Below are 144,179 nucleotides of genomic sequence, written 5' to 3' on the forward strand. Positions count from 1 at the left end.
AACTCTTTATCTAGTAGATCGCTTGTCCCCATTTTGTTTAGTTCTTTTTCTGGAGTTTCGTTCTGTTCTCTCACTTGGGACATGCTTCTTTGTCTCCTCATTTTGGCAGCCTCCCTGTGTTTGTTTCTATGTATTATGTAGAGCTGTTATGTCTCCTGGGCTTGATATAGTGCGCTTATGTAATAGGTATCCTGTAGGGTCCAGTGGAACAGCCTACCCTATCTCCCAAGCTGGTCTCTCAAGGTGCCCCCCTTCCTCACCGATCCCCCACCCAGTGTGGACAGTGTACACTCTCCTTTTGTAGTTGAGCCTTGATTGTTGTTGGCACATCAAAGAGAGGGATTCACCTCCAGGCCGATTGACTGGAAGGACTGGCTGTGACCACTTACCACCACAGAGGATCAGGTGTGCAGGGGCCTATTCCACAGAGCAGGAGTTTCTTCAGCAGGGCTCTGGTGTCTGCTGAGTTGCCCCTTGGGTGTGCCGCTGTGGAGGTGGTTGGTGGTGCTTTGACCTGTGACCTGGTGTGAAGCTGTCCACCTGGTGCTCTGGATCTGGGGCCTCCCAGGAGGTGCAAGCCAAGGTCAGCTGCTGCCTGTGTTCTTCCCAGGGCCACCCAGCATGAGCTACAAAGCAATCTGCAGATGGCTGCTACTTGTATTAGGCTTGGAGGGGCTCAGGAGAGGCCAAGCTGTGAGCCACTACCAGCTGCTGCTGGTGCTGGGCCTGCGGCTACTTAGTGAGAGGTAAGTACTGAGGCACACTGAGGCTGGAGGCTGCTTGTTTGAGAGATTCTAGGAAAGTTTGAAGCATGAGCCAAGACAGGCCTTTCTTATGCAAAAGCCAGTGGGAACAGCTTGGGTGAGCCCTTAAGTTTGGTGGGGCATGGTCTCAGGAAATCACCAGGGTGGGACAAACAGTAATAGCCAGGTTGATGGAGTCTCAGATATGGTACCCACCTGCTGGCTCTGTTGGGAGAGGGCTCATCAAAGGAACATTGGCTTCTGCCAACACTTATGTCTGGGAGAAAGCTGCCCCTCAACTCTCATCCTGATGCCAGACAGTTCAGTTCCTCACTGTAGGTCCCTAGTGCCTTTCGAGCTGCTGCCCCAGCACTGGAGCTCAGAGGAAGTGAGTTATCCATGTGTGGACCCCTTAAGAGGAACCGTCTGGGACTCATCATACTCAGCTACAATCTCCCCTGGTTTTCATAGCCAGAAGTTATGGGAACTTCTCAGCACTGGGCTGGGGTGCCTGGTGTGAGGGTGGGACCTCCTTGCTCCTCAGGGGGTTTCTCTGAAGCCAGAATATCCTTGATTTTTATCTGCCACATGTGGGTGTGGGACCAGTCTGTTTAGCATTTCTGCCCCTCCTACCAGTCTTGATGTGGCTTCTCCTTTAAATCCCTTATTGTAGAACTTCTATTGTTCAGCTAGATTTCAGGTGGTTCTGAATGATGATTGTTATGTAGTTTAGTTGTAACTTTTGATATGGTTGTATGAGGTATTAACCTATACCGTCATCTTGACTGGAAGTCTTCTTTCCTTGTTATGGCTAAAAAATATTCCATTTTATGTATAGACTACATTTTGCTTATCCATCAATGGACACCTAGGTTACTTCCACCTTTTAGTTATTGTGAATAATGCTATGAACATGGCTATAGAAATATTTGAGTCACTGCTTTCACTCCTTTTGGGTATTTACCCAGAAGTGGAATTGCTGGATCAGATGGTAACTCTATGTTTAATTTTTGGAGGAATCTTCACACTGTTTTTCATAGTGGTTGTACCATTTTACATCCTCACCAACAGTGTACAGGGTCCAGTTTCTCCACATTATCACCAACACTTGCTATTTTCTGTTTTTCTTTATGATAGCCATTCTAATGGATGCGAGTTAGTGTCTCATTGTGCTTTTGATTTTCACTTCCCTAATATTTGTTTTTATAGTATAACTTGTATGGCACTGGGTTTCATTTACTAGTAATTTAGCTTGCTTTCTATGTTGAAATCACTGAATTGGAGTCAGTGTTCACTGATACTAAAGTACTTTTGTTAAGCCATGAAATATTACACTTTTGGAGAATTGGAAGAATATTCTTACATAACTAGAACTTAAGAATTCCCTCTGGATGTTAGAGTCAGTCTGCTGTATTCATGTGGATTAGATAGTATATTTTGCATTAAAAGTCCAGTTTCAAAGTACTTTCAGTGCATGTAAAATGAAAAGTCAACATCCCTCCCCCCAAATAAATGAACATGTAAAATTGGAATTTCTTGATAGCTTGTTTGGAGGTTCTAGCAGGGGAGCGCAGCTACTTGTATGCCTTTGACCGAAGACTGGTCCTCTCTTCTAGCATGGGATGTTGTCCTTTTTGACCCGAGCGTGCAGCTTCAGGAGGGACGCACATGGATTGGTGAGGGAGGAAGGGCACACTCGCCTAGCCAGCTAGATCAGCCAAATAAACCCTGGCAATCATTGTGATGACAGTTGTCTCAGCCAGATCAATGGAACAGAACAGAGAGCCTAAGAGTAAACCCATGCCTCTATGAACATTTCATATTTAACATAGGTGGCAAGAGCATACATACGATGGAGCAAAGACAATCTCTTTGATAAATGGTGTTGGGAAAACTGGACTGGTGCATGCAAAAAAGTGAAACTAGACCACTAACTTACACCATACACAAAAATAAACTCAAAATGGGTAAAGACTTAAATGTAAATTACAAAACCATAAAAACCCTAGAAGTAGGATAATCTATGTAAGGAGATCTCGGATGTCCAACATAGAAATACTTTTGATGATATATGTCCTAAGCCACTGGAAACAAAGCAGAAAATGAGCAGATGGAACTACATAAAATTAAAAAGATTTTATACAGCTAAAGAAACCATCAGCAAGATGAATAAGGAACCCACTGTTGGGAGAACATTTTCGTCAATGATACATCTGACAAGGCCTTAATCTCCAAAATATACAAAGAGCTAATACAACTCAGTGCCAGAAAGACAACCCAATTAAGAAGTGGGCAAAAGTCCTGAGTACACACTTCTCCAAAAGGGAAATGCAGAGGGCCTGTAGACATGTGAAAAAATGCCCAACATCATTAATCATCAGAGAAATGCAAATTAAAATCTCAATGAGATATCACAACTGTCAGAAATGCTTCCATCTATAAATCAAAAGACAACATGTTGGTGAGGATGTAGGAATGCAGATTGGTGCAACCACAGTGGAAAATGTATTGGAGTATCCTTAAAAAATTAAAGATGGAACTCACTTTTGACCCAGCAACTCCACTTTTGGGAATATACCTTAAAGATCCCAAAACACCAATACAAAAAAATACATTCACTCCTATGTTTATAGTAGTGCTGTTTACAATAGCCAAGATTTGGAAACTAAGCGCGCATTAGTGGATGAATGGATAAAAAAGCTGTGGTACATTTACACAATGGAATACTATGCAGCAGTGAAAAGAAGAATCTTTTACATTTTGCAACAGCATGGATGGACCTGGAGAAAATTATGCTAATTGAATTAAGCAATTCAGTGAAAGAAAAATACCATATGATCTCACTTATATGTAGAATCTGATGACCATAATAAACTAATGAACAAGATAATACAGAAGCTTAGATACATAAAACAGATTGACAGATTAAACACATTGACAGATTGCTGAAAAGGAGGGGGAGGGGACGGGATGAAAGATGGTGAAGGGATTAACCAAAGAACATTTATGCAAAACCCAAGGACAACAATGTGGGGATTGGCTTGGGGTGGCAAGAAGGTGTGCTGGGTGAGGGAGGGGAAGAGTAGAAAAGTGGGAACAACTATAACAGCTTAAACAATAATAAAAAATAAATGGAAAAAAAACAATGTCTTATACACCTTCATTTCTTAAGTTCTGGAAAATAAAAAGAGATAGAATGCCAAAATGCATTTTCTTATATTGTTTTTAGGAGTCAATGCAGAATATTAGTTTTAAATGCATTTGAACCCTCAGCACTTTTCAAATGGCAGAGCTGAGGTGGTGGAGCATACATCACAATCCTTTTTATACTCAGCAGAACAAAACAGGTTTCCTGCCCTGGATTTTGCCACTTGTTTTTATTACTATTTCTAAGATGGATGTGACTGATCATAAAGCCCCACTGGGTTTTGCCTTTTAAGTACATGTTTGTTATAGAAGAAGTAGAAAATACAAATAAACTTTACCTATGCCATTACCCTGACAGTACCACTATTAACATTTTGTTATATGTCTGTCTACTCTTTTTCTATGCATGAATGTGCAAAGTTCTAACATTAGAAAATTTTTAAATGCAAAGATACACTGTATTTTTTATCTTTGCAAAATGAATCATGTGAAATTCATAGACACCTATTTTCTAAATAAAATTGACAAAGGATGAAAAACATTTTCCATCATTTAAGCTCAGGGGTGTCTAACCTTTTGGCGTCTCTGGGCCACACTGGAAGAAGAAGAGCTGTCTTGGGCCACTCATTAAGTGCATTGTGACATGTAACCACAAAAAACTCATAATGTTTTAAGTAAATTTATGATTTTGTGTTGGCCTGAATTCATAGCCATCCTGAGCCACGTGTGACCCACTGGCCACAGGTTGGACACCGCTGATGGCTTGAAAGTAAGTTTCTTGCTAACAGAATTAAACCAAGAGCCTGGGGATAAAGGGTGTTTTTGAGGTTGTTGATTATCGAGTATTATAACTTTATAAATAATATAAATAACCACCTGTGAAGCACTGACCTGTCCACCAAAAAGGTTTCAGGATTGATCCCTGGTCAGGGCACATACCTTGGTTGCCAGTTCAATCCCAGTAGGGTCACATTCGGGAGGCAACTGATTGATGTTTCTTTTTCACATCGATGCTTCTCTCTCTCCTCCCACCTTTCCCTTCTCTTGAAAATCAATAAAAAAAAAAAAACATATCCTCGGGTGAGGATTAAAAAAAACAGATGAGCAATAGAGGTACAATTGGCCATTTCTGAAGAGAATGTCTAGTTTTGCACACGAAATATCAGTTTCAGTAAACTCAGTCGTTACTGAAAACATTTTCAGGTATTGAGATATTTCACTTAACTGTGAAGGGTCGCAAGGAAACCACAAGTTCACAATTATGTTTTCATTTAGAAAAGATGGAAAACAGTTATGACTAATCCCACCATGCAAAGCCAATATTTCAATGTTTTTTTCCTTTTGGTTTTTATAAATTGCATTCACATGTGTTACTTAATATTTGGCTTTTTGGATATAAAATCATTTCCTTGTAGCACTATTGCTGTGTCTTTGTTAATGCCCATGGTAATAGGTGTATAACCCATAGAATTGCTATATTATAGTCTATATAACCATTTCCTTATGGTGGACTCTTAATTTGGGTCTCTTTCTACCACCATTTTTGGGGGGATTTCTATACTATGTAATGCTGTGTAGTAAATATTTTGGTGCACAAACCATTTCTATTCTGAGGAGTATCTTTTGCCTTTGAGATAAATTTGGTCACATTTACTGACCAAGGGGTCTGAGCATTTATCTAGTTCTTACTATTAAAAAATCTTTCTAGTATAAAAATTCCCAAGCACATTAAAAAAAAGAAGAAGAAGAAAGGTCATAAGACCCCTCCCTACATCTGCAGCAATTATCAACTCGCGGCCAATCTTGTTTCATCCACACTCCTGACATTTCCTGGTGCCCATCATTTCCAAGCAAATCCCATCCATCCTATTCCAAGTTTGTAAACGTTTGTCTTTAAAGGAAGGACTTTAAACAGAGAGCCACATTACAACTGTCACACCTAAAAAGCCTAACCATTAAATATCTCGCGACCACCTTGTTCCAACTGTCTTATAAACTTTTAATAAACCTTGTTTTGAATGTAGATCCAAGCAGAGCCCCTACACTGCTGTGGGTGGCTGTATCTTTACAGTTGACCCTCCTTTCCCGCAGACGACTCCGAGAGAGGCGACCCGAGCGTGTAATTATCTGCGTCCGGTCCGCTTCGGATCTAGGCAGGGGGCCCTAGGCAGGGGGCCCCAGGCAGGGCCTGTAATCTGCGCCACCCCTACCTCCCTCCAACGTTGGGTGCCTGGGTTTCCACCTGCGCCCCTTTAAGAGGAGGTGGAGTTGCGCGTCCTTGCGCCACCCCGCTCCACCCCATCGCTTCCTGCCAAGCTCCCCCTCGACCCACCCCACCCAGCTCCACTCGGTTCCACCCAATGCCCCTACAGCAGGACGCAGAGCAGCGGAGAGGGTACTGCAGGTGAGGCATGCGCAGCTGGCGCAGAGGCACAGGGGATGAGAGCCAGGCGCAGGGTACGCGGGCAGGTGCAGCTCAGGGGCCTGCCCAGGGAAGGGGCACTAAGCATGCATGGGGTGGTGGGTGACGAGGGATGGGCAAATGGCGGGTACAGGGCTTTAAGGGGTCCTGGGAAAGGGTGACCATGGGAGATTTGTGTATGTTTGTGTTTGTGTGATGCAAGTTACAGTAAAGGGATGCAAACCCACTAATAGTAATAAGAACAGCAATGATGACTTTGTAATAGCAATATCTGCAGCAAAAATGATAATGATAATAATGGCTACTAGTCATTGAGTTGTGTGTACCAGTGCTGGTCTTAGTTCTGAAATATATTACATAGTTTACCTCAGAGCTCTGTGAGCAAGAAATGGGAAAATGCAGGTAAAGCAAATGTGTTGGATGCTGTTGTGAACTTTAAAAGTTTTACACAGTCTTTGTGAGGGAGCAGTATTGCCATCCTTGCTGTACAGAGAAGGAAACGAGGGCCCAGAGAGGTTGAGGAATTTGCCCAATACCACACAGCTGGTAAGGGATGGCTCATGTTAAAGCCTGAGCTCCTATCCCTGAGGTGGTATCAGCCATTGGGGCTTTAGTTTAGGACTGATGAGCACAGAGGCAGAAGAGCAAAGCTGATAAATGCTTGGAATCATTTAGCTCTAGGCTTGCTATCTGGCCCTGCCACTTTGTAGCTGTGTGACCTTGGGCAGTTCACCTGGTCTCTTAGAACGCATGTTCTTATCTGTGAAATAGATAATGGTAATATTTGCCTCAAAGATTCTGCAAGGATGAAGTTCCAAGGTGTGAAGAGGGGCATGTTCAGAGTTATCTCTCCTTCAGTGGTTGCTGGGGTTATAGACACCAGGGAGTCAGGCAGCAATGCTCAGGGACCCCCTCTCTGCCATTTGCTGGCTGTGTGACCTCTGCACATCCACAGATCTCCTCTATGAGACTACCCCCCAGGGCTGGTAGAAAGAGTAGATGCAAGGACAAGTTAGCACATTTTGCATTATGGTAATGAAAATGTACCTTTTGGTGGGGGCCAAGGGGGTGGGAAATCTCCAAGTTGGTATCTGCAGGCCCAATCCTATGTGTCCATGGTACAGACATTAAAGGGAGCTGCTTTGCAGGCAGTAAAATTCCATGTCGCTGTGAACTGTTGGTTTGCATCTGGGATGGACGCCCCAGCACTGGAGGAACCTCCCAGTGTTTTCGCAAGTTTCAAAGATGAAATATTTCTCATCTATAGGGTGAACTACTTGCCCTGGTTCCCCTGTGACTATCCCATGAAACTGGACAGTTGGTCTCCCTGCTCATCCAGATGGTCATAGTTTCTCAGGAAACTATTCATTTTAGGTTTGTGGTTGTTGCGGCTGCTTTCATTTTAGGTTCCACCAAGACTGTCCTTGCTTGCCTGGTTTCTGTCCCTGTGTCTGCCGTAGGGAGTCTTTGTTGGCAAATGGGTGGGACCCATGGAGAAAGCCACATCAATTCCTTAATTGACATTGCTCTGCTCAGACCTTTCAGTCCTTTTGGCCAATCTCCTAAAAGAGAGTGACCCAAAGGACTTTTAATTAAAACTAATGGATGGGCTGGGGTTTCACTGGAACGAAGACAAAAAGTGGTGGGCAGGCATCTGTTTCAGTAATTGTAAACTTTTCCATAGAGTTAATAGGGAGACTAGCCATAAACACAAGAAGCTTCATTGTTTGGGAAACTGGAGAATTGTGAATGAAGCCAATGCCCCAGGGCAGCTGACTAAAAGGAAGAAGAAAATAGGGCCAAAGGCTCCCCAGAGCCAAAAAGACCCAAACCCAGTAACAGTTATTGAGAGATTGAAAATACCATCCTGGGGGAGGGATTGGTGAGGCAGAATGCATCTATCCCAATCCAGTTTGGAACACACACTGTTTGGTGTCTGGAGGTTTCAAAAGTTTCCATAACTTTTGGAAAAAGTATTGTCCTGGGCAGTAAAATGAGCATAACTCTTTCTAAAGCTGGTTGTGGAAGCCCCCTTGGGGGATAAAGAATGTATTTGCATAACAAGCTAGACAAGAATGCTGGGACACCTCTGAAATAATCTGGAAAGAAATGGTTGTGCATTATGGGGTTCCCTTCCAGTTCCTGTTATCAGGGGTTTCTGTATTTGGGGTATGGGCTGCCTGAGAGTCATGTAAAGATAGTATAATTCCCAGACTTCATCTGACCTGACCCAGGAGCTCTGGAGTGGTCCTCCCTCTTCACATTTGACCCCAAGGACACCATATACTCACTTGTTTTCCAGCTAGCCCTCTGGCCACTCCTCTCAGCCCCATTCCCAGCTCCTCTTCACTTATCTACCCTCTTTATTCAAAGCACAACAGTCTTCTTTGTTTTGCCTTTCCTTTAAAAAATTCATTAGTGTAGAAAATTTCAAATACATATAAGGGTAGACACAAGAATATAATGTACCTCATGTACCCATCGCGCAGCTTCCATTGTCAACCCATAGCCAACGTTTCTCATAATCTAACGGAGCGCAAAATGGGGGCCCTCAGAGTATAGGAAAAATTCCACACAGCTCACAGTCGGGTGATAGGGAAAGGGGATGATATGGCATTTAAGATAATTTACATAACTATAACAAGTTGATAGCTGTGCTGCCGCCCTGGGCAAAATGTGGATGTGACTCAGTGACTCCTCACATAGGGGTGGGGTTGGGTGGGGGGGTGGGGAGCTTATACAGCCCTTTTAAGGGGGAACTCTTACCCTGACTAAAGATGGCAGCTGTAAGAAGGTAAAAGATATGGGGGAACTGGCAAGAGTAGCACATTTTAGGAGGGGCAGAATATGAGGTCATGGAGGAAGCTCTAGAACAGCATTTAAAATACGGGTGGGCTGAGAGAGAAGGGAATCCAGCTATGCTGCCTGTAGTGAGGGAGGAGCTATGTCTGCTCCTCTAAGAATTCTGTCATGAGGTCTGAGAGAGGAAGCAGTAAGCAGCTATGCAATTTGTAGTGAAGTGGTCCCCCATGAGGGCTCGTGTGTAAGGTAGAAGCCATGACAGCTAGAAGTCAGTATTCCACCAAGCGGCCTGGAGTGGTGAGGAAGGCAACCATGCAGGCTGAGGAAAGAAAGTAAGGAGAGAGGTGGTGGAGCTGTGTGGGAAACTGCTGAACTGGGCACAGATTTGTGAGAGATGCCTGGAATGCTGAACTGTGACCGGAGAATGCTGACTTCTGCTTCTCTGAGGGACATATGGAGAGGCCACTCTCTTGGGACGTGTGCCTCCCTGGACTCCACCGTGATCCAGTGTAACCCGGCACACGTTTCCCTGAACCATTAACATAGAGACTGAGAACAGCACACCCCAGATCCTGAAGGAGAGAGATGCTGCAAGAGGATGGCAACTCTGAAACCCATGAGTGTACCTTCCAGAGGGGATAGAGAACTGTTTGTGCCACAGGCTTAGGAACAGATAAGGTTATGGGGACCTTTTGGGCATGCTGTTAGCTTATACCCTGGTGGGGAGCAAGGGAAGTGCTGGGTTTTGCGGGACAGCAAGGCTGAGCAGGAGTGCACTGAGCCCCCCGCCCCAAGGTTGGAATCCTGTAAATAAAAACCTGTTTCTTTCAACACTAATTGTTGGGTCATGCTGTGGACAGGTTCTGTTTTGCTCAGTTACAGTAATACCTGTGTCCCCCCTATTTTCTCCCTCCCATATTATACAATATTTTGAAGCTATCTCAAACGTCACGTTTCTTTTGTAAATATGTGAGTATGTAGCTCTAAAAGGGAGTTGACAAAGTTTTCAGTAAACTAAGCGTGAGTATTTTCCTCTTTGTGGACAACAGTCTCTGTCCCAGGTTCTCATAGATGCTGGTACAGTGTGAAAGCAGCCATAGACACAATGAGTGAGTATGGCTGTATTCCAATAAAACTTTGTTTATTAACATTAAAATTTAACTTTCATATATGAAATGTTCATGTCTCAGGAAATGTTGTTCTTTTGATTTTTTTAACTATTTAAAAATGTAAAAAACATTTTTAGCTTATGATGTTACAGGAGAAACTCGGTTCTTCTTGCCAACACAGTAAAGAATTACAGATCATCAAGTGTGCAAGCAGGATTTATTGGTGATACATTCTCATGGAAGAGAATGGGCCTTGCCAAGGTGGGGGAGAAAGGCAAGATCCAGGGTGGCAAGAGTATCAGGTCCTTTGTTCTGAGGACTTACATAGTTGGCAGGATGGGGGTGAAGAAGTTGCATATTGATTGACAGGTAAAAGTGGTACCAGCTTTCACTCGGGGTAGGGGGCGAATGTGACTACACAAACCTAAGTATGTGTGGGGTCTGTTAGCCTGAATCCTTATCTTGCTCCAGACTATGTTTGGCCATCTTGTTGTAAAACAGGTAAGTGAAGGAAGCAGTTAATTAAAGTTAAGGCAGTTACCCAAAGTTATTAATGGGCTCTTTCTGTAAGCATTAGGGACTCCCTTGTAAAGGAAATAGTGACCAGAGGTAGACAGGTAACCAAAGTTGTTTTATGGGCTTCTTTTTTGGGCACTGTGGATCCTCTGTTCTTCCTCCTTTTAGGCCTTGGGATGAATACACAGTTTCAAGGCTTTCTTCTCCAGATAGTGGAAATGATACACAGAATTTCAAGGGCTTCCCACCTCCCAGGCTAACATAGTGTTTCTTATGAGGTTGGAACACCTGGTAAAATTATCAGACCAGGCTCAGAACTGCTGAGTTAGTGGGTGAGACTTGTCTTCCTCCTCCTCCCTGCCTTGGTTTACTATCTATCCTACCTAACAATGAGCCACACAAAACCAGAGAGCTGATTAAATTTGGCCCCTGGGTTGTAGTTTGCTGACCCCTTTTTGGTGGAGACCATGAGAGGACATGACCCTGGATTGACCCTTGAGGGTAATCAGAGTCTCCCTAGCCCCTTCCCTGTCCTTGTCAGTTGTGTTCTGCCCACTGGTCCCACAGAGGGAGCCATTTTCAAGGACACAGCCTTGAGAGAGCAATGTGTTGTTGAGACCATCTGGACTGAATATGGACTGAACCCCATTAATGCCTTTGTATATAAATTTTCAAGATTCTGGGGGTTTGGGTAGAGAGCTACTTATCTTTGCAGCCACCCAAGACAAGCCTGTTTATAAAACTGCCACCTACCAATGTGGAGCAGCCTGCCTTTTTCTTCTTTACCCTCTGCATATGGGGCCAGTTTGACCAACACTCCTTCTTTAGAAGACAAAGACTGCTTTAAAAATGTAACCACAATTCTGTTACCACACTTAAAAAATATTAACAATAATCCTTTAAACTCATTAAATATCCAGTCAGGGCTCAAATTTCTCCAGTTGTCTTATAATTTTTGTTTTTATGGTTTGCTTGAATCAGTATCCAAATAAAGTCTTTAAGTGATTGATATATCGAAGGGTTTTCTTTGTTTTTGTTTTTTGAAGTTCATAGTTCCTTCCCCTCTCTGTTTCTGTCTCTGTCTTTGCAATATATTTGCTGAAGAAAGTAGATTGTTTGTTCTGGGGAATCACCCAGGTTTGATTTTGCTGGTTGTACCTAGTTTACCTAACATATCTTAATAAAGAAATGCCCTGGTCTCTTTAAACTCAACCTTGTTTCACCTTAAGCATAATTTCTTGGTACTCTCATCCAGTGTTATGGGTTTAGATATATGCTGAATGCTCTGTGTGAATATCTATCTCCACCCTGGGGCTTTTCCCTAATTATAGACTCAGAGACCAGAATGCTCAGTTGCTGTATCTTCTCGGATATTCATTAGGCACCTCAAGCTTAGCATGTCCACTCCCAGTGTGTTGGCTCTGCCTTCAAAATACCACCACAGAATCCAACCATTTCTCACCACCCTCACTACCATCTATGACTAAGTCATTATTATCATCTCTTACTGGTTTTCTGTGCTTCAACCATTGTCCTCTCCAGGGTATTCTCAAGACAGCATCAGTGTTATTGATCCAGTTTTAAAAAGAGCATGGCTCTCACTCTTGTGCTAATATCCTTGCAGTGGCTCCCATCTCCCTCCAAGTAAAAGTCAAGGTGCTTAAAAATTACCTAATCTTACCTTTTTCTAGAACATTCTTTCTGCAGACATTCCATGATTTGAATTTTGAAAATATCAGTCTGACTTTAAAAATACATAATAAATCCATATATAGAGCTTTAGTGTGCCAAGCATTATTTTAGGTGATTTACTATTAACTCTTTCTCAGATGACAGGATGATGTGGGTACCATTATTTATTCCACCTTACAGATGAGGGAGCAGAAGCCCAGAGAGATGAAGTAAGTTATGCAACATCACACAGCTAGTAAGTGGTAGAGATGAGATTCAAACCAGGCAATCTGGCACATGGTCCACGCTTTTCCTTTCTCTTTTGAAGTCAACATTTGTGCAGTATAATTGACATCAAAATAAAATACATCTCCTTACACTGTAGGATTCAAGATTTGATAAATGTATGTATGTAACTGTACAATAACCATCATAATCAAGATAAAGAAATTTCACTCTGTACAGTTTCCTTGTACTCTTTTGCAATAAACTCCTCCCACTGTACTCTACTGTGCACCAGTTAACTCCTGATTTGTTTTCTGTCACTGTAGATCATTTTGTCTGTCCTAAAGTTTTATGTAAATGGAATCATGCAATATATACTTTTTTGGATTGGCTTTTGTTTAGCATAACATTTTTGAGGTTCATCTATATTTTTGCATAAATCAGTTTATTCTTTTTCCTATGTACATAATGTAATATTTTTCTTTGAATGTTTTATTATATTCATAGAAAGTTGCAAAAGGAAAAAAAAAACAAGTTCCTTGTGTCCTCTTTACCCAATTTACCCAATGGTTACATCCTACATAACTATGGTACAGTGTCAAAACCAGGAAATTGACATTCATAAAATCTAATCCAGAGTTTATTCAGATTTCACCCACTTTACATGTATTGTTCTTGTGCGTATTTGTGTTTAGTTTTTACAGCTTTACCATGACCACCAGGCTCCTTTGTGCACCCTTAATAGCCACACTTTCCTCTCCCTATGGCAAACACTAATCTGTTTTCAATCCTATAATTTCACAGTATGTAACCTTCATGATTGGCTTCTTTTTTTTCCCCACTCAGCATAACTCCTTTAAGGTCCATTCAAATGGGCCTTATCCATAGGTCCATTGCATATGGACCTTATCCTAATGCATATCCATAGCTTGTTCTTTTTTATTTCTGAGTAGTATTGAATGACGTGGACATACTACAATCTGTTTAATCATTCACCAGTTGAAGGGCATTTGAATTGATTCTAGTTTTTGACTGTGATAAATAAAGCTGCTATATACGTTCGTGTATAGGTTTTTATGTGAACATAAATTTTTACTGCTCTGGGATAAGTTTCCAAGAATGCAGTTGCTAGGCTACATGTTGAAGGCATGTTTAGTTTTATAAGAAACTTATAAACTATTTTCCAGAACATCTGCACTATTTTATTTTCTCACCAGCAATGTATGAATGATTTAGTTTCTTTGCATCCTTTCCAGCATTTAGCATTAGCACTTTAAAACTTTTTTTTTGCCATCTGACAGATCTATAATGATATTGTGGTTTTAATGTTCATTTCCCTAATGGCTAATGATGTTGGATATCTTTTCATGTTCTTATTTGTCACCTATGTATCCACTTCGGTGAAATGTCTGCTTACATCTTTTCTCCATTTTCTAATTGGATTGTTTATTTATGTTTTATACTGTTCAGTTTTGAGAGTTCTTTATGTATTCTAGATTCAACTCTTGGATTTTTTTATTTTTGGCACTTTGATTATGACATACATTAGTGTGGTTTTCTTCATGTTTCTTCTGCTAGGGGTTTGTTGGGCTTCTTGGATTTGTGGGTTTATAGTTTTATGAAACTTGAAAAGATTTTGGCCATTTTTTTATTAAATATTTGTCTTGCCACCCTCTTCTTTCTTGGGATTCTAAGTACATACATTTTAGGTATTCCATATTGTCCAGAGCTCTTAAATTTTGGGAAGGTCTTTTTTATTTTCATGTGTGTTTAATTTGGATGTTTCCTAGTGCTATGATTTCAAGTTCACCTATCTTTTCATCTGCAGTGTCTAATATACTATTAACCCCTTCTGGTGTATATATCATTTCAGATATTGCATTTTTCATCTCTAGAAATTCCATTTGAGCTCTTTGTGTGTCTTCTATTTTTCTCCATAATATGTTTACACTTTTTCTACCTTCTTGAACCTACGGAGTATATTTATGATAGCCATCCTTGTCTGCTAATTTGATCTTCTGTGTCATTTCTGGATCTGTTTCTGTCGATTGAACTTTTTTTCTGGGGTAATCACCCATATTTTCCTGCTTCTTTGCCTGATAAATTTTTTAAAAATATATTTATTGATTATGCTATTACAGTTGTCCCATTTCCCCCCCCTTCAATCAACTCCATCCTGCCCACCCCCTCCCTCCCACATTCCCCCCATATAGTTCATGTCCATGGGTCATACATATAAGTCCTTTGGCTTCTACATTTCCTATACTATTGTTACTCTCCCCCTGTCTATTTTCTACCTACCATTTATGCTACTTATTCTCTGTACCTTTCCCCTCTCTCTCCCCATCCCGCTCCCCTGTTGATAACCCTTCATGTGATCTCCATTTCTGTGGTTCTGTTCCTGTTCTAGTTGTTTGCTCAGTTTTCTTTTGTTTTTGTTTTAGGTGTGGTTGTTAATAACTGTGACCTTGCTGTCATTTTTACTGTTCATATTTTTAATCTTCTTTTTCTTGGATAAATCCCTGTAACATTTCATATAATAATGGCTTGGTGATGATGAACTCCTTTAACTTGACCTTATCTGAGAAGCACTTTATCTGTCCTTCCATTCTAAATGATAGCTTTGCTGCATACAGTAATCTTGGATGTAGGTCCTTGCCTTTCATGACTTGGAATAGTTCTTTCCAGCCCTTTCTTGCCTGTAAGGTCTCTTTTGAGAAATCAGCTGACAGTCTTATGGGAACTCCTTTGTAGGTACCTGTGTCCTTTTCTCTTGCTGCTTCTAAGACTCTCTCTTTCTCTTTAATCTTGAGTGATGTAATTATGATGTGCCTTGGTGTGTTCCTCCTTGGGTCCAGCTTCTTTGGGACTCTCCGAACTTCCTGGACTTCCTGGAAGTCTATTTCCTTTGCCAGATTAGGGAAGTTCTCCTTCATTATTTGTTCAAATAAGTTTTCAATTTTTTGTTCTTCCTCTTCTCCTTCTGGCACCCCTATAATTCGGACGTTGGAATGTTTCAAGATGTCCTGGAGGTTCCTAAGCCTCTCCTCATTTTTCTGAATTCTTGTTTCTTCATTCTTTTCTGGTTGGATATTTCTTTCTTCCTTCTGGTCCACACCATTGATTTGAGTCCCAGTTTCCTTTGCATCACTATTGGTTCCCTGTACATTTTCCTTTGTTTCTCTTAGCATAGCCTTCATTTTTTCATCTAATTTGCAACCAAATTCAACCAATTCTGTGAGCATCCTGATTACCAGTGTTTTGAACTGTGCATCTGATAGGTTGGCTATCTGTTTGCTGCTTAGTTGTATTATTTCTGGAGCTTTGATCTGTTCTTTCATTTGGGCCTTTTTTTTTTTTTTTTTGCCTTGGCAGGTCTGTTATGTAAAGGGGTGGAGCCTTAGGTGTTCACCGGTGTGGAGCAATGCTGGTCACTGCGCTGTGATGCTGTACGTGGGGGAGGGGCCGAGAGGGAGCAATGGCGCTTTTTCCACTCTCTGCCAGATTTCAGTCACTCCCTTCACTACCCACAATCAAATTGGGACCCTCCAGTGCTGATTCTCAAGTGGGTGGGCTTGTACACACTCTAGGTCCCTGTGGGTCTCTCCAACAACCTCTCCTGTGAGGCTGGGAATTTCTTCTGCTGCCGCCTCAACCCCCATGGGTGTTTTCACTCAGAGGTTTGGGGCTTTATTTCCCCGGGCTGGAGCCCTTGGTTGCAGTGGTCTGCTTCGCTCCCCCACCGTTCCTCCCGGTTTATCTATGTGCAAATGTGGGCCTCTGGGTCTGCTAGCTGACGCACTGCCTGCCCCATTCATTCCACAATTGGCCACTTCTCTGGGTCTGCCAGCCACGTTGCCGCAAGTCTTCTCCTCCCTGGCTGCCCATCTCTGTCCCTCCTACCAGTCTGGATGAATGTTTCTTCTTTATCTCCTTGGTCGTCGGACTTCCATTAGGTTTGATTTTCTGTCAGTTCTGGTTGTTTTTTGTTTTTAAATTGTTGTCCTTCTTTTGGTTGTGCAAGGAGGCACAGTGTGTCTACCTACACCTCCATCTTGGCCAGAAGCCTTGCCTGGTAAGTTTTGATTGAATGCTGGCTGTTTTGGATATTTACATTGCTGGTTGCTGGATTTTCTGATCTTCTTTAAATATTGTTGGGATTTTCTTCTGGGATGTAATCCTGTTAATTGGAATTGGTTTGATCCTTTCAAGGCTTGCTTTCCTTAATACCCCACATAGTTGGAGATTTTCCAACTCTAGCTAGTACAATTTATTCTCTGCCCTGTGTGAGCTTGAAGGATTGTTCTGCTTACTCTTGGCTGTGTTTTTCTGCAGTCTTAGGTGGTTTCTTACATGTCTAGGCATAGAAAGACAGATATTAGCCAAAGATTCAAGGGACCCTTCTGCAAATCTCCAGAACTCTCTCTCTGCAACTCTTTTCCCTCCAACTGTCTCCTGAATTCAATGAGACTTATAGGCTCTCCCTCCTTGTGCTGAGGTCTGGAGACTCCAGGTAGTGAGTAGGAGAACTTGCAGAGATCAGTTTGTTTCCCTCCTAAGTAGGGAAAAACCCAGCTCCCCACCACCTTCTTTGTTCTCTTTCCTGTGAGTCTTTTACCACTCAACACAAAACACTCCACACTGAGTACTTCACTTCTGGCCACCAAATATGTGAAGGTGTTTCCCCATACCAAGCAATTCAGTGATGCCAGCTGGGTGTCCTACAATTTAACTAAATTATGACACTCTCTATCTGGAGATAATGTCAGACCCCACAGGTTAAGGGCTTAGTCCCAGAACACTTCTTTTACCCCATTACATATACAAATTGCAAGTGGTAAGTCCCCAGGTTACTCACAACTTCTGTCTGATTGGGTTGCAGATTGCATGTTCCTACAACCCTCTCCTCAGTTTTGATTAATTTTCTAGAGCAACTCACAGAGCTTGGGGAAATACTTATGCTTGCCACTTTATTAAATGAAATGTTAAAGCACACGGACGAACAGCCAGATGAAGAGAGACACAGGGCGAGGTATGGGAGAGTCCTGAGTACAGGAACTTTGTCACGTGGAGTTGCAGTGCATCATCCTCCCGTGGGGGTGCGTCTGCCACTTGGGAGCTCTCTGAACCACCGGCTATTGGGGTCTTCTTTATGTGGGCATGATCAATTATTAACTCCCATTTCCAGCCCTCCTCCCCTCTCTGGAGGATCAGGAGTAGGGGGGAAAATTCCAAGCTTTTAATTGTGGCTTGGGGTTTGTGGTGACCAGCTCCCATCCAGAAGCCCACCCAGAGTCACCTTAATAGAACAAAAGATGCTCCCAGTGCTCTTATCACTCAGGAAATTACAAGGATTTTAGGAGCCCTGTGGAGGAACCAGGGACAGAGACCAATCTGTATTTTTTATTATCTCACAGTTTCCCTTCTCTCAGGAATCTCAGTCTTGTGCTACCTATTGTCCAATTTCTAAAAATCATTGTTCATATGTTTTGGTTGTTTTTCTAATTATTCAAAGCAGGAGGTTTTATTTACTGCCAATGACCCCATCATAGCTGAAAGCATAAGTTCAACTTGTTTCTTTTTTTACTGATGAGTGGTATTTCACGAGTGGATATGCCACATTTGTTTAATCTTTCCCCTGTTGTTGGACATTTGAGTTGTTTCCAGTTTTTGGTTCTAATGAATGAAACTGGACAAGTCTTAGTATGGACATATGTTTTAACTTCTCTTTAGTAAATACCTACAGGTTGAATTCCTGGGTCATAAAGTATTGTATATATAACTTTTAAGACATTGCCAAACAGTTCTCCAACATAGCGTATCAGCAATGTGTGTATAAGAGTTCTCATTGCTCTACATTACCACCAATACTTGGCATTATCAGTCTTTTAAACCTTTAGCCATTCTAGTGGGTAGGTAGTGGTATCTCATTGTGGATCAAATTTTCATGTTCCAGTAACTAATGATGTTGATAATCTTTTATGTGTTTATTGGCCATTTGTATTTTTTAAAATGAAGTTTAAGTTTGTACCTTTTCTCCATTTTCCCCATTGGCTTATCTTCTCACTGAATTGCAAGAGTTCTTTTTAGATTCTGGATATAAATCCTTTGTCTGATGTAACAGAACCCATGCTTTTAAGTACTCCTCTTTGCTTGATTGGGGGAATGGTGGAGAGGGAAAGAATTAAATAGGAGAGATGATTATGTCTTAGACTAGGATAGGAGTTTAGATGGAGCAAAGTAGATGAAATTTTAAAGTTATTTTTAAAAAAATTGCTAGGGACTCTGGGTCTATTTGTCTTTCCCTCGTGTCTTCTGAATGTTCTTAAATATATCTAAGAAATCAAACCTGAGTTATTTCTATGCTTGAATTAACCACAGGAGGATGTCTCAGGAACCTAGGACATACGCTCTTCTCCTGTTCCTTTTTCTGAGCTATGGAGTGGCAAGTCTCAGAGTTCCAAATTCCAGGCAGGGTAAGTTTCGAGGGAGGAAAAGTCTGTCATGGTTTCCACACATCTTAGGGGATGGAGTGGGGAAGAACCAGTTTAGGTTTGTAATGTGCTATGGTAAAGTATTTTGGAGAGAGTGTGTGTACATGTGTGCATGTGTGAGCACATTCATGTAGGATTTTCACAATTATTCTAAAAGTGTTTTCAAACCAAGATTTTCTCACGTTAGGCACATACAGGTGCAGGTATAATTAAAACCCACTAAAATTTTCCTTCATCACTGACTTTTTAGGGGGACTCTTTTTCCTAACCCACATTTGTATCTTCGAAGGTCACACAATTTTAGTTATACATTCATTGGCTTTCTTACAGATTTGCATCCGTTGTTGCAAAAAATGGCAGTGAGTATTCAATTTTTTTAAAAAACCCAAACCTTTTCTACTTGTACAGCTAATTTTTGGATGTTATACTTGATATTTTCTCTCTGTCTTTTAGGAAGAAATAATAGATGGAAACTATCTGATGGGTAATGTCCCCACTCTGTCCCTACTTGCTGCTTCTAAGAATTTCACACAGAATGTGACTGTGATCTCTTTGGAGTGATTCCTTTCTTAAATTGTCTTTTCATTTTATTCCCATTGTAGCATTACTGGATCTCATAGAGTTTCAAAGGTAACTGACCCTAGAGGGGAGGGGATGGGATGGAATAGATTTTCAATAAAAACTGTTAATGAAAGTCTCTTAATTGTAAAAGGTAATACATGCTTATACAAAAATGTCAACCACAGCACAAGTGCCTTTTGTCAAGTAGACACATTTGTTCCACTAACTTTCATTCCTCTCTGCTGTAGCATAGGAGCTAACATTTACTGAGTGTTTACTGTGTAGAAGGTACTGTTCTAAGTGCTTTATGCATAGAAACACATCTAATCCTTGCAGATACCCTGGGGTTGGTCCTATTGTTATCCCATTAGACAGAATGGTGACACTGAAGCCCAAGAGGGTGAATCAAGGTCATATAGCAGGGAAGTGGTGGCACTGCAGCATGTACCCAGCAACTGGGCTCCGCAGTCTGTTGCCTTCACCTGGTGGTGTTACATATTACATGTGGGCCGGTGTTAGATACTGGGGCATGAGGCAGGGCACTGGAGGGTCTGGTGGAAAGACAGGTTTTAGCAGATGATTCTAATATGATGAGTATTCTGAAAGAGAAGAAATGGAGGCCTTGGGTCTCTTGGCAAGGCCACCCAATTATTCTAGAGTGATGGATCCCCATAAAACTCCTCTCCCTAAAATAACTCCAGTTGATAGTTTTATATATATTCTTTCAGACTAAATATTTATTTATTCATTATTCTACTTATAACAAAAATGGGATTATAAAAGGCCTTCTAGTGGCTTACACCAGGAGGGTTTATCTATCGTCATTCTACTACATCTAGAAGCAAACGCCTGATTCACCCCTTTTTGACTGACAAGTGGTAGTCCACTGAATGGGTGTGCCATATTTGTTGAACCTTGCACCTGTTAGATGTTTGATTTGATTCCAATTTTTTGGCTATTATGAATCAAACTGTGCATTTTCTATGCATTGGGCTCTGTTTTAAGCACTTTACATGGGTGAACATATTGAATCCTCACAATTGTTAACTGTATAACATAGAAAGTGAAATTGAGGCACGGGACAATTCAATAAATTATATAAAGCCACAAAATTAAGTAATTGAGCCAACATTTAAATTCAGGTTTTGAGCCCCTGCTCTTCACAATGCTATTCCAGCATCTGCTTTTTATTTATTTTTATTATTTAAAAAAAGATTTTATTTATTTATTTGAGGGGAGGGAGAAAGAGAGGAGAGAAACACTGGTGTGAGAGATGTTGACTGGATTCCTCTCGCATGCCCCCAACCTGGGACCTGGCTTGTAACCCAGGCACGTGCCCTGACTGGGAATTGAACAGGTGACCTTTCTGGTTCACAGGCCAGCACTCAGTCCACTGAGCCACACGAGCAAGGGCAGCATCTACTTTTTAAATTTAACTTAGTAACAACACCTTTCTAAGTTCATCTGTTTGATTGTAGTTGATTTAAGTGGATTGTTATGGGAATTAGAATGTTGCACATAGCCCAGAAATTGATCATTGTTCTTGGGAGAATGGGATCCAGGTAGATTTCTAGAATTGGAAAATCCCCTCACTGCCTACCCATTGTGCCAGATTAACAAGTCTCCTACCTTCACACATAAAGTTTCTAGCATCCCCAGCAACATCCCACCATCTTCTGTGAACTCTGGTCCCCTGGTCACTGAGCTAGTAGGAAAACTACTCATCACAGGGAAACTGTCATCATGATCTTCTCCCACCTGTCTTTGATGGAAGCTCCCACATGTGGACCTCAGACCTGTCCCACAGAATCCTGGCCTACTTGAATTCACGGAATGTTGCCTTCACCGTCCCCAGCCTGCAGGTATGTACCTGAGACCCATCTGTATATGTTCCCTTCTCAGTGCTCAGTGATTGCAAACTCAGGCCAGGTAAGCTGGAGAAGTGGGCTAAGTGTAGAGCTAGTTTTCACTTCCTCAAAGAAATGTGTTCTGTCCAGTTTTTCTTGAAACATGATACAAGCTCTTGTCTATCTTTCATTTTTCCCTCTTTGATGGAAACATAGTGTATTAGGATATTAGCTGAGCTGCTATAACAAAGAGACCCCGGATTACAGTGCTCAAACAATTTAGTTTATTTCTGTCTTATGTAATAGTCCACAACTAAGTGAGAGATCCAGAGAGGGTCTATTTCAAAAGCCGTTCCAGAGGCCCAGGTTCCTTCTATCTTGTTGTTTTTATCATCTCCAGGGAGTTGTTGCCCACATGTCTGACACAGCACATCTATTCTCTAACCTAAGGGAGGGTGTGGTGGGAAAGAGGAAGTGAAGGGCAAGCACTTTCTCTTTTAAGGATGTGACCTGCCAGTCCCACACTTCCTTCTGCTTATCCTCCTTTGGCTCCCAGTCCATAGTCACATCTTCCTGTAGTCCTTCCTCAGAGACCATCAACTCAGCTTAGACTTGTGGGATTCTGTTGCTACAAGGAAAACAGGAGAGCGGATCTTTGAGTATAATTATCAGTATCTCAGTTATGCATGCAAGAAGTATTTTTCTTCAATTTTAATTCTACTGTAAGAAAAGCAATAGCACGTCAATGTTTTTTTTTAAGTGTATAGTTAAGCATGTTATTTTCAGTATTTTTTCTTCAAATTTTTTATTGTTATTGTATTACAGTTGTCCCAATTTTTCCCCTTTTACTTTCCTCTGCCCAGCTCAACCCCACTCCCACAGTCAATCCCCACAACGTTGCCCACATCCATGGGTCATTCATACCTGTTCTTTGGCTAGTCCCTTGTCCTTCTTCCCACCATCATCCCCCACCCACCTCCCCTTTGGTCACTTTCAGTCTGTTCCATGTTTCCATGCCTCTGAGTCTATTTTGCCCATTAGTTTATTTTGTTTATTAGATTCCTCTTATAAGAGAGGTCATATGGTATTTTTCTTTCACCAACTGGCTTCTTTCACTTATCATAATACTCTCCAGTTCCATCCATGCTGTCACAAAAGGTAGGAGTTCCTTCTTTCTTTCTGCTCTGTAGTATTCTATAGTGTAAATGTACCACAGCAATTTACTGATCCATTTACTGATCATTTACTGATGGGCACTTATGCTGTTTCCAGCACTTGGCTATTGTAAATAGTGCATCTATGAACATAGGGGTACATAAGTTTTTTTGAATTGGTGTTTCAGTATTCTTAGGGTATATTCTCAGCAGTGGAATCACTGGGTCAAAAGGCAGTTCCATTTTCAATTTTTTGAGGAAATTCCATACTGTTTTCCACACAGGCTGCACTGGTCTTCATTCCTACCAGTAGTACACAAGGTTCCTGTTTTTCCACATCCTTGCCAGCAATTATTCTCTGTTTATTTATTAACGATAGCCATTCTGACAGGTGTGTGGTGATATATCATCGCAGTTTTAATTTGCATCTCTCTGATGGCTAGTGATGTTGAGCATCTATTCATATGTCTATGGACCATCTGTATATCCTCCTTGGAGAAGTGTCTATTCAGATCTTTTGCCCATATTTTAATTGGATTGTTTTTCTCCCTGGTGTTGAGTCGTATGAATTCTTTATATATTTTGGAGATAAAACCCTTGTCCGAGATATCATTGGCAAATATATTTTCCCATACAGTTGGTTCCCTTTTCATTTTGCTGATGTTTTCTTTAGCCATGCAGAAGCTTTTTAATTTGATGTAGTCCCATTTGTTTATTTTTCCCTTTCTTTCCCTTGCCCTAGGAGATATATTGGCAAAAATATTGCTATGTGGAATAGCTGAAATTTTACTGCCTATGTTTTCCTCTAGGAGTTTTATAGTATCACAACTTATATTTAAGTCTTTTATCCACTTTGAGTTTATTCTGGTTTGTGGTGTAATTTGGTTGTCTAGTTTAATTATTTTTTTGCATGTAGCTGTCCAGATCTCACAACACCATTTGTTGAAGAGGCTATTTTTACTCCATTGTATGCTCATGCCTCCTTTGTCAAATATTAATTGATGATAGAGACTTGGGTTTATTTCTGGGTTCTCTATTCTGTTCCCTTAGTCTATGTGTCTGTTCTTATGCCAGTACCAGGCTGCTTTGATTACAGTGGTCTTATAGTATATTTTGATATCAGGTATTATGATACCTCCAACTTTGTTCTTCTTTCTCAAGATTGCTAAGGTTATTTGGGGTCTTTTTGGGTTCCATATAAATGTTTGGAATATTTTTTTCTAGAACTGTGAAATATGCCATTGGAATTGTAATAAGAATTGCACTGAATATGTAGACTGCTTTGGGTAGTATGGACATTTTAATTATGTTAATTTTTCCAATCCATGAACATGGTATATGCTTCCACTTATTTGTGTCTTCCTCAATGTCTTTTCTCAGTGTGCTATAGTTTTCTCAGTACAGATTTTTTACCTACTTGGTTAAATTTATTCCTAGGCACTGTATTTTTCTTGTTGCTTATAGCAGTGGGATTGTCCCCTTAGTTTCTCTTTCTGATAGTTCATTGTTGGTGTACAAAAATGCCATCAGTTTCTGAATATTGAGTTTATATCCTGCCATTTTGCCTAATTCACTTATTAGGTCAAATAGGTTTTTGGTAGAGGCTATAGGTTTTCTATGTACACTATCATGTCATTTGCCAATAATGACAGTTTTTACTTCCTCCTTTCCAATGTGTATGCCTTTTATTTATTTTTTGTCTGATTCCTATGGCTAAAACTTCCAGTACTATGTTGAATAAGAGTGGTGAAAGTGGGCACCCTTGTCTTGTTCCTGATCTTAAGGGGAAAGTTTTTAGATTTTGCCCTTTTTGAGTATGATGTTGGCAGTAGATTTCTCATATATGGCCTTTATTATGTTGAGGTATGACCCCCCTATTCCCACCTTGCTGAGTATTTTTATCATAAATGGGTGCTATACCTTATCAAATGCTTTTTTAGCATCTATTGATATAATCATGTGATTTTTGTCTTTCATTTCATTTATGTGATGTATTACATTTATTGTTTTGTGAGTATTGTACCATCCTTGCATCCCTGGGATGAATCCCATTTGATCATGGTGTATGATCTTTTTAATGTATTGCTGGATCTGGATTGCCATATTTTGTTGAGGATTTTAGCATTCTTGTTCATCAGAGATATTGGCCTGTAATTTACCTGGTTTTGGAATTAGATAATACTGGTTGTGTAAAAAGAGTTTGTGAGTCTTCCCTCTTCTTGAATTTTTTGGAATAGTTTGAGAATAAGAGTTAGTTCTTCTTTGAATGTTTGGTAAAATTTGCCTGTGAAGCTTTTGTGTCCCAGGAGTTTTATTACTGCTTCAATTTCACAGTTGTTATTGGTCTATTCAGGTTTTCTGCTTCCTTCTGATTCAGTTTTAGAAGATTGGATGTTTCTAGAAATTTATCCATTTCACCCAAGTTGTCCAATTTCTTGGCATGTAGTTGTTCATAGTAATTTCTTACAATCCTTTTTATATCTGTGGTATTGGTAGCTTCTCTTTCATTTCTGATTTTGTTTATTAGGATCCTCTTTCTTTTTTTCTTCATGAGTCTGGGTAAAGTTTTATCAATATTGTTTATCTTTTCAAAGAACTAGCTCCTAGATTCATTGATACTTTGAATTGTTTTTTTAGTCTGTGTCATTTAATTCTGCTGTGGTCTTGATTATTTCCTTCCTTAACACCCCACTTATACTCACTCCAGGCTTTGTTTGTTGTTCCTCTAGTTCTTGTAGATGTAGCGTTGGGTAGTTTATTTGAGATTTTTCTCTCTTTTTTAGGTAGGCCTATATTGCTATGAACTACCCTTTCAGGACTGCCTTCGCTGTGTCCCATAGATTTTGGGTTGTTGTAAGTTCATTTCCACTTGTTTCCAGATACTTTTGTTTTCTTTCTTGATCTCATTGTTAACCCATTCATTATTTAATAACATGTTAGTCAGTCTCCATGTATTTGATTGTTTTTGAGTTTATTCCTTGAGATTACTTTCTGGTTTCAAGCCATTGTGATCCGAGAAAATGCTTGATATAATTTCAATTTTCTTGAATTTTTTGAGTCTTGTTTTTTGTCCTACCTTGTAGTCTGTCTTTGAAAATGATCCATGTGTATTTGAAAAGAGTGTATATTTTGCTTCTTTGGAGTGAAATTCCAAATTCAATGCCACACTATCCTTGTTGATTCTTTCTTTGGAAGATCTACCCATTGTTGACAGTGAGGCGTTAAAATCCTCTACTATGACTGTATTGCTGTCAGTCTCTTTCTTGAAGTCCTCCAAGATTTTCTTTATGTATTTAGGTGCTGCTATGTTGTGTGCATATATGTTTAGAAGGGCAAAATCCTTTTGTTGGACTATTTCCTTAAGTATTATTTAGTGACCTTCTTTGTCTTTTGTTATGGCCTTTGTTTTGAAGTCTATTTTATCTGATATAAATATTGCTACCCCAGTTTTTTTTTCAAGTGTATGTTTGGTTAGAATATATATATTTTAATCCCTTCACTTTCAGCCTCTGTAGATCTTTTGTTGTGATGTGGGTCTGTTGTAGACAGTTTATATGTTTTCTCATTCATTCAGCTACCCTATGCCTTTTTATTGGGGCATTTAGCCCATTTACAGTTTTTAAAAAGATTTACTTATCTATTTTTAGTGAGAGGGGAAGGAAAGGAGAAAGAGAGGGAGAGAAACATCAATGTGTGGTTGCCTCTCATGTACCTGCTGCTGAGGACCTGGCCCACAACCCAAGCATGTGCCCAGACTCGGAATTGAACCAGCAGCTCTTTGGTTCACAGGCCCTCACTCAATCCACTAAACTATACCAGCCAAGGCTTACATTTAAGGTTATTATTGATAGGTGTTTATTCATTGCCATGTTTCCCTTTGTACCTGTGTTCATCTCTCTCTCTCTCTCTCTCTCTGTCTCTCCCTCTCTTTCCTCATTTTCTTAAAACAGTCCCTTTTCATTTCTTGCATTTCTGGTTTGGTGGAGGTGCACTTTTTAAGCCTATTTGTGTGTGTGTGTATGGGGGGTGGGGAAGCTCCTTATTTCACTTTCCATTTTAAATCAGAGCTTTGCTGGGTAGGTTAGTATTGGTTGCAGGCCTTTGCTTTTCATTACTTGAAATATTTTCTGCCATTCACTTTTGGCTTATAGTGTTTCTGTTGAGAAGTCAGCTGACAGCCTTATGGGAGCTCCTTTATATGTTACTAGCTCTTTCTTCCTTGCTGCCTTTAAGATTCTCTCTTTGTCTTTAAATTTTGCCATTTTAATTATGATGTGTCTTAGAATGGGCCTCTTTGGGTTCCTCTTGATGGGACCCTCTGTGCTTCCTGGACTTGAATGACTTTTTCCCTCACCGAGTTAGGGAAGTTTTTTGTCATTACTTTTTCAGACAGGTTTTCTGTCCCTTGCTCCTTTTCTTCTCCTTCTGGTACCCTATGATTTGAATATTATTACAATTCATGTTGTCCTGCAGCCCCCTTAAACTATCTTTATTCTTTTTGAGTCTTTTTTGTTTTGTTGCTCTGACTGCGTGTTTTATCTACCTTGCCTTCCAACTCACGGATTCGATCCTCTGCTTCATCAAGCCTGCTTTTTATTCTTTCTAGTGTATTGTTCATTTGAGATATTGTATTCTTTTTCTCTTGGCTCTTATTCATAGTTTCTGTGTGCTTTTTCATGCTGATGTAGTTTCCACTAAGTTCCTTGTAGCTCCCATTGAGTTCCTTGTAGTTCTAACTGAGTTCCTTGAGCATCCTTATAACCATTATTTTGAATTCTATGTCTTATAATTTGATTGCCTCAATTTCATTTAGCACTGTTTCTGGGGATTCCTCTTTTCCTTTCAATTGGGTGTCATTTCTTTGTCTCCCCATTTTAGGTGACTCTTTTTGTTTGTTTCTACTTATTGGATTGATCTGCTTTGACTCCCTGAGTCATGGGGGATAAGTCTGTGCTGGGAGACCTGTGTGACTCAGTGGGGCAATCTCCTTGATCTCCTGAGCTGGATGCTCTTGGGATGCCCTTTATGCTGTTTATGTGGGTTCTCTTGTTATAGTTGGGTTTTGGTTGTTGTTGGGTCATTCTTTTGTGGCTTCTTCTTTTCGGGTGGCTCACTGAGAGTCACACCACCCATCACATCTTGTATGCTATTATACAGGTGCTGCCGGAACAAAACGTAACAACCAGGAAGCAAAACTCACACCTCCAAAAATACCCCCCAACTACAACCACACTATCAATAATGAATGAGTCAGTATTAATAAAGGTGGAAAGAGATGAAGACTCTTATAAGAAAGGATAAACAAATATGAGATGACTAATAGAAAGAAAAATGATTTTGAGGTGGTAGAGGGAGAAGAAATTATAAGAATAGGGAATAGAAATATGGTGAAGAAAGAAAGAAAAGAAAATTTACAGTGTAAATAAAAAATGGAAGGAAGAAGGCAAATGGAGAAGGGAAGAGTATAATGTGAGGTTTAAAAAACAAAAGTTAATGAAAAAATAAGAAGAAAATTGAAGAAAAACAACCACTACAGCAATATCAATATCAAATGACCAAAGATAATAAAGGTGGAAAAGAAATGAAGGGAAAAAGAAAGAAAGAAAGATTATGACATGTATAAATGAAAGAGAAGTGATTTTGAGAAGATAGTGGGAGAAGAAATATAACAGTAAGGAATAAAAACCAGGCTAAGAGAGGGAAAAAATAAAATTTAAGACAAAAAAATAAATAAAGGGCAGGAGGAAGGCAAAATGGAGTAGGAGAAGGGAACAGTAAAATTTGAGATTTGAAGTACAAAAATAGTGAACATCTAGGAATAAAATTTAAGAAATCATCAACAACCACCATGTCAATAACAAAGGAACAATGATTAATAAAGGTGGAAAGAGAATAAAGATATAAGAAAGGGAAAAAGAGTGTGAGATGACCAGTGGCAAGAAAAATGGTTTTGAGTCCTGGCTGGTGTGGCTCAGTGGATTGAGTGCTGGCCTGTAAAACAAAAGGTCGCCAGTTCGATTCTTGTTCAGGGCACATGCCTGGGTTATGGGCCAGATCCTCAGCTGTGGGTGTGTGAGAGGCAGCCGGTCAATGTTTCTCTCACACATCTATGTTTCTTCCCCTCTCTGTCTTCCTCCCTTCCATTCTCTCTAAAAATCAATAAATAAAATCTCAAAAAAGAAAAATGGTTTTGAGAGGCTGGAAGGAGAAGACACAGTAATAGTGTGGAATAGAAACAAGGCATACAAAGGGAAAAAATAGAATTTAAAACAAAGATGAGAAGGCAAATTAGAATAAGAGAAGGGAGGAGTAAAATATGAAATTTGAAATAAAACTAAAGTACAAAAATAGTGAAATAATAGGAACAAACTTGAAGAGAAAGAAAAGTGTCAACAAACCATGTCAGAGAAAAAAAATAACGCAAATAATGAAGACCCCGGTGGAGTTTGTCTCAGCAGAGTCTAATATTTGCCACTGTCTTCCATTTCTGGATCCACCTCTGGTGATGTCAGATGGTGTCCTAGTGTGGCCCTAGGCAGCCTGTTCAAGACTACAAATGATCCACAGTCTGTGGCTGTCTCCTTAAGGCCTGGCTGGTCTTCCTTGTTCTGTCCTGATGGCTTTCCATCAGCACAGGGCCCATCAGTGGTTCATCTAAAGTCTGAGAGCACTGCAAGTACTACTTCCACCTCTATCCAAGGGGACTTCTGGTGCAATTGGGAGAGTGGAATCCCTGGGTCACCCACAGGAGGCACTGTTCAGTGTTCTGGGAATATGGTGGGAGTGTTTCCTCAACACCACCCCCACACCAACCTGTCTTGTTCTGTCCCAGATAATTTCCAATGATGTATAGTTTCTGATGAATTAGCTGTCTGTTTCCTGTGAGGGGCCAATCTGTGTAAAAGGAGCAGCTCTTTCCTGCTTGATGCTGATGGTAGCTCTGTATAAGAGCTGAGGCTTGGCAGGGCCCTGAACACCTCTTGCTGTGCCAGGGCCCAGTGAACCAGCATAGCTTATAGTGATAGAAGTTCAGAAAGGGCCCTTTCAGAGCTTCTCCTTCTTTCCCTTGTGGATATGCGCTGAGCAGGGGGTTCCTGAACCTGGCCTTACTGATCTGCAGAGACTGTAATCTCACAGGTGGGTGTTGAGCATGTCTGCCTGTGAGCGGACCTGCCTGGTGTCAATGAAACTCAGGTGCTCAGCTCCTGGCCATCCAGTCCCCAGTGTGCCTCTCTCATACGAGACTCAGACCCAAACACTCCACTCTGCAGCCCCCTCCTTGCCAGCTATACTGGTTCAGGTCCCACAGTCCCTTTGGCATGCCACTTTCTGTTCTTCCTGCACAGCTGGACTCAGTGGGAACACACTGCATTTTCACTATGGTTTCTTTGTTGGCAGGACCCCTGTACGTGTGAGCATGGGGTCCCTGCCTTACCATGCCTCAGCTCCCCCTTTAAAAAAGTCTCTATGTGGCACCCACACTGCAGCCCCAAGCCATGGGTTGGCTCTCTGTGCACTGCCCAAAAGCAGAAAGTCTCTCTTGGTCAAGGCTGTTCATAGTTTTAGGAGATAGAGTTTCTCTCTGGAACTCTCCTGGTTTGTGCTGCAGCTATGGATGTGCTGTTTGCTGTATGTGTGCAGCCTAAGTCTCCCAGCCTTTGTGTATCCTTCAAGTCTCTCCCAATTAAGGCTGGGCTTTTTTTCCTGTGTGGGATCAAGGCCTTCACTCTGGGATGGGAGGGAGTTACCATGATGTGTTTTCTGTGTGATCTCTCCTCTGCTGCAGTTGCCTCATACAGAGCATTTCCCCCTCAACTTATAAAATCTCTTACTGGAAGATGCAAATCATCTTCTGTACTCCTTGGCTTCAAAAATTCATACTAGTTGAGATTCTGTTGATTGTTCAGGTTACTTTTCAGAAGATCAGCCAAAAACCCATGCTGGAGGCACAAGCAGGTGGGCTCAGCTTCTACCTACTGGGCCTCCATATTCTATACGGTCATGTTAATAGATGGCAATGGCTGTGTGCCTCAAGAAGCAGTAGGGCGTGGCAGGGCTGGTGTGTTCCGTCTTTACTATTATACCATGAAAAGCTCAGAAAACTGAGGAAATATTCTTCTAGTGTTCGAGAACTAGTTGATTGAGCAAAGAATTCATGCCAAGGATGAATGAAGTTCTAATGTACATTTCTGTGGTTTACATGTTTACTTCCTTTTTATTGAAAATGAAAATATCAACCAACATTTACATTTGAACTACCCTCAGAGAGCTGGTTGTTAACCAGTTACCAGGGTATTCCCTAGCAGTTGGCCTCACAGTATCTGCTTTCTTTCTACTATCAACATCTGTGGTAATAAGGGAAGTAATACCTGACACTTTTTTCTCTGTAGCAGTTTGGTTTCTCATGAAACACATACTTTAACCGATTAGTAGACATACAGTCTGTCCATGTATGTATCTGTGTATCTATCTATGTATCTATTTATGTATCTAACTATCTATCTAAGGCAGGCACAGTGGTAGACACTGGTGACTCAGAGAATAAACAGTCATGTTACTACCCATGTGGACCTTTCATTCCAGGGGGAGAGACATTGAGTAAATTGTGAGCTCATTTAGGATAGAGAATAATGGCTGACACTTACTGACTACTTGCTGTGTGCTATGGACTAGTGAAAAAGCTTTATACACTCATTTGATCCTCAAAACAACACTGACTACTATTGGCTCTATTTTCAGCTTAGGAAACTGAGGCCCAGAGGTGGCATTGCCCATTTAGCAAATAAAAATAAAGAATTCCTAGAGAAATTTGACTTGCAGATGAGTATCAAATGATTTTTTTAAAGTATAAGTATGTCCCATGCAATTGGGATATACTTATGCTAGAACATCATTTATTGTTCATCTGCAATAAAGATTTAACTGGGCATCCTGTATTTTATCTAGCAAGCCTAGTTAAATAACTTGCCCAAGATCATCCAGCTACTAAGAGACAAAGTGAGCATTTGTACACAGATTGTCTGGTTCTAGAGCTCACCTTCTGCCTACAACATCACACTATGCTACCCCTTTAGAGCAGCTCCATTTAAGGGAGATTTAGAAAATAACTCCACATATAGCAAAGGAAATCTCTTTCAGGAGAGACTGCACTGGTAGCTTGGGGCATGGGAGAGTGCCCACCTGGGGGTAAACTTTCTGGACTTGAAAAGTCAATCACCTACAGGGGCCAGGCAGGCCATGGAGAAGGCTGGCTGGGTGGGTAGTGAGCTGGTTATCAGGTCAGGGGACGTGTGCTTAGCGTTCCCAATTCTTTGTGTTTTCCAAGAGAAGTTGGAAATCTGAGTTTTTATGAGGAATACGCTCTTTTAAATGTTGGCAGCTAATGAAAAATGTCACAGCCAGCCTATCCAAATGTGTGCAGGCTGCCAGCTTGTGGTCTCTGCAAGGTAGGAGCCCAGGCTGGGCTGCTGGCCATGGTGCTGACTGGGCTTCCTGGCCTGCCCTCACTAACTCTCCCAACATTCCATGTCCAGGCAACCATGGAAACTCACCTGGAACAGTGTCTGTACCAGCCCCAAAAGCTACTGCAGGACCTGAGGGAAGCAGATGCCCAGCAGTTCCTCACTGCCATGAAGTACCTCTGGGAAGACAAGAAGGACCACATGGTGAGGAGCTCTTGCATTTGCTGAGTAGGGGAGGTCTAGGACCAGTTGGCATTTGTTGAGCTGAAATGAACTGAGGCTGATTTAGGCCCTGAACTTTCTGTATATCTCCCTGACTTCTCCCTCCCCAATCCTCCTGGAGCTTTGGACCTAGAATTTTCTCTAAAGTTCAAAGGAAGAACCTTATGATTCACATTTTTATGGCTACTAAGAAATGAGGGGCACTGAGGGCCTCCAATAGTTTGGCTCAATAAACATCCATGAATGATTACTATGCACCTGGGGACAATGGGTTCAGAGATAAAAGACTGTTCCTGACCTCAAAGAGTTTACAGTCTGGAGGGGAGACAAAAAAACAGAAACAGATCATTTCCACAAAGCAAAGTTGGTAATGTAAGAGAAATCAAGACCTCAGACCTAGGAAATCCCCTGGCCTTAGAAATGGGAGGTTTTGAGTTTCCTTTTTTTCAGAGACATGTTTCTGTGAAACAGTGTTTCCCCATCGGAGGTGGATCATTTTAACATTCTAATAATCATAGATATACTTTAATGTTTGTGATTAAAATAGAATGGACACACCAAACCTGTGAGTTTGGTAGTAGAAATGTAATGTTTATTTTGAAATGAATTTAACTAAAAAAAGAGTTAGTTTAAAAAATACGAAGTAAATAATAGTAAACAAAGTGCCAGATTATGGCAAAAATGGGGGTGGTGGTCTGTGAAATGATATTGACTAATGTTTATTAAAGGTTTACTGTGTGTCAGTTATTATTCTAAGGAAATGACCAGGAAACTATTTCTATGAAGGGCCACATAGTAAATATTTTAGTCTTTGCAGGCCATACAATTTCTGTCACAAGTACTCAGCTCTGCCATTGTAGCAGGAAAGCAGCCTTAGATGGTAGTTAAGTGAAGGGGTGTAGACATCTTCTAATAACACTTTATTCACAAAAATAGGCGGTGGGCCAGATTGGGCTTGTGAGCCATAGTTTTGCCAATAGTGCTATAAGGATGTAACGAGCATGGATCCACTGAATTCTCTTAGGGCTTTCTGAAATAAGGATGATAATAATCTTACTACTTCAACATTCAGATGAGGAAATGGGCTTGGAGAGGTTGGGCAGGTAAACTCAGATTACACACCTTGAAGGGGCAAATCTGAGGTTGGACCCTGGCGTCCTGATTCCAGCTTGAGCCCTGCTGGCATCTGGTAAAACCCAAGGGCCTCTTCTCAGAATAATGTGTTAAAATCTATAACATAAAATACAAATGATTACAAAGGAAGCCAATTCAACTGAAAGACATTAATCAAATACGTTTAAAAAATTGGAATATGATAATTTATGTGCTTCTTTAACACATCCACTAACGAGAATTAGCAGCAGGTCTAATAGCTCCTTGCAATTCTAAGGGAGTGTTGAGTGTAAATGAGATTTCACTACATCAGCAACAACTGTGACATGCTGTATAAGTTCCTACTGATGACAAATCATAGGACCTGCTACCATGTTGGTGACTTGTTGCCTAGGTCTATCCCTGAATGAAATGCTGGGTGTCAGTTCTATGTCAGTGAAAATGAGGGTGCAGTTTTCCCCAAAGTGTTAACAAATGTCCTAAATTCTGTCCACAGACCCCTGCTTAAGATCCCCTAAGTTGCACTCACTAACCACACAGTTTTGCTCCTGTGGTAAGAGACTAAAGGTAGCAGAGAAGTGTGGGCTTGAACTCAGATTCCATCTCTGTGTAAGTTAGGGCAGATTGCTTACTCCCTTCTGTTTTTTTTTTTAATTTTAATTTTTTATTGTTATTCAATTACAGTTGTGTGCCTTTTCTCCCCATCCCTCCACCCCACCCCAGCTGAACCCCCCTCCCTCCCCCATTTTTAAGATTTTTAAAATTTAATTTTAGAGAAAGGGGAAGGGAGGGAGAGAGCAAGGGAGAAAAACATTGATGTGCAAGGGAAACATTGATCAGTAGCTTCTTGCACACCCCCAACTGGGGACCTGGACTGCAACCCAGACATGTGCCCTGACCAGGAATTGAACTGGTGACCTTTTGTTTTGTAGGATGATGCCCAACTCATAGAGCCACACCAGTCAGGGCTCATTCAAGTCTTATGTAAATCTAAGAGGTAGGCACTAATTTTATCTCCATTAAAGAGGAAGAAACTGAGACATAAAAGAGATAAGTAATTTGAGAGTAATTTGCGTCAGCCTACACAGATAATAAATGGAGGGTGTGGGATTTGAATCTAAGAATGTCTGATCCTTAGACCTGTAGGCTTAAGCTATGGGACTGTTGTGGGAATTTATGAGAAGACACACGTTTACTCCATGCTTGGCACAGTGCCTGTTGTGAGACAAATGCTCAGTAAATGGCGACTTTCATTTTTGGAGGGTGTATTGGGTGAAGGACAGAGGACCCAATCAGATTGTGACTAAACCCTGTGAGCATACTGGTTTCTGTGGTTCACAGGACTCATTCATTCATTCACTTCACTTCATTCATACATTCATTCATTCAGCAGGTTATTTCTCAATGTCTTTGAGGTACCAGGCATTCTGCTAGGCTTATAGCCTGGGCCTGAAGGACTTTCCTGGTTCAACCCTACGCTAGAATCAGATGCCAGAACTCCACCCCAGTGGAGTTAAATCAGCTTCTTTGGGGGTGCTGGGATCACTGCCCCAGTGGTGCCAATGTGCAGGCAGAGTTGAGAACCACCAGCTTGGAAGAAAGACAGCACCATGAGCATCTCTAATGCATCACAGGGTTTGCTTTGGGATGCTCTGATCTGACTGAAGTAGAATATCATAGAGGACATCACCAATTGTGTGACGACTGAACTTGAACTTAAAGGATGAGCTGGGTTTTGCTGGGAGAAGGAAGTGGGGAGTGAATTCCAGCTAGAAAAAGGGCCTGAGGTGTGACATCATGGTGTATCTCAGAGCAAGGAATGGCACAGTGCAAATAAAGCTGGTGAAAGCCTTGACTTTGTTCTGTAGGAGACGCAAAGTTGTAGAAGGTTTGACGTAGCAGTGTTACAGAGTGGTCCTTAGTATCCTCACTGCTACCAAGTGTGGTCCCTGCAGGGCTTCCAAATCGGGAGACTGCTCTCAAGACAAGCTTAGCTTCTTTCATTCCTTTAGAAGCTGGAAGATACCATCATCGACTTGAGAGAGATTCGGAAACAAGCCTTGCAGAGCCCAGGAGTGAACCGCAGCCTATTTCTCATCACACTGGAGAGGTGCTTCCAGGTGCTGAACTCTCTGGAATGTGTAGAGATCCTGGCCAAGGTGCTGAGGGGGTCCTCAGGGAGCTTCCTTCAGCCTGATATCACAGATAGGCTTCCCCAGGACCTGCATGAGGACGCCTTCAAGAACTTGTGAGTGCTCCTCCCAGCCCTCTTTACTCCACCCACTACCCTTCATAAACTGTTGTGAGAATTCAAGGAGGTAGTACATGGCAGATGGGAGAAAGCAGGTGGGTGATGTGGATCCCGGCCTGCGGGATCCGCGTGTTGTGTCAGCAGTGGACAAATTCACATAGACTACAGAAATCCTGTGGAGAAAAAGGGACGGCATGGCCACTCTCTAACTGAGAGAGAGGGCAAGAGAGCCAGAGAGAGCCCCAGAGAGCTCGATCCCTGCCCTGACAGGCTTGCTTTTCTGGGCACATTACATTGAGGATGATCCTCATTTACTATGCACAGGTTCACTGTAGGTGATTACATTTTACAGACAATAAAGGACAGAATGCTGCTAATTACTTCAAACAGAAGGATGTTACAGATCAAGGGGGAAAGTGGTTGAACTGGTTATACTCTATACTTGGGAGGTTTAGCACAGACTTTAGGAAGTTAAAGGTACTCAGTAAATTTTTGCTGCCTCAACCAGGGTGAGGGAGTTTTAGCAAAAGCAAGTCTCATAGCACCCTAGGTACAATGCAGGCCTGACTCCCCACGGGAGAACCTGTCCGTGGGCGTGGGCCTGTGTGCTGGACCTCGCACCCACTGGCTTTTCCGAGTGGGAGCTGGGCTACATTTCCCACAGGTGGAACAGTTCCCTATATGGGGACATGTTAGTATGTGAGGTCTGGAACAGAAGCCTAAAATCTGTTTAGAGATGTTTTATTAAAACAGTATCTCCCAAATTTCAGTCATTCTGGTCCCATCCTCACAATTTTTGCCATATCTATACACACCTGCATTATTATTTGCTTCCTAATTTTCTTTTTTTTAAATTTTTATTGTTATTCAATTACAGTTCTATGCCTTTTCTCCCCATCCCTCCACCCCACCCCAGCTGAACCCACCTCCCTCCCTCACCTCCACCCTCCCCCTTGGTTTTGTCCATGTGTCCTTTATAGTAGTTCCTGTAATCCCCTCTTCCCACTCCCCACCCCCCCGCTATTGTTAGACCGTTCTTAACTTCAAAGTCTCTGGTTATATTTTGTTTGCTTTTTTCTTCTATTGATTATGTTTCAGTTAAAGGTGAGATCATATGGTATTTGTCCCTCACCGCCTGGCTTATTTCACTTAGCATAATGCTCTCCAGTTCCATCCATGCTGTTGCAAAGGGTATAAGCACCTTCTTTCTCTCTGCTGCATAGAATTCCATTGTGTAAATATACCATAGTTTTTGGATCCACTCGTTTGATGATGGGCACTTAGGTTGTTTCCAGTACTTGGCTATTGTAAATTGTGCTGCTATGAACATTGGGGTGCACAGGTTCTTTTGGATTGGTGTTTCAGGGTTCTTAGGGTATAATCCCAGCAGTGGAATTGCTGGGACAAAGGGCAGTTCCATTTTTAGTTTTCTGAGGAAATTCCATACTGTTTTCCACAGTGGCCTCACCAGTTTGCATTCCCACCAACAGTGCACTAGGGTTCCCTTTTCTCCGCATCCTCTCCAACATTTGTTTGTGGATTTGTTTATGTTGGCCACTCTGACTGGTGTGAGATGGTACCTCATTGTGGTTTTAATTTGCATCTCTCTGATGGCTAGTGATGCTGAGCCTCTTTTCATATGTCTCTGGGCCCTCTGTATGTCTTCCTTGGAGAAGTGTCTGTTCAAGTCCTTTGCCCATTTTTTAACTGGGTTGTTTGTCTTCCTGGAGTGGAGTCGTGTGAGTTCCTTATATATTTTGGAGATCAGGCCCTTGTCTGAGGTATCATTAGCAAATATGTTTTCCCATACTGTTGGTTCTCTTTGTAATTTGGTGCTGTTTTCTTTAGCCTTGCAGAAGCTTTTTATTTTGATGAGGTCCCATTTGTTTATTCTTTCCTTTATGTCCCTTGCTTTAGGGGGATGTGTCTGTGAGGATGTTGCTGCGTGGAATGTCTGAGATTTTCCTGCCAATGTTTTCCTCGAGGACTTTTATGGTGTTACAACTTATATTTAAGTCTTTTATCCACCTTGAGTTTATTTTCGTGTATGGTGTAAGTTGGTGATCGAGTTTCATTTTTTTGCACGTAGCTGTCCAGATCTCCCAACAACATTTGTTGAAGAGGCTATTTTTGCTCCATTTTATGCTCCTGCCTCCTTTGTCAAATATTAATTGACCATAGAGACTTGGGTTTATTTCTGGGCTCTCTGTTCTGTTCCATTGGTCTATGTGCCTGTTTTTATGCCAGTACCAGGGTGTTTGGATTACAGTGGCCTTGTAATACAGTTTGATATCAGGTATTGTGATCCCTCCTGCTTTGTTCTTCTTTCTCAAAATTGCTGCAGCTATTCGGGGTCGTTTATGGTTCCATATGAACTTCTGAAATGTTTGTTCTATATCTGTGAAATGTGTCATGGGTACTCTAATCGAGATTGCATTGAATCTATAAATTGCTTTGGGTAGTATGGCCATTTTGATGATGTTAATTCTTCCAATCCATGAGCATGGTACATGCTTCCATTTGTTTGTGTCTTCCTTAATTTATTCCTTCAGTGTTGTGTAGTTTTCTGAGTACAGGTCTTTTACCTCCTTAGTTAGGTTTACTCCTAGGTACTTTATTTTTCTTGTTGCTATATCAAATGGGATTTTTTTCCTGATTTCTGTTTCTGATGTTTCATTGTTGTTGTACAGGAATGCCTTTGATTTCTGAGTATTGACTTTGTATCCAGCTGTTTTGCCAAATTCATTTATTAGGTCGAGTAGTTTTTTGGTGGGGTCTATAGGATTTTCCATGTACACTATCATGTCATCTGCAAACAGTGACAGTTTCATTTCCTCCTTTCGAATTTGGATGCCTTTTATTGCTTTTTCTTGTCTGATTGCTGTGGCTAGGACTTCCAATACTATGTTGAATAGGAGTGGTGAGAGAGGGCATCCTTGTCTTGTTCCTGATCTTAGTGGGAAAGCTCTAAGTTTTTGTCCATTGAGTGTGATGTTGGCTGTAGGTCTCTGATATATGGCCTTTATGATGTTGAGGAATGCTCCCCCTATTCCCACTTTGCTGAGTGTTTTTATCAGAGAAATGGGTGCTGTATCTTATCAAATGCTTTTCCCGCATCTATTGATATGATCATGTGATTTTTGTCTTTGCAGTTATTGATGTGATGTATTATGTTTATTGATTTGCGAATATTGTACCATCCTTGCATCCCTGGGATGAATCCCACTTGGTCATGGTGGATAATCTTTTTAATGTATTGCTGGATGCGGTTTGCTAATATTTTGTTGAGAATTTTAGCGTCTATGTTCATCAGCGATATTGGCCTGAAGTTTTCTTTCTTCGTTGTGTCTTTATCTGGTTTTGGGATTAGGATGATGCTGGCTTCATAAAAAGAGTTTGGGAGTCTTCCATCAGTTTGGATTTTTTCGAATAGTCTTGGAAGGATAGGGGTTAGCTCTTCCTTAAATGCTTTGTAGAATTCTCCTGTGAAACCATCTTGTCCAGGGCTTTTGTGTGTTGGGAGTTTTTTGATGACTGCTTCAATTTCGTCTGCTGTTATTGGTCTGTTCAGGTTTTCTGCTTCTTCTTCATTCAGTTTTGGAAGATTATATTTTTCTAGAAATGTGTCCATTTCCCCTAGGTTTTCAAATTTCCTGGGGTAGAGTTCTTCGTAGTAATTTCTTACAATTCTTTGTATTTCTGTGGTATCAGTTGTAATCTCTCCTCTTTCATTTCTAATTGTGTTTATTTGGATCCTCTCTCTTTTTTTCTTGATGAGCCTGCTTAAAGGCTTGTCAATTTTGTTTATCTTTTCAAAGAACCAGCTCCTGGATTCCTTGATCCTTAGAATTGTGCTTTTAGTCTCTGTGTCATTTAACTCTGCTCTGATCTTGGTTATTTCCTTCCTTCTATTTGCTCTGGGCTGTCTTTGTTGTTGTTCCTCCAGTTTTTGTAGGCATAGGGTTAGGTTGTTTGTTTGAACTGTTTCTATCTTCTTAAGGTAGGCCTGTATTGCTATGAATTTCCCTCTCAGGACTGCCTTTGCTGTGTCCCATAGGTTTTGGGTTGTTGTGAGTTCATTTTCATTTGTTTCCAGAAAGTTTTTGATTTCTTCCCTAATCTCGTTCTTGACCCATTCATTGTTTAATAGCATGCTATTCAGTCTCCATGATTTTGAGTGTTTTGGGTTTTTTCTTTTGGGGTTGGTGTCTAGTTTCAGTCCTTTGTGGTCAGAGAAAATGCTTGATATGATTTCAATTTTCTTGAATTTGTTGAGGCTTGCTTTGTGTCCTATCATGTGGTCTATATTTGAGAAAGTTCCATGGACACTTGAAAAGAATGTGTATTTTGCTTCTTTGAGATGCAAAGCTCTATATATATCAGTTAAGTCCATTTCCTCTAGGGTATTGTTCAGTGACACAATATCCTTGTTGGTATTTTGTTTGGAAGACCTGTCCATTTTTGATAGTGGGGTGTTAAAGTCCCCTACTATAATTGTGTTGCTGTCAATATCTTTGTTGAAGTCCTCCCAGATTTTCTTTATGTATTTGGGTGCTCCTATGCCTAATTTTCTTTATAGTGACGTAGTCTTTTTACTTAATATTTATTTAAAAAGCAAATTTGATATTATTACTATAAATGGGAAATCAGTGTTATTTATCTTGAGTAAAAGCAATCATAAGATAAATACATTAATAAAAGAAAAAGAAAAACGGTGCCACTAAAGCCTAGCTAGATGTGTTGGTTTTCCAAGGCTCTGAGCCTGGGGTCTTTTCTCCTGGTTGAAAAGGAGCTGAGTGTTGTTGAAGACTCACTAGCACTGATTGAGACCATGTCCTTGAGGGGTGGGAGGACTGACAGAGCACTGAAGAGGAAGTGCTTTCTCCTCTGAGATGCTGTGTCAGTGAATGTGTTAGCCTTTCGCCGTACATGGTATTACATGGTGGAGTGGGGGATACCAAATTAGAGGCTTGTGTCCAGGACTTGAAAGCCCCTAGGTATTGTGATAACTGCCAACTTCTTCCTTTTACGAATTATATCACTTTATGGCCCTCAAAGAGGCTTTCTAAATCTAAAAATGACTTACAAGAAGGAAAAGACTAATGATGACAACAACTTGGGAGAGACTGTGTATATGTGCGTGTGCATACATACACACACATATGGTCTGTCCAGAAGGAATCCAGCCATGTAATATGAAAAATAGAGACATTTACTGAGGAAGGTACAAGATACAAGAAACATTGTACATAAGACAATGATGCCTCAGTCCCCTTCAAACCTTGGGACCTCACACAGTTCTCCCAATCACCATCAGCTGCCCCATCTTATTTTCCTGAATCTCATCGATGGTCTGAAATCTTTTCCTTTTCAGAGGTAATTTTGGTTTTGGGAAAAGCCAGAAGTCACAGGGTGCCAAATCTGGGCTGTACAGGGGTTGAGTCACCTGGGTGATTTAATGGTTTGCCAAAAAAACTCTGCACAAGATGTGATGCATAAGGAGGCGTGTTGTCATGATGAAGCTGCCAATCACCAGTGGCCCATAGTTGCAATCTTTTGAATCACCTGAATAGTTTCTGCAGAGGAATGTTCAAGCTTAATGCAAAATTTAATCTTAAAATTTAATCAGTAGGTAAGACTACTGGGGAATACCAGAGCCAGCATTTTTGCAAATGGGCAGGCTTTCCCATAAAGGATGTTTGCCATTTCCCCATAACTATGTCTATTTCCTGTCATTTTCACCTACTCAGCTATGGAAAAACAAAACAGCAACTACAAGCAAAAATAAGTAAATGAAAAGAAAAATGCAGAAATCAGATGTTAAGATGGACTTAAGGGAAAGTTGGCCTGTTCATGTAGACAATGACTGGGAGAGTGGAAAGGATGAAGTTTAAGCTTAGAAAAGGCTTTTATGAATTGGTCATTTGGTGAATTGATTTTCAGTGGTGGTGGGTGGGGGTGAAGGAATATTTCCAAGACAAGGAGACTCGTCTATTTTTCAGTATGTGCCAGAATGGTGATCGGTGACAAATGCTATGAAAGGTTGACTCATATTTGGACCAGATGGGACCACTGGATATAGCAACAAGGGGGTCACTAGTGACTTGAGTTACAGAGTGGTATGGTAGTGAGGAAGCCTGATTTCAGTGGCTTAAAAGTGATCTAGACACTTCATACCCAGCAGGATGTCTACAAGCAAAACATCAGACAATAACAAGTGTTGGTGAAAATGTGGATAAATCAGAACTCTCACACACTGTTGGTGAGAATGTAAATTGGTGTAGCTACTTTGGAAAACAGTCTGGCAGCTTCTCAAAAGGCTAAATGTAGAGTAGTCACTTAACCCAGGCATCTCACTCCCTGGTATGTGTCCAAGAGATGAAAACATATGTCCACACAGAAACTTGCACATGAATGTTTACAGCAGTGATATTTGTAATAGACAAAAGGTGGAAACGACTTACATGTCGTTTGACTGATGAGTGGATAAACAAAATGTGATCTATCCACACAGTGGAATATTATTTGGCTATGAAAAAGAATGAGTACCAACTCATGCTATAACATGCATGAGCTTTGAAAACATCATGTTATATGAAAGAAATCAGTCACAAAGATGACATATTGTCTGATTCCATTGCTCAGAAATGTCCAGAAGAGGCAAATCTGTAGAGACAGGAAGTAGATGAGTGGTTTGTAGGAGTGGGGGTGACTAGAAGTTGAGGGGTGATAGCTAAAGGGTACAGGCTTTCTTTTTGAGGTGCTTAAATGTTCTAAAACTGATTATGGTGATGGTTGTACAACTTTATGGGTGGACTGAAAACCACTGAAGTGTATACTTCAAATGGGAAAATTACATGGTATGTGAATTATAATCTCAATCAAGCTGTTACAAAAAAAAAAAGTTACCCTGAGGTGAGGAAGTGGAGACTAGTCTTGGGAAGGTATTTAACTGAGGGGCCAAGGAGAAATAGGAAAAGAGCCCCATAAAGCAAGGGAACGAGGAGGGCTTTTATTAACACAAGATAGACTCCACCTGTCTGTTCCTTACTTGCTCCCGTGTTTGTGTCCTTTAGATCTGCGGTGTTCAAAGACCTCTATGACCAAACTTCGGCCCATTCCCAGAGGGCTCTCTACTCCTGGATGGCTGGTGTTTTGCAGACATCCTCCAATGCCACTGGTGAGCCTGTGTTTTGATGTGGCATCACTTTTTAGGGGGTGTCCATCCTTAAAAGAAGACGTGCTTCATCTCTGAAGACAGATTTGATTTCAGTGTTACTTATAATTTTTACCTGCCCCTCCCCCAACCTCCAGAAACAATGTGGTGTGGCTTGTGGAATGAAACACATGCCCTTTTCATGTGTGGAAGCCTGAACTAAGGATGTATCGTATGTCACAGTTGGCGGTGTGTCCTGGTTTCTTAGAGGGATGTAAACAGTGATGGCATCCCAGATTTGATGAGAACCTTTAGAACAAGGGTACAGGTTCAAAATCTGTATTAAAACATCTGTAATAAAGTGGCATAAGATAATTTTTAAAATAAAATCTAGGAAATAAAATGCAGAAATTTAGCACTAAGCTTCCTGGCAACCAAAAGAGAAATAGATCAGGATTCATTTATTTGAGAGATGTTTATTAAAAATCTGCTATGTCCCTCTAGATGGGGACATAGAGTCAAATTCATAGAGACAGAAAGTAGAATGTTGGTTGTGAAGACTGGGAGAAGGTGGGTGGGTGGGGAGTTAGTGTTTAAGGAGTAATGTTTCACTTTTGCAAGATGAAAAAATTCTGGAAATGGATGGTGGTGATTGTTGCACAACACTGTGAATGTACTTACTACCACTGAACTGTACACTGAAAATGGTTAAGATGGTAAATTTGTTAGGTGTACTTTATCATAATAAAAAAAAGAGAGAGAAAGAGAACTATAGAAAAAAGAATGGCTATGTAGGTTAGTAATGCAAACAATTTTTAAGGTAAGCTTTAACTTGTTGAATGTTTAATGTCAGTAATGCAAACAGAATAAACTTTTAAAACACTTTTTTAAAAGCCTACTATCTGTCAGCCACTGGGGATACAGAGGAGCATAACACAGTGTTCTCGTGGAGCTATTGTTTTATTGTAGGAGGGTGGGTGGAGAAAATATCCACCAAGTAAATTAGAGTGGGAGAGAGGGAGAATGAGAGAGAGAGAGAGAGAGAGAGAGAGAGAGAGAGAGAGAGAGAGAGAACAGGGCTGGGCACATATGTTTTATGAGGTGACAGAGTACATATTTAGACTTTGTAGAACTATGGTCTGTATCTCAACTATTAAACTCTGATGTTATAGCAAAAGCAGATATAAACAATAGATGAACAAGTGTGGCTGTGTCCCAATAAAACCTTATTTATGGACACTGAAATATGAATTTCAGGTAATTTTCATGTGCCACAAAATATTTTTTCTTTTGATTTTTATCTCAAGTATTGAAAAGTGCAAAAACCAAGCTTGCAGGCAGTACAGAAACAGATGGTAAGCTGGGTTGGGCCCATGGGCTATAGTTTTCCAACCCCCAGACTAAGGAATCGGAGAAGACCTGACATTTCAATTGAGATTAAAATGGGAAATGGAAGCAGTCACGCCAGGCTCTGGAGGAAGGGCATGCCCAGCAGTGGGACCAGCAAGCACAAGGCCCCAAGGCAAGCATGAACTTGCTGAGCTGGGGGAGCGTAAGGGAAGCTCTGAGATTTGTATGTAAGGAGCCTTAGATGACATACAAACCAATGATTTCCATGCATACAAAATTCCTTCTGCCTGATGCATAGTTATGAACCTCACATGATAAAACTCTGAGAAAACCACCTAGCCTCTACACTTCCCTAAATCCTTATTGCCGTATTTAACTAGAGACAGACTTTCCTTCTAAAATTCCTATTGGATGTTTCAGTATTAAACTAAAGTGAGTGAAAATGAATTCGACTCATACTTTAAACTTTGTATTTTTCATGAATTTTCTTGAGGTAACTGGAAATACTTTAGTAGTTAAAAATATCCCCAGCTTGGGGAGCACAGGTCTGCAGAGAGACAGGTTATATGTAATAATTAAAAAGAACAACCCACTGTGGTCCTTGCTGGTTTTCACTTCCCCAATTCCCTAGCCTTCTGGGACTACCATTCTAATCACCAAGTCAAGTGTCCAGAGTCCCCATCTAGGGGGTCCTATAGGGTTTACCTGTGCTCACCTGAGAGCTCTGATTCCTGGGTAGGGGATTCACCTGTTGTTCTGTGACTCAGCTACTGCATCAGCGACTTCATCATTGCCCATGGCTTCTAGTACTTGTAGAACTATGGTCTGTATCTCAGCTATTAAACTCTGCTCCTGGTGACTGATTTACTGAACTCTGTAAATGCTCCCCTGCTTCTTTCTCTTACCCCAAATGCCAACAATGCAATGTTTTTATGTATACAAGTCTTTTATTGAAGGATTGGGGCAGTGGTGGCCAATTCTAGCTCAGGGAAACAAAGTTACATCTTGGACACGACTGTTCTTTTAAATTAAAAAAATCAATTACGATTGATATTAAATATTATATTAGCCCTGACTAGTGTGGCTCAGTTGGTTGGCTGTCATCATGCAAAGCAAAAGGTTGCTGGTTCAATTCCTGGTCAGGGTTCATGCCTGGGTTGCGGGTTCAGTCCCCAGTAGGGACCTGTATGAGAGGAAACCAATTGATGTTTCTCTTTCACATCGATGTTTCTCTCCCTTTCTTTCTCCTTCCCTTCCCCTCTCTCTAAAAATAAATACATAAAAAATTTTTAAATATTATTAGTTTCAGGTGTACAACAATAGTGATCAGACATTTATATAATTTATGAAGTGATCCCCCCTGATAAGTCTAGTACCCACCTGGCAGCAGACACAGTTATTACAATATTAGTGACTACATTCCCTATGCTGTACTTTACATCGCTGTGACTATTTTGTAACAACCAATTTGTACTTCTTACTCCTTTCACCTTTTTCACTCCCCACCCCCAACCCCATCCCATCTGGCAACCATCAGTTTGTTCTGTGACTACGGGTTTGTTTCTCTTTTGTTTGTTTATTTTGTTCTTCAGACTCCACATGTAAGAGAAATCATATGGTATTTGTATTTCTCTATCTGACTTACTTCACTTAGCATAATGGCCTCTAGGTCCATGCATGTTGTCACAAAAAGCAAGATTTTATTCTTTATTATGGTGGGGAATACCCCATTGTAAATATGTACCACTTCTTTGTCCATTAATCTATTGGTGGACACTTAGCCTGCTTTCATATGTTGGCTATTGTAAATAATGCTGGGGTTCAGATGTCTTTTTGAATGGTTTCACATCCTTCAAATAAATACCCAGAAGAGAGATTGCTGGATCATATGGTAGTTCTATTTTCAGTGTTTTGAGGACCCTCCATACTGTTTGCCACAGTGGCTGTGCCAATTTGCAGTCCCAGCTGTAGTGCATGAGGATTCTCTTTTCTACATGTGATGGTTCTTCAAGTCCCATTGACATCCCAGTAATGGGGAATTTAAAATGCTTGAACAGAGTGAAAGGGAGAGAGTCCTCTGGGAATCCAGAGGAGAGAGAAATTACTGGTGGCTGGGGAGATAGAGAGGCTTTAAGGAAGAGGAAATATTTGAGCTCAGTCTTGAAGGTAGGGTTGGGAGAAGGATTAGTTAGGTGAAAGTAGTCTAGGTCACGAGAATGGCCCAAGTGAGCAAAGCCTTGGCAAACATTTGAGGTGCGTACAGGGAAGGACCAGTGGTTCCGTCTGGCCCAAGTACAGCAACATGGTGACAATCAACAAGGATGGTCATGATTGCTGCTGTAGTGATAAAAGAGAGTCAAGTATATATTTGAAACTGCCAGATTATTTAGTAACTAAGTGAGCTAAAAATAAAACCATGTTTTGTGGTCTTAAGTCGTAACAAGTAAGCTGCATTTCTAACAAGTGTTCAGGTGGCAGGCACCTGTGCTTCCTGATGTGTGGTGTAGCGTCTCGTGGGTAGGAGGCTGTCTGTGAATGGCCATCGAATGGATGATGAATTAAGGAATACAACAAGGAGGTCCTAATAACAAAGATGCTTTTGACTGTCACATTCCAGCGTAGAGGCTTTTATTTATTTATTTACTAATTCACCCATTTATTTATTTTCTTGCAGATGACTCTGTTTCATGGGTTAGCGCTGAAAACTTATGGATCTTGGGCAGATATATGGTTCACCTATCACTTGAAGAAATTATGAAGATTAGTCCTGTAGAAGTAAGTTTGGAAAGTACACTCAATACCCCCCTCACTAATACAGTACATCTGGGATAAGGTATATTTTAAGCCTCTTGTGTTCAGCCAGCCAGGTGAGGTGCTCTGGAAATTGGACACCTACTTCAACCCAATATATCTGGGTCTCCGAAGAAAACTCTGGAATAAGGCCTCAAGTGGTCAGTCATTGGATTGTGTCCTAGCATTAGAAGAACTAAGAAAAGAAAAAGAATTGTGAACAATTGAGGTAGCTCGGATGTGAACAAACATGATAGAAAGAGAATGTTGGTCATGAACCAAAAATCATTTAAGAGTATTTTTATCCTCAAGAAAGGCCAAAGACAATAGCTATTGCATTTCCAGCCCTGGGAAGCATGACTCCAAATCAAAAGTAACATGGATTAATAGCTAGGTTTATTTATAGCTACTTTTACTGCTACTTTATTATTACTTTAGCAGGAGTAATGATTGCATTTTAACTCTGTTCTAAGATTACTTAATTCATGGTCAGCCTGCTTCTCTGCTCCCAATGTTGATCCAGTGACACTAAAATCCTTTGGGTGCCCCGACTCTGGAATGCAGCCTGCAAAGAAAGCTACCAGCATGGAGGCATTCATGAAGAGCTTGGGGATTGCCTCCAGTTTTTATCCTGTGTGCCCTGGCTGTCTCCTGTCCAGTGAGAGAAGTCTTTGCCTCAAATGACAGACTTGTTCACGGGCCAGCTGACCCAACAACTCCTGGTTACTTTGAAATCAGAGGCAACACTAGGTTATTCTTTTTTACCTAGGAGGCTGGGAATATGTCCAATGTCTCTCCACTTACCTCCACTAAAATGAATTAAACCTCCATTTTACCCTGCCAGTGCTGGGTGAATTTCAGGAAGTAGGTAGAGGTTAAATTCTGAGGAAGCTAGGCATTGGGACACGATTTGCTAAGATCAAGAGTCCATTTGCAACTTCTCTCCTTTGTCTAAAAGTGTAGAAAAGGGAGATGAAATCAGAAAGCCAACATTAAGGGGCATTTTTATATGGAAAAAGAGCCATCTATCAGGAAGAGGCAACTTTCTGTCTGAGTCTTTTAAGCACAGAATAACAGTGTGTCGAAATATAGGGGATATCAGTGTGACACCCTTGGACACAGGCAAAAAGTGAACAAGAATAGAAAGATATTAATATACTACTCAAATTCTTTTTATTCTTATTTACTTTTTAATTTTATAAAGAGAACATGCATTTTTTTTATTGCCTGGGGGCCATTTTAAAACTCATCTATTAAAAAAATCTCTTGACTCCCCAAAGCAGAAAATTTGTGGACCACATTTTCTAACCTCACTATAACAAATCTAGAAGTAAATGTGCAAATATTAGCTTTAAAAAAGTTCAGCTTCTTGGATGTTAAAAAATAATACTTTCTTAATTAATGGTTGGGTTGAAGAAGAAACCACAACAGCAGTGACAGACACTTAAGAAATTCATGACGAGAAGTGGGTGTATCCGAGTGTCTGGGGTGGGCACAGCACACACACCAGGGTGGCGTGGCACGGGGCCACATCAGTCCTCCTCACTGATCTTCCTGTCCTTGTCCACTAGATTGGGCTGTTTATCAGCTATGACAACGCCACCAAGCAGTTGGACACAGTCTATGATATCACGCCTGAGCTAGCCCAGGCATTTCTGGAGAGGATCGGCTCCTCCAACTTTGACATGAGGAATACCTCTACCATCCACAGGCAAGGGGCCAGGGCTCTGGATCTTCAGGGCTGTTTCCCAGGAAGGGATCTAAGCATCAGGCTCCCCTGAGCAGCAAAGGATCCCGGGAGGGAAGAGAGGTGACTAGTCCATGAAGAGTCTCTATGCATGTGAGGGCAGGTGTTTCCCCAAAGAGAACCCCTGAAGAGCTCCTGAAGGGGAGAAGGGGACAGATGCTCTCTGAGCACCTTCTGCATGCCAGGCATTTTATGAACTTTCTCAAGTGCTAAGGTTTGAATACTCAGTATTCTGTCCATCCCAAGGTAAATGTGTGATTCCCATAAGGTTGGGTCGGATATTGGAAATAGCTTGTGGGTTATCTATTTGTGAACCGCTTGTTACCTAGATTCTCAGATGGATTATCTAGACCCCTAACCCTGCCCAGATGAAATGAGCTCTAGAATTTACTGCCTGTAACGTGATCCCCTAGGAGCCATTTCTAATAGGGAAGGGCCAGGAGCTGCAACCCCAGAAAGGGTTTGAATGTCAGGGGGATGGGGTGTGCAGTGGGGGCGGGTGGGGAGCACTATTCAGTCACCTTCTCTTCATCTCTCAGGGCCTTACTGTCACAGTGCTTCCTCTGACATTACTGTAGTACCTTAAATTTTTCAAACTCACCAGTAGAGAATGTTCTTATATAAAACTGTTACCCCTTTTCTCCTATCCTTAGTAATTTTTACCTATTAGCATGGGTCCCATATTTCTATGGTTACACACAAAAAATCGCTTAGTGGTTAAGAACATGGGACCTGGAACCAGGCTTTCTGTGTTGGATCCTGGCTCTGCCACTTGTGAGTTGTGTGATTTTGGCCATGTTAGTACCCCTGTCTGTGAAATGGGGAATAATCTGCCTACCTCATTAAGGCCCTTGCAAGGATCACACACACCTGACACAGTTCAGTGCTCAAGAGATATTATTCTTAACATGGTTATTAATATTCAGTCTTCACCTCCCCCAAGTCATCTTTCTCGTTAGACACAATTTCAGATCCTTTCCCTGACCTGGTTGCTCTCCCATGGGCATGTCTGAGCATGTCAGAGTCTTTCCGAGAGGGTGGAGCCAGGTTGAGCTTGGTCAGCTAGGTGGTCTGGCTATGTGAAGTCAAGTAGATATCATACTAATGCTAAGAGCATCCTTCAATGAATGTGTGCTTGGTATCTGCCAGGAAGCGTGTTAACCACTTGGTATGTTGATTCTCATTTAACTCTCACAGTACTCCTCATTTCTACATTCATCAAATTTATTATGATGTGCTCTGATGAACAAAGTAAATCCCCCCTTTACCGAAGGCTCAGAGAGGCTGGCCCACCCTCTGCAGTAGTCAGGAGTGTGCACTGCACAACTGTGCACAGCAATGTAGCCGAGAACTTAAGTGACTTGCTGGAGATTCCATAGAGCTGGGCTTCAAACTCCCTTTGGGCTAAAGCTATGCTCTTAACCAGTGGTTATAGTGCTCCCAGCTGGACCAAGGTTCAAATCCCACTTATGCCCCTGTACTGTCTTGTCTCCTGTCTTTATCTTTCCTTTTGAAGTCATTATCATCTGGGTGTATAGGTTGTACAGCATCCTGGAAATGAATCTCTGCCCAGAGACTGCCTTGGTGGACAAATGCCTTGTATCCGGGTGGGAAATGGGGAGTTTTCTGTGGCTAACCCTGCACCATGCTTTTCTCATGTCCCTTACCACCCCAGGAGGAGAGGTGACATACTTGAATGGATCTAGATTTAAGTCCCAGCTCGACTACTTGTCTTCAGCAAGTCACTTTCCCAAGTCACTGCACCCTCTGCAAGAATCCCTTGTCTTCTCACACAGGCTTGGGCTGCTGGTCTGTTTCTATAGTGATCTGGAGCTGCTGGATGCCACCCTGGCCCAAGTCCTTCTTCACCAGATGATCAAGTGCAGCCGTCTGCGGGGCTTTCAGGCTGGTGTTCAGAAGGTGCAGATGGGATATGGCCTGGGCCTTGACCTCAGTTTTACTATCCAGAGAAATGGGGAGAACAGTCTTGCCCAGCCTTTGAGAGAAACATGCAGGGTTAGTCAGGATCTAGGTCCACTGAGAGCAGAAGCAACACAAAACAGTGTAGGGAAGTTTGGATAGATCAAAATTCTGTCAGAACAGCAACATCAAACTTAAAGGGACATATAGGTCACCTAGGGCTTTTAAATGCAGATTCAGAGTCAGTAGGTCTGGGTAGGCCCCGAGACTGCATTTCTAACAAGTTCCCTAGTGATGCTGATGCTGCTGGTCAAAGACCACACTTTGAGAAACACTGCTCTAGTCCACTGCTTCATTTATGGATGTTGAAGCTGAGCTCCAGAGAAGCTGAACAGCTGAATTGGGAGAGCAGGAGCTGGGAGAGCTTTCCTTTACTTCAATCTGCTGCCCCCCAGTGGCCATTTCAATACTGCCTGGAACACAGTACATAACATCTAAAACGAATACATGTACTGTTCATACAAATTCAGGTGTTAAAACATGAACTGTGCTGGTGTTTTTTAATTTTGTGCAGAGGTCATGTTACAAGAGGTAACATGGAAGCAATTGTGAAACACGCTTGACTACAGCTAGACGGGCATATCATAATGAAATAAGTGTTAGGGTGATCACAGAAGTGTGAAAACTTTTAAGACACCATTTTAAGCGAAAAATATAGAAAAGTGCACTTCTGTTCATATTAAAATCATGTAAAAACTATGTACTGTAGTTTATTTATAAAGTACATATTTATAAAGGCATAAGAGGTCTTAGAAGGCTATCTACATCCAATTACTAATCATAGTTATTTGTATGATATAAGGTTTTCAAGGAGACTTACTTTACTTTTATATAGATTATATATTATCCTCAACCCCCGCCCCTGGATATTTTATAAAAGGAGAACAGCCATATGTACAGTTGTAGAGTTCAAGATCACAAAAGGAAAAGAGATATTTCGAGAGTGTGGTGACGTTATGGGTGAAGTGGATGAAATTTCCATCTGCCGTACTTTAGGTTTGACTAGTAACAAGTTAATATATAAATAAAGCACAAAGTCAATTTGCAGGACATTAAGGTCAAAGTTAGCACAGGTAGTGTTTTCAGTGTGGTGACTCGTTCTGTGGGCACAGCAGGAATCCCTCTCCCTTTGGCTGCAGTTCCTTGCCCATTGGTAAGGCGGGGTGGGGGAGGGTGTTGTGGGGCCCTTACACCCAGGATGTCAGAGGGAACTACTGTCCCATATGCTATCGACCTCATTGCAGCTTGCTCCTCTGCTAGCTTAAAGCCAAGCTCCTGGACATTGCCACGGAGAACCAGACCCTCAATGACACCCTGGGCTCTTTGTCGGATGCGATTGTGGGCTTGACCCACTTTCAGCTGGAATCCCTCTCCCCCAAGGCTGTGCACGGCGCCATTTCTACCCTCAACCAGGTGTCAGGCTGGGCCAAGAGCCAGGTCGTCATCTTGTCTGCCAAATACTTGGCCCATGAGAAGGTTAGTTGAAGCTCTGAACTCTTTTTCAATACCTCAACACCCAAGGGCCAGTCATATGCACACACAGCAGGGGCATCCAATCAGTAAGAAGATAGTGCCAAGGACTACTGGATTCAAATCCTTGTTCTATCATTTACTACCTGGACATTTTCTACCTTGGGCAATTGGCTTAACTTCTCTTCACCTCAGTTTCCCTATTTGTAAGATCATATGGGTAACAATAGCATCTATTCCATAAAGTGGCTGCAAAGATTATGTAGTCAGTATACCAGAAGAGGCTGGAATACCACGTGATGTAGAGTGTGAGCTCAGTGAGTATAAGCTGTCCTTGAGTTGTTGAGCAAAGTGTGGGATTCATCCCAGGACTTTGTTGTTAGTTGTTGAGGCTGCTAACACATCCCTCATCCTGGGATCAGAGATAATGCTATTTTATTCCAGTCTTGGGCTGCACAGAAGGAATTGTCCCCACATAAGGAGGGACAAAGGAGGGAGTTAAGCAAACAGAGTCTGAAGCCAGATGCCCTTGGTTTAATCCCCAGCTCTGTCTCTTGTATGTGGTATATGGAAACATGTGTCTACTTTATGCCCTAGCTGCTCCTGGGGTGGGAAATGCACCTTTTTCTTGGGGTATTAGTCTGTTTGTGCTGGGCCCAGAGAAAAGGCTCCAGGGTCTGAGCTCTAAACATTTTGGGTCCCATATTCTTGGTTCTCTTCAGATCGTAAAAATCTTTTGTCTTTTAAACATTTTGGGTCCTGCTCTTTTAGTTCACATTCATAGCTACTTCCCGGGAAGCAAACTGGCTCATGAAGATTGGACTGGGACCAATTCCAATATGACAACAACAAACATTTATTAAGTGCTTACTCTGTGCCAGGTTCTGTTCTAAGTGAGTTAATCATTTTTTAAAATCTTTAAATACAATGAAGTTTATTTGTTGTTGTTCAAGTACAGTTGTCTCCATTTTCCCTCCCTACTCCCCCCCAACCCACCCATTCCCACCTCCCACCCTTGATCCTATCCCCCTTTGGCTTCATCCATGTGTCCTTCATACATATGCCTTGACGACCCTTCCCCTTCTTCCCCCCAAATATGGAATGCTTCACAAATTTGCATGTTATCCTTGCACAGGGCCTATGCTAATCTTTTCTGCACCATTCCAATGTTATGTGTTTTGCCAAAGCGGGCACAGTGAGTTCATCATTTAATCTTGCCAACAGCCCTATGAGGTCAATAGAGTTATTTTCCAGGTCATTCATGTGAGGCACTGAGTATGTAAGGGAATTGCCAAGAACACATAAAAGGGATACAGGTGGGACTGAACCCTGGGCATCGGACTTCGGACCCTACTTGCTTAACTCCCATGCTAACTACCTCCATCGTGGTACTGTGACCATTGTCCAACCCAATCTCACTTTCTGACTCCAGGCCAAGGCTAGCCCATTCATCTTGTCCCTTCTAGCCTTGTGGTGACTTCAGTTTGAAGGCTTGGCAGCCCTTCTCTGTTTTGACTGGGGCCATCTGAGTGAATTTGATATTAGGGAGCTGAGGGAGACTGTCTTGTTCTCTCCCAGACCTGAATGAAGTGGCTTGTCTCTTTCCTGGTATCCAGCTCTGCCTACAGTGGGGCAAGGTGACTTTACTAAGAAGCCAAGGGCTTGAAAGTCTTGCCTTCTTTGGGGACAGTAAGAGACTATCCATTTTATACAGAAAAATTAGGGAAACCACTCAACTGTCTTTTTGTAGAACCAAGGCATGTCCCTGTTTATATTGAAAACCATCTAGCATCTTTACTCCGAAGGAGGAGAAAAAAAGTATAATTTCTGATAGGATGCCAGCTGTAGTCATATTTGTCATAAAATATCAGACTCATATCCTGAACCATATCTTTATCTCAATTCAAAATTTCTGCCTGGAGATAAATGAGCATGGGGCTTTTGCTGTCAGATGCTTGTCACATGAGGTGATGAGAGTCATGGCTGCCTCCAGGTGCTGTAAGAGGGGTCAGGACTGAGTGAACTGGGGACCCCAGGGCCTACCTGAGAGGCAGTTCTTGCCCATTCTATTGTTACCACTGTGGGCTCATATCACCTGATGTTCAGATTTTTTTAAAAAAGAGATTCAAATATGGGTTTTTATGGAATTCCCCATATTTTTAAATGTTGAAGGCTAGTTCAAATTAAACACAAAACCAGCTGTTTGGCCAGCTGTGGTGCATGGGCCACTGCTTTTGGATATTTGTGCTGTTGTCTCAGACAGCAAAGTACTTCCCCCAGTGGAGCAGTTAACACTTATGTCCTGTTTTGATATTTAACTCTTTCTCGATAGAAGAAAGGAAGGCCTGGGAGAGCAGCAAGTGTCTTGCTCATAGGGTTGCCCCTGGTGTCCATCCTGATACCCAGCATGCAATGGGACTGGTAAGTGCCCATAAGGTGAAAGGCCACAGCAGAGCCTCACCCCCTGCTGGTCGGTCCTCACCCAGGTGCTGTCTTTCTACAATGTCAGCCAGATGGGTGTGCTGCTGCCTGGGGTCAGCACCCAGGCCTTCTATGGCATGGAGCGCAGGGACCTTGTGCAAGTCCTGAGAAGCACCGTCTCCTCGCACATATCTGATCTGTCGCCTGCCCAGCAGCAAGGTGTCCTGAGCAAGGTGAGGGGGAGATGTCTGATCTTCAGCCGTGTGGCTCACAGAATATTTGGTTTTGCGGCTTTGTGATTGGGCTGTAACTTTGAGATGTCGACCTAGGGCTGGGGTGAGCCCAGCCTTCGGTGGGGGGTGTTCTGAGCCTGGAGAATGCCTTCTTCAGGCATTCTGATGCCTGCCTTGCCTCCTTTCCAGAAAGAGCCTTTGGGGTCATGTCATATTTCTTCCAAGACCCCGGTGCTCTCCCTGGCAAATCAAATTGGGCAGACTTCTTAAATTAGGCTTCTTGATATAATAACATTTTAAGAGTTTTTTTCCAATCTTAAAATGAATTCTGAACTTCCTGGAGTGCTTCTGAAAGTCCCTTCTATTGTTCAAAGTCATGCCACATTCCTCTTTTCCATTTGGCAAAGGGTCTTTGGGGAATCCTATTCTCTCAGACTTGTCTTTTCCGATTACAAAGTCTGTTAAGAAACCAAACACAAGGGATTTGGCCCCAAATGTCAATGCCTTGCAGACAGTAATAGCACATATGGTTAAAATAAAGAGTCTAGGTTTGGAAATAAGACAGACTCTGCTTGAATATCACTTATCAACCAATTACTCATTAAGCCTCAGTTTTCTTGGCTATAAAATGGGGATAGTGATAGTTCCTACTTCCTCGGTTAGCTGAGCAGATCCGGTAAGTTTTATTGCCCAGGAAGCACTTGACATAGTGCCTGGCCTTTACCCAAAGCTCGGTGTACCATCTTACGAGGCTGTTAGTATGTTTTTTGTCACTTTTGGCAGATTATTGAATCAGGAGATGCCACCTCCAGTGTTGTGGAAATACAAGGAGCTTTCTTTAAGGAAGTGTCTCTCTTCGATTTAAGGAGGGAACCTGGATTCAACACCACTGTCCTAAAGGAAAAGGAGCTTCGGAGGAGTCAAGTATGACACTAAGGGTTCTGACACCAACTCTGAAGTGTGTATGAGGGGTTTCCCCGTGCCAACAGGGACTTCTCTGACACTAGTTGGGGAGGTCCTACAATTCAACTCAATTCTGACACTACCTACCAGGAGTAGCATCAGACCTCCAGGGTTAAGGGCTCAATCCTGAAAGACTCTCCCCACTTCAGATACCACTTGCAAGTCCAGGTTGTCACCTGTGCTTCTGACTGATTATAGATTGGAGGTTCCAGTGATGCCTTCCTTGGGTCTGATTAATTTGCTAGAGCAGCTCACAGAACTCAGAGAAACATTTTACTTATTAGAATACTGGTTTATTATGAAAGAATATAACTCAGGAATGGCTAGAAGGAAGAGATGCATAGACAAGATATGGGGAAAGGGTGTGGAGCTTCCATGTCCTTTCCGAGTGCCACTCTCCCCAAATTTTCCCATGTTCATCAACCTGCATGTTCTCAGAGCCCTGTTATTGGCTGTGGGTGATTAATTGAACTCCCAGGCTGCCCCCTCTCCCTGGAGATCAGAGGTTGGCCCTGAAAGTTCCCCCCTTCTAATACATAGTTGGCTTCACTGGCCCATCCTGGTCTATTCAGCCATTTCATCTGCTTTTGCTTCCTGGGATGTCATGTATTCAGGAACTACCAGGTAGGAATGGAAATAGGGGCTACAGAGGGTCCTCAACTGGGCAGCGGCTACATACAGCACAGGAAGTACCCAGAAGCTAGCTCCTCATTCACCTCCTAGAGCACAGGGAATGGCTGGGTGTGAGAGCATGGGTTCTATGAATGCTCTACCACCAGTTCAAATTCCAGCCCTGCCACTTAACAATTGTGTGGTCCTGGGCAAGTGACAGAACCTGGTAAGCCTCTATATTCCCATCTGTAAAATGGGATTGTGGTGTGCCTTCCCCATAGGGCTCCACAGTGCTGGGCACACCATGTGCTCTGCACAGTGACTGAGTGCTCCATCAACATTGGCCATCATTCTCATCCCTCAGGCCTTGTTCCTGTATGAGCTTCTGTCAAAGACCACCAGAAGGCCCGAGGAGCTCCTGAGGTAGAAGACTGTAACTCCACCTGGGAGCTGACAAGCTCTTTGGAGCCTGATTTCCCAGCAGGGAGAGTTGGTAGCCTATGTCAGATCAGCTCTGCCTTCTCTTTCTCTTCCTTTCTTGTCTTACCCAGCCCTTTCTTCTCCCAGCCTCTGGTCTTGTTTTCTAGTGCAGGGCAGCTGGTCAAAGGTGTGACATGCTCCCACATTGATGCCCTGAGTGCTGACTCCTTCCTGGCCCATTTCCAGTATTTCGAGAACAACCTTTCTCTGCTTTCACCATACCAGGTACCTTCCTGCTTCTCTCTCTCTTCCCACCCTAGTTGCTGACCATGCCTTGACTGGCATCTTAAGATATTCATGCCAGGATTATTCTGATCAAGTGATGCTGTGGGGCCAAATATTGAGCCAGGCTTTCTCCAGTTTGTTTTTTAAATGCTCCAAATACCCATGTATTCACAGCCAGAGTTTCCACAGCTCTGGTTATTCTGTACTCTCATTTGAACCTTCAAGTAAAATTGGAAGGTACAGCATTTTGCATGTTCAAAATTGTGTTCTCCTGAGAGTGAAGGCCAGTCCCTCATCCAACATTCTTATCCTTTCAAGGGGTGGCCAGGAATAGAAAACTGTGTTAAGAGTACTTTCTTTTTCACTTAAAACTTCTGTTTCTGGCCCTGGCTGGTGTGGCTCAGTAGATTGGGTACCCGCTTGCGAACTAAAGGGACACTGGTTCCATTCCCAGTCAGGGCACGTGCCAGGGTTGCTGGCCAGGTTCCCAGTGGGGGCCGTGTGAGAGGCAACCATGCATTGATGTTTCTCTCCCTCTCTTTCTCCCTCCCTTCCTCTCTCTCTAAAAATAAATAAGTAAAATCTTAAAAAAAACCCCAAAAAACCTAAACCTTCCTTTTCCAAATGGTTATGGAACTCTTTCACACTTTGGGAAGACCAGAGGCAGAGAGTCTTGAGTTGTTTATTTGCTATAAAGTTTCACTTTTGCTGGATGAGTAGGTTCTAAAGCTCTGCTGTTCAATGTGGTGCCTATAGCTCACGAAAACAAAAACAAAAGGACACAAGGAAACCTTGACTGAGGTCATGCTATTACAGGTATTTGAATATGTCCAAACTCATCCAATTGTACACATGAAGTGCATTGTAGTTCTGTGCATATCAATTATACCTCAATAAAACTGTTAAAAAGATACAGATTGCAGAGTCCCACTTGCAGACTTTCTCTTAGAGGAGGTCTGGGGTGATGCCCTATCGTTTACATTTCAACCAATTCCCTGGTGAGAACAATGGAACCATATGAAATGCCTTGACCAGGCAGGGAGGGAAGTCAGCAACTGATGCAGTGGATGGAGGAAGACCTACACATTTGAGGAGAAACAGTTGGCCCAACTGGGGAGCTCCTTACCTGGACTCTCCCCAGTTCTTAGAACCTTCAAATACAAGTTCATTAAAAACCTTGCCTTTTTTTGGTTTATATTTTTCCTGAAAGCACATAATTATTATATAAAAATAGAAAGAGAGTAAAATTTCCCCTAGAACAGAGCTTCTCAACAGGAGACCATTGGGCCCTATCTGGATACACACTTGGTTGTTACAGCTGGGGTAGATGCTACTGGCTTCCAGTGGGTAGAGGCCAGGGCTGCCACTTCATGTCCCAGAATGAAGATGACAGCCCCACAATAAAGGGTTACCCTGCCCCAAATGCCAATAGTGCTGAAGCCGAGACCACCTGCCCCAGGGGTAACTGCAGGGGATAGTTGGCTCTTGACTTTGAGAGTTTTTTGGTATATAAAACATATTTACATGTAACTTAAAAAGCACAAATGAACTCATACACTAATATACACTGTTCTCTTTAACTTTATATACAACACACATGTGTGTGTACACAAAATAGGGTATGGGCATCATTCCATATTAATATATATAAATCTACCATGTGGAAACAAAATAGCTATGTGGTATTCTGGATATATCATAATTTACTTAACCAATCCCTTACTGAGGGATGTTAAGGTAATAACTCACTTTATTGCAGTTATAAACAAAACTATGGTGAGCATTCTCGCACTTAAATTTTTGTGCTCATCTTTCTATTGCCTCAGATTCCTTATCCATAAACTGAGCACGACAGTGGTACCTACAGCACTGGTTGTTCTATTAAAGAAATAAACACGTGTAAAGTACCTCGAGCTGAGCCTGGCACCAGAAAGTACAATCTTGTTTGCTCTCATTATTATTTGAGTGAATGCCTAGAAATTTTATAATCTTTCAGGTTAATTGTTTGGCGTGGAAATACTGGGAAGTTTCCAGGTCCTTTATGCAGCCCTTCCTCTTGGCTGCCCTCCCGTAAGTGAACACCACCCTCCCCCAACCTCCTTTTCTGGCTCAGCAATAAGATTAGTAGGACTTACCAAGCCAAAGTGATTCTCTCCCCCTGAGTTTTTGTCCGGACCAGAGGCAGAGTAGAGGATGCCTTCCACAGTGAAGCCTTTGAGAACTGGAATTTAAGTTCTGAGCCCCACATAGATATTTCAGACCCTTGCGTTTTCTTGTTTAAAAACTAAAGCCAAAGCAACCCATCCCATTGAAGGAGTCCTGTTGGCCTGGCCTCACAGCTGTGCCCAAGCTCCAGGGGAATCAGGGCTGATATGAAATGTGGGGATTTTTCTTGGTATGTGTGGGCACTCAGGCCTGGAGGACAGCCCTGCTTTTAAAATATGGTCTGGACACTGTTTCCCTCTTCCTTCTCTTGCTGTTATTGTCTTCATTCATTCAAAAAAAATATTTATTGAGTGCTTAGTATGGACTGGTTCTTATACATAACTAAATTTTCCCCTTATAAGAACTTACAATCTCATGGGGGAAAATAGACAAGCATGAAGCCAATTATAATATCAACTTGATATTTGGTTGAAAGTGACAGAATCTTGGCTCAAACTGGCTTAGGCAATAAAAGACAATTTTGGGTTCAGGTAACTGGAAAGTCCAGGGGTGGATTTCAGGCATGGCTAGATACAGGGGCTAGAATAATGTCATCTGTCTCTTAGCCAAGCTCTCCTCTGTGGGCATCTCTGTCAGGCAGAATCTTTCCTTTTTTTTACATATATTTATTGATTATGCTATTACAGTTGTCCCATTCCCCCCACTTCACTCAACTCCATCCTGCCCACCCCCTCCCTCCCACATTCCCCCCCTATAGTTCATGTCCATGGGTCATACATATAAGTTCTTTGGCTTCTACATTTCCTACACTATTCTTACCCTCCCCCTGTCTATTTTCCACCTATCATCTATGCTACTTATTCTCTGTACCTTTCCCCCCTCTCTCCCCCTCCCATCCCCTACTGATAACCCTCCATGTGATCTCCATTTCTGTGGTTCTGTCCCTGTTCTAGTTGTTTGCTTAGTTTGCTTTTGTTTTTCTTTTAGGTGTGGTTGTTAATAACTGTGACCTTGCTGTCATTTTTACTGTTCATATTTCTAATCTTCTTTTTCTTTGGTAAGTCCCTTTAACATTTCATATAATAAGGGCTTGGTGATGATGAACTCCTTTAACTTGACCTTATCTGAGAAGCACTTTATCTGCCCTTCCATTCTAAATGATACCTTTGCTGGATACAGTAATCTTGGATGTAGGTCCTTGCCTTTCATGACTTGGAATACTTCTTGCCAGCCCCTTCTTGCCTGTAAGGTCTCTTTGGAGAAATCAGCTGACAGTCTTATGGGAACCCCTTTGAGGGTAACTGTGTCCTTTTCTCTTGCTGCTTCTAAGATTCTCTCCTTATCTTTAGTCTTGACTAATGTAATTATGTGCCTTGGTGTGTTTCTCCTTGGGTCCAGCTTCTTTGGGACTCTCTGAGCTTCCTGGACTTCCTGGAAGTCTATTTTCTTTGCCAGATTAGGGAAGTTATCTTTCATTATTTGTTCAAATAAGTTTTCAATTTTTTGTTCTTCCTCTTCTCCTTCTGGCACCCCTACACTTCGTATGTTGGAATGTTTCAAGATGTCCTTCAGGTTCCTAAGCCTCTCCTCATTTTTCTGAATTCTTGTTTCTTCATTCTTTTCTGGTTGGATGTTTGTTTCTTCCTTCTGGTCCACACTGTTGATTTGAGTCCCAGTTTCCTTTGCATCACTATTGGTTCCCTGTACATTTTCCTTTGTTTCTCTTAGCATAGGCTTCATTTTTTCATCTAGTTTTTGACCAAATTCAACCAATTCTGTGAGCATCCTAATTACCACTGTTTTGAACTGTGCATCTGATAGGTTGGCTATCTGTTCACTGCTTAGTTGAATTATTTCTGGAGCTTTGAAGTGTTCTGTCATTTGGGCCATTTTTTTTTTGTCTTGGTGCGTCTGTTACTTAAAGGGGTGGAGCCTTAGGTGTTCCCTGGGGCGGGGTATCGTCTGTGGCTGCGCTGTGATGCTGTGCGTGGGGGAGGGGCCGAGAGGGATCAATGGCTCTTGCTCCACTCTCCATTGGATATTAGTCACTCCCTCTGCTACCCACAATCAAATTGGGCCCCTCTGGTGCTGGTTCCTGAGTGGGTGGGCTTGTGCACGGTCTAGGCCCCTGTGGGTGTCTCCAACGACCTCTCCTGTGAGGCTGGGAGTTTCTCTTGCTGCCGCCCCAACCCCCATGGGTGTTTTCAGTCAGAGGTTTGAGGCTTTATTTCCCACGTGCTGGAGCCCTGGGTTGAGAGGTCTGCTTCGCTCCCCCGCAGTTCGTCCTGGTTTATCTGTGTTTGAATGTGGGGCTGCTGGGTGCTACCTGCCACTCTGCCTGCCCCGTTCTCCACCACTCTGAGTCCGGCCCTCTCGGTTTATCTGTGCGCGAATGTAGGGCTGCAGGGTCTGCTAGTGGTCAGACTGCCTCCCCGTTGGTCCCATACTCTGGCAGTCTCGGTCCCGCCACAGCAACGCCAGTCTTCTCCGCCCCGGCTGCCCATCTCTGCCCCTCCTACCGGTCTGGATGAATGTTTCTTTTTTATCTACTTGGTGTCAGACTTCCTTGCCATTAGATTTTCTGTCAGTTCTGGTTGTGCGAGGAGGTGCAGAGTGTCTACCTACGCCTCCATCTTGGTTCCACCTGAGATTCTTTCTCTATGGTGTGCCCTGGCAGATCCAAGGTCACATCTTCCTGGTTTCATATTCAGGCAAAAGAAAGACTTTCTTTTCCAATTCTTCTGTATAAGACTTGGATTGACTCTCATTGGCCTATGTTGGGCCAATTTGCTCTCCTCGACCCAATCACTGGGATTGGGAGGATGGGTAACATTGGAGCTAAGTGTGAAATGGGCTCTACCCCAAAGCACAATGACTTGATTCTCCAAGAAAACCAGGTGCTATATCATGAGAAGGGATAATGGATCCTGAGAACAGAGGAGGGAATATCTTCTTCAGTCTGTAGAGTCAGTTGAGACTAAACTAAAGCTTGAAGAATGAAGTGGGGTTAGAGAGATCAAGATGGACACTCCAGGCAGGGGCATATAGGATGTTCAGGCCAGCAGGGGATAAGGAAAGTGAAGTGCTCAGAAGAATTTAAGGCATGCATCTGCATAGCAGTTGTTAGAGAGGCCAGAGATGTAAGGGATGGTCAGATCAGGGAGGGGCTATATGATGTCCACAGTTGTTTCATCTGTGTCCTGGGCACAGCCCTCAGATTTAAGTTTTGGAAAGATCATCACCACTGCCTGTGTGACAGAACGCAGGGCCTCAGCTGGGAGGAGGGGGACAGTGGAAGCTTATTTCCATAATCTGGACCTGGCGTGGCTGTCTCCTTCCACTTACCCGAGTCTCAGCTCAATTAGCACTGCCTTAGTAGGGCCTGTCCTGGCTGTCCCCCCATCATTCTCTATGACATAGCCATTTTATTGACTTCCTTACATTTATCATGAGCTGAAATACCTGGTTATCCACTAGTTTCAGTGTTTCCTCTTCCCTCCCCCACTATTACAATGAAGCATCCTGAGAGCTGGGACCTCCTCCTCTGCTTTTGTTCATGGTTGTAGCTGGTCTCCAGCACAGTGCTGGCATGTAGTAGATGCTCTGTAGATATCTGCAGAGTGAATGAATGAACAAATGAAGATGTAAATAAGACAGTGTTACTGCGAATGGAGAGGCAAGGACAGATTTGAGTAGTAGTAAGGAGAGAGCAGTGACATTTGGGGGTCAAGGGAAAAAGGGTAGAAGAACATTTTGAATTTGGTTTTGAAACAGTCAAGTGGTGATGACACATGGATCTAGAGAAGTCTTTCTTAACCTTCATCTCATTATTGCCTCCCGAAGGAGAAAAATTTCATTTCTCCCTAATGAGAGAAATGATAAGGAATAATTTTGATGAGTAGGGTTGAGCTTCATGGGTCACAAATCACTGTAGTATTGATTATTTTCAATCCCTCTCTTCTTCCCCCCTGAACTAGTTTCTCCCCTGTTGAGGGGCGATATTGCATCTGTTAGGAATATACAGTAAAGAATTTAGGGGGCGGTCCTGGACTAGAGATGAAGGAATTGGGAATCATTTCTCTTGCTTTTCATGCTCTCCTTTTCACTTTTCTTTTTCACTTTCTATTTTATTCTCTTCCCTGTTTGTCCCTTCCTTCTACTTTTCCTTTTCTCCTCATCTCTCCTTACAAGGTCCATTAGTCAACGTGTGTTCATAGAGATACTGTTCTGTGATCAATGCTGCTGAGGCATAGAAGAAGAGCATGATGGGAAGTTTGGTTCCTGCCTGTAGGAGAGGAGCACGGTGGGTGAGAGGCTTGCTACCTGCTCACAAGAGCTACAACATCACTGAGAGAACAAACATTTAGAGAACAGCCCTGTGATAAGTTCTTGGGCATCAGACCCTGACTTCAGGGGCAATCCAGGGCAGCCATTGTCTTCCTTCCCTTGGCCTCCCCATCTCTCTCTAGGGCTCGCTACCTGGCTTCTGTCCCAGCCTCCCGATGTGTGCCCTTTCTGATCAGCCTGGGGAAGATTCAACTGGATTCCTTGGTTTTGGATTCCCACAAAAAGAGTGTGGTCCTCAGGAAAGTGCAGCAATGCCTGGTAAGGAAACTTTCTGGGTGACACGTCAGTGACTTTGTATCTGTGGTCCTCCTGGGAGCCCTCAGGGGTTCTGGGGGGTATCTCAAGCCTGCTGTTGGTCTCAGAGCTGGCTCTGAGCCACTAGGTGGGGCAGTCTTGATTCTGGAGACTGCCGTTCTGGGGCCTGAATGAGGGGAGACTGCTCTGGGGGACTGGAAAGAATGCAGCACACAGAGTGTGGGGTCTAGACATGCCTGTGTGCTGGTGATCAGTTATGTGGCTGTGGGGAAGTACTTCCCCTTCCAGAGCCTCAGTCTGTAAGATGGGTATAAGAGAACTTCCCTTATGGAATTATCAAGGGCATGAAATAAGCAAGGAATTACTTAATACCAAGGCCTATAGGGAAGACCATCCTAGCCACTAGCTGGCAGTTTCTTTATCTCAAAGAGGGGTAGTATTAATCCATAGCTCTTACAGTTACTTTGAAGATGAATGATGGATCAAGGCCCATAAACACTTGGAACTGTGCCAAGATCATTAGTAAGCACTCAGTAAATTCTAGCTCCTTTTCTTAAAAAAATCTTCGAAGACTTTCAAGGGCCATACAGACTTTGAGGTGCTGTTTTTGTTATTTATGCACTGTTATTATAATGGTCGTTGAATTCTGGGATCTACTCAAAGCAGCGACTACTATGACAGCCCTCACTTACCTAGCGTTCACCGTCTGCTGAGTTTTGTCCACACTCACTCCCTGTTGGGTCTTCCCAGATGTAAAATCAGGTCTTTCTGGGGTAAAATCAGGCCCTGTGCTATCTTTACCAGTCCACGGCAGGGCAGATGATACACATCCCAGAATTTTTATGAGGTTTGGGGTTGGGACATGTTTATAAGGGATCACAATCTTGAGTCCTGCTGGGTATTCTTATCAGCTCCACTTATCACTTCCAGAACAACTCCATTGCCGATGAGTACACCGTAGACATCATGGGGAACCTGCTCTGCCACTTGCCGGCGGCTGTCATCCACCACGGAGTATCCCCCAGGGCCTGGGCCACTGCCCTGCACGGCCTCAGACACTGTGCAGACCTCAGCCCCGAGCAGAAGGCTGCGGTGAGGCTCAGGCTGCTGGAGCAACACGGGTAAGGAGGGCTAGGGCTCAGCCCCAGGGGTGGGGGATACTGGCAAAGAGGAGCCCAGCCCTGGCTCTCGTGCTCTCAAAACTGAGAGTCTGTAGCTCAGGATGATTTGATCCTTACATCTACTCTGGAAATGTGACCTTTTTTCTTTTGGTCTCAGATTCCCTGCAAAGTGAGAACAGGGGTAGCTGCTCTTCAGGCCTCACATGGTTGTCCCCAAACATCTTGGCATGTAGAAAGGGAAGTAGTTTTGGAAAGATAGCACTTTGCAAATGCAAGGAGGTGGTAGTATTATTGTTGTTATGGAACAATAATAATGACAATGATTGAAGCACTGGCAGCTCTGGGCAAGTGAGGTGCTCCCTGGGGGAAATAAAACCGTTCTTTCCCATGTAGAATTTTATGCAGTTTGGTCAGAGAGTTGAGAAGGCCCCAACCATGAGTCACCGGTTAGACAACAAATGTTTTTGGAGATATTGCTGTATCCCAGGCACTGTACTATTTATTATATGGTTTTAAGAGCATGGAGCTGGGAGCCCAGACTCCTTGAGTTAAAATTTTGTTTCTGTCATCTACTCTCCGTAACCTGGGAAAAGTTACTTAATATTATTGTACTTTATTTTTGCAACTGTAGAATGGGAACAGTAACAGTCCCCATAGGATTGTTGTGACAATTAACTGAGTTAATGCACACAATGGACTTACAACAGTACCCAGAACATAGTCCTGAGTATGTGACAACAGTTCTGCTGCTAGAGCACCAAGATGCAGTGGTTAGTGAGACAGGCGTGGCTCTTGTCCTCACAGAGCTTATGGTCTAATGGCATAACATTTTTAATCAAAGAGATAAGGGGGGAGCTTTTTGGCCAGGGGTGGTTTGGCCACAGTCCTAAGAGAGGGGTTATCATTGCTTACTGGGCAGACAGACCTCTTTTAGAGATGTCACCAAATTTGGTGTGAGACACTTTACTGTAGACCTTTGTGGTCTCTATAAGAGCAACAGTAGATTCTGTATTAGTACTGTGAGTATCATGCCAAGTTGAAGAGGAAATTTTGTGTTGTTATAAGAGAGAAGACTCTTAGGGTATTTTAAAGAAGCAGATCATTACTGTTCTAATGAGGAAGGGGAGGAAAGATATGGTGTGATGTAAATGACAGAAATTTAACAATTCAATTCAAGCTATAAAATGGGATTTATTGAGTTTAGAAATTGAATGTAATGGAAAACTCCAGGGTGGACTGGAGGCATTGTTGGATCCAGGAGCTCAAATGATGTCATCAGGAATTTTCCTCCCATCCCTCAGCTCTGTGTTCTTAGGTGTGGCTTTATTATCTTCACTGATGATAGGAATGGCTTCCAGTATTCTTTTTGCTTCTTAGAATACCACAAGAAAGAGAGAGAGCTTCTCTAGTAGTTCCATCAAAATTCCTAGGAATGGTTCTCATTGGTCAGTCTGTGTCACATGCACATTGCATTGGCCAGGAAAGTTGGTCCATGTGATTGACAGTGTCTCCACATATGAAGAAAGTCCATTTATGAAAGAAAGGGATGCCAGGAGACAAGGACAACTGCATGGTTTTAATTAGTTGCTTATTATCTCTTCTTAGTCTCCCCCATAACTGGACAGCTGAGATGACAAAGGACTTGGGACCCTTTCTGGTACTTTTCTCAGGAGATGAATTAAGCTCTGTTGCTACAAAGGTATCTCTATGTTCTATCGTTAAAGTGTAGTCCATTATGCTCCACAGGGTTTGCTGACAGCTTGCTTTTCTGGAACCTTCCTCCCTGCCCCAAAGGGCTCTGATGTTTCCAGCTCCACTCCAGGGTGTCCATGGTTTAGGAAAGGAGAGTGAGCAGCAGCAAACTGAACTCTGACCTTTTCACGTGGCAGCTTGCAGAGGTGTACTGCCTGCAAGCTATGATTCAGCCACCACTCTGCTCTTTCTACACATGTGTTTGTTCCAAGTTTTACATATGCCAGTGCCATGTGCATACACATGACCAGCCTGTGTAAGTGACCTATACTTACATTACTGAGCATTTGTTGAATTAGTATTGAGGTTGAGTATCATTTTATATGATTCTTTGTAGAGATCAGGTTAGTTGGGTTAGGGATTAAATATATATGAGAAGCTGCTATGAAGGAAAAAAAAAAAAACCCCGAGGCATTTGACTTCCATCTGTGTTTAATGTGCTTTAACTATTATTTGCTCCTCCTCATTTATCTTCTCTCCACCCAACAGTTTCCTGATATCCTTCAACAAACAGCTTCTGAGATGGCTGGGATCTTGCCCCCCAGAGATTTCCTTTGGGCTGTCTTTGTGTCTGTTCGGGACAGAAGTGAGAGAAGCTCCGGCACAGCCCCCAGCCCTGGTGAGCGCTTCTGGGCACCTGAGCCCATACCATGGTGGCAGTGTTGGGCTGCATTGCTGGCACCCAGAGGCCTCCTTGTCTAGGGGACTGGATGAAGTGTTTGCAAAGGAATAGGCAAAACCCCACAGGCCAATGAACTACACCTTTGTAAAGTGATTTGGAAGCATCTCCTGCATGCCTTACCCAGACTGGTGGTTTAATGGTGGACATGTGCAACAAGCATTTCAAAATGATTGACGTAATGGGACCAAAATGGCTGAGTGGCTATGTTTGTGGTGCTGGGGCCAGGCTGGCTGGCTTTGAACCCTGGGTCGCTGCTTCCTGGCTGTGTGATTGGGTAAGCTTTTTAACCTGTCTGTACCTCAGCATTTGTCCTCTGTAAAACAAGGACAATAAAGTCTGTGCAAGATTAGGTTACTGTGAAGATTAATGGGTTTAAAACTCTAACATGTTCCCAATAGTGCCTGGTGTGTAGGAAATGCTTGGTAAGTGGTAGGCATTTTTATTATTATTGTATACTTAATCAGTGCAGACTTGTGCCAAGCAGGAAGAGATAAAGTTAATCAGACCTGATAATAATTGTAATAATCACACAATTATTATTTTGTATAATAAAGTTGAATAGTTGACAGACAGTGCTTCCTTTCTTTCCTGCAACTAATAATCATTGAGTAGGGATGTGTGAACAAAAGTAAAAATCTCTGCCCTCACAGAGCTTCCTTTCAAATGGCTGGGGTGTGGAAGTAGCCAGACAATAAATTACACAGTACTATTGTAACAGAACACGGGTCAGCTGGGACTCCAGCCTGGGCACTCAGAACCTTACCAGAGTCCACGTTGTCCTGGCTGAGTCACCAAAAACTGTAACCAAATGCAGGTCCAGCTGCCTGCTTCTTTTGAAAGCCAATACTTGAGAGACAGGTGCTGATATAAAGGAAAGTGGTTTATTTGCAGATGCCGGTCATCTGGAGGATGAGGGACTCATGTTGCAAAGGCCATCTCCACCTCTCAGTGCAGGCAGAGGTTTTTATAAGGAGGGAGAGGAGAGCAGAACAAAGAGATCAACGGAGGGGGTTGCAAATTTCTCTGTGTGCAGACAAGCACAGTCCATTCCCATACAGCAAGTGACGGTCCGGTGTGTGTCATCCTGGTTAAGTCATCCTGGGCTCACGTCATCCTGGCTCCACAGTTGAAGGTCAGCAAATCTCCTGGAGCTGGGATGCCTGAAGGTCCAGGTCTGTATCTTTTGACGTTAGTTCCTAAGATTCTTATACAAACATGCTGTTTATCTACTTATTAGTCAGGGTCAGCATTTACATAAACAATGTCAAAAGAATGGTAGGGGTGGGTTACAATTTCCCGCAATTACAATTCCCCACTGTTACAGTATGTTGTGTGATGATAAGTGCTAAGAAGGAAAATAAACAAGGGAAGAGGTCAAAGAGTATGGGTGGGGGACTGTAACTTAAAAAGGGACATTTCAGTGAGAACTTGACATTTGAGTAAAGGCCAGAGGGAATGTGGGAGAGGGCCTGTGGGTATTTGGAGTTTTAGAGTTTTCCAGGCAGAAGGAAGCATGACAAGAGTGGGAGATGGATGGGAAATGAGAGGCCAGTATGCTGAAGTGGAGTGAGACACAAGGCCAGCCATGTAGGGCCTTGTAAAGAAACCCTAAGGACTTTGGCTTTTACCCTGGGTAGTGGTTTCAGGGGGGTATCGAACAAAGAAATGTTATGATCTGATTTATGTTTGTCTTGGGTGATCATTACTCCATGCATCATATCACCTTCACCTCTGTCCTGTGAGGTGGGCACTATGACCTCTCCCATTTTATTGACCAAGGAAATTGAAGTTTAGAGAGATGAAGAGACTTGGCCAAAGTCACAGAGTTAATAAGTGGCAGCTCTTGGATTTGTCCCCAAATATGGTGGAATCGACCACTGTCTACAGCCCCACAGTCCAGTTGTCACATTGCAACACTTCTTGTCTTTCCACACTCAGGAGAGGACACTGTTGTCAATGAGTGGCCAGAGTTGCCATTAGTGGTTCTGGGTATTAATTACCGCCATGCTTATAGTAATTGATGGATTAGCAGAATTACTATTTGGTTTCATTTTAGTTAATTTGTGTGTGTGTTTGATTCATTCAACAAATATTTGCTGAACATCTGCTCTGTGCCAGGCCTGGGAACACAGCAGTGATAGGACCAAGTTCCTGTTGCACTGTTTAACCATTCTGTTCCTCTAGTTCTGTCCTGTCACCGGATCCTGCTTTCACTGGCAAGTGGGGAGGGGGGTGTCTAGGAGGGATGGGTCTTCTGTCCCCTCCAAGTGGGTTATGATAATGATGTTTGAGGAATTTACACAGTGCTCTTGACCTGATCCAGTTTTATTTCTTGATTGGAGTCCAGTTAATTTTCATTGAAGATGCAATGAGAAGGGGGTGGCCACAGAGCTTGGGAAGTACTCTGGGAAAGGGTGGTGCTGGTGACTCTCAGCACCAGGCAGGTAGGGAGGGTCCAGGGTTGCTCTTAAAACAAGGAGCCTTGGGTTTTCTACCTGGTTGGGCACATCTGGGCCAGCAAAGACAATATGTCATTTCTGTGTTGAGGATGGGTGGCTGGTTCGACCAGGTGAGTTTCAAATTATTCAAAGACCAAAATGGATGGTTACTCCTATTACAAAAGAAGCAACAGGTGAATTTCTCCTCTCTCCTGTGATGGGAGGCTATAATCATTCCATGATTTTTATGGAGGGCAAATCATCCTCCCTTTCCACTCTTAGGAATGATCCTTCCTCATAATTCTGGAACCCTTAATTCTGGGTTTCAAACTCAAATATATGGGGTGGTGGCAACAGGGGGCATAAATAATAAAAAAGTATGTATTAAGTATTTACTGTTTGGTAACACATTTAGTCTTCACAAACATTTTCTCCTCATTTTATAGTTGAAGAAAAGGAGGTAAAGAAGGGTTAAATAGCTTTGGATTTGAATTTACAGCCAGAACTCTTCACCACCAGCTCCTGTTGCCCTCAAGGCAACTTGAAGTCTAGCTGTAATGTTGCAAAGCTCCTGCTCTGGGCATGTGGCTGTGCAAAACATTGGCATTTACACAATTTTGCTACCAGGTGATTAGCAAGAAATGGCAGAAGTGGTATTCAAACTGATCTCTGAGTTCCTGCTGTCAGTTTCTACACTGTATTTCCTCTTATGGATAAACCTGACTGGAAAAGAATATTATGTATTTCAGTAGAGAAACATACTAACATTTCCTGAAATTCTCTTTCTCTGTTTCTTCCCTGCATCTCCCTATTTTCAGGTTGCCGTGGAGTCGAGGTTCCCTCTTCTGATGATGTCTTCAGGTTGGGTGAAGCCAATGCCTGCTGGGCCCCCCAGGACCTACTCTGCATGGAAGAAGACACATTCATCAGGAATGTGGACCTTCTGGGGGCTGTCAGGGGTTTCAGCCATCATCAGCTCATGGCTCTAAAGGAGAAGGCAGTGCAGGTAAAGCCCAGCTGCAGGAAGAAGCATTTAAAAGAGGGAAAACCCAACACAACACCCCCAGCACTTCTGTGACAGAGCGCTGCTCCTCAAGGAGTTCTCACTGTGTTTTCTTGTGGAAATTTCACTGCATAAAGTTTCCAATTCCTGCCTCTTAGGGCTGCTGTGAAGTGGAGTGAGGTGTGTATTGGCATTTAATGGGTGCTCAGTCAGTCAGATTCTGTGGATGTTCCAGGGTCTCTGGCAGAGATGTTTTTAGGAATTGTGCCTTTTCTTTCTCCACCTGGATAACCCAACTGTTGCATGAAGCCTCTTTTGCACAGAATCATTGCAAATCCATCTGGAAATGTAGAAGAAAGGAGTAAAACAGAGGACCAGAAGAAGTTTGCCAATTTTTTAAAGATCCCTTTGAGTGTCTTGTTTCCGCTATTATGATAGTTGTGGAATGTATAGTTACCCTGCTGGGTTAAGACATTAAATCCCATAAAATTATATTTATAACTATTTTAATAAGTAATTTAAAAAGTTAGGAAATAATAAAGATCAATCATAATCTTTCACCCAGGGATAAGCACTATTAATATTTTGGTATATTCACCTGAAGCTTACTAGATTTCTGTGTATATGTGTAAAATATACAATATTTATATATTTCATACATGTATTTAATGTATACTAACATATATATTTACCAAAAAATAGTAACACACTCACCTGCTATTCAATAACTTCTTCCCATACCCAACATTATACAATACATATTTATCATATCAGAAATATAAATCTACATCAGTATTTAAAATAGCTATATAATATTTTATTTTATGACTGGTTCTTATTTATTTAGCTAATTGGTAGGCTTTTAGATTGTTTATATTTTTTAATGCCTCAAGGCTCATATTTGTACATATTTCTTTGGGCACTTGTCTTGTTATTTACTTAGGTTAAATTCCCAGAAGTGGAATTTCTAGGTCAAAGAGTCTAAATATTTTAAAAGGTTTCATTTCATACAGCCAAATTTCCCTCTAAAGAGCCTGTACCAATTTATATTCTCAATATCAGCAAATGGGTGTATCCTTTATTCCATATCTTTCCAGCACCATAAATAGTCATTTCCTTTACTCCCTATCTGTATCATCAGCCAACATGGTATTCTTTGATTGTTGTTAATGTACATTTTAATATTATGACTGTGACTGAATTTCCCCACGTATGTTTATTTCTTCTTTCGTGAATTTTCTGTTTATGTCTTATTGTCTATTTTTAAAAACAAATATAGTCATCTTTTTCTAATTGACTTACAAGGAACTTTATATATTAAAGAGATTTACTCTATGTCTTTTTAAAATACTTTCAGTGACGGTCAGTCTACTCTGGCTTTTTTTCCATCTGAAGGTCTGGGACATGCCCTCTTACTGGAGAGAACACCATATCATCTCGCTCGGCCGTATTGCTCTGGCTCTTAGTGAGAGTGAGCTGGAGCAGCTGGACCTCAGTTCCATCGACACTGTGGCTTTTCTAAGCCAGCAGTCAGAATGGACCTCAGGACAGGTAGGTGGATGCCGCTGGATCTTTTCAATGTTCCATCATCACTGTCATTTTTAAGTTTGTTTCTGTTTAGTAATTTTTCTCCTAATTGTGGGTCATATTTTCTTATTTGCAAGCCTAATAATGTTGACTGGCTGATGGGCATTGTGAACTTTATATATGGGCATTTTTGAGAGCTTGATTTAATTATACTCCTTTGAAGAGTATTGGGCTTTGTTCTGGCATACATTTAAATTACCTTCAGATCGGTTTGATTTGGGGGGCTTCCTTTTGAGATTGATTAGGGAGAGTGTAGAGTGACTTATTCTGTGGTTAGTTTATCCCAATGACTGAGACATGGTCCTTCTGAGAATACTACCTGATAATGCTCTGTGTGTTTCAAGACCTCTCCTCTGGCTGGTGAGAATGTGAACTCTTTCTAGCTCCATATGAGCTCTGGGGATTGTCTACCCTACTGCGTTCTGATGCCTTGTTCTGATATTTACATGTAGTTTTACTTCTGGCCTGTGTAGATCAGTTCTCGGTCAGACTCAAGGAAACCTCCCTGCATATTTCTGGAGTGAGCTCTGTCTGTGTGCTTTTTTCCTCTCCAGTACTTCCCTGCAAATTATAGGTTCCATGACCTCTCTGAAGTTGGACCTCTGAATCCTCAACTTCACTGGACCACTAGGATTGTTTGGGCTCCCTTTCCCACTCCATGGCCTAGAAACTGCCTCTGGGCATTGAGCAAGGGCAATTTTAGGGTTCACCTTAATTTGCTTTCCTTTTTTCAGGTACATAGTTCTTTTTGTTGTGCAATGTCTGAATACTGCTATTTTATGTAATTTGTTCAGTTTTCTTTTCTTTTTTTTTTTTTTTTTGTGGGAGGGCAATTCATCCTTCATGTGCTAAAGAAATTCTCTTCAGAATTTGTTCCAATTGGGAGGGAAGTTCATCCATTACATTGCTAGAAAGGGGGATCTTAGCTGCCCTGTGTTATCTGCATTCTCAGGCAGCCCTCCCTCAGTGGTTTTTAGCACTAGGCTTACATATGTGTTAGTTAGAAATCCCACAGAAAAGTGCCTCTTTCTCATTAATATTTGGGAAAGTCCCAGCGTTGACTGCAATCACGTAATTGCCTCTCCTGAACAGTTACTCTGGGGTAGAATATGTTGGTTGGTCAGGGAGTGGAGTCCATCTTACCATATGTATATGAACTACGAGTGTGGGAAGTGGTGTGCGGTATGCTGCATAAAGATCCCAAAGGTGTCCACGTCCTACTCCCTAGAACCTGTTATTTTATGTGGCAAGAGGGATTTTGCAGATATGATTAATTTAAGGACTTTGAGATGGGGAGTTATACTAGATTATCCAGTGAGCCCAATGTAAGCATACGGGCTCCTTTAAAAGGAGGCAGGGGGCCACAGAAACAGAGATGATCTGACAATGGAAACAGAGGGACACACAGAGAGATTTGAAGGTTCTGTGCTGCTGGTTTGAGGATGGCTATGAGCCAAAGAGTGCAGACAGCCTTTAGAAGCTAGTGAAAACAAGGAAACGAATTATCTCTAGAGCTTCCAGGAAGAACACACCCTGCTGACCCATTTTAGGACTTAATGACCTCCAGAACTATAAGAGAATATAATTTGTTGTGTTAACCCACTGAATGTGTGCTACTGAGTTGGCCAAAAAGTCTGTATGGTTTTTTCCATAAAATAAAAGACTTTTTTCATTTTTACCAATAACTTTATCAATTTGAATATTTTGATTATGTCAGCTATTACCTGCATGGTATAATGTTGATTGTTTTCAATATCTCAATTTCATTGCTATCAACTTCAACTGGTCTACCCGACTGTGGAGCATCATCCAGCGAGAAATCTCCATCACAAAACCTCACAAAATGCCTTTGACACGTTCAATCAGCCACAGCACCTTCTCTATACACTGCACAAACCTTTTTTCTGTGTTTCAGTTTCATTTTTACCTTTCTTGAAATAATGAAGCATAATAATGCCAAAAATGTTGCTTATTTTCTTTCATCTTTAATATTAAAATGGCTGCAGAAAAATTCACCAATTTTGATGTTTTTTTAAATGTATGCTGATATGACACCAGTCACAATACAATCTAACAAAATTGTTTCAAATGAAGTTAAAGACCACTAAGCACTACTAGAGCTATCTTACAGGAAAAAAAAACAACAACGAACTTTTTGGCCAACCCAGTAATTTGTTAGACTGGTCAAAGGCATGGTATCATCAAAGAAAGGAAGCATGCATGCTGGGCAGGCAAGCCAACGCATGTCCCCCACTCTCATGAACTTGTGTACTCAGGATCACCATGCCACGTACCTCCGAGCAGCACCATTCGAACTGGACACAGTGTGAGTTGTGTCCCCTAGAGCTGGGCAATGTGGAGGGACTGGCCACAAGGATTAAATAACTTTATACAGCCTTGGCTGGTGTGGCTCAGTGGATTTAGTGACAGCCTGTGAACCAAGGGGTCACTGGTTCAATTCCCAGTCAGGGCACATGCCTGGGTTGTGGGCCAGGTTCCCAGTAGGGGTTCATGAGAGGTAACCACACATTGATGTCTCTCTCCTTCTCTTTCTCCCTCCCTTCCCCACTCTCTAAATAAATAAAATCTTTAAAAAAAAGTTAATACATGTGAAACACTTTGAACAATACCTGATATGTAGCATTCAATAAAAATTAGTGGTTTTCATTGTCATCATCACCATCATCATCACACTTCCTCTTCCTGGCAATTGAAGGGTCTCCTCATTTGTAAGGTTAGACCCAGAACTCTGAGGTGCTCTACACTCTGACATTCTATAGTCCTGGGGCTTTAATACCGAGTTTGACTGGTTTGAGAAGTGCTACATCACATTTCCTATATTAAAAACCATTCTATTCACAGTCTGGGAGAAAACAAAAAAACATACCCAACTTGGAAGCTCTTTCCTTTTGCACCATTTTTAATTTCCGTGGGTGTCAGTGAGATTTGTCAATATATTTGAAGAGGATACGAAAACCTAACATTTGCATACATCATTTGCACTCAGTTCCTCAAATTTAATTCCCAGTCCAACCTTTAAATGTATGTTTCTAGATTAATAGACCTGGTGGAACTACATTAACAGAGAGTTCAGTTTAAAAACCAGTATAAAAACAAAGAACCTATTCTAGAAGCCAGCAGGATGAACAGAGAGATTGAAAGTTACAGTTATTCATTTTCAGTGGTTATTATTGCCTAAAAGTGTTAGTATTAATTGTCTTGGAGTCATTACGGATACACTGGTCCAATCATTCAATTAAATATATGTTGTCACCTGGCAGGCTGAGCTTGCATTTTCCAGGTTCCAGTGGCAAGGACAATTTAACACTAGGAAGACAAACAGTCCAGTTAAAAAATGGGCAAAGGACCTGAACAGACACCTCTCTAAAGAGAACATGCAGATGGCCCAAAGATATATGAAAGAATGCTTAACATCATTAGCAATCAGAGAGATGCAAATTAAAACCACAATGAGATGTCACCTGATACCTGTCAGTGGCTGCTATCAATAAATCAACAACCAGTGCTGATGAGGATGTGAAGAAAAGGGAATGCAGTGGTGGGAATACAGATTAGTGTAGCCATGTGGAAAACAGTATGGCGTTTCCTCAAAAAATAAAAAATAGAACTACCTTTTGACCCAGCAATTCCACTTCTGGGAATATATCATGAGAATATAGTTGAAAGAATATATGCACCACTATGTTCATAGCAGCATTGTTTGTAATAGTCAAGATCTGGAAACAGCCCAAGTGCCCATCAGTAGATGAGTGGATAAAAAAAGCTGTGGTACATTTACACAATGGAATACTATGCGGCCGTAAAAAAGAAGGAAATCGTAGCTTTTGTGACAGCATGGATGGATCTGGAGAGTATTATGCTAAGTGAAATAAACCAGTCAGAGAAAGATAAATACCATATAATATCACTTGTATGTGGAATCTGCTGAACAAAATAAACTGCTGAACAAAATAGAAACTGAAGCATGGACACATGAAACAGACTGACAACTGTCAGAGGGGAATGGGGAGGACTAGATGAAAGAAGGTGAAGGAATTAGCCAAAGAACATGCTTGTATAACCCATGGACACAGACAACTGTGGTGATGGCCAGAGGGAGGGTGGCAGGGATTGTATGGAGGTGGACCAAGGCGGGGGCGGGGCAGAAAATTGGGACATCTGTAATAGTGTCAACAATAAAAGTAAAGAAAAAAATACCTCATCTTCAAAGTAATTTTATTTGAATTGTATTTTTGCACTTTCATTTTAAAATGGGCATGCCTGATATTTGGGGGAGCACATATTGCTATGAATCAACTAGTGAAACCTGACTGTGAAGACTTAACAAAAAGAGTTCATTTCCATCTTTTTTCCAACTTGAGTGTCTTCACTGGCTAAGAACACAGGCTCTGGAGTCAGACTGCCTGGGTTTTAGTCCTAGGACCATTACTTACTAGCTACGTAGCCTTGGCTTTGTTACTTAAACTCTTTGTGTCTCAGCTGCCTCATCTGTGAAATGGGGATAATATTAATATTCCATATGGTAGTTGTGATGATTAGATAGGGTGGTATATTTGAAGTGCTGGCATACAGTAGGCATTCAGTATTATTAGCTATTATTTTCAGTGCATATTAAATGCCAAAAACATTGAAGTCTGAATGTGGTGTTACTGAAATTCCTCTGTGGAACCTGTGAGCTTGGTAATCATTGAGGACAGCTTCCTGAAGACACTGATAAATCTGGTTTGCAGAAACATGGGAAATTTCCCCAAAGCAAATCTAGCATATGAAAGCAGCAATTTGATGCCATTTTAAAGTAGTACATGTTGCCTATCATGTACTCCTGCACTCCTCCATGTACTCCTACAACTTTTATAGATGACTCGTGCAGCTGTTCATTCATTCTTCATTCATAAAGTACTCACTGACTCTACTGTGTGCCAGGCATTGTGCTAGGTGCTGAGGATACAATAGTGAACTAGCTGGATATGTTGTGTGTCTTTGGGAATTCTACTTGGTGATACAGACAAGAAAGTGAATGACTAAGGTGAAAAAAAATTTAAATTGTGATGTGTGATAAGCATAAAGTAGGCAAGGTACTCATGGAACTAGTAGGGAAGAGGGCTACTTGAGATGTGGGAATCCAGGCAATCTTTGAAGAGGTAGCATTTAAACAGACTAGAGAAATGGGAAAGCACCAGCCACATGAAAAGTAGAATCCCATTGCCACATAATCTCAATTTTTTTTAACACATCACAATCTTTGCCAAAACTTTCTCTCAACACTGTAATAATGTTATTTGGTGATGGGATGGGCTGATGTCAAAGGAAGATGGGAAGTTCACTATGTCCCTGTGATCCTCACTCTCATTCAAGAAATGACCATCCTTGGCTGTCTCCTTCCCACCTTTGCCTTGTGAGCTCTTATCCTCTAGTAATCTTTTGCACCTGCCCTCATAATCACTGAGGGAGCCAGACTTTATCATACAGCTCATCTCCAATGGATTGACTTGGATCCTTCCTCAGGTGCAACATAAGCAGATCAAATACAACAGGGCTCATTTAGTTACAAGTAGCAGAACACCCAACTCAAAGTGGCTTTTCTTGAGCAAGAAAAGGAATTTATTGATTCCCATAGCTAAAAAGTTCAAGTGTAGAGTTCAGGTGTGGCTAGATCCAGGGTCTTCAACAAATGGTGGGACTCTGTCTCCCATCATTTTTGACCCAGCTTTCATTTTGTTGGCTTTATTCTGATGCAAGCTCTTTCCATGTGGTGAGTTCTAGCAGATTCAGGTGTTTATCCTTCCCAGGTCCAGTCCAGAGTAAAGAAGGCTTGGCTCTCCCAAGTATTCCAGCTAAAGCCCTAGTAGGTTTTGACTGGGATTACATGCGCAGTCTAGGACCAATTACTGCAGTCAGGCTAAGAGATGACTTGATTGGTCAGGACCGGGCCATAGAATCACCCTTGGAACTGAGAATGCTCTCCAGGAAAGTTATGAATAATGAATGGCCACCATGCTACAATTTCAGGAGTCCTACACATCAGCCCCCTTATATGAAAATTCATTGAAGAGATCCTTTGTGGTTTTCAGCACCAAAGCATTTGATGTACTGTTCTCTGGAATGGAAGAGTAAGGGGCAAACATATTTCTATAGGATCTTTTTAAAATATATTTTATTGATTATGCTATTATCCCATTTCCCCTCCACCCTGCACACCCTCTACCACCCGCATCCCTCATCCCTTAGTTCATGTCCATGGGTCATACATATAAGTTCTTTGGTTTCTCCATTTCCCATACTATTCTTAACCTCCCCCTGTCTACTTTCTACCTACATTTATGCTTCTTATTCCCTGTGCCTTTCCCCTATTCCTCTACTCCCATTCCCTGCTGAGATCCCTCCATGTGATCTCCATTTCTGTGATTCTATTCCTGTTCTACTTGTTTGCTTAGTTTTTGGGGTTTTTTTTTAGTTCAGCTGTTGATAGTTGTGAGTTTGTTGTCATTTTACTGTTCATATTTTTGACCTTCTTTTTCTTATATAAATCCCTTTAACATTTCATATAACAAGGGCTTGGTGATGATGAACTCCTTTAACTTGACCTTATCTGAGAAGCACTTTATCTGCCCTTCCATTCTAAATGATAGCTTTGCTGGATACGGTAATCTTGGATGTAGGTCCTTGCCTTTCATGACTTCAAATACTTCTTTCCAGTCCCTTCTTTCCTGCAAGGTTTCTTTCGAGAAATCAGCTGATAGTCTTCTGGGAACTTCTTTGTAGGCAACCATCTCCTTTTCCCTTGCTGCCTTTCAGATTCTTTCCTTATCTTAAATCTTGGCTAATGTAATTATAATGTGCCTTGGTGTGTTCCTCCTTGGGTCTAACTTCTTTATGACCCTCTGAGCTTCCTAGACTTCCTGGAAGTCTATTTCTTTCACCAGCTTGGGGAAGTTCTCCTTCATTATTTGTTCAAATAAGTTTTCCATTTCTTGCTCTTCCTCTTCTCTTTCTGACACCCCTATGATTCAGATGTTAGAACATTTAAAGTAGTCCTGGAGGTTCCTAAGCCTCTCCTTGTTTTTCTGAATTCTTGTTTCTTCATTCTGTTCTGGCTGAATGTTTATTTCTTCCTTCTGGTCCAAACCATTCATTGGAGTTCTGGTTTTCTTCCCTGTGCACTGTTCTTTATTTGACTTTTCATAGCCTTCACTTTTTCCTCTATTTTGTGACCATACTCAACCAATTCTGTGAGCATCCTGATTACCAGTGTTTTGAACTGTGCATCTGATAGGTTGGCTTTCTCTTCATTGCTTAGTTGTATTTTTTCTGGAGCTTTGATCTATTCTTTCATTTGGGCCATTTTTTTTGTCTTGGTGCTCCTGTTACATAGTAAGGGCCAGAGCCTTAGGTATTCGCCAGGGTGGGGCAACACACCGTGCTGCATTATGGCACTGTGTGCAAGGGAGTGGTCCGAGAGATAACAGTGCAGCTCACTTAGCGGCTGGCTTTCAGTCACTTCTGCCACTACTCACAAGCAAATTGGGCCCCTCTGGTGCTGATTCCAGGGTGGGTGGTTTTGTGTACATTCTAGAACCCTGTGGGTCTCTCCAATGAACTTTCCTGTGAGGCTGGGAGTTTTTCCTGCTGCCTGAACTCCCACAGGTTTTTTTCAGTAGAGGTTTTGAGGCTTTTTTTCCTCACACTGGAACCCTGGGTTGCATGGTCTGTCTCACTCCCCAGTTGTTCCTCCTGGGTATTCACATGCAAATGTGTGACCCCCTGGTCCTCCAGCCACTGCCTTGCTAGGAGTCCTCTCTGCCCAGCTGCCCATCTCCACCCCTCCCACCAGTCTGGGTGAATGTTTCTTCTTTAACTCGTTGGTTGTTGGACTTCCATATGGTTTGATTTTCTGTCAGGTCTAGTTGTTTATTGTTTTTAAATTTGTTGTTGTCCTTCTTTTGGTTGTGTGAGGAGGCACAGTGTATATACGTACACCTCCATCTTGGCTGGAAGTCCAAAACTTTTCTGTAGGATTTTAAAGAAAGAAAAATTTATTCTGGCTGAGATAGTCAGGAAAGACTTAATGAAGAAGGTGACATTGGACTTGAACCTACAAAATAAAAGGATGGTTGAATTTTAACAGTAAGAATGAAGAAATGGCATTTCAAATGGAATGACAGATTTAAGCAAAGGCACAAAGGCAGAAGATTACATGGTTCTGTCAGAAAGTTGTGGAAACAGATGTTGGAAAAGCCTGAATCTTGATACAGAAGAACTTAACTGTCCGAGCTGTCTGAAGATCATGAGTACTGAAGGAAATGAACCAGCTGACATAGACATAAGACACTCTTCCTTTAATGTTGGTGAAGGCTACAAGAACTTCACTGTCTAAAGACACCTCTGTGATCAGAGCACAGATTCAGGGAGATTAGCCTGAATGCAGTGGCTACTGTGGTTTGGAATGGGGAGTGTGTGTGGAGGAGTGGGATAGGGGATCAGTTAGGAGGCTGCTGAATTATCCCCTCAGGCTTTGTGGTCTCAATCATCCTTAGATAGTTCATCTCCTAACCTTCCTTATTTTCGCAGGCTAAATCCATCCTGCAAGGATTCCTGGAGGATTCAGGCTATCGCATCCAGGATCTGAAGAGCTTCCACTTGGTAGGACTTGGTGCAACCCTATGTGACATGAATATCACTGAAATCTCACATATAAAGATCTCAGAATTCAGGTAACCAAAACACTAGTGTGCAAAATGGCAAACTGATTTGTGGGTTGTTTCTTCATCAAGATGTCCTCTGCTTCTGATGCTTGGCTACCTTCTGATCTAAAATAGGGAGTGGGCTTGGCTGGATCTTTCTTTGATGCTGAGCTGACCTAACTTCTGCACACCATTTTTGGCTAGAGAGTCTTCCAGGCTCACACTATATCCCTACTTCTTAACCAGGGTGGTTGTGGCCAGAATCGGGAACCTCCTCTGCAGCACCCATGTCTTGGCAGAGTTCAAGAAGAAGGCAGAAGTTGTGTTTGGGGATCCCACAGAATGGTCTGGCTCTGTCTTGCAGGAACTTGGAACCATTGCAGGTAAGAGGCACCTTGAACATGCCTTTCTCTCTTTTTCTGATGCTAAATCTGGGAACAGGAAAAAAAATCCTTGGTTGTGTGAAGCAAACATCTGTATAGTTACAGTAAAACCTAGATTTCAGCACATGAAGTTGCAGATGGTGGGATTGCAAATCTGCCATTTGAATAAACTCTCTTGGTGGTTTTGTGCATGTGAAAGTGATTTAGAATGTGATTGAATTGGCTCCTAAATTGGTTTGTACCTGATATGAAAATGTATCTTTTGGGTATACATTTTATTATAGGAGACCAATCAGGGCTAATATGACCCACATTTTTTCTGAGTTGATTAGGGAACTCAGTTCCCAGTGTGATTTTCAGGGCCTTCTGTAAGGAATGATGCACACCTCAAACATGCAGATCTGTGCATTCTGCAGCATCATTAATAAAATAAGTAGAGTTCTACTGGCTTGAACTAAACCCTCATGTTTCCTTTGTCTTCCCAGCTGGATTAACTAAGGAAGAGCTCCAAGTGCTTGACAAGGATTTGATGCCATATTTCCAACCATCAGCAATCAGATGCCTTCCTGATGAGATATTCAAAGTAGGTCCTCAGTTCCTGAAGGAGAATTGGAGCTTGACCCCATTTCATATCATAGCAAGAAGCAGATGGCAGGCCTTGTATTCTAGGCACACAACTGGGCTTTTGCTCACAGTGCCAGAGGAGAGCTATATGCTGACAATGGACAAGTCACAAGATAATTTCAGGATTTTTAAAGTTTTTCTTAAAATTTTAACTTATGTTTTAATTGTATTTATTTTTATGGTTGCATTCTTTTTATAGTGAGTGGCACTAATTTCTTTTATGATGGTATGACAAGTTTATATTCCCTTATCCCAAACCCTTGGGGACAGTTATATTTCAGAATTCAGGATTTTCTAGATTTTAGAAAGATCACTATGTGACTGCACAGTATGGCTGTGTCTTGGGAAGTTCCTATAAGCAAACACATTAATGTTTCTTTTAAGAAACTGGTGACAAGTCTCACTAACTGAAATACAGACTATATAAATAGCCTCACATCAGTTCAGGTCATGTTTTGCTACCAAATAAGTTTGTCTTAAACTTTAGAAAAAACTTTGCATTTGCAGACTCTTTTTGGACTTCAGAATTGCAGATGGGGGGTTGTAGACCTGGATATTTCCTTTTAAAATATATTTCAGCAAAAACACTTGCATTGATTTAAAGAAAAGTATTTTAAAAACCACAGTAGGACAGGTAACAAACTACTATGGAAAAAATTGAGAGGGTGGAATTGGATCAACTGAAGTTAAGGAAGCAGGGTATCTAGTCAGAGGTCCTTGCTTCCCATCCATGTGCACAATTAGGGAAGTATTTGTCCGGGACAGCCTGCTCTGATGGGGACTGACCCTGGTGTACTTTCTTGCTGGATAAGTTGGGAACACATTATGTCCCCCATAACTGGATAAGACACACTAATGAGCTTAGACAGACTCCCACGATGCCACATCATTGATTTATTTCAAGACATACAGCAGATCCTGAACCATTTAAATACCCAGGACAGCTCCCAGCACAGTAGTTACTTTGAAGAATAAATGGTCCTGAAGGCCATTGAGCTTCCCCTGTGGGGAGCTCTGTGGGACAGGCAGCTTGGTTCTGAATGCTGGCACATTGCTGAACACTTTCTTATGGTCTTGCTTGCAGTGCAGTTTGTGGCTGCTTCCTTGCTCCAGCATTTATTCCAGAAATTCCTATTGACCACCTACATTGCGGTAGGCTGAAGGTTAGGTGCACCTGGGCATGCACTGGGGAAGGGATCTAACAGTGTCTTCAGGGGCCTGGAAGATAAATTAAAGGAGTGCAGTGAGCTGAGTAGGGGTAGAAGTAAACTGGAGAGTCCTGTCTAGGTGGGGAGGCTACTTCTCTATTTATTTTTCTTTTTTAATCCTCACCCGAGGATATGTTTATTGATTTTAGAGAAAGTCGAAGTGGAGTGGGGGGAGTAGAGAGAGAGATCAATTTGTGAAAAATCAATTGGTTGCCGCCCCTATGTGCCCCAACTGGGGATCCAACCTACAACCCTTAGGTATACAGGATGACGTTTCAATTAACTGAACCCCCGCCAGGGCTACTTCTCATCTCTGGCACATTAGTATAATGTGACAATGAGGGCCCAGGGTTGTTGGATCTTCCTTTTTTTCCTTTTTTTTTTTTTTATTAAAGAAGAAGAAGCCTTAGCTTGTGTGGCTCAGTGGATTGACCACAGGCCTGCGAACTATAGGGTCGCTTATTCGATTCCCAGTCAGGACACATGCCAGGTCCCCAATTGGGGGTGCGTGAGAGTCAACCACACATTGATATTTTGCTCCCTCTCTTTCTCCTCCTCTTCCTCTCTCTAAAAATAAATCAATAAAATATTTAAAAAAGTCAGAAGTCTCCATTTTCACTGTGAAATCTGCTAATTAAATGTTGGCAACAACTTTGAATTTGCTTTTTTAAACAAATTTTTTATTGTTATTCACATACAGTTGTATGCCTTTTCTCCCCATCCCTCCACCTCACCCCAGGTGAACCCACCTCCCTCCCCCACCTCCACCCTCCCCCTTGGTTTTGTCCATGTGTCCTTTATAGTAGTTCCTGTAATCCCCTCTTCCCACTGTCCTCCCCCCCGCCCCAGCTATTGTTAGATTGTTCTTAACTTCAATGCCTCTGGTTATATTTTGTTTGCTTTTTTCTTCTGTTGATTATGTTCCACTTAAAGGTGAGATCATATGGTATTTGTCCCTCACTGCCTGGCTTATTTCACTTAGCATAATGTTCTCCAGTTAGCTTTCTCTTAGCGCTCCAGTTCCATCCATGCTGTTGCAAAGGGTATAAGCTCCTTCTTTCTCTCTGCTGCATAGAATTCCATTGTGTAAATATACCATTGTTTTTGGATCCACTCATTTGCTGATGGGCACTTAGGTTGTTTCCAGTACTTGGCTATTGTAAATTGTGCTGCTATGAACATTGGGATGCATAGGTTCTTTTGGATTGGTGTTTCAGGGTTCTTGGGGCATAATCCCAGCAGTGGAATTGCTGGGACAAAGGGCAGTTCATTTTTAGTTTTCTGAGGAAATTCCATGCTGTTTTCCACAGTGGCCTCACCAGTCTGCATTCCCACCAACAATGTACTAGGGTTCCCTTTTCTCCACATCCTCTCCAACATTTGTTTGTTGATTTGTTTATGTCGGCCACTCTGACTGGTGTGAGATGGTACCTCATTGTGGTTTTAATTTGCATCTCTCTGATGGCTAGTGATGCTGAGCATCTTTTCATATGTCTCTGGGCCGTCTGTATGTCTTCCTTGGAGAAGTGTCTGTTCAAGTCCTTTGCCCATTTTTTAACTGGGTCGTTTGTCTTCCTGGAGTTCAGTCTTGTGAGTTCTTTATATATTTTGGAGATCAGGACCTTGTCTAAGATATCATTGGCAAATATGTTTTCCATTACAATTGGTTCTCTTTTTATTTTAATACTGTTTTCTTTAGCCATGGAGAAGCTTTTTATTTTGATGAGGTCCCATTTGTTTATTCTTTCCTTTATGTCCCTTGCTTTAGGGGACGTGTCTGTGAAGATGTTGCTGCGTGGAATGTCTGCGATTTTCCTGCCAATGTTTTCCCCTAGGACTTTTATGGTGTTACGACTTATATTTAAGTCTTTTATCCATCTTGAATTTATTTTTGTGTATGGCATAAGTTGGTGATCGAGTTTCATTTTTTTGCATGTAGCTGTCCAGATCTCCCAACACCATTTGTTGAAGAGGCTATTTTTGCTCCATTTTATGCCCCTGCCTCCTTTGTCAAATATTAATTGACCATAAAGACTTGAGTTTATTTCTGGGCTCTCTGTCCTGTTCCATTGGTCTATGTGCCTGTTTTTATGCCAGTACCAGGCTGTTTTGATGACAGTGGCCTTGTAATACAGTTTGATATCAGGTATTGTGATCCCACCTGCTTTGTTTTTCTTTCTCAAAATTGCTGCAGCTATTCGGGGTCATTTATGGTTCCATATGAATTTCTGAAATGTTTGTTCTATATCTGTGAAATATGTCATGAGTACTCTAATAGGGATTGCATTGTATCTATAAATTGCTTTGGGTAGTATGGCCATTTTGATGATGTTCATTCTTCCAATCCATGAGCATGGTACATGCTTCCATTTGTTTGTGTCTTCCTTAATTTCTTTCTTCAGTGTTGTGTAGTTTTCTGAGTACAGGTCTTTTACCTCCTTGGTTAGGTTTATTCCTAGGTACTTTATTTTTCTTGTTGCTATATCGAATGGGATTTTTTTCCTGATTTCTGTTTCTGCAGTTTCGTTGTTGGTGTACAGGAATGCCTTTGATTTCTGAGTATTGACTTTGTATCCAGCTGTTTTGCCAAATTCATTTATTAGGTTGAGTAGTTTTTTGGTGGAGTCTATAGGATTTTCCATGTACACTATCATGTCATCTGCAAACAGTGATAGTTTCACTTCCTCCGTTCCAATTTGGATGCCTTTTATTTCTTTTTCTTGTCTGATTGCTGTGGCTAGGACTTCCAATACTATGTTGAATAGGAGTGGTGAGAGAGGGCATCCTTGTCTTGTTCCTGATCTTAATGGAAAAGCTCTAAGTTTTTGTCCATTGAGTATGATGTTGGCTGTAGGTCTCTCATATATGGCCTTTATGATGTTGAGGAATGCTCCCTCTATTCCCACTTTGCTGAGTGTTTTTATCAGAAATGGGTGCTGTATCTTATCAAATGCTTTTTCCACATCTATTGATATGATCCTGTGATTTTTGTCTTTGCTGTTGTTGATGTGATGTATTATGTTTATTGATTTGTGAATATTGTACCATCCTTGCATCCCTGGGATGAATCCCACTTGGTCATGGTGGATGATCTTTTTAATGTATAGCTGGATGCTGTTTTCCAATATTTTGTTGAGAATTTTAGCGTCTATGTTCATCAGCGATATTGGCCTGAAGTTTTCTTTCTTCATTGTGTTTTTATCTGGCTTTGGGATTAGGATGATGCTAGCTTCATAAAAAGATTTTGGGAGTCTTCCATCAGTTTGGATTGTTTGAATAGTCTGTGAAGGATAGGGGTTAGCTCTTCCTTAAATGCTTTGTAGAATTCTCCTGTGAAACTGTCTGGTCCAGGGCTTTTGTGTGTCAGAAGCTTTTTAATTACTGCTGCAATTTCGTCTGCTGTTATTGGTCTGTTCAGGTTTTCTGCTTCTTCATTCAGTTTTGGAAGATTATATTTTCCTAGAAATGTGTCCATTTAACCTAGGTTTTCAAATTTCTTGGCATACAATTCCTTGTAGTAATTTCTTACAATCCTTTGTATTTCTGTGGTATCAGTTGTAATCTCTCCTCTTTCATTTCTAATTGTGTTTATTTGGATCCTCTCTCCTTTTTCCTGGATGAGCCTACTTAAAGGCTTGTCGATTTTGTTTATCTTTTCAAAAAACCAGCTCCTGGATTCATTGATCTTAGAATTGTGCTTTTAGTCCCTATGTCATTTAACTCTGCTCTGATCTTGGTTATTTCCTTTCTTCTACTTGCTCTTGGCTGTCTTTGTTGTTTTTCCTCCAGTTCTTGTAGGCGTAGGGTTAGGTTGTTTGTTTGAACTGTTCCTGTCTTTTTAAGGTAGGCCTGTATTGCTATGAACTTCCCTCTCAGGACTGCCTTTGATGTGTCCCATAGGTTTTGGGTTGTTGTTAGTTCGTTTTCATTTGTTTCCAGAGAGTTTTTGATTTCTTCACTAATCTCGTTCTTGACCCATTCATTGTTTAATAGCATGCTATTCAGTCTCCATGATTTTGAGTGTTTTGGGTTTTTTCCTTTGGGGTTGGTTTCTAGTTTCAATCCCTTGTGGTCATAGAAAATGCTTGATATGATTTCAATTTTCTTGAATTTGTTGAGGCTTGCTTTGTGTCCTATCATGTGGTCTATCTTTGAAAATGTTCCATGTATACTTGAAAAGAATGTGTATTTTGCTTCTTTGGGATGAAAAGCTCTCTATATACCAGTTAAGTCCATTTCATCTAGGGTATTGTTAAGTGACAGAATATCCTTCTTGATATTTTGTTTGGAAGACCTGTCCATTTTTGACAGTGGGGTGTTAAAGTCCCCTACTATAATTGTGTTGCTGTCAATATCTTTCTTGAAGTCCTCCAAGATTTTCTGTATGTATTTGGGTGCTCCTATGTTGGGTGCATGTATATTTACAATGTTTATGTCTTCTTGGTGGCTTCTTCCTTTGAGTATTATGAAGTGACCTTCTGGGTCTCTCTTTATGGCCCTTCTTTGGAAGTCTATTTTGTCTGATATGAGTATTGCTACCCCTGCTTTTTTTCCCTGTCTGTTTGCTTGGAAAATTTGTTTCCATCCCTTCACATTCAGTCTGTGTAGGTCTTTTGTCCTGAGGTGGGTCTCTTGTTGGCAGCATATGTGTGTGTCATGCTTTCTTATCCATTCAGCCATTCGATGTCTTTTGATTGGAGCATTTAAGCCATTTACATTTAAGGTTATTATCGATAGGTAGGTATTCATTGCCATTTTTTCATACTTGTGTTCCTCTCTTTTTCTCTTTTCCTTCCTTTCCTTAAAGCCTCCCCTTTAGCATCTTTTGCAGAGCTAGTTTGGTGGAGGTGTATTCTTTTAGACTTCTTTTGTCTGGGAAACTCTTTATTTGGCCTTCTATCTTGATTGAGACCCTTGCTGGGTAAAGTAGTCTTGGTTGCTGGCCTCTGGTTCTCATTACTTGGAATATCTTTTGCCATTGTCTTCTGGCTTGGAGCATTTCCATTGCGAAGTCAGTTGCTAACCTTATTGGGGCTCCCTTGTATGTTACTTCCTGTTTCTCCCTAGCTGCCTTTAAGATCCTCTCTTTGTCTTGGAATTTTGCCATTTTAATTATGATGTGTCTTGCAGTGGGTCTCTTTGTGTTCCTCTTGCTTGGGACTCTCTGTGTTTCCTGGATTTGTGTGATGTTTTCTCTCATCATATTAGGGAAATTTTCCATCACTACTTTTTCAAACAGGTTTTCTATCCCTTGCTCTCATTCTTCTCATTCTGGTATCCCTATTGTATGGCTATTTTCATGTTTCATATTGTTCTACATTTCTCTTAATCCCTCTTCATTCTTTCAGAGCCTCTTTTTCTTTTCTTGCTCTTTCTGGGTGTTTTTTTCTACTTTGTCCTCCAGCTCGCTGATCAGATCCTCTGCTTCATCAAGTCTGCTTTTCATTCCTTTTACTGTGTTCTTCAGTTCAGAAATTGTATTCTTCATTTCCTCTTGGCCCTTGTTGATAGTTTCTATTTCCTTTTTCATGTTGATATAGTTTGCAGTGAATTCATTGTAGTTTCCCTGTAGTTTCTGGTAGTTCTGTGTGAGCTGAGTGAGCTTCCTGATAACCATTGCTTTGAACTCAGTATCTGATAGTTGACTTGCCTCTATTTCATTTAGCATCCTTTCTGAGGCTTCCTCCTTTCCTTTCATTTGGGGATTGTTTCTTTGTCTTCCCATTGTTTGTGAGACTCTTCTTGTTATCCTCTGCTTCTTAAATTGATCTGTTCTGACTCCCTAGTTTATGGTATGAACTCTATGGTAGAGTGCTAGTGGGATGCAGTGGTGCCATCTCATTAATCTCCTGAGCTCACTCGTCTTGAGCTGACGTTTATGGGTCTAACAGGGTCTAAATCTGGTCTTTTCAGAGCTCCAGGTTTTATTGTCTCACCTGTGGGTATAGGAGAAAGAAGGAAAAAAAAGGAGAAGGGAAGAAAGGAAAAAGAGAATAGAAAAGGAATGGAAGGAAGGAGGAATAAAAAAGATCGGAGGAAAGATAAGAAGAAGGAATTTTAACAAAAATTAAAAAAATAAGTAAAAGAAGGCAGAAGAAGGAGTAAAAAGTAAGGGATGGGAGGAAGAAGGAATAAAAAAAGAAAGAAGGACAGAAAGGAAGAAGGAATTTAGGGGGAAAGGAGAAAAAAAAGAGAGAGAGAGAAAAGGAAAAAAAAAGTCTTCTGCTGGCTTTAAATCGTTCAGGTTAATTCTGCTGGTCTTTCTGTCTGTGAAACGGGAGCAGGTGGTTGGAGGGATTGGTGTCACTTTTCTCCCTTCCTGAGCCACACTCTTCACTGTTTTCAGCCTCCAGTCCAGTTCCTCAGGGTCCTTTTGCTCCCCCCTAGGCCTTTAATTCACCAGTTGTGCTGTCCCTGAGGTGCACCAATCAGGGGCAACCCACACTTCACCTTTGTGCTCTTTGCTGTCTTAGATGCTAGGGGATCTCGGTGTTCCTTCAGGGTAGTTCAGCCCCCTAATGGGTTAAGTCTTTCCAGGGACTGTAGTCTCCCCTAGCCCTGCAGCTCCCCTCTGCTAGGCATTCTGTCTTCCTCCTAGAGAGCGAGTAGGCCCTGCAGGGCTCTGTGTGCAAGGGCTAGGTGGGAGTTGTTCAGAACTGGTGCTTCAGTTGTGGTTGCCTGCAAGCATCCAGGCTGTTGATGGGGTTGCGAACCGATCCCCGGCTTTGGGTATGTGTGCAGGGGCAGCCAGCCACTGATCAGGGTACGTGCCCACCCGGGGTTTCAGGTGTGGGCCCCAGGCCACTGATTTGGGTACTAGCCCACTTGGGCACTTTGGGCCTGTGAGCCCAGGCAGCTGGGCTGCCCATGAGGGTATGTGCCCACCCCAGTTTCAGTTGTGGGCTCCCAGTCCGCTCATCTGGGTGCATGCCAACCTGACTTCAGGTATGTGCTGGGGCTGTTTATCCTGTGTTCACAGTCCAGGGGCTGAAGGGGTAGGGGCCCTAGAGGCGACGGCTGCTGTGGAGAGTTCCCTAACTAGCCGCTGAGTGCCTCTATTTTCTCTTTTTCTGTTCGAGAAATTCCTCCTATTCAAGCCCCCCTGGTCCAAACAAGCACCTGGCCTTTCACACAGCCTAGCCTGGCTCTCTCCCAAGCATCCTGCCCTCCCTGGTCCCTGTGCTGGTCCCAGGGACCTTATTGTCCTTAAGCACTCTTCTTGCTGTCTGATCTTTCAATGTCCTCTATCTTTGGTCTTTGATTTTCATATACTCTGGAATACCGTTGGATGTTCGCTCTGTTCCTCAGATCAGCTAGGCGTTTCACTGGTGCCGAGGGGAAGTGGACTCGGCTCCCACTTATCTTGCCGCCATCTTCCTGCCCCTATCCTGAATTTGCTTTTTAAAACATAGTGCAGTAGGCCTAGAGATTCAATCTGGCTTGTGGGTCAGATTGAATCTCTAGTCAGCAACATTAGAAAAATAGATAATTTTTATTATAGACTCAGTTAATAGTAGATGTAAGGTGGAAGCCAGCAGAACACTATGCATGTGGGGTGGGGTACAGTGAAAGAAAGGAGGTGATGCTGAATCTTGCAGGTGAGGTGGAGAGGGAGGAACACTGCCCAGGCAGAAGGAAGAGTATGGCAGGAGTGCTGGCTCAGGTGTGTGGCACACATAGCTAGCTGGTCATTCTCCTGAGTGAAGAGTGCTGGGGGAAGTGGCTGGAGAGATGGGCAGGGTCCAGGGCACAGAGGCCTCATTGCCACATTCAGGAGGAGCTTGAGCTGTGTCCTGGAGGGGGCAGGAAAGAGTCTGTATGCATCCAGGAACACATCTCCTTAGGCAGGAAAGAGGGTGAAGGAGAAGAGGAAGCGGTGATAGATTCTGACCCCCTTTCTCAGAATCTTTTGGGCCCTTAGAAAACAAGCCAGATGACTTTAGAGGCCTTCCCACAAATGCAGAATTCTGCCATCCCATCTCATTCCAGACCCACTGGAATTAGTCACCAAATCCTCTGACTGAAGCGATTCCAGAAGCCTCTTGTTTAGGGTCCTCAAAGACACCGTGTGCACCAATTTCCCACTTCCAGTGTCCAGGGCAGACATCACTAATAGATCCCACACTCTCCCTCCTCCGAGGATTCATGGTGCTCTGGCACTCATACCAAAACATCAGAATATGCATAGGAGATGAGTCCTCTGTGCCATCCCACATCTCATCCAAAAGCCCAGACAGGTTATGTAGCTTGCCCAATATCGTGTCACTTGGATGTAGCAGAGCTGGAACACAGATTCAGATCCGTGGCCTCTAAGCTTGCATTTTCTCCTCCACATCAGAAGCATTGAGGAGGCACTGTGCACTGCACTGAGCAACATTAACTCACAGTGAGAAGTCACAGGCTCTCTTTTCCACTCTCCTTTAATACTGATTGCTTAAGGAGGAAGTCTCAATGTCTCAATTTGGAGCTAAAATGTCTTCAACACCTCTCTAACACATTTAAATCCCCTCACTTTTTTTAAAGGCCTCAGGTTCAGCTGTTGTTAGCGAATAAATCTAGCTAGAATTCTATAATGCTTTCATTTTTTTAAAGATTTTATTTATTTATTTTTAGAGAGAGGGGAAGGGAGGGAGAAAGAGAGAAACAACAATGAAAGGAGAGAAACCTCAAGATAGGTTGTCTCTCAGGCCCCCAAATGGGAACCTGGCCTGCAACCCAGGCATGTGCCCTGACCAGGACCTAACCAAGAGCTTTCTGTTTGTAGGAGGACGCTCAACCCGCTGAGCCACACCTGTCAGCCCTGTTGTTTTAATTTCTTTTGGCTTGTTTTTAATGGTTACTGATGGCAAGTCAACCTGGTTTTCACTTTTGGAAATTTCCATTTTAAAAGTAAATTTATTTCGGTAGCGAAAATACCAAAATATGATCTGATTTTTAAGGAGAAACTATAAAAATGAGCATAAAATGGTACATGACGGCGCTGCCCCCTTGCCCCTGCAGGAACTCTCAGAGGATCAGATTGCCGCCCTGGGTCCCCAGAACGCCGCAGCTGTGACAGCGACCCAGCGTGGCCAGCTCAGCGTGCCGCAACTGCAGAGCCTCCAGTGGGCGTTAGATGGTGCCAAGATGCGTTTTTGGCTGGATGCGCCCCCCAGCGCCAGCCCCACCTGGACCCCCTCCTCCCATTCTCCAGGTGAGCAAGACAACCCCCTGCCTATCCACCGTACCCCATCCTGCATTCCTATCTGTTGGTCTGCCTTGCTGGGCCGGTGCAGGAAGGTTTCTAAGATTAAGCTGGGGTCTCTGACAGTCAGTGGAATTCTGTCTTCAGAGAAAAATCCAAAGTCTTTACTAAGCATGTATAAATGACTCTCAACTCCGGCTGCACTTAAAAGTCATCTGGGGGCACTTTTAAAAACCTCCAGTTTTGCAGGCCCCACCCAGAACCTATTGAATCAGTCTCTCAGGACTAAATTCATTTCACTGATTCTTTTTTGCCTCCTCCTTTCTTCTCACTATGCAGTGTTAATTAATAAATCCAACCAATATATATTAGACAACTACTATGTGCCAAGCCTGCTGTAGGGGCTGGGAACAGAGAGGTGAGCAAGACAGGTCCAGCTGTCTTGTGAATGAACAAGGTGATTTCATAGCTGGTAAGAGCAGGGAAGGAAAGAAGCCAGGGAAGTAAGATGACTAAGAGTGGAGCTAAGAGGGGAATAGGGATATGTGCTTTTCCTGCCCCTTTTTCCTCCTTGCCTTTCTTACTCCTCCCCTCCTTTTCCCTCACTCTCCCACTTCTTTGTGATTCCTTCTGTCTTTAGTGAGCAGCATCTTCGGGCTAAGATGTGGGGAGACAGTTGTGAACAAACCACAATTGTCTTCCATCCTCACTGAGTATGAGGGCAAGGGGAGAATACATATCCAGGTGACCAGGAGGCAGTATGGCAGGTGCTGTGATGAGAACACAGCACTTAGGGGACATGGGAGCTGCAGCTGACCTAGGCTCAGGGGGCACTGGCAGTGGTCTGGGAAATCTCCCAAAGACAGTGATGTCTAAGCCCCACCCAAGGTGGGGAGAAGATGGACTCAGCTAGGTGTCCCAGAGGACACAGGAGGGTGTCCAAGGTAGGGGGAACAATGTGAGCAAATACTCAGAGAACAAACAGAACTTGGCACTTAAACCTCCACTATACCTTTAACAGTGCTAACGTAAGAAATGTTCAAACCCGTAGAGAACTTTTATGAGTTTATTTGAGCCAAACTGATGACAACTGTTGGGAAGCAATATTTCAATGGGTTGAGAAAATGCTCCAGAGAACAGCAGTTTTGCACCTTATCTTCAGAATCAAAGGAGAAGATATAAGTGGGTTACATGAAATTCATTGGTGGTAGATTAGGGAGGCAGGAGAAAGCAAAGTGGGGAAATCTCTGAGACTGGATAAAAACTGAAACAGATAGACACCTACTTCTTTTAATTTTTTTTATCCTCACCCAAGGACATTTTTTTTTCATTGTTTTTAGAGAGAGAGTAAGGGAGAGAGAAAAGCATCAATCAGCCACTTTCCCGACATGTCTGGACCGGGGATTGTACATACCCGGACCAAGGATCAGACCTGCAACATAAGCATGGGCCCTCACCTGGAATCGAACCTGCAACCTTTTGGTTACAGGAGACTGCTCCAACCAGCTGAGCCACACCTGCCAGGGTGACACATACATTTTTTTTTTACACTTGTGGTTATAGGATAGTTAACAGTTAACGATCAACATAATAATAATAACAATGAGGTATTTTGTGGTCTCTTTGGGTGTGATGGTTGTGCTTTGAGGGGCCTAGAAAAAAGAAATTACTTAGATATTCCAAAAGTATGTTATCCTAGATGCAAAAAGACAATAGACAGGCTCAGTTAAGGTAAAGATTGACCTTTTTCAAGGAAGATAATAGCCTAGGACACGACTATTTGTCTTGAACTGCTTTTAATTAGGAGGTTTTAATTTCAGACCATTCCATGTGGTTACTTTGGTCTCTGAGTTTGTAAACCCACCACGCAGGCCTCCCTTGAGCTTGTCAGGTTTAGTATGTGGCCCCTTTTTGTCCACACTACCCTTCAGTTTGAGGTGGCAAATTAGAGGATTCCCAATTTCTGCTGCTGCCAGTGGCCAGAGGTGGTACTTATAAACAGGAGCCATGCCTTTTGACTTACTGTGATTATTTTTTAAAATTTTCATTAGCCTTATCTGGTGTGGTTTAGTTGGTTAGAGCATCAACCTGTAACATAAGGGTTGCAGATTAAATTTCCACTCAGGGCACATCCCGAGGTTGGGGTTTTGTTCCCTGGCCTGGGCGTATATAGGAGGCAACCTGTCAGTGCTTCTCTCTTGCATAAATGTTTCTCTTTTTTCCTTCCTCTCTCTCTAAAAGCAATGAAAAAAATGTCCTCTGGTGAGGATAAAACACACACATACAAATCCCCCCCCAAATATCTTCATTAAAATATAATGTGTATATATTTGGAAATTATTTTTAAATGTTGTAGTGTTTTGTGTGTATAATACACACAATAGATAATATACATGGTTCACAACATGTAAGGTCTGAAAAGGGATGCAGTGACGTCTCCCTCTGTCTCCTACCCCCAAGTCACCTAGTATGTGGTTGCCCCTTCCCCAGAGGCAACCTGTGTTACCAGCTTCTTGTACATTTGCCCAGAGATATTCTGTGTATGTTTCTAGATTATCTCTGCATTTTGACAGAAGCTTATTATATACTTCGGTCTAGGTCTTGCATTTTTTACCTAACAATGTAAGGAGAATGTTGGAGACTGTTCCATGTTTGTACATAGAGCTGTGCTATTGCTGGTTTTCTGGCTGTCATAACTTTATTTAACTAGATCTCTGTAGACAGACACATCACTGTTTCTGTTTTTGTTTGTTTGTTTTTTACTGTTACAAAGAACATGGCAGCGAATGACCTTGTGTACTTTGCATCTGTTCAAGTTTTCTGCAGGATAAACTCTTCAAGTGGGATAGACAGAGCAGAGGGTTTGTGCATTTGTAATAGTATGGGATATTGCCACATCCCTGGTAGAGAGGCAGAGGGGCAGTGCCAATTTTCCCTTAAACCACTAGGGTCAGAAAGTGGCTAGGGCACCTTTAAAAGGTGTTCCTGTAAGTCCTCAGCCAGGCACAATCCTAGATGACTTTCTTCATTCATCCCTCAGGCCCAAGCAGGCTGACAGTGGGTGGACCCTTCTGTGCGCCAGGCCTTTAATCTCCTGTTTCCTAAACGTGCTTTATAATCTGAATCACCTGAGATTGATGCTTAACATTCAGATTCCTGGGCCTGTCCCAGACTTGCTGAATCTGAATCTGCAGGGCAGGATCCTGGAATTGATTTTAACCAGCTCCCCAGGTGACTCATTTGATGAAGGCAGCTGTGGTACTGCTGATTCCCACACTCTTAGTTAATTCTCACCACCCCAACCTCTTATTTGGGGTCATCACTCCCACTTAAGAGACAGCAAAGCAAGATTTGGCAGGTCAAATGAGTGGCTCCAGAGGGGGCCAACCAGGAGTTGGATAACATGTATCCACCCTCATGGGCTGCAGAGACCCCCTGTGTACTTTCTTGTGCTTCCTTTTAGGAGTCTCCATTCCCCTGGGTCTTTGGCCTGGCTGCCTGTTGCTGGTTCTAGTGCCCCAGCTCATGCGGTGAGTGGCCAGCACGCATCACCCTCCAGTGCCGAAGCTGCTGGCCCAAGACCTTGACCTGAGACCAGGGCCAGGAGACCAGGGCCTTGAAACTGAAAAGTCACGAAAAAGAAGAAAAATTACTAACAATGATCTTGCAAGTTCTTAAGCTGCCTTGTGCACTCAGCTGAGACACATCCTCTGCCCCATTTCAGCCTCTCTCATTTTCCAGCCTGGAGACAGAAGCTGTTCAGCAAGGGGGGTGGGCAGTTCTGTCAACAGCATGAGGACCTTGCATACAAGTTATGGCCCTTTCTTCAGAGAGAGGCCAGAGCAATGGGTTCAGGCAAAAGCATCACTTTAGCCAGGTTTCTACCGATGGTTTCTACTCTGCCTTAATTTCCCTTCCTCAGAGCTACAGGCTACATTGGATTTCTTCTTGGACATTTAGCAGAGCTGAAATAAATGAATTCCTCACAGGAAGCCAATATTCCTGCCTGATTTCTGGGACTAATTGATGTTCTGGTGGGCATTTCATTGCTTGGGAATTAAAACATTTAACATGGCTCAACGTTAAATCAATTTTTAAATACATTTTCTAGGTTCCTTCCATTTCACCAGGAGTCAGCTGACACTTTCCAAAAATTCCTTTTTTGGTGGACATGGTGACTCTGTTTCAAGTTGCTCTGGGTTTGGGGGATGGGTTGAAATAAAAGAAAATGCATTGTGGAAGTTAGTCACCCATGTGATTATGTCACAGCAGAGCAGACACAGCCCATTGGCCCAATCCTTTTGGAGGCTGGTATAGAGTTACTTCTGGAAATTTGCAGGACACTCTTGGCTTTTGGCTCAGGGAAGCAAATCTCAGGAAGGGGCAATAGCAGTGGTACTTTGCCACCTCCCATGTGTTGTGCCGTCTTAAAGACAGCCATCAAAGTTGTTTCACAGCATTCCATAGGTAGCAAGTTAGGCATCCTGGGTTCTCCTCCTGCACATGACTGGAGGTAAGAAGAAAACCTGCGTGAGTTTCCGAACTCTCCAGTGTTCCCTAAGAGGTGGGTGGATTTTTAAAAGTAGCATAGGTAGGTGTTATAGAGACTGGCATTTTCTCATATGTCACAGGTGGTTATGACAAGAAATGAAAAGACTGGGGTTTGGAAGGTGTGGCCTTGCAAGTATTGTTAGTGTGGGTAGCTAGATATTAATAAAGGAAGGGAGCAAAGGGAATCAGACATTAGGAAGCCTAATAAACTGGGAAGCTTCAACTTCACACACTGCCTAGGGGATCACACCATTGCCCTGTCAAGGGTATTAACACCTGACCCTCCCTGGTGTAGGGAGAAATGAGGAGCTTCCCAATCTCCCTGGGGAACTGCTGGCCTGCTACCAAATAGTTGAGGGAAGGAGGAGGGGAAATTCCTCTGCTGGCCTTCTGCCCCTTAGAAGCCTAGATGGCGCAGGGGGTGGTGCTTCCGCTTTGAGGCATGTGCAGTGGGAGCCACGATGGCAACAGTGGAGGCCTTTCAGTCTAGCATGAGCCTGGAGACAGCAACACAGCGTCTACTGGAGCGCAGCCAGGAACAGACTAGGCTAGCCAATGGGAACAGAGGCTGAACTGGGCTGAACCAATAGCGCAGAATTTCTGGACACTGGCTTTTGTTCTGGGCTTGATGAAAATTGAGGCTGGACTTTTTTCACAGTGTGGCGGAGCTGAACCTGGGACAGTCTTTTAATTTTTCTTCTACAACAAATCTTATCACCATACCTTATCCTCCCGTATGTGGGTCCCTGGAATGCTTTCCTTGTGAGTCTGTGAACCATTACTGTGGACAACAATGTCATTTAGGCTATGATTTGGTTTTCTTTCATTGGCGGGAAAGTGGTGCTAATGTTGCTTCTCCAGCCAGTTGTTTATCTTGTTACAAATCGCACCAGCCACCGATTTAGCTGGGCCGGGCCAGTTGCTTGGAGAGGGATGCTGGGTGGGAATGTGTCTGTGCTCGTTTTGATCAGAAAGGCCCTCAATCTCACTCAATATTCCCTCTGATTATCCCATTCCTTTGGATTATCCTGGCAATGACAAAAACAACTCTTCTTTGAGGCAGACTTCATGCTGCCAATGTCATGTAATTTTGGGTCTCACCTTCCCATCCCCTCATGTGTTTTTGATTGTTTCCTGGATTGTCCCTCCCATCCTGGATGATGACCATGGCACCTGTTTTGGAGGGCCAGCTCTGCCTCCAGCACTGTTCTGAGGGCTTTACCTATGCCATTAGCTCACGTCATCATCATCACGACCCTGCCAGGTGGGTGCTGCTATGATTCCCATGTTCTAAGTGAGGGGACTGAGACTGAGAGATTAAGGGACTCTTGTGGAAGGCCTGTCAGACAGTGGAATTTGAATGCTGACTTTTTTTTTTTTAATCTCGCACTGTGCTGCCTCCTTTAACTTCTCTAATAAGTTAGGTCAGAGATTGTATAAATCCCTTCACCTCTTCTTCTGGCAGGAGGCAGCTGCCTCACAGCACATGTAAGTGGTGATGGCCTCAGGCAAGAAGACAAATCTAGCTTGTGCCCTGCAGGACCCCACGGTCTCAGGTTGAAATGTGCAGTCCTTTGCACACTGGAAAGCAGTGGGCCATGCTGGCAGGTGACTTTCAATGTCAACCCTGCTGTTGGATTCCCAGAGTCCATCTTCTACATTTCCCCAGCTGGATGGATGCAGAGATCACAGTTACTTACATGCAGGTTACAGGGTGCTGGCCATGGTTCTGATTGCTCAGGACCTGTGCCATGCTGGTTATCTTGAATATTACCCCAGCCCTCAATAAACAAACACCCTCAAAAAGGACCCCTAGGTCATTTTGCTGAACCCTCATCTTCAGGACCACTCCAGACACAGCCTGGAGTGATGGGGGCTGGAAGTTTCCCAGAAGGGTTTCGCACATGTAGTAGGCATATCAGCTTATCCTCAGGAGAGAACATCCTGGAAACAGCCATCGCTCTCCCCCAGGTACATGGTCATCTCCTTTGCACACCTGGAAGCTGGAAGCCCCTTTGAAGTGACTGAACTACCCTCCCTTGGGGGTCTAGTGCATCTTCATCTGCTCCCTGCAATACTGGGCCCACGGAAACCCCACTCCCTTCTGTACTTCTCTATGGTCTTCCCTGAGGTCTTGAGACAGGAAGCCTGAGGCTCTGATTCCCACTGGTGTCCAGTCCAGCTCCAGGACCTGTCACACCATGAAAGATTTGAGATTAGAAGAATGGACATGGCAACTCACCAGCATGTATCCCCATCAGAATATAAGCAGCTGTGGGCAGGTGCCTTGTATGTCAGGTTCACTGCCATGCTTCTACTGCTCAGCAGTCCCCATTAGTCTGGGTCGTGGTTGGTGTTTGTTCCATATTTGTTCGATATAGGAGTGAAGCCACTTCCATCTTTGCACTAAATTGAAGTCAGTAGGATCTTTGATCAGGCAAATGCTGGGAAACTTCAGCTCCAGGGGAGCTGGGGGAAATATCAGAATATATTCACTTAACAAAAACTTATTGAGAACCTACTTCTACCAGCCCTGTGTTAAGCACTATGGATACAGAGTACACAGCCCTGCCCTCATGGAGCTCGAGTTCTGCTGGACACTGGGGGAAGCAGGTAATACACACACACACACACACACACACATCAGAGTGTGATAAAATAAATGTGGAGGGAGGAACTGGGAGCTTCAGGTGGTGGTGGTGGTGAGGAGGGCAGAGAACAAGTTTTAAATAAAAATCAAGTAATCAAGGGAAGCCTCACAGAAAAAAGGATGACTGAGCAAAGATTTGAGGGAGGCAGGGAGTGGTTCATGTGTATCTACATCTATCCCATCTATTTCGTCTATCATCTATCTATCTGTCTGTCTATCTATCTATCTATCTATCTATCTATCTATCTATCTATCTATCATCTATCTATCTATCATCTGTCTATCATCTATGTATCCATCTAATCTATATGTATGCCTATCATCATCATCTCAGGCAGAAGGACAAACAAGTGCAAAATCCCAGAGGCAGAGTTAAAGGTTAGGGTGTTTACAGATTGGCAGAGTGGCAGGTGGCTGGGACAAAGCAGTGGGAGTAAGGTGGGGAGAGGCAGGAGATGAGGCTGGAGAGGTTATGATGGTGGGGGCCAGATCAGGCAAGGCCTTGTGGACACCATAGGGCTTTGTCTCATGGTTCTGAATGGAATGAAAGTGGATGAGGTAGAACTCACATAGGATCTTTGCCTTCCCCCACACCAAATTAGGAACTAAAAGAGAAATTTGTTTTTTGAGGGCAAGAGGGTACAAGCAATCTAAAAATCAAAAGCTTATGTAGCTCTAATTGGTTTTTCTTTTTATTGTCAAATGGGACTGGGATGTTATTTGTACATTTTCTAAGGATCCGAATCTGCTCATGAAATCCTTACACAGGGAAGCTCCAGGGCACAGATTCCTTAAACGACCCATTGGGGAAACTCTTATGAAGTCGCGAGAAGTAGGCTCAGTGCCGCCTAATTCCTTCCCTTCTGCTCCTTCTGTACTACAACATAGGCATTGCATGTGATGGTGAGTGCAGCAGTTGGCAAAAAGAAGCTCTGGAAGCCCTCTCTGCTGTCTCAGCGCTGGTCCAGGTCCTTCATTGTTTTGTTCATGGCCAGAGGTCTTTTTGATTTTCCAAAAGTCCAGGGAACTCTTTTCCTATGGTTACTCTCAGGTCCTTCTTTGTTAAGTAGCCTTTACTCCAGAAAATTTGTGAAATGTGAACATCATGGTTTCTATGACATGTTCCATTTGAGATGGCATTTTGGTGAGGTCTTGACCAGAGGCATGGCAAGATCTTTCTGGACCTTTACCCTCTGCAGCTCTCCTCCCCCAGCACCAGGGATTCTTAGAAAGAGTGACTGTGGCTCCTGGAACTCTTCTGAGTTCTGTCTTACATTCTTTACAATATTGTCTGGCTTCCCACCCCATTGCCTCCTTGAAAAGGGGTCCTTGTATCAATTCAGTTTGAGGAACATTATGGTAGGAGATTTATCTTAAGATTTTGTCTCCTGGTCCTTCCCTGTATCTTAGACATGGGGAGAGGCTTTATCCTCACTCCATGCTGCTCATTGTTGGTGGCAGGTTTCCTCCTGTTTCTTACACCAGCTGGTAAGCAGTTAGCTACAGGAGTGCCTCTGTGCCACCTGTAGGTGGTATATCGGTACCCTCCTGACTTATGTCCCTGCCAGGAGCCAGGATAGGTCCTGGACTCAGGCTGGGCTGGATCCATGGGCTCCAACAGATCCCCAAGAGTTGGTTTCTCTCTGCTGTCTCTTTGCTCTGCCTCCTCTGTGTCTGGCTTCTTTTTTAGGTGGGCTCTCCTTTTATGGTGGACACTGTCAGCTTTAGATGTGTAGCATAACAATTTTAGCAATATTGTGAGAGAGAGAAATTGGTCTTTTCTGCTCACGTCAGCCAAGGTCCCTAGGTTTGCTTTGATTTGGCTTACTGGAGGCAGGTGCCCATCTCTCAACTGACCAGTGTGGCCAGGAAGAAGGAGTACACCAATTAGCCAATCCTAGCCCAGGAGATTGCCCTGAATACTGCCTAAGTCCACACTGACTGAACAGGAAAAGGCTGGTTCCACTGGAGTTCAGTTACCAAACTGTGGTAGGTAGAATTCTGAGATGGCCCCAAACTCCCTGATCTGTATGCCTTGTGAAATCTCACCCTGAAGGGCAGGCAGAACCGTTGGGGTGATGGAATGTCACTCCTATGACTAGGTTGCTAATTGGTTGACTTTGACTTAATCAAAAGGTAGCTATCTAGGCAAGTCTGACCTAATCAAGTATACCCTTTAAAGGGACTAGGCCCTTCCCAAAGTCAGAGATATTCAGAGTGTGAGAGAGCTCATGGAGGGGCCACATGGCAAGGCTACGATGGACTCTAGGAGGTGAGAGGGAGGTGGACTCTGATAACCAGCAAGAAAACAGAGACCTCAGTCATACAATCACAGGAATTGAAGTCTGAAAACAATCAGCAATCTTGGAAGATGAGACCTTGGACCCTTGAACAGAGGATCCAGCTGAGCTGTGCTCAGACTTCTGGCCTATAGAACTGTGAGATAGTAAATGTGTGTTACTTAAGCTGCTACATTTCCGTCAATTTGGGTTGTAGTAATGGAAAACCAATTCACAGAATGAGGGGAAAAGAAGAGCTGAGACACAAGCAGCCATCTCTGGTTGAAAAAGACTAGCTTTGGAATTCAAGCTTAGCCTGGAAAAATGTCCATGTCCATTGAACCCCATGCCAGGAAGCAGTTTTCTTAGGTGGGCATTCCATTTTTTTTTTCAGTTTCTCTAGGGTCTTCTGCTTCTTGTAGGAAGTGAAGCTTGGTATGTTTATTTATCTTTTGCATTTGTCATTTATAGTGACTTACCATCAATTCTTCCTTCCTCACAATGCTGTGAATCTCCTTAATGAAAACATTCCTCTGGGACTGTTAGTTATGTGGCTTAGGTGGGATTGATCCTACTTTTGGCTCCAAGTCTAGGCTCCCATTCACTTAAACCAATTGGCACATCCCATTCCTCAGGCCACAGTGATTGATTCATGGATGGGCCAATGAGAGCCAAGCCCGGGATTTTTATTCAACCATTAAAGGAAAGGCCAGGGGAGGGGGGAACTCCTTCCTTCTGGACATGAACTGGCCAGTCATCTTGAAATTGTAAAAGGAGAAGCTGCATGAAGGAATGGAGTTGAGAATTGAAAGAGAAATGGAGTTGGGAGAACCAAGATGGCAGTGTAGATAGACACACTGCGCCTCCTCGCACAACCAGAACTGACAGAAAATCGAACGGCAAGGAAGTCCAATACCAAGGAAATAAAAAATAAACATTCATCCAGACTGGTAGGAGGGGCGGAGACGGGCAGCCGGGGAGGAGAGGACTAGTGTGGCCGTGGTGGGACTGAGACTGGCGGAGTGTGGGACAAACGGGGCAGGCAGTCTGACCACTAGCAGACCCTGCGGCCCCACATTCTCTCACAGATAAACCGAGAGGGCCGGACTCAAGAGTGGCAGAGAACGGGGCAGGCAGAGAGGTGGGTAGCACCCCGCGGCACCACATTCACGCACAGATAAACCAGACAAACGGTGGGGAACAAAGCAGACCTCACAACCCAGGGCTCCAGTGTGGGGAAATAAAGCCTCAAACCTCTGATTGAAAACGCCCGTGGAGGTTAGGGCAGCAGCAGGAGAGACTCCCAGCCTCACAGGAGAGGTCGTTGGAGAGACCCACAGGGGCATAGGGCGTGCACAAACCCACCCACTCGTGAACCAGCACCAGAGGGGTCCAGTTTGATTGTGGGTAGAGGAGTGAAAGATTGAAATCCGGTGGAGAGGGGAGCGGAGGCCATTGCTCCCTCTTGAACCCTCCCCCATGTACAGCCTCACAGCGCAGCGACCAGCGTTACCCCGCCCCAGTGAACACCTAAGGTTCCACCCCTTAAAGTAACAGATGCGCCAAGACAAAAAAAAAAAAAAAAAAAAAATGGCCCAAATGACAGAACACTTCAAAGCTCCAGAAAAAAATACAACTAAGCGAGGAAGAGATAGCCAACCTATCGGATGCACAGTTCAAAACCCTGGTTATCAAGATGCTCACAGAATTGGTTGACTCTGTTTGAAAACCAGATGAAAAAAATGAAGCCTAAGCTAAGAGAAACAAAGGAAAATGTACCAGGAACCAATAGTGATGCGAAGGAAACTGGGACTCAAATCAATGGTGTGGACCAGAAGGAAGAAAGAAACATCCAACCAGAAAAGAATGAAGAAACAAGAATTCAGAAAAATGAGGAGAGGCTTAGGAACCTCCAGGACATCTTGAAATGTTCCAACATCCGAATTATAGGGTTGCCAGAAGGAGAAGAGGAAGAACAAAAAATTGAAAACTTATTTGAACAAATAATGAAGGAGAACTTCCCCAATTTGGCAAAAGAAATAGACTTCCAGGAAGTCCAGGAAGCTCAGAGAGTCCCAAAGAAGCTGGACCCAAGGAGGAACACACCAAGGCACATCATAATTACTTTGCCTAAGATTAAACATGAGAGAATCTTAGAAGCAGCAAGAGAAAAGGAGACAATTACCTACAAAGGATTTCCCATAAGACTGTCAGCTGATCTCTCCAAAGAGACCTTACAGGCAAGAAGGGGCTGGCAAGAAGTATTCCAAGTCATGAAAGGCAAGGACCTACATCCAAGATTACTGTATCCAGCAAAGCTATCATTTAGAATGGAAGGGAAGATAAAGTGCTTCTCAGATAAGGTCAAGTTAAAGAAGTTCATCATCACCAAGCCCTTATTATATGAAATGTTAAAGGGAGTTACCTAAGAAAAAGAAGATCAAAAATAGGAACAGTAAAAATGACAGCAAGGTCACAGTTATTAACGACCACACCGAAAACAAAAACAAGAGCAAACTAGGCAAACAACTAGAACAGGAACAGAACCATAGAGATGGAGATCACATGGAGGGTTGTCAATAGGGGAGTGGGAGGGGGAGAAGGGGGGAAAGGTACAGAGAACAGGTTGCATAGATGATAGATGGAAAATAGATAGGGGGAGGGTAAGAATAGTGTAGGAAATGTAGAAGCCAAAGAACTTATAAGTATGACCCATGGACATGAACTATAGGGGGGGAATGTGGGAGGGAGGGGGTGGCCAGGATGGAGTGGAGTGAGGGGGCGGGAAATGGGACTACTGTAATAGCATAATCAATAAATATATTAAAAAAATAAAAAAAATAAAAATAAATAAAAGAAAGAGAAATGGAGTTAAGAAACAGTGTGAGAAAAACCAGGTCTGGTACAAGTTTTTGGAGCCTGGATCAAACCGTACCTGCATTTGTTCTTTACATATGAATGGTACCCTTGGAATGGTCCAGGGTACCATTCATATGTAAAGAACAAATTTCTAATACCTACAACTGGATGGAATGGCTCCTCTTCCCTGCTTATTCTTTATTTTTGGTGTTCACAGATTGCTTTTTATTGTGGGTTTGGTTGATCATGAAGTTCCATTTGCTCTATAATCAATAGGTGTGGACATCTTGGCCTTACAAAGCCCCCAACAGCCCCAAGCTTTCCCCTGAATCTGGCTCATACGAACCTGAGTAATTGTTTACAAGGACCCTGTTTCTGAAAACCGTCTTTACACAGATGATGAAATAGGAAAATAGTGCTGAAGATTTTTGACTTGAGCACTGGCCTTGTTCTGGAGATGACTTTTGTCAGAGATTTGTACCCCATTCCCCTCCAGGGGCCTCCTTGTTGGAAATTTGGCCTCAGGGGGCTGAGTCATACCTGACTGACTCCAGGTATCCAAGTCTGCTTTTTCAGCTGAGCCAGATGCTTCCTGTGCCCTGAGGGCAACCTTGTCTTCTGCTTTTCTTCCTCCTGGTTTGGAATTACCCAGGGCAGAACTCTGGGCAGGGTTGGGGGAGGTGGTTCTTTTGTTCTCTTGGATAGTCTGGATTTGCTGACACAGCAACCAGCTCTCATCAAGTTGAATTTTCTAGGCAGCATCTGACCATACCTCATCATGTGACTTCTTGTAAAGTGACTGTGCCCATACTGTCCCTGTGATTAGACCCCCACACTGGTCTTGTCAAGTGCTTGGCTCTAGAAATGAAAGAACGATATGCAATGATGCTGATACCTGTAAACATGCTCTTACAGACCTTCGTCCCCCACCCCCGCCCCTGCCCCCCCAGGCCTGGCACTCTTGCTGGGAGTGTCCTTGCGGCACGCTCAAAAGGCCTCCTCTCTAGGGCTGGGCACTGCACTTCCCAGTAATGTCTCTAGTTTGGGGCAGTCAGAGCTTCTTCCAAGGGCTCCAATGTTTGCCTTGGTTCAGGCTGTGGTCAGATACAACAGGGTGGGGGGAGGGTGGGTGCTTTAATCCTCCTAAGCAGACTGCCAGGCATGCATTCCTTTTCCCTTCCAGAGAAGACCTTCATTTTAAAAGCTATTTGGGGTTTTTCCATTCTGGTTGGAAGAGCAGCTTCTGAGAGCCTCTGTCATATACTCATTCTCAGGAGATTTTAATGACTTCTGTGCTTGTTTAAAGCTCCGATTAAGTCACCTGGCTTTTTGTTTGTTTTGAATACCTTCCGTTTGTCCTCTCCCCTCTTTTCCGCTTTGCTCTTCTGCCTCTGGCTTCCAGTGGGATTAGCCAAGGGGGCCCAGCAGGAGATTGGAGGGTCTGACTACCCTTCTGCCAGCCTAAGGGCTTGTGTTCCTCCTTGAAGGCCACAGATCCTGGTGGGTGACCTCTAGAAACCTCTCTCTCCGTTAATTTAGACCTGGTGGTAAGGGCTTGCTACTGATGACAGTTTCAGGGTGCTTCATATCCCATGTTTTCTCTTTACCCTCCCCACACTTCAGTAATAATCCCTTCATTCAACTGTCCTCTATGATCCCATTCGAGTGTGCCCTCCTTCCTGCCAGAACATGACCTGTTTATTTTGCAGGGAATTCCAGTTCTTTCTGATGCCTACCTCAACCTTGCTGACGACCCCTCCAGGTGCCCAGCAGAAGAACAAAGCCCTCTCGGTTAAGCCCTGCCACCTTTCTTAGGGAGTGAAGTGGGTTATATAGACCGATCAAGTACCTGTTACATAAGTCTCTCAGCTTCTTCTTACATATATTGTTGTTCAACAGCTTAAAGCTATTGAACAATGCGTGCAAACAGTATTTTAACATAGCAAAGAAAATGCCCTGATGACATTGTTTGACGCAAGCTGTCATGTCACATGTGAAGGAGAAGTACATTCCACTGAAGACAAGCTTTGTAAACTCCGTGCTTTGTGACATTTTAATTAGTATCTTAGACAAGAAGGTTGCTGCAGAAATACTTAGCAACATTCTTGGAAAAAATATGAGCTAGGAAAGAATTGAAGACCGTTTATCCGTTGAACTTGAAATAATTTTAGCGGCAGAGACTGGTAAATCTTAACAGTGAAGCTATAGAAACACAGCAGAGTTCTTGATTTGCAGATTTTGATTTGGTTGTTTCATACAGGAAAACCCTGGAAGAGCTAAGACTTTGTTAAATACCTAACACAGTCCCCACAAGAAAGATAAATGTAGGTATTTGTATCAAGGTTTTAAACATGTTATCCATCAGCAAAAATGCAGTGAAAAAATTATAGTGATGGTTAGAAAAATAAAAAGAAGAAAGGGAAACTTTGGGAGCAAATTATATAAAAATGCATCAGAATGTGGCCATTTCTGACTTCTTCACCTGTGTGGGAGCCACCAATAGCTCTTACCTGGATCCTTGCAAGAATCTCCTAGCTGTTTCTCCTGTCTCCGATGGGCCCCTTTAGGGCTACTTTCAACACAACAACCAACGTGATCCTTAAAAAAGGGTAAGTCAGAGCATTATTTATAAGAGTCAAAAGGTGGAAACAACCCAAATGTCCATCTACTGATGAATGGATAAACAAAATGTGATCTACCCATGTGATGGCATGAAATACTGACATGCTGCAGCATACATGAGCCTTGAAAACGTTATGTTATGTGAGAAGCCAGTCTACTGTATGATTTCATTTACATGAAATGTCCAGAATCCCTAGAGACAGAAAGCAGCTTAGTGATTGCCAGGACTACTAATGGATACAATGTTTCCTTTTGGGGCGATGACAATGTTGTAAAATTGAATGTGGTAGTGGTTGCACAACTCTATGAATATAGTACAAATTCATGGGCTTGTACACTTTAAATGGGTAAATTGTGTGGTGTATAAACTATACCTCAATTTCAGCTATTAGAAGAAAGAAGACACATATGAAAAATTTGGACTTCAGAGTGTCTGGATTAGCCAGCCTCTATGCAGTCTTGAGTAAGAATAAACTCAGTTTGGTAACTTCACACTGAATAGTAAACAATTCTCAGCATCCAGTAACACATCATAGCCTTTCCAAGATAGAGATGGTGACAGGGTCAAAGAAGTATGTTGCTTCAGGGACATGTGAAAAAGAAAAATGACATTCCTGTGCCCAAAACCCTCCAGTGGTTTTTCATGTTAATGTCAAAACTGAAGTTCTTAAAAAACAATGTTGTTTTATCCTCACCGAAGGACATACTTATTGATTTTTTTCTTTTTTAGAGAGGGGAAGGGAGAGAGAGAGGGAGGGAGGGAAACATTGATGTGAAAGAGAAACATCAGTTAATTGCCTCTGTTTGTGCCCCGACTGGGGGATCGAACCCACAATCTAGGCATGTGCCCGAATAGGGAACTGAACCCATGACCCTTCGATCTACGGACAATACTCCAACCCATGAGCCACAGTGTCCAGAGAAAAACTTAAGGGTCTTAAAAATCTTGCCCTGGCTGGTGTGGCTCAGTGGATTGAGTGCCAGCCTGCAAACCTAGGGGTCGCTGGTTTGATTCCCAGTCAGGGCACATGCCTGGGTTGCAGGCCAAGTTTCCAGTAGGGGGAGCTTGAGAGGCAACGACACATTGATATATCACTCACTCTTTCTCCCTCCCTTCCCCTCTGTAAAAATAATTAAATAAAATCTTTTAAAAAAACCCTCTTCACGGCTCAGCACTGGCTTCCACACTCCATTTGTCTGAAGTTCCCTTCCTTTCTCTGCTACTCCAGCCTCCTCCGGCCCCTCTGTACCCACAGACATGCTCTTGACTCAGGTCTTTGCCATGGCCCTTCTCCCTGCATGCAAGGTGCTCACATCGCATTTCCTTGTGGCTTAGTCACTCACAGCTACGTGAGTCCTCTCCACCCCCGTGCCCGTCTCCACCCCTCCTACCGGTCTAGATGAATGTTTATTTTTTTATTTCCTTGGTGTCGGACCCCCTTGCCGTTCGATTCTCTGTCAGTTCTGGTTGTGCGAGGAGGCGCAGTGTGTCTACCTATGCCGCCATCTTGGTTCTCTCCAAAATTTTAATTTTAACTGCTGTATCCTTAGTACTTAGAACAGTGTCTGATACATAGATGTTCAATAAATACTTAGTGAATGAATGAATGAAAAGCTACCATGTGGCATAGGAAAACAGTAGCTATTAAAGAAACACCAACATCCTGCAAACAGTGTAGGAAAATGCCACACAAGTTGCCAATTAGATTAAAATATTCTTTTTAAATTGCAGGCCTTTGAAGGTAACATATACAAATAAGGGCAAACCTTCCCTTTTTTGTACAATTTCCCTACTCTATCTCCCAGGCAATTGCCTGGAGAATTGTTAAACATCACTTAATAAGTGAGCCTTCGCTGCTCTTCTCCCAGAATACACAGTTGTCCACATGAGATGCAGCTAAACTCCAAGTTAGCAGTTAAGAGTGGCTGTCCCAAGGCCTGCTAAACATTTCCCAAAAGAGGATATACCGGTGGCCAATAGACATATGAAAAGATGCTCAGCAACACTAGTAGTCATCAGGGAAACGCAAATCAAAACCACAATGAGAAGTCACCTCACACCTGACAGAATGGCTATTATCAATAAATCAACAAACAACAAGTACTGGTGAGGATGTGGAGAAAAGGTATCCCTTGTGCACTGTTAGTGGGATTGCAAATTGGTACAGCCACTGTGGAAAATAGTATGGAGGGCCCTCAAAAAATTAAAAATGGAACTGCCTTATGACCCAGCAACCCCTCCTCTGGATATATAGCCAAGGGAAATAAACTCAGCATCTCAAAGGGATACCTGGATCCCCATGTTCTTTGCAGCATTCTTCACATAGCCAAGACATGAAAACAAGCTAAGTGTCTATCAACGGATGAATGAATGGATAAAGAAACTGTGGTTCAGCCCTGGCTGGTGTGGTTCAATGGACTGAGTGCTGGCCTGTGAACCAAAGGGTTGCCAGCTCAATTCCCTGTCAGGGCATGTGCTTGGGTTGCCAGCCAGGTCATCGGTACGGTACATGCGAGAGGCAACCACACATTGATGTTTCTTTCCCTTTCTACCTCTTGTCCCCTCTGTCTAAAAATAAATAAATAAAACCTTTAAAAAAAGAAACTGTAGTTTATTTTGTGGGGGCTTAAAAAATATTAATGCTTTTCCTCCCACCTTCTAAGTTCTTGTAGCTGAACCAATCACCCAATTAACAGATTAACAGGAGAAAGTAAAAGTTTAATATGCATGTGAAATTCACATAGACATGGTAAATCCATGAAAATTTCAAAGACAGTGAGGCAGCATTGGGCATATAAGATATTTTGGACAAAGGGAAAAAGGGGAGAACACGATATTAGATTTCAGAAGTGGGAATGAGTGATTTATGGGTATTTGAAGCAGAGCAGAACAAACATGGCCGGAAAGTCCTTGCTAGGTGGCTCAGAAACAATGGGACATGGGGGTAGTTAGCTAACAGGTCCCTGACTGAAGCCCTCTTGTTTACCACACTTAATTCAAATTAGGCTGAAGCAGCATCCTAAGATCTCCTTCCTGAAGCAGTTTTTCTGTCTGAATTTCTTGGGCAGGAAAGCAGGGAGGATCAAAGTTTCTTTCTGTATCTTTTACTTCTTAATAAACAGCTTAAAATCAATATCCCTCAAAGCAGCTTCAAGGTGGCAGAATTTTGGTCTCTTCAATACATACACAATGGAATATTATTTAATGTTTAAAAAGAAGGAAATCCTGCCATTTGTAACTATATGGATAAGCCTGGAACACCATTATGCTAAAGTGAAATAAGCCAGATACAAAGACACATACTGTATGGTTTCACTTATATGTGGAATCCAAAAAAGTTGAACATGTAGAAGCAGAGAGTAGACTGTGGTTGCCATGGGTTTGGGATGGGGGAAGTAGGGAGAAGTTGGTCAAACAGTACAAAGTTTCAGTTATGCAAGACGACTAGGTCTTGGAGACCTAATGTACAGCAGGGTGACTATAGTGCATAATACTGCATAATATACATGAAACTGACAAAAGAGTAGATCTTAAGTGTTTCCACTGCCCACACACACAAGGTACCTATATGATGAGATGGGTGTGTTAATTAGCTTGATTGTGGTAATCATTTCACAATGTATGCGTATATCCAATATTATGTTGTATACCTTAAATGTATACAGTTTTATCATTTATACCTTAATAAAGCTAGAAGGAATATTTTACATAAAAGCAAACAGAAGGTCTTCTGAGTCAATATGATGGACTAGGGCTTCTGTGTAAAACATGGCTTTCTCATGTTGACATAATAAATGCCCAAATTTATAAGAAGTTTTATGAGTTTATTTGAGCTGAACTGGCAATTGCTGAGAATTAAAATCTCAACAGATTGAGAAAATTCTCCTGAGAATGGCAGTTTTGTACCTTGTTTTATACACTACAATCAAAGGAAATGGCAGGCATAAGGGGGTTACATGAAAGCCATTGGTGGTAGATTAGGGAGGTGAGAGAAAGCAAAGTGGAGAAATCTCTGGGATTGGGTAAAAGTAAAAGGTAAGACACATCTTTTACATTTGTGGGTACAGGATAGTTAACAGTCAATAATAGGGATCATAACAATGACAATGAAGGGTCTGTGGTCTCCTGCTCTGGTGGGAGATTGCGCCCTGCGGGGTGTGGACAAAGGGGATTACCCTGACATTCCAAAGGCATGTTACAGAGATGCAAGAAGACAGTAGACAGGCTCAGTTAAGGTGAAGATAGACCTTTGTCAGGGAAGATACTGGTCTAGGACATGACTACCTGCCATGACTTGCTTTTAGTTATAAGTTTTCATTTCAGACCATCCCATGTAGTTACTTTAGGTCTGAGTTTGTAAGGCTGCCACACAGGCCTTCCCTGAGCTTGTCAGGTTAGTATATGGCCCCTTTTTGTCCACATGCTGTTGGTGGCATGTTGAATATATGGCATGTGTCTCTGGATCACAGAGGTCTCACATAAAACTTCAGAGTCTAACAATTTATCTCTTTGAGATTCTCCAGTAAACCCCAAGGTGAATTCCCCATGTGCCATGTGCCCTATTATTTAAATCAAACCCACCACACATGTAACATTCAACCTTGGTGAAAATCTGTCCACCACTTCATATGATACTGTAAGACAGAAACTCAGTTTTAAGTTTACTGATACTGAGATTCTTTGGTGTTCATCTGGCCACTAGATTATTTTGAGAGTATGCTTGTAAAGCCACATTTTCTTCATCTCTGAAATTGTATTAGGCACTTTATAAAGCAATCTGTGTATGTCAAGGATTGAGTACTCCAGGAAACATTTGTACTTTAATTTCTGAGTAAAATAAGAATGACACAAATGGGTCTTGTACTTGCACGGCATGGAACTGTAAATTCAAAGTTTAAAACAAGGGTGAAGGCTGAGAGACAATAGCAGCGAAGGGCTGGCCCTGGGGACAGCTGCAGACAGAAGCCTGGTTCTACTGCACATGTGTATAGATCACTACAAGGGGGGGGCGGGCTACAGCTGTGTGATGTCCAGAGCCAGAGCTGGCATCTACAGTTCCATCAGGTGGATTACATAGGAACTACAGTTTTTTAGGTGAATTACTTCAGGCCTGGTGAATTTTAAAAAGTGCCTCATCTGTGTAGGGTGGGCTAACTACCAAAAGGTTGCAGCCCTTTGGGCCAGGCCAGGTGGCTTAACTAGTGATCAGAGTGAGGACTGGCTTTGTCCCCACTCATCACCGTGGCTAGGTGCCTTTGTGCAGTGCACACATAGCCCAACTGTGTTTGGAGGTCCTGAGAATACCTGCTATTCCTCCTCATTACAAAACTCAGCAACTCACCCGAGAAAAACATTTTAAAATTTAAATTAAGTTCAGGTAAATTTGTGCATAAATGCTAATGAATGGAATTCTGGTAAAAGAGGTTACGTGGAACTGGTAAGGTCTACCTGCATTAGGATCTAGACCTTTTACTTGAGGTTGGCTTATCTAACAGCCTAGTTCCTTCCTTAGAGAAAGAATTAAATGATTTAACTGGTTAAATGGGGGCTTCTGTGACATTTCAGCAGAATTGAAATATATTTGTGTGTATTCTAGACTGATTTGGAAATTAACACTTCAATATATGTAAGAGGGGCCTGCTCATTTTGAAATAGTCTCTTTTCTTCTCTTTGGTGTGTTGGTAACTACAAGTTAATTTAGGCCTAAATAGTTCAAAGCCTTCTCTGTTTTAACTCTGGAAAAAATCTTTTTCTTCTTTTGAAAAATGTAATATTTCTGCTAAAAGTATGGAAAGATAACAAAGGTAAGAACCGTCAGGGCTCTTTGAAGACAAAATGGCACTTTGAATTGGACATTCATTAGAGTGAAGGGATAAATCTCTAAATCTGGGTTTTATGTTTTTATGTTGTCTAATGGATTTCTTTGCTTAACCCTCAGGTGCACGCATGATAATTTTGAAGAGCAGAGAGATGAACAAATGCTATTCAATTTATAAATCTTTTCAGAAGCATTTAAAAATTTACCTCAGGTTTGCTTAAGTTTATTTCTCACACTATTAGCTGAAGGCAGGAGTGATTGTTCCCCTCCTTCCACACCTCAGAAACACAGGGTGTAAGACTTCTGGCCAAGATGGAGGCATAGGTAGATACACTTTGCCTCCTCACAAAACCAAAAGAAGGGCAACGACAAATTTAAAAACAAAAAATAACCAGACCTTCCAGAAAATTGAACTGTATGGAAGTCCAACAACCAAGGAGTTAAAAAAGAAACATTCACCCAGATGGTAGGAGAGGTGGAGATGGGCAACTGGGGTGGACAAGACTCAAAGCAAGGTGGTGGCTGGAGGACCAGGTGATCCCACATTTGCGTGCAGATAAACTGGGAGGAACAACTGGGGAGCAGGACAGACCGCACAACCCAGGGTTCCAGCTTGGGGAAATAAAGCCTCAAAACCTCTAGCTGCAAAAATCTGTGGGGGTTGATGAGGCAGGAGAAACTCCCAGCTTCACAGGACAGTTCATTGGAGAGACCCAAAGGGTCCTAGAACATACCCAAAACCCACTATCCAGGAATAAGCATCAGAAGGGCCCAACTTGCTTGTGGGTAGTGGAGGTAGTGAGGAAAGCCAGCAGAGAGCTGAACAAGCAGCATTGTTGTCTCTCAGACCCCTCCCCTGAACATAGAACCACAACACAATATGGGTTGCCCCACCCTGGCAAATACCTAAGGCTCCACCCCTTACTACATACCAGGAACTACGAGATAAAAAAAATACGGCCCAAATGAAAGAACAGATCAAAGCTCCAGAAAAAATACAACTAAGTGACGAAGAGATAGCCAACCTATCGGATGCACAGTTCAAAACACTGGTAATCAGGATGCTCACAGAATTGGTTGAGTATGGTCACAAAATAGAGGAAAAAGTGAAGGCTATGAAAAGTCAAATAAAGAACAGTGCACAGGGAAGAAAACCAGAACTCCAATGAATGGTTTGGACCAGAAGGATGAAATAAACATTCAACCAGAACAGAATGAAGAAACAAGAATTCAGAAAAACAAGGAGAGGTTTAGGAACCTCCAGGACAACTTTAAATGTTCCAACATCCAAATTATAAGGGTGTCAGAAAGAGAAGAGGAAGAGCAAGAAATTGAAAACTTATTTGAACAAATAATGAAGGAGAACTTCCCTAATCTGGCAAAGGAAATAGACTTCCAGGAAGGCCAGGAAACTTAGAGAATTCCAAAAAAGTTGGACCCAAGGAAGCACACACCAAAGCACATCATAATCAAGTTACCCAAGATTAAAGATAATCTGAAAAGCAGCAAGAGAAAAGGAGATGGTTATCTACAAAGAAGTTCCGGTAAGACTATCAGCTGATTTCTCAAAAGCAACCTGGCAGGCAAGAAGGGGCTGGAAAAAAGTATTCCAAGTCATGAAAGGCAAGGACCTACATCCAAGATTACTCTATTCAGCAAAGCTTTCATGTACAATGGAAGGGCAGAAACAGCACTTCCCAGATAAGGTCAAGGTAAAGGATTTCATCATCACCAAGTCCTTATTATATGAAATGTTAAAGGGGCTTATTTAAGAAAAGGAAGATGATCAAAAATATGAACAGTAAAATGGCAACAAACTCAAAACTATCAGCAATTGAACCTAAAAAAAGCAAAACCAACACGAACTAAAGAAACAAGTAGAACAGGAACGGATTCACAGAAATGGAGATCACTTGGAGAGTTATCTGCAGGGAGGGGGAGGGGGTAAAATGGGGGAAAAGGTACCGAGAATAAGAAGCATAAATTGTAGCTACAAAATAGGGGGAGCTTGACAATAGTAAGGGAAATGGAGAAGCCGAAGAACTTATATGTATGACCCATGGACATGAACTAAGGTGGGGGAATGATGGTGTGAAGGGGGTTATAGGCAGAGGGGAATAAAGCAGAGAAAAAAATGGGACAACTGTAATAGGATAATCAATAAAATATATTTTAAAAACCAAGAAGCTTGGGGTGCTTTTTCACTTATAAATTCTTTGACCTCAGAGGAGGAGGGGCAGAAGTCCCCAGAAGGGTTAGGAATGAAGGTGGGTGGGGAGAGAGACCCTAATTTTCCACGAGGAAACCACGTGGGAGAGTTGCAGGGTTTGTATTGTTGGCTTAACAGTTGATTATTTTATCTAACTTTTGGTGCTGTGATGAGAATTAAGCAAGATCATAAATAAAAACATCTTTGAAGGTCAAGTCAATGTTAGCTACTATTGTTATTTATTATCAGGACTGCTGTAAACTCCCCAGCATATTGGAGGATGTGTATTCCAAAGGTTATGGGACAATAAATGCGTGGTTGGCTTTTTGGCTCAGTGAAGTTTTTACGATTTAGGCTGAGGAAGGCGTGAAGGGCCCTGGGAGAGCCCAGGATAGGAGATAACTTTGCCACAAGAGATGGGGACTAGCTGCCACTCGGGCTTCTGAGATAATCATCTTGCAACTCAGACTCTGTCTATGGAGGTGTTGGGTCTACCTGGCTTTTCATATGACTTGCATTCTGCTCTTGTAGCTTTGATAAATTGTGAAGCATTTTGCTCCTCCTTGATGCATGTAGAAGTATAACACAGGGTGTTTCCAAACTGATTGCCATGATTAATTTTTAAGTTGCATTTGATTTTTAAAATTGTAATTTCTTATTTTGAAATAGTGTAAGATGCACAAGAATTATACCTTTTCTGTATACTCTTCACCCAGCTTCCCCCAATAATACTTACATAACCCTATTGTCAAAACCAGGAAATGGATGTTGGCATAATACTATTCCACTTAACTTATTAATTGCTTAACTGGTTTAATCTGGGCATTATCCAGAAGCAGCTATCTCAAACCTTGGAATTCCTGGCCCACAAAGGGGCAATCAAGCTCTATGAGAATAGCCAACAGTTTATGCTTTAGAAATTGCCATGGTGACACCCTTTGTGGTGAGGGGGCTGTGTGGATTTCCTCACCAGGGTCACTCTTCCATGAGAACCATGAGTGTGGTTCCAGAAGAGCTTGCTGGACGGTATTTTATTCTCCCTTTGTTTGAGCAAATGCAGTAGCAGCCATGATAGGGACCAGGAAAATCATGTCAAGCTCACCCCATTGTCATCAAAGATAATAAAAGATGAGGGACTGTTAAATAGAGAATAATATTTAATAGACTTGCTGATAGTAGAAGAGAACCCAGCTCTTCACTCAGCTTCTTCATGTACAGAAGGAATTGCCCTGGACATGAAAGTTGATGACTGGGTGACTTCGGGACTGAGAAGGGGTGAGTTAGTATCGTGCCAAAGGAAAGGAGAGGCATTTTGGGTGGCGCTGAGTGGATGGGCAAAGACAGGACAAAAGCTAGTCCACTTGAAGAATAGCCATAATACAAAGAGCAAAGCTGAAGAAGTGGGCAAAAAGAGGATAATAGGAAAAGGGCCATTTTTGAGCATTGCCCATTGATGCTTCTGTGTCTTATTCCTGTCAGTCAACACAACAAGCTGAAAAGGGAAGTAGTAGTGTTCTTACTTCATAGAAGAGAAACTGAGGCTTGGATATGATATTGGAGGTGGTCGGAGAAGGATGAGTTTCAAACAGGGAGTGTGGTTAGCTATTCTATTGACGTTCTTGACACTCTCATTCCTCTGTTATGCAGTCACTTTCTTTCCCAGGATTGTCTAGTCTTCTCTCGAAGCACGCCTCTAACTCATATGCTTTTTCTTGTCTCCTCTGTCATCACTCTAAGCTACCATCACAACTCAACTGCATATGGCAACAGCTGACCCCTTCACTTTCTTGTTTGCCTCCTGCCTAGTCTGTTCTTCTAACAAATGCCAGAAGAACCTTGGACAAATATGTATCTGCTAAAGCAATTCCCTTCAAAGCCTCCCTTAAAGTGACCGTAACATCCAAAACCCTTGATGTGGCCTACAGATTCCTGCATGGATATATCTTCTTCACCATCCTCAATTGTCCCCCAGCCATGCGACACTTCTTCATTTCCTCAACTATATCCTCTCTGTTCTTCCCCATGGTCTTCACATGTGTTGTTGCTTCTACTTAGAACACGTTTCCACTGAAATCAGACCTGTTGTGCACTGAATGTCTGTGTCCTCCCAAAACTCTTATGTTAAAACCCTACCCTGCAGTGTGATGGTATTAGGAGGTGGGGCCTTTGTCAAGCAAATAGAATTGATGAGATCAGGAGGGTGAAGCCCTTATGAATGGGATTAGTGCTTTATAAGAGTTCTCTCCCTGCTCTCTGCCATGTGAGGTCCCAACAAGAAGATGGCAATCTGTAACCTGAAAGGGGATCCTCACTGAAACCTGACCATGCTGGCACCATGATCTCAGGCTTCCTGCCTCCAGAATTGTGGGAAATACATTTCTGTCATTTACAAGACACCCTGTCTTGTATTCTGTTACAATAGTCCAAACAGACTAAGACAAAAACTCACCAAAAATATCACTTCTCAAACTGTCCAAATTCAATTAGGCCTCCTATACTCATTTAAAGCAGTATACATTTCTTCAGAACACATTTACAATATATAATTGTATGTTTGTTCAATGATTGATGTAACAGCTATATCTTCCTATTACATCATAAGAACCATGTGGCCAGGGACTTGTTCTTATTGTTCTGCATTGTATTTCCAGGCCCCCAAGCAGTGCCTGACTTGTAAACAGGTACTTAATAAATATTTGTCAAATGAATGAATTAGTGAATGAATGTATGAATGACTGAGTATGTATAGGATTGCTGACAACTTTGGCTTTTAGTATAATTTTTCATTTACTTTCTTAAAAAGTAGTAAGTTTAAAGTTGTACTTTCACCTAAAAGTTATGAGTTTGAAGCAAAAATTTGAAATCAGTGCTATATGACATGTAATGAGTAAATGTCCACACAGCCCAATGTCCTTGAGCTGTGGTTTGACATTGTCTTTGAGTTTGCCACAGTGTACTTGACCACAAAGATGCCAAGTTCACTGCCAGCCACAAGTAGCAATAGAGTAGTAAGCAGTGGTGCCAATCTTAAAAGCTTAAGATATTCTTAGCTTCTTATGTTTATACTGGGTTTTATTATGGCATTGCTGAAATGGGCCTGAACCATGTCTCTGCATCAAGAACAGTCTGAGCACGGACTGCATGAAACACAACACTGGCAGAGACATTGGAAAGCCACCTGTGTGACATTGGAGGCCACACACTAGTGTTTTTTGCAATTCTTCAGAAAAGTCTTGGTTTGGAACAGTATATTGAGAAGTACAATCAAACAAGCAGATGACAATCTGTTTGTCTCTTCATTCAAGGTCAGTTTAGAATCACCACGAAAGCTATAAAGATATGTAATATAATGATAGAAAACCTGGTGGAGCCTGGAGCTGTAGGAATTGTTAAAATTATTTTGGGTCACACACATATGCTGCCTACAAGAGACCCATCTCATGACAAAAGACTTAAACAGACTGAAAGTGAAGGGCTGGAAACAAATTTTCCAAGCAAACAGACAGGAAAAAAAAGCAGGGGTAGCAATACTCATATCAGAAAAAATAGACTTCCAAAGAAGGGCCATAAAGAGAGACCCAGAAGGTCACTTCATAATACTCAAAGGAAGAAGCCACCAAGAAGACATAAACATTGTAAATATATATGCACCCAACATAGGAGCACCCAAATACATACAGAAAATCTTGGAGGACTTCAAGAAAGATATTGACAGCAACACACTTATAGTAGGGGACTTTAACACCCCACTATCAAAAATGGACAGGTCTTCCAGACAAAATATCAACAAGGATATTGTGTCACTTAACAATACCCTAGAGGAAATGGACTTAAGTGATATATATAGAGCTTTTCATCCCAAAGAAGAAAAATGCACATTCTTGTCAAGTGTCCATGGAACTTTCTCAAAGATAGACCACACGATAGGACACAAAGCAAGCCTCAACAAATTCAAGAACATTGAAATCATATCAAGCATTTTCTCTGACCACACGGGATTGAAACTAGAAACCAACCCCAAAGGAAAAAACCCCAAACACTCAAAATCATGGAGACTGAATAGCATGCTATTAAAGAATGAATGGGTCAAGAACGAGATTAGGGAAGAAATCAAAAACTCTCTGGAAACAAATGAAAATGAACTCACAACAACCCAAAACCTATGGGACACAGCAAAGGTAGTCCTGAGAGGGAAGTTCATAGCAATACAGGCCTACCTTAAGAAGATATAAACATTTCAAACAAACAACCTAACCCTACGCCTACAAGAACTGGAGGAAAAACAACAAAGACAGCCAAGAGCAAGTAGAAGAAAGGAAATAACCAAGATCAGAGCAGAGTTAAATGACATAGAGACTAAAAGCACAATTCTAAGATCAATGAATCCAGGAGCTGGTTCTTTGAAAAGATAAACAAAATCGACAAGCCTTTAAGTAGGCTCATCCAGGAAAAAGGAGAGAGGATCCAAATAAACACAATTAGAAATGAAAGAGGAGAGATTACAACTGACACCACAGAAATACAAAGGATTGTAAGAAATTACTACAAGGAACTGTATGCCAAGAAATTTGAAAACCTAGGTTAAATGGACACATTTCTAGGAAAATATAATCTTCCAAAACTGAATGAAGAAGCAGAAAACCTGAACAGACCAATAACAGCAGACGAAATTGCAGCAGTAATTAAAAAGCTTCTGACACACAAAAGCCCTGGACCAGACAGTTTCACAGGAGAATTCTACAAAGTATTTAAGGAAGAGCTAACCCCTATCCTTCACAGACTATTCAAACAATCCAAACTGATGGAAGACTCCCAAAATCTTTTTATGAAGCCAGCATCATCCTAATCCCCAAACCAGACAAAGACACAACGAAGAAAGAAAACTTCAGGCCAGTATCTCTGATGAACATAGACGCTAAAATTCTCAACAAAATATTGGCAAACCACATCCAGCAATACATTAAAAAGATCATACACCATGACCAAGTGGGATTCATCCCAGGGATGCAAGGATGGTACAATATTCGCAAATCAATAAACTTAATACATCACATCAACAACAGCAAAGACAAAAATCACATGATCATATCAATAGATGCAGAAAAAGCATTTGATAAGATACAACACCCATTTCTGATAAAAACACTCAGCCAAGTGGGAATAGAGGGAGCATTCCTCAACATAATAAAGGCCATATATGAGAGATCTACAGCCAACATCATACTCAATGGACAAAAACTTAGAGCTTTCCCACTAAGATCAGGAACAAGACAAGGATGCCCTCTCTCACCACTCCTATTCAACATAGTATTGGAAGTCCTAGCCACAGCAATCAGACAAGAAAAAGAAATAAAAGGCATCCAAATTGGAAAGGAGGAAATGAAACTGTCATTGTTTGCAGATGACATGATAGTGTACATGGAAAATCCTATAGACTCCACCAAAAAACTACTCAACCTAATAAATGAATTTGGCAAAACAGCTGGATACAAAGTCAATACTCAGAAATCAAAGGCATTCCTGTACACCAACAACGAAACTGCAGAAACAGAAATCAGGAAAAAAATCCCATTCGATATAGCAACAAGAAAAATAAAGTACCTAGGAATAAACCTAACCAAGGAGGTAAAAGACCTGTACTCAGAAAACTACACAACACTGAAGAAAGAAATTAAGGAAGACACAAACAAATAGAAGCATGTACCATGCTCATGGATTGGAAGAATGAACATCATCAAAATGGCCATACTACCCAAAGCAATTTATAGATACAATGCAATCCCTATTAGAGTACCCATGACATATTTCACAGATATAGAACAAACATTGCAGAAATTCATATGGAACCATAAATGACCCTGAATAGCTGCAGCAATTTTGAGGAAGAAGAACAAAGCAGGAGGGATCAGAATACCTGATATCAAACTGTATTACAAGGCCACTGTAATCAAAACAGCCTGGTACTGGCATAAAAACAGGCACATAGACCAATGGAACAGAACAGAGAGCCCAGAAATAAACTCAAGTCTTTACGGTCAATTAATATTTGACAAAGGAGCCAGGAGCATAAAATGGAGCAAAAACAGCCTCTTCAACAGATGGTGTTGGGAGATCTGGACAGCTACGTGCAAAAAAATGAAACTCGATCACCAACTTACACCACACACAAAAATAAACTCAAGATGGATAAAAGACTTAAATATAAGTCGTAACACCATAAAAGTCCTAGGGGAAAACATTGGCAGGAAAATCTCAGACATTCCACGCAGCAACATCCTCACAGACACATCCCCTAAAGCAAGGGACATAAAGGAAAGAATAAACAAATGGGACCTCATCAAAATAAAAAGCTTCTGCAAGGCTAAAGAAAATAGCACCAAATTACAAAGAGAACCAACAGTATGGGAAAACATATTTGCCAATGATACCTCAGACAAGGGCCTGATCTCCAAAATATATAAAGAACTCACACGACTGCACTCCAGGAAGACAAACAACCCAGTTAAAAAATGGGCAAAGGACTTGAACAGACACTTCTCCAAGGAAGACATACAGAGGGCCCAGAGACATATGAAAAGAGGCTCAGCATCACTAGCCATCAGAGAGATGCAAATTAAAACCACAATGAGGTACTATCTCACACCAGTCAGAGTGGCCGACATAAACAAATCCACAAACAAATGTTGGAGAGGATGCAGAGAAAAGGGAACCCTAGTGCACTGTTGGTGGGAATGCAGACTGGTGAGGCCACTGTGCAAGACAATATGGAATTTCCTCAGAAAACTAAAAATGGAACTGCCCTTTGACCCAGCAATTCCGCTGCTGGGATTATACCCTAAGAACACTGAAACACCAATCCAAAAGAACCTGTGCACCCCAATGTTCATAGCAGCACAATTTACAATAGCCAAGTACTGGAAGCAACCTAAATGCCCATCAGCAAACGAGTGGATCCAAAAACTATGGTATATATACACAATGGAATTCTACGCAGCAGAGAGAAAGAAGGAGCTTATACCCTTTGCAACAGCATAGATGAAACTGGAGAGCATTATGCTAAGTGAAATAAGCCAGGCGGTGAGGGACAAATACCATATGATCTCACCTTTAAGTGGAACATAATCAACAGAAGAAAAAAGGAAACAAAATACCACCAGAGACATTGAGGGGGGGAACTGTCTAGCAGTGGCCAGGGGGGAGTGACGTGGGGACAGTGGGAAGAGGGGATTGCAGGAACTATTATAAAGGACACATGGACAAAATCGGGGGGGGGGGAATGGTGGGGGTGTGGGAGGGAGGTAGGTTCAGCTGGGGTGGGGGGAGGGAAGGGGAGAAAAGGCATACAACTGTAATTGAATAACAATAAAAATTAAATTAAAATAATTATTTTGGGTCAAAAAGAGGCAGCTAAGTTGAAAAAGGTGCCCTTATTGAGTGACACCATCAAATGGGCTCAAAAGGTATGCTTTGAGCAATTGGTGGAGAGTTCCAGGGACAGCCAGACCTTTAAGTTGTGATAAAAGGGGAAACATCAGTGTTTTGGTCTTTTTACCATCTTTAAAATAATGCACTGTATGATGGTGTGCTAATTTGCTCTATGCTGAATGGTGTAGCAGCTGGTGGAGGAATTTTCAGCAAGATACAATTTTTTGGTAGCAAGTTCCATACGTTTAACTGTGTCTGTGTTCCTCAGTACTTTGACCCTGAGAAAGGGGACAGAAGGAACCTGACATGTGATATCTATGTATCTCGAAAGGCTGAATTTTTAGAAATTGAAAGACCAATATATCAGTGTCTTGCTAATAATAATCTTGCAGAGAAATTTTCATTTGTTTTCCTGATAGTAATTTATTTACTCATCAGAATAATTAAGCAACTTTAATAATGTTCTTTTGGGGGGGGTTAATTATATGCATATGGTAAAAATTTAAGTAGTACCAAGGGTGTTCAGTGAAAATTAAGTCTCCTCAGTGGTGACCACAGACCAGGGTTTTGTAGTTCCTTCCAGAGATTTTTTTCATACCCATCTCTGTATGCATGCACATAACTGCCTTTCCTTTTTTATTAACACAATGGGAGCATGCTATATTCTCTCTCTTTAAAAAAAATTGAGATAAAATTCACATAACAAAATTAACCATTTAAACTGTACAATTCAGTGGCATTAAGCACATTCACAATGTTGTACAACCACCATCTCTATCTAGTTCCAAAACATTGTGTTCTCTTTTGTGTTCCATTTTTTTTTCACTTAGCAATATATCCTGGAGATTGCTCCATACTATGAAATACAAATTTCTCTCTTTTTTCCTTATTCTGTGGGTTACTCTTGTGCCAGACCTGGGATGAGCTGTTCTGACCCTCCTTTACTAAAGGGTTTATTGCTCAGCTGCAAGGAATGGGAGGCTGACTGCCTGAAGCTGGCAGCCCTCTCAGGGTCCCCCTCAGATGCTGAGTTGGGGTCATGCTCCTCTCAGGCAGCCCCAGCCCATGACTGAGCAATGCGGTGGGGCAAGAGCCTTGCCTGTTTTTCCATCACGCAGTCTCTGCCTCCCCTGGGCTGGCTGGGACTTCGCCAGCTCTAAATTGTGCCCTAATGGCTGCTGCCCTACCCAATCCTGTTCCTTCTCCTTTTCCTTCACAGCTGTTATTCCCCAGTGTACCTTCTGTACTCTGTTCTGGGATCTGCATGTTATATCTTCAGTCTTCTAATGACTGACAGCGAGATTGCTTCCAGCCTTTTGCTTTACAGGTAGTGCTGAATGCATATCCTTGCATACATGTCTGCATGCATGTGTGAGAATATCTGGAGAATAAATTCCCAGAGTTTGCATTGTGGGTCAATTCCAATTTTGCCTGTAAGCTTCGGATACACGTCATCTAACCCCCTTCCCTTCACGTGGCTGTGCAGTCCCATCCAGCAAGGAGGGGACAATTGTTTCCTCATACCCTTGTCAACAGAGTGTAGGATCATGTTTAAAAAATGTTCCCAACTTTATAGGTGAAAAATATATGTCATCGTAGTTTTAATTTGCTTTTATCTTTATTATGAGCTGGATTGAACATATTTTCAACTGCTTAAAAATGATGGCAAACAAAATAAAATGAGGCCTCATATTAAAACAAGCAGAATGTATAAACAACTCCCATTGGCATTTTAAAGAAAAAAAAAATACTACTTTTAAAGACATCCCCCATGTGTGGAGGGCTACTTTGTGCAAAATGCTCAGACACCTTTGGGTACAAGTTCAGGACAGCAGTTGTTCACCTGTGTAAGGAGTTTCCTGAGTACGGAGTCTGTTTAGGTTAAGACATTAAGTCTGTTTTAGTTTAAAATGTATAATGAATGAAAATATATTTTTTGTGTTATTATGAGTTGGTGATCAGGATGTATTAATTCCTATCATTACTTAAACTCTGTCAGTCCCAGCAAAACAAAGGGCTGTACCAGGAGTGATTGTGTATACCACTTTCCTGAGGGGGTCCTAGGAGGATGCAGGCTTCCATTTCTAATGTAACAGCAATGAGGGAAAAGGATCAGTGGGCATTTGTCCTGTCTGATCACAGGAGTAAGATGGTGGGATGTGGAGAAGAAATGTTGGAAGATTCTGAGCTCTGGTCAAGGCTGGTGTAATTGATGTTCTATATCCATTTGTTTTAGATGATATTCTGAGACACAGGTTTCTTTCCTGACTCCCCCAAGAACAGGAAACTTGGTGAGGTGTATTGGTTAGAATAGAGGGTGAGCTGCTGTAACAAAGAAACCCTAAAATACAATGATTCAAAAACACGATTAAAATTTTTTCTGTGTTGCAGTTCAGGTTGGTCAAGGGCAAGGTAGGAAGCTTGGTTCCATGAACTCATCCAGACTCTCAGGTTCCTTCTGTCTTACTGCCTTGCCTTCCCTTGCGGTTTGGCCTTTATTGACATGATTGAAGCTGACTCATCAGCACTGTATCCCTTTTCTAGCTCATAGGAAAGGTGAGAAGAAGTTGAGGACCAACCATTGTTGAAGACCATTACTTTTCTTTTTAAGGAAAATGATGCAGATTCTGATACATCACTTTCACTCACATTTTCCTTGGTGAGAATTTACTTATATGGTTATATTTAGTTGCTGAGAAGTAAGACTCCACTATCGTGGCCATGTCCCCTGTGAAAACCCTTGTTGGAATGGGGAGGGGTAGATATTGGAGGGAATTAGCCATCTCTGCCACCTGAGTTCAGAGTCTGACAGATACAGAAAGATAATAATTTTGCACCTGTCATCAGTTCCATCTATTCTAAGCATCGCAAACTGGTCCCAAGAATGGGAAAAATAGTGAGGAAGAGGAGCTGGCAGCACTTTGTTCTTTGATCCTTCAAGTAAGCCTGGTATCCAGGATGGCCAGTTTTGTAATGTGAAAACCAGTCAGTCATTCAACAGACAATGAAGCCCTTGTCTGGCATTCCCTAGGTGCTGGGTACTTGAGAGGTCCTCATGGAACTTCTAGGAGCATGGAAAAAGTAGGCATTAATCAAAGAACCACACAGCTAGACATATAATTACAAATTATGATGCACTCCTTGAAGGAAAATGTAGATTATTCTGTGGAAGAGTATGAGACGTAGATCTAATTTATATTAGAGATTGAGGGAGGTCTCGGAGAAAGTAGTATGTAAGCAGAGACCTAACAAGTCTATGTGTTGGAGTTGCCTGGTGGATAAGGGAAGGGAAAGAGTGATCTAGGTAGAGGGAGTAGAACAGTGAATGAAGGGGATAGAAATGAAGTATGTGACTGGAGAGGCAGGGAAAGATCTCCTATAGCCTTGTAGACCATATGTATCACTTAGCCGCATACTCCAAAAGGTAATGGCTTACAATGACAATAATTTATTAGTTTATGACTCACCAGCTTTGCAATGTAGGCTGGACTTAGCTGGGTGGTTTTATGATCTAGGCTGAGCTCCCTTTTGCATCTGCAGTCAGCTATGGATCAGCAGGTACCTCTGCTTGTGGGGGTAGGTTGGCTGTTTGCTGGGGTACCTTGGCTCTCCTCCATGTGGCCTCTTAACTCCACTAGGCTATATCAGGTGGGCTTGGTCACATTGTGGCAGGGTTCTCGGAGGAAGTGGAAGCAGGCAAGGTCACTTGAGACTTATGCTCAGAACTGGCACTTCATCATTTCTGCCACATTCTATTGGCCAGAGCACATCACACAGCCAGCTCAATCCAAGAATAGGGAAATAATCTCCACCTCTAGATGGAAAGAGCTGCAAAGTCACATTGTAAGGGGTGGGATACAGGGAGGGGTGAGCAATTGAGGGTATTTTTGAACCATATAAGAAATTTGTGTGATTGGAACACAGGAGATTTTAAAGCAGGAATTAGCAATAACAGGGTACATAGCCAAGGTGATTGGGGCTGTGCTATTTATGATTTGAGGGTTTGTCTTACCTTATTATCTTGGGTGTGAGCTTTTTGGATGTAGGTTTGTAGTATCCTTTTCATTGGTCTGGACTCAGTGCCTATCCGTCAGTTCAGTCCCGTTGGCTAGAAACAAGAATGGAAAGCTTTATGTTTTCAGCATCTCCAGGCTTCCTCAGCAAGGTGTTGTTGAGGGGGTTTCCTTACAGACAGCTTAGCTTATTTTCAGTTGTGAAGCTAACACCCTAACCACAAGCTGAGCTATGAAGAATCACAGACTTGCCTAAATTATAATTTGTTTGTTGGGCCTTGAGGAGGCCTGGAAAGCCTGTTCCAACTTACCTCTCTCACAATACACAAAAGTATTTGCCCAAAGAGTTTTTTCTCTTCTGAGCATCTTTTAGGCATTATTTTCCCAAGAGTGGTGTGCTAGTTGCTAAGCTATTGTCTTTAAATGAACCCATCTGTCTAGACTGTATTCTGTGACTCTGGGGCTGGGGATCTGTGGACCACCTTTTTCCTCTAGCAGCTGGGCATTCCATCAGTAGGGAGACTGGAAGGGAGAGGGAAGGAGACTTTTATTCCTATTTGCTTACTCTCCCAGTTAGGATCACTCCAGCAGTGGTTCCATACCTTGGCGAGAAAGTAACTTACACTAGCAGTCGTCACAGTTCCCTATTTCTACACCCACCCTTGCAGAACCAGCCTCAGGAGGCCCTCAGAGAGACCAGCATTATCTGGGCATAATGTGGAAGCGGAGCTATGAAAAGTTAACCATGGAGTCCCTGAAGGTGGGAGCCCAGGTCCCTGTGTTTCATCATCATTAAGTCGCTGGACTCTGAGTCCCTGTTCAGGTGACACTCTGGGATCTGGGATGACTGTGTAGCAAGGTCAGCAGAGTATGACCACCCAGATATGTCTTGCCTGTAGCTGATAGTGAAAACCTGTAATGACATCCTGTCCTAAGAAACTGAATTCCATCTCTCTTGCTTTAGTGACAAGGAGCTGAGGTAGTTATTTTGGTTCCAAGCAACCCCATGTGGGGAGAAAGTCAATCCACACAGTCTGAAGAGGGGGATGATCCTTTAAGTAAGAGACCTCTTGAGTGGTCACAGAGGTGGCCAGGACCAATGAAAACTGGGAACCTGAGATGTGACTGTTGTATTATGTGAAAATGAGTAGAAAGGAAGTACAGTGGAGACTTGGTGTGAGACAAGTGTCTCTAAAACACATCAGCAAAGGCAAACATGGTGATATGTCCCTCCATAACTGACTCTCAGTGTCATGGGCTTTAATTTTATTTACCTCTGAGGGAATAGTTGACATAGGTGAATGACAGACAGACAGGAAGAGGATATGAAGTATTTCACTCATACCTGAGTGTGACAGCAAAAACTTTTCAATTTAGACATTTGGGCCTTCACAGAGACTTAATCTTCAGAGAGATTCTGACGGGCCAAAATATTCTGTTTCAGTGTTTTTCCTTCAGTAAATAATACTTTAGGAACAGAGGTTCAGAGTTAGAGGCAAAAGCAATTCAGAACCACAAGTTTTCTAAGATAGCTAACAATTCCAGTTGGAATAATCAATATGATATAGAAAAAATGGTTCCTTGGTTTCGGCACTGATTTTAATCTTTTAAGAATTATTTCTACACACTGCATTAAAAAGGACAGACTTACTATTTATTGATAAGTTTTCCTGAATGCCCCACCACCCAGACTTTTTCTTCAAATATGGTTTTCTTCATCACAAAATTTTCCAAGTGCAAAGATAAAGGACATCAGGGAAACTTTCTTATTCTTCATTTCTGAAATATTTTTAACTTGTTCTTTTTCTCTGACTTTTTCAAATCTCACATCCTGGGGCCATTAAATCAACAAATGTTTGTTAAGTGCCCAATATGTGCAACCTTCTCTCTCTATCTGGAGATAATCAACCTCTATGTTTTCACTTAGTGCTTTTCATGGTAGGCTCCAAGGTCCCATGACATGAGGTATCTGCCATTAGCACGAGAGGTCTCACAATTCTGACATAAAGGTTAGCACTTAGGTTACACACTGTGTTCCCAAACCCAAAAAAGCCACCATTCCTGTGGGGGAGGTTTCTAATCTTAATGACGCTAATTTGAGGTTCTCTGGAGGAAGAAATTTTTAGATATGAGAAGGGTGGAGAGAACCCCCTCCCTGAATTATATCTAGTCACCACCATCAAGTAATGACAACAACAACACTTGGAGAGTAGGGAGAAAAAAACTAAAATAGAGATGCACAATTTGGCCCGATTGAAAATTCAAAATTTACTAAAAGAATTTCTATAATACAAAGTTAAAAGTGTGTAGATTGGCTTTTGCATCCCTACAGCATAGGTTCTGAATGAACTCTAACAAGTACTAGAATGTACCAGATTATGGTCCTCACATGTCAATGGCTAAGTTATATTCTCATTGGTAAAAATTATAGAAGGTAGGGATTCCTGCCAAGATGTGGGCATAGGTACAAACATGTTGCTTGTTTGCACAATCAAAAGAAGGACAAGACCAAATTTAAACACAAAAAATAACCAGAATGGCCAGAAAATCAAATTGTACAGAAGTCTGACAACCAAGGAGTTAAAGAAGAAACATTCATCCAGACCGTAGGAGGGGCAGAGGTAGGCAGCTGGGGTGGAGAGGACTCATGGCAAGGTAGCATCAGGAGGACAAGGCAAGGAGGTGGCTGGCGGAGTGGGCAGTCCCACATTTGCGTGTGCATAAACCAGGGGGAAAAACTGAGGAATGAGACAGACCTCACAACTCAGGGTCCCAGCACCAGGAAATAAAACCTCAAAACCTCTCACTGAAAAAACCTGTGGGAGTTCAGGCATCAGGTAAAACTTCCAGCCTCACAGGAAAGTTCATTGGAGAGACCCACAGAGTCTTAGAATGTACATAAAACCACCCACCTGGGGATCAGAACCAAAAGGGCCCAACTTGCTTGTGGGTAACAGAGGAAGCTACTGAAAACAGGCAGAGAGCTGAGCAAGCACCACTGTTACCTCTCGGACCCCTCCCCCCACCACAGAACCACAACTCAGTGACATGAGTTCCCCTGTCCTGATGAATACCTCAGGCTCCACCCCTTACTACGTAATAGGTGTGCTGAGACACAGAAAGAAAAAAGAAAAAGAAAATGGCCCAAATGAAAGAACAGATCAAAGCTCCAGAAAAAATACAACTAAGCAATGAAGAGAAAGCCAACCTATCAGATGCATGGTTCAAAACACTGCTAATCAGGATGCTCACAGATGGTTGAGTATGGTCACAAAAGAGAGGAAAAAGTGAAGGCTATGAAAAGTCAAATAAAGAACAGTGCACAGGGAAGGAAACCGGGACTCCAATGAATGGTTTGGACCAGAAGGAAGAAATAAACATTCAACCAGAACAGTATGAAGAAACAAGAATTCAGAAAAATAAGGAGAGGCTTAGGAACCTCCAGGACAATTTTAAACGTTCCAACATCTGAATCATAGGGGTGCCAGAAGGAGAAGAGGAAGAACAAAAAATGGAAAACTTATTTGAGCAAATAGTGGAGAACTTCCTCAATCTGGCAAAGCAAATAGAATTCCAGGAAGTCCAGGAAGCTCAGAGGGTCCCAAAGAAGTTAGACCCAAGGAAGAACAAACCAAGGCACATACATTATAATTACATTACCCAAGGTTAAAGAGAAGGAGAGAATCTGAAAAGCAGCAAGAGAAAAGGAGACAGTTACCTACAAAGGAGTTCCCATAAGACTGTCAGCTGATTTCTCAAAAGAAACCTTGCAGGCAAGAAAGGGCTAGGAAGAAGTATTCCAAGTCATGAAAGGCAAGGACCTAGATCTAAGATTACTCTAGCCAGCAAAGCTATCATTTAGAATGGAAGGGCAGAAACAGTGCTTCCCAGATAAGGTCAAATGAAAGGATTTCATCATCACCAAGTCGTTATCATATGAAATGTTAAAGGGATTTATATAAGAAAAAGAAGATCAAAAATATGAACAATAAAATGACAACAAACTCACAACTATCAACAATCGAACCTAAAACAAAACAAAAACGAACTAAAAAAACAAGTAGAACAGGAACAGATTCACAGAAATGGAGATCACGTGGAGGGATATCAGTGAGGAAGGGGAGGGGGAGAATGGGGGAATAGGTAAAGGGAATAAGTAGCATAAATGGTAGCTATAAAATAGACAGGGGGAAGTTAAGAATAGTATGGGAAATGGAGAAGCCAAAGAACTTATATGTATGACCCATGTACATGAACTAAGGTGGGGGAATGATGGCGGGAGAGGGGGTACAGGGCAGAGGGGAGTAAAGGGGAGAAAACAAATGAGACAACTGTAATAGCAAAATCAATAAAATATGTTTTTAAATGAACAAATAATTAAAAATAAAAAATTATAGAAGGTATACCTTGCCAAATGCTTAAGAAAACCTTAAGCTGGACAGTTGGACTGGGACAATGGCGGCAGTGGCACCAGCAGCATCTTCCTCCCCCTCCTTCTCCTTTTTCTTTTGGTCCCTTCCGCTCCTTCATCTTTTCTTCGTCCTCTTCCTTCCCCTGCCCCATCTCCCGCTGCTCTCCTCCGGAGGGCATTAGGTCCTCTGGGCTGTGAGCTGTGGCAGCGGCGACCACGGGTGCATCCAGTGTCAGCGCCCAGAGGGTTCCAGAAGATGGCAGCGAGATAGGTGGGAGTGGAGTCCACTTCCCCTCGGCACCAGTGAAATGCCTAGCTGATCTGAGGAACAGAGCGAACAGCCAACAGCATTCCAGTATATATGAAGATCGGAGACCAAAGATAGAGAACATTGAAAGATCAGAGGGTAAGAAGAGTGCTTAAGGACAATAAGGTTCCTGGGACCAGCGCAAGGACCAGGGTGGCTGAAGCCCCTGGCTGGGGCACAGGGTCTGTTGCAGAATTATTGGGAGAGAGCCAGGCTGGGCTGTGTGAGAGGCCAGGTGCTTGTTTGGACCAGGGGGGCTTAAATAGGAAGAACTTCTTGAAAAGAAAAAGAGAAAATAGAGGCACTCAGTGGCTGTTTAGAGAACTCTCCGCAGCAGCCGTGGCCTCTAGGGCCCCTACCACCTCAGCCCCTGGACTGTGAACGTGGGATAAGCAGCCCCAGCACACACCTGAAGCTAGGTTGGCGCGCACCCAGATCAGTGGACTGGGCGCCCACACCTGAAACCCCAGGTGGGCGCACACACTGATCAGCAGCTTGGCTGCCTGGGCACACAGGCCGAAAGCCAGGGATTGGTGTGCAACCCGATCAACAACCTGGCTGCCCGCAGGAGACCACACATGAAGTACCAGTTCTGAACACCTCCCACCTAGACCCTGCACACAGAGCCCTGTAGAGCCTACTCGCTCTCTAGGAGGAAGGCAGAATGACCAGCAGTGGGGGCTGCAGGGCTAGGGGAGACTGCAGTCCCCGGAAACACATGACTCAGTAGGGGGCTGAACTACCCTGAAGGAGCACCAAGAGCGCCTAGCATCTACGACAGCAAAGAGCAAGAAGGTGGACTGTGAGCTGTGCCTAACTGGTGCACCTCAAGGACAGCACAACTGGTGAACTAAAGGCCTAGGGGGGAGTAGAAGGACCCTGAGGAACGGGGCTGGAGGCTGGACAACAGCGAAGAGTGTGGCTCAGGAAGAGAGAAAAGTGAAATCAATCCCTCCAATCATCACCTCCTGTTTCACATACAGGAAGACCAGCAGAACTAACCTGACCAGTTTAAAGCCAGCAGAAGACTTCTTTTTTTTTTCTTTCTTTCCTCTTTCCCCCCTGAATTCCTTCTTCATTTCTGTCCTTCTTTCTTCTTTTATTCCTTCTTCCTGCTCTCTTTCATTTATTTTTTTATTTTAATTTTTGTTAAAATTCCTTCTTCTTATCTTTCCTCTGATCTTTTTTAATTCATTCTTCCTTCCTTCCTTCCATTTCTTTTCTATTTCCCTTTTCCTTTCTTCCCTTCTCCTTTTTTCCCTTCTTTCTCCATTTCCCACCAGTGAGACAATAAAACCTGGAGCTCTGAAAAGACCAGAGTTGGACCCTGTTAGACCCATAAACGTCAGCTCAAGAAGAGTGAGTGCAGGAAATTAAGGAGATGGCACCACTGAATCCCACTGCCATTCTACCATAGAAGTTCATACTTCTATGAACTAACTCAGGGAGTCAGAAAAGATCAATTTAAGAAGCAGAGGCTGACAAGAACAGTCTCACAGTGGGAAGACAAAGAAACAATCCCCAAATGAAAGGAAAGGAGGAAGCCTCAGAAAGAATGCTAAATGAAATAGAGGAAATCAACTATCAGATACTGAGTTCAAAGCAATGGTTATCAGGAAGCTCAATGAGCTCACAGAGAACTACCAGACACTACAGGGAAACTACAATGAACTCACTGCAAACTATACCAACATGAAAAAGGAAATAGAAACTATCAACAAGGGCCAAGAGGAAATGAAGAATACAATTTCTGAACTGAAGAACATAGTAGAAGGAAAGAAAAGCAGACTTGATGAAGCAGAGGATCTGATCAGCGAGCTGGAGGACAAAGTAGAAAAAAAACACCCAGAAAGAGCAAGAAAAGAAAAAGAGGCTCAGAAAGAATGAAGAGGGATTAAGAGAAATGCAGGACAACATGAAACGTAGTATCCATATAATAAGGATACCAGAAAGAGAAGAAGAAGAGCAAGGCATATAAAACCTGTTTGAAAAAGTAATGATGGAAAATTACCCTAATATGATGAGAGAAAAAGTCACACAAATCCAGGAAACACAGAGAGTCCCAAGCAAGAGGAACCCAAAGAGGCCCACTGCAAGACACATCATAATTAAAATGGCAAAATTCCAAGACAAAGAAAGGATCTTAAAGGCAGCAAAGGAGAAACAGGAAGTGATATACAAAGGAGCCCTAATAAGGTTAGCAACTGACCTCTCAAAGGAAATGCTCCAAGCCAGAAGACAATGGCAAAAGATATTCCAAGTAATGAGAACCAGAGGCCTGCGACCAAGACTACTTTACCCAGCAAGGCTCTCAATCAAGATAGAAGGCCAAATAAAGAGTTTCTCAGACAAAAGAAGTCTAAAAGAATACACCTCCACCAAACCAGCTCTGCAAGAGATGCTAAAGGGACTGCTTTAAGGAAAGGAAGGAGAAGAGAAAGAGAGAGGAACAGAGGTATGAAAAAATGGCAATGAATAACTACCTATCAATAATAACCTTAAATGTAAATGGATTAAATGATCCAATCAAAAGACATAGAATGGCTGGATGGATAAGAAAGCATGACTCACACATATGCTGTCTACAAGAGATACATGTCAGGAGAAAAGACCTACACAGACTAAAAGTGAAGGGCTAGAAACAAATTCTCTGAGCAAACAGACAGGGAAAAATAGCAGGGGTAGCAATACTCATATCAGACAAAATAGACTTCAAAAGAAAGGCCATAAAGAGAGACCCAGAAGGTGAGTTCATAATACTCAAAGGAAGAATCCACCAAGAAGACATAAACATTGTAAATATATATGCACCCAACATCGGAGCACCCAAATACATAAAGAAAATCTTGGAGGACTTCAAGAAAGATATTGACAGCAACACAATTATAGTAGGGGACTTTAACACCCCACTGTCAAAAATGGAAAGATCTTCCAAACAAAACATCAACAGGGATATTGTGTCACTTAACAATAGCCTAGAGGAAATGGACTTCAGTGATATATATAGAGCTTTTCATCCCAAAGAAGCAAAATACACATTCTTTTCAAGTGTACATGGGACATTTTCAAAGATAGACCACATGATAGGACACAAAGCAAACCTCAACAAATTCAAGAACATTGAAATCATATCAAGCATTTTCTCTGACCACAAGGGACTGAAACTAGAAACCAACCCCAAAGGAAAAAACCCCAAACACTCAAAATCATGGAGACTGAATAGCATGCTATTAAACAATGAATGGGTCAAGAATGACATTAGGGAAGAAATCAAAAACTCTCTGGAAACAAATGAAAATGAACTGACAATAACCCAAAACCTATGGGACACAGCAAAGGTAGTCCTGAGAGGGAAGTCCATAGCAATACAGGCCTACCTTAAGAAGATAGAAACGTTTCAAACAAACAACCTAACCCTACGCCTACAAGAACTGGAGGAACAACAACAAAGACAGCCCAGAGCAAGCAGAAGGAAGGAAATAACCAAGATCAGAGCAGAACTAAATGACATAGAGACTAAAAGCACAATTCTAAGGATCAATGAATCCAGGAGCTGGTTCTTTGAAAAGATAAACAAAATCGACAAGCCTTTAAGTAGGCTCATCAAGAAGAAAAGAGAGAGGATCCAAATAAACAGAATTAGAAATGAAAGAGGAGAGATTACAACTGATACCACATTGTAAGGAATTACTATGAAGAACTGTATGCCAAGAAATTTGAAAACCTGGGTGAAATGCACACATTTCCAGAAAAATATAATCTTCCAAAACTGAATGAAGAAGAAGCAGAAAACCTGAACAGACCAATAACAGCAGACGAAATTGAAGCAGTCATCAAAAAACTCCCAACACACAAAAGCCCTGGACAGATGGTTTTACAGGAGAATTCTACAAAGCATTTAAGGAAGAGCTAACCCCTATCCTTCACAGACTATTCAAGAAAATCCAAAATGATGGAAGACTCCCAAACTCTTTTTATGAAGCTAGCATCATCCTAATCCCAAAACCAGATAAAGACACAATGAAGAAAGAAAACTTCAGGCCAGTATCTCTGATGAACATAGACGCTAAAATTCTCAACAAAATATTGGCAAACCACATCCAGCAATACATTAAAAAGATCATACACCATGACCAAGTGGGATTCATCCCAGGGATGCAAGGATGGCACAATATTTGCATCAATAAACTTAATACATCACATAAACAACAGCAAAGACAAAAATCACAGGATCATATCAATAGATGCAGAAAAAGCATTTGATAAGATACAGCACCGATTTCTGATAAAAACTCTCAGCAAAGTGGGAATAGAGGGAGCATTCCTCAACATAATAAAGGCCATATATGAGAGACCTACAGCCAACATCATACTCGATGGACAAAAACTTAGAGCTTTCCCACTAAGATCAGGAACAAGACAAGGATGCCCTCTCTCACCACTCCTATTCAACATAGTATTGGAAGTCCTAGCCACAGCAATCAGACAAGAAAAAGCAATAAAAGCCACCCAAATTGGAAAGGAGGAAATGAAACTGTCACTGTTTGCAGATGACATGATAGTGTACATGGAAAATCCTATAGACTCCACCAAAAAACTACTCGACCTAATAAATGAATTTGGCAAAACAGCTGAATACAAAGTCAATACTCAGAAATCAAAGGCATTCCTGTACAACAACAACGAAACTGCAGAAACAGAAATCAGGAAAAAAATCCCATTTGATATAGCAACAAGAAAAATAAAGTACCTAGGAATAAACCTAACCAAGGAGGTAAAAGACCTGTACTCAGAAAACTACACAACACTGAAGGAATAAATTAAGGAAGACACAAACAAATGGAAGCATGTACCATGCTCATGGATTGGAAGAATTAACATCATCAAAAAGGCCTTACTACCCAAAGCAATTTATAGATACAATGCAATCCCTATTAGATATGCATGACATATTTCACAGATATAGAACAAACATTTCAGAAATTCATATGGAACCATAAACGCCCCTGAATAGCTGCAGCAATTTTGAGAAAGAAAAACAAAGCAGGAGGGATCAGAATACCGGATATCAAACTGTATTACAAGGCCACTGTAATCAAAACAGCCTGGTACTGGCATAAAAACAGGCACATAGACTAATGGAACAGAACAGAGAGCTCAGAAATAAACCCAAGTCTTTACGATCAAGTAATATTTGACAAAGGAGGCAGGAGCATAAAATGGAGCAAAAACAGCCTCTTCAACAGATGATGTTGGGAGATCTGGACAGCTACGTAGAAAAAAAAATGAAACTCGATCACCAACTTATGCCATAAACAAAAATAAACTCAAGATGGATAAAAGACTTAAATATAAGTCGTAACACCATAAAAGTCCTAGGGGAAAACATTGGCAGGAAAATCTCAGACATTCCACGCAGCAACATCCTCACAGACACATCCCCTAAAGCAAGGGACATAAAGGAAAGAGTAAACAAATTGGACCTCGTCAAAATAAAAAGCTTCTCCATGGCTAAAGAAAACAGCATTAAAATAAAAAGAGAACCAACTGTATGGGAAAACATATTTGCCAATGATACCTCAGACAAGGGCCTGATCTCCAAAATATATAAAGAACTCACACGACTGCACTCCAGGAAGACAAACAACCCAGTTAAAAAATGGGCAAAGGACTTGAACAGACACTTCTCCAAGGAAGACATACAGAGGGCCCAGAGACATATGAAAAGAGGCTCAGCATCACTAGCCATCAGAGAGATGCAAATTAAAACCACAATGAAGTACCATCTCACACCAGTCAGAGTGGCCAACATAAATCAACAAGCAAATGTTGGAGAGGATTTGGAGAAAAGGGAACCCTAGTGCACTGTTGGTGGGAATGAAGACTGGTGAGGCCACTGTGGAAAACAGTATGGAATTTCCTCAGAAAACTAAAAATAGAACTGCCCTTTGACCTAGCAATTCCGCTGCTGTGATTATACCCTAAGAACTCTGAAACACCAATCCAAAAGAACCTATAAACTCCAATGTTCATAGCAGCACAATTTACAATAGCCTAGTACTGGAAGCAACCTAAGTGCCCATCAGCAAACGAGTGGATCCAAAAACTATGGTACATTTACACAATGGAATTCTATGCAGCAGAGAGAAAGAAGGAGCTTATACCCTTTGCAACAGCATGGATGGAACTGGAGAGCATTATGCTAAGTGAAATAAGCCAGGCAGTGAAAGACAAATACCATATGATCTCACCTTTAACTGGAACATAATCAACAAGAGAAAAAAGCAAACAAAATATAACCAGAGACATTGAAGTTAAGAACAATCTAACAATAGCCAGGGGGGAGTAGGGAGCAGACAGTGAGGAGAGGGGATTACAGTAACTACTATAGAGGACACTTGGAGAAAATCAAGGGGGAGGGTGGAAGTGGGGGAAGGAGGGAGCTTCGTTTGGGGTGGGGTGGAGGGATGGGGAGAAAAGGCATACAACCGTAATTGAATAATATTAAAATTTTTTTTAAAAAGGAAGAAAATCATTTGTTCCATTTTGCCATTTTAAGCATCAATTTATTCTAAATTTTTAACAATAAAAAACCTCAAAATCAGATTGTTTATATTTATGAATGAATAGCATGTAAGTAGAAGGGGAGGAGGAAACTAGAAATGTCATCAGTTTTTTCAAAATAAAACCAAGTACACCCAGACTCAGGAGGGCCGCTGAGCAACTCCAGGAACATGAGCATGGCAGCAACAGTAAGGAAGCTGACGCGGGGACCAGCCGACCCAGGGAAAGACGCAGCCCAGGGGCTACAGCTCTGGAGTCCCCGGCGGCCGCCCCGCCGGGGAAAGAGATCCCAGAGGTCCTAGTGGACCCACGCAATCAGGGGCGCTACTTGCGGGGCCGCTTTCTGGGGAAGGGTGGCTTTGCCAAGTGCTTCGAGATCTCGGACGTGGACACTAAGGAGGTTTTCGCGTGCAAGATCGTGCCTAAGTCACTGCTGCCTAAGCCGCACCAGAAGGAGAAGATGTCCATGGAGATATCCATTCACTGCAGCCTTGCCCACCAGCATGTCGTAGGCTTCCACGGCTTTATCGAGGACAAGGACTTCGTGTTCGTGGTGTTGGAGCTCTGCAGCTGGAGATCTCTCTTGGAGCTGCACAAAGGGAGGAAAGTATTGACTGAGCTTGAGGCCCGCTACTATCTGCGGCAGATTGTCCTTGGCTGCCAGTACCTGCACCGAAACTGGGTCTTTCACCGGGACCTCAAGCTAGGCAACCTCTTCCTGAATGAGGATGTGGAGGTGAAATAGGGGATTTTGGACTGGCAACCAAAGTCGAATATGATGGAGAACGGAAGAAGACCCTGTGTGGAACTCCTAATTACATAGCTCCTGAGGTGCTGAGCAAGAAAGGGCACAGTTTGGAGGTGGATGTGTGGTCCATTGGGTGTATCATGTATACCTTGTTAGTGGGCAAACCACCTTTTGAGACATCTTGCCTAAAAGAGACCTACCTCCGGATCAAGAAGAATGAGTACAATATCCCCAAGCACATCAGTCCGGTGGCTGCCTCCCTCATCCAGAAGATGCTTCAGACCGACCCCACTGCCCGCCCCACCATCTACTCAAGGACGAGTTTTTTACCTCTGGCTATATCCCCGCCCATCTCCCCATCACCTGCTTCACCATTCCACCAGGTTTTCCATTGCTCCCAGCAGCCTGGACCCCAGCAACTGGAAGCCACTCTCAGTCCTCAATAAAAGCACAGAGAACCTCATGCCTGAGCAGCCCTGAGTAAAAGAGGAACCAGCAGTTCGAGAGACCAGCGAGGCAGTGGACTGCCACCTTGGTGACTTGCTGCAGCAACTGCACAGCGTTCATGCCTCTAAGCCCTCAGACTGGGGGCTGGTGAGGCAAGAGGAGGCTGAGGATCCTGGCTGCATCCCTATCTTCTGGGTCAGCAAGTGGGTGGACAATTCGGACAAGTATGGCCTTGGATATCAACTGTGCGACAACAGCGTAGGGGTGCTCTTCAATGACTCAACATGCCTTATCCTCTACAACGACGGTGACAGCCTGCAGTACATAGAGCGTGACGGCACAGAGTCCTACCTCACTGTGAATTCCCATCCCAACTCCTTGATAAAAAAGATCACCCTCCTTAAGTATTTCCGAAACTACATGAGTGAACACTTGCTGAAGGGGGGGGCCAATATCACACCACGGGAGGGTGATGAGCTGGCCCAGCTGCCCTACCTGCATACCTGGTTTCGTACCCGCAGTGCCATCATCCTGCACCTTAGTAATGGCTCTGTGCAGATTAACTTCTTCCAGGACCACACCAAACTCCTCCTGTGCCCACTCATGGCTGCCGTGACTTAGATTAATGAGAAGCGGGACTTTCGCACATACCGCCTGAGCCTCCTGGAGGAATACGGCTGCTCCAAGGAACTGGCCAGCCAGCTCCAATATGCCCAAACCAAGGTGGACAAGCTGCTGAGCTTACGCCAATTGCCTCAAGACCTCCTCGTAGGCCTGTCCCCTCTGGACTGGTGCCCCTTTCCCCTCCACCAGCACCTTGGCCTGTTGTGGTTAGCACCCACAGTGCTGGTTTCTATATGTGCCCCCAACCCTGGTGGCTGTGGAGAGAGCCATGGCAGGTGGGGGCTGCTGTGTAAGTTATTTTTGTACATGTTCACGTGTGGGTTCTGTAGCCCCCTCCCTTCCTTCTCAACCCTGCCATATGTACAGAATATTGCTGTTGGATTCAGGACTGTCCTTTCCTTGTCTTTATATACATTAAATGCATGAGAATTTTTTTTCTTGTAAAAACCCCCCCAAAACAAACAAACAAACAAAAACCCAAAATAAAACCAAGCACAAAATTCAATGAAAAAAAAAAAGAAGAAAACTCTTAAGCTTAGCTAATTGGGGAAGTATCAAGAAATAAATGCATTAAGCAACTTATGTATTCCTTGGTTTTTCTTTTATCATTGAACATAAATGGGACTCTAAAGCTATAGTGGTTCTGAGAATGCAAATTACTGGTCAATTGGTCTATAAACAAACACAGCTGAAGGAGCGCCTTCCCTCACAGCATCCCCATGTGGACTCTTGCAGTGAGAAGAAAGTTGTTTTGGGAAAGGATGGAGCATCACCTGGACTTCCTGTTGCCCCATTCCAAAGCCCTACCTTGGAACATCTCACAATGTTGTCTCTCACGTTGCCAAACCACAGAGTTTCTGTGCTGCAGGGTATGTCTTGGAGAAGGCCTGTGCCCAAGTGACGATCAAACTGGTTTATGAGTTGCAGCAGAGACCCCCATAAAGAGGCACCTCCATCAAATAACTTCACGTACTCTGAGATGATCTTTTTCCTCCTGATAGTTTACAGCAGGAATTGCAGCAATTCCCTGTCCCTTCAGGCTGCAATTGTATGAAACTGCCAACACAGTTCACCTGTTCTGTGCACTCTGGTGCCATCTGAAGGAACATTTTCGTTTGGTGGGTCCCTGTGGAAACATTAAAGGCTAAAGAGTTTATTTTTTTTCAGCTACAACTTTAACTGAGAAACACGTCTGGACATGGAAGGAATGTCTGGCATGCTTGACCGCACACATGACTTCCTCACTTTGGTGGTGACATTGCACACTCTAGGACTGTCTGCATCAGCATCAAAGATTTGACCCAAATCTTGTAAGGAGTTTGATACTCTAAAAGCTGGTCTTCTGAGGTGCTTTTGTCACCAAATGAATGTGTAATATTATGTTTTTCATATTGAAACACAAGTTTGTTGCCTTTCCAAAACACAAATCCCCAAGCTACTGACTGAACACTGGACAGAATTTTCATCTTTTTGAGGGAATGGAGACCCCTTGTGGGACAGTTTGGCAGCAAATTCTTTCACCACTGGACTTACTTGGATGACAATATTGGCCATGTAATGAAGCAAATATTTCCATTCTGCATCCTTCAGTTGCCACTACGGATGCTGCAGAAAAACCATGATTTTGGGGAAACAAGTACCCTTGCAGGTGGATAACTCCCCAAACTTTGACAGGCTGAAGGAAAGTGCTTCTGCAGATTGTCACTGGAAATGGTTGAGCCTGATTCATGTTATTCTGTGTCAAACTTTGATGACACAAAAGCCCTGACAAACCCGTTTCAGTGTTACTTGCACTCAGTCTCCCTTCAAATTTAATCATGATTTACATGTCTTCCCTCACTGACTCAGGCTCATTAACATAAGGACAAAAGAAAACAAGCAACATGAATTCAATTTAGAAAATCTTTTGGAGCAATTTTTTTTTTTTTTTTTTTACTGACACAACCCCATACTTAACTGGCAAAGTATGTTAAATTTTTCTTTTCCTATGCATTTTTGGGGTTCAAGGTTTTGACTCTTGGTACCATTTAAATAAAAATCTGAAATTGATTTGATATTGGAATAAAAGACCACTCACTCCATAATTCCAACTTTTATACTAGCCAAGCAATCACAGCATTCTCATTAAAATGTGATTACAAGAAGATATGAAAATTTTTGTGTTAGATGCAATTTTAGATCTGTTCCCACTTTCACTCAAATAGACCTTGAATCTTAAAATAAGTTATAACCAAATGAGACCAAGACTTTTTAAAAACATGCTTTTAACTTCTCTCTATGTGCAGGCATTAAATACCTTTTCAATGTATAAAAAATGTAAATGCAAAAGGTTTGGTGTATGTATTTCTGGGTGGGGCATTTTTCTGGGTAGGAGGGGCACAGCTTTCTTCAGGTTTTCAAAGGAGTCAGTGATGCTCATAAAGAAAGGAACTGTAGCATGTGGCCAGGGTGGTTGCTCCAACTTGTTCCACCTAGCTCTAGTTACTCTCAATTATTGCCTGGGCTATTGAGTTCCTAGCACACATTTGCACCCCAAATAGCTACTATTTTAAAACAAAAAAAAATGCCAGAGAGGTTAATAAGTCCAGTCTCTGGTCCTTAGATCAATAAGTCGTTGAGTTGTGCATGGATTTCCCAAAGGTAAACAGATTTCTACTTAATGTTACTGTTCTCATAAGCATCAGCCATGTTTATTATAAATGTGCTGAGGTGTTTTTTTCTAATCTAATTTATAAATTATTCTTATTACTTTCAGATGTTGAGCAGAAAATTCTGGGGGGTTCCCAGTGTCCTTTATTTTTACACCTTTATTTACTCCATCTGTGAGAAGCCTATATGACCTTTCTCCATGGCCCCTTTCCTTATGTTCCTTCCCTCTGATTCCCTGCTCCTATAAATCCTGGTTCTTCTCTTGCTTGAGTGTTTCTCCTTTGACACATTTACTAGCATTTTGTTCCTTCCACACGCATACACGACTGTCCTTCAAGACCCATCTGCTTGTTTGTGTCCACATTTGTTCCTGTAGAGCCTGTTTCACCCTGCCACCTCCTCCAGTCCTACTCCTGCAGCTCCACTGAAACCTGGCTGCAGGAGACATCACGAGTTCTTTCAGCTGGTATGTGGTTTATTTTAATAGTTACATACTTATTTGATTGTTACCTTCCATTCATGGCAAGGAATACTGGATTCAATTCCATTAGTTATATGAAGTTTCCTATTTAAAAACACAAAAATTGAGTTGGAAAGCAGAGGTCGACAAAATTTTCTGTCAAGTGTCAAAAGGTCTTGGTTGCAACCACCCGATTCTGCTGTTGTATATTGAAAGCAGCCACAGACAGTTCATATAGGAATAGGTGTGTGACGCAGATCTCGGCCCGCAAGATCTGCTGTTGAGGTTTCAGTATTCAAACGCACATACACACGGACTACAGAAATCCTGTGGAGGAAAAGGTGCTACGTGGCCACTCTCCAAGTTAGAGAGAAACCCCTTCACCCCCGCCTGGACAGGCTTTATTGTTTTTCTAGGCGCCCTACATCAAAGATGGTCCTCATTTATTATTCATAGGTTTGTTTTGGGTGGTTATCTTTGCTGACAAAAGAGAGGATGTCACTGAATACATCAAAGGAGGATATTTGCAATGTAAAAGGAGAAATGGTCCAAACAGCTATGTCCTATACCTGGAGGGTCTAGCCCAGATTCTGTAAAGATAAAAATACTCAGTAAACATTTGCTTCTTCAATTCAGGGTGAGGGAGTTTTTTAGCAAGAGCAAGTCTCATAGCAGTCTAAGTACAATGCAGGCCTGATTTCCCACTGGAGAACTTATCCATGGACGTGGGTCCTGCCAGCCAACCTCACTCCCCACTGGCTTTTCCGAGTGGGGGCTGTCACATTTCCGACACTTGGAACGGTTCCCCACAGGTGTGGTCACATTTGGCTTTCAGGCTATCATCTATGGGATTCTCATTTAAAGGAAATTATTGGGTTGGCCAAAATGTCCGTATGTTTTTTCTGTAAAATAAAAGACACATTTT

General features: G+C 42.3%; 2 protein-coding genes, 1 non-coding gene and 1 pseudogene across 3 annotated transcripts in view; 2 read left to right on the plus strand and 2 right to left on the minus strand.

The window, feature by feature from the left end:
- The first annotated feature begins 19,020 nt into the window (after positions 1–19,020).
- Positions 19,021–96,596, plus strand: OTOA (otoancorin). Its single transcript, XM_045195454.2, has 28 exons — positions 19,021–19,111; positions 19,460–19,488; positions 19,583–19,613; positions 19,732–19,759; positions 21,465–21,552; positions 32,225–32,356; positions 35,500–35,735; positions 42,815–42,918; positions 46,919–47,019; positions 48,606–48,745; positions 50,578–50,701; positions 52,022–52,237; positions 54,718–54,885; positions 55,669–55,809; positions 56,825–56,883; positions 57,048–57,165; positions 59,162–59,235; positions 63,801–63,936; positions 64,864–65,054; positions 66,660–66,753; positions 67,296–67,425; positions 70,745–70,932; positions 72,325–72,480; positions 81,106–81,248; positions 81,465–81,601; positions 82,087–82,184; positions 92,434–92,626; positions 96,081–96,596. Exons 1-28 carry the CDS (start codon positions 19,021–19,023, stop codon positions 96,149–96,151), a joined length of 3,417 nt encoding a protein of 1,138 aa, XP_045051389.2. The 3' UTR covers positions 96,152–96,596.
- On the minus strand, positions 53,322–53,425 carry LOC112304908 (U6 spliceosomal RNA). Its single transcript, XR_002974790.1, has one exon. It is a non-coding gene; the product is annotated as a U6 spliceosomal RNA (small nuclear RNA).
- Positions 96,597–100,666: 4,070 nt separating the features above from the next.
- On the minus strand, positions 100,667–100,958 carry LOC112304707 (protein S100-A10-like; annotated as a pseudogene).
- Positions 100,959–138,496: 37,538 nt separating this feature from the next.
- The window catches only part of LOC112304708 (serine/threonine-protein kinase PLK1-like), a 16,706-nt gene continuing 11,023 nt past the window's right edge, over positions 138,497–144,179 (plus strand). Inside the window, 5 exon segments of the mRNA XM_053912921.1 lie at positions 138,497–138,553; positions 138,556–139,066; positions 139,069–139,377; positions 139,380–139,454; positions 139,457–140,420. Coding sequence (XP_053768896.1) covers positions 138,497–138,553; positions 138,556–139,066; positions 139,069–139,377; positions 139,380–139,454; positions 139,457–140,420 — 1,916 coding nt within the window.

Source organism: Desmodus rotundus, chromosome 1, assembly GCF_022682495.2.
Source record: "Desmodus rotundus isolate HL8 chromosome 1, HLdesRot8A.1, whole genome shotgun sequence".
Taxonomy (NCBI): Eukaryota; Metazoa; Chordata; class Mammalia; order Chiroptera; family Phyllostomidae; genus Desmodus; species Desmodus rotundus.

Excerpts from the sequence above, each read along its gene's own strand:
- OTOA (XM_045195454.2), top strand. The coding sequence starts at position 19,021 with ATGTCTCAGGAACCTAGGACATACGCTCTTCTCCTGTTCCTTTTTCTG. Across the intron at positions 47,020-48,605 it reads TGAAGATTAGTCCTGTAGAA|ATTGGGCTGTTTATCAGCTA; the intron begins GTAAGTTTGGAA and ends CTTGTCCACTAG. Across the intron at positions 56,884-57,047 it reads AGGCCCGAGGAGCTCCTGAG|TGCAGGGCAGCTGGTCAAAG; the intron begins GTAGAAGACTGT and ends CTTGTTTTCTAG.